The sequence below is a fragment of the Populus alba genome, chromosome 19 (genome assembly GCF_005239225.2).
Source record: "Populus alba chromosome 19, ASM523922v2, whole genome shotgun sequence".
In the NCBI taxonomy this organism is placed as follows: domain Eukaryota; kingdom Viridiplantae; phylum Streptophyta; class Magnoliopsida; order Malpighiales; family Salicaceae; genus Populus; species Populus alba.
The window spans coordinates 18611787-18755965 of NC_133302.1; the positions used below are offsets into that span (position 1 = coordinate 18611787).

At 33.8% G+C, this 144179-nt stretch overlaps 13 protein-coding genes across 16 annotated transcripts in view; 3 read left to right on the plus strand and 10 right to left on the minus strand.

The window, feature by feature from the left end:
- Positions 1 to 16919: 16919 nt before the first annotated feature.
- On the minus strand, positions 16920 to 19147 carry LOC118056521 (uncharacterized). 2 transcript variants are annotated; one of them, XR_004688818.2, is made up of 5 exons: positions 18898 to 19147; positions 18694 to 18799; positions 17350 to 17498; positions 17096 to 17253; positions 16920 to 17016 (listed from the first exon to the last, which is right to left on the minus strand). XR_004688818.2 is itself a non-coding variant. In XM_035068757.2 (4 exons), exons 1-4 carry the CDS (start codon positions 19036 to 19038, stop codon positions 17152 to 17154), a joined length of 498 nt encoding a protein of 165 aa, XP_034924648.1. In that variant the 5' UTR covers positions 19039 to 19147; the 3' UTR covers positions 16920 to 17151. The 2 variants fall into 2 exon arrangements, 1 of the variants encoding a protein (XP_034924648.1); XM_035068757.2 differs by having other exon boundaries at positions 16920 to 17253.
- A 1498-nt stretch (positions 19148 to 20645) lies between these two features.
- LOC118056523 (scarecrow-like protein 21) lies at positions 20646 to 22424 on the minus strand. The gene is made up of 2 exons (XM_035068758.2): positions 22334 to 22424; positions 20646 to 22122 (listed from the first exon to the last, which is right to left on the minus strand). The coding sequence occupies exon 2, from the start codon at positions 22118 to 22120 to the stop codon at positions 20729 to 20731; it is 1392 nt and encodes a 463-aa protein (XP_034924649.1). The 5' UTR covers positions 22121 to 22122; positions 22334 to 22424; the 3' UTR covers positions 20646 to 20728.
- Positions 22425 to 32220: 9796 nt separating this feature from the next.
- On the minus strand, positions 32221 to 36051 carry LOC118056524 (sucrose transport protein SUC8). Its single transcript, XM_035068759.2, has 4 exons — positions 34435 to 36051; positions 33586 to 33649; positions 33433 to 33476; positions 32221 to 32687 (listed from the first exon to the last, which is right to left on the minus strand). The coding sequence occupies exons 1-4, from the start codon at positions 35743 to 35745 to the stop codon at positions 32508 to 32510; spliced, it is 1599 nt and encodes a 532-aa protein (XP_034924650.1). The 5' UTR covers positions 35746 to 36051; the 3' UTR covers positions 32221 to 32507.
- A 9361-nt stretch (positions 36052 to 45412) lies between these two features.
- LOC118056525 (protein PSK SIMULATOR 1) lies at positions 45413 to 55005 on the minus strand. The gene is made up of 13 exons (XM_035068760.2): positions 54720 to 55005; positions 53779 to 54378; positions 49713 to 50041; positions 49490 to 49582; positions 49318 to 49408; positions 48392 to 48485; positions 48015 to 48112; positions 47668 to 47737; positions 47401 to 47501; positions 47095 to 47211; positions 46854 to 46930; positions 46301 to 46345; positions 45413 to 46230 (listed from the first exon to the last, which is right to left on the minus strand). The coding sequence occupies exons 2-13, from the start codon at positions 54100 to 54102 to the stop codon at positions 45717 to 45719; spliced, it is 1953 nt and encodes a 650-aa protein (XP_034924651.1). The 5' UTR covers positions 54103 to 54378; positions 54720 to 55005; the 3' UTR covers positions 45413 to 45716.
- A 9411-nt stretch (positions 55006 to 64416) lies between these two features.
- On the minus strand, positions 64417 to 67843 carry LOC118056526 (protein DETOXIFICATION 54). The gene is made up of 3 exons (XM_073406712.1): positions 67080 to 67843; positions 66076 to 66955; positions 64417 to 65251 (listed from the first exon to the last, which is right to left on the minus strand). The coding sequence occupies exons 1-3, from the start codon at positions 67131 to 67133 to the stop codon at positions 64680 to 64682; spliced, it is 1506 nt and encodes a 501-aa protein (XP_073262813.1). The 5' UTR covers positions 67134 to 67843; the 3' UTR covers positions 64417 to 64679.
- A 4300-nt stretch (positions 67844 to 72143) lies between these two features.
- LOC118056527 (G-type lectin S-receptor-like serine/threonine-protein kinase At1g34300) lies at positions 72144 to 75010 on the minus strand. The gene has a single exon (XM_035068763.2). It carries the CDS (start codon positions 74957 to 74959, stop codon positions 72443 to 72445), a length of 2517 nt encoding a protein of 838 aa, XP_034924654.1. The 5' UTR covers positions 74960 to 75010; the 3' UTR covers positions 72144 to 72442.
- A 5375-nt stretch (positions 75011 to 80385) lies between these two features.
- On the plus strand, positions 80386 to 83395 carry LOC118056528 (G-type lectin S-receptor-like serine/threonine-protein kinase At1g34300). The gene has a single exon (XM_035068764.2). The coding sequence runs from the start codon at positions 80753 to 80755 to the stop codon at positions 83306 to 83308; it is 2556 nt and encodes an 851-aa protein (XP_034924655.1). The 5' UTR covers positions 80386 to 80752; the 3' UTR covers positions 83309 to 83395.
- A 3477-nt stretch (positions 83396 to 86872) lies between these two features.
- On the minus strand, positions 86873 to 89708 carry LOC118056529 (G-type lectin S-receptor-like serine/threonine-protein kinase At1g34300). Its single transcript, XM_035068766.2, has one exon. The coding sequence runs from the start codon at positions 89650 to 89652 to the stop codon at positions 87130 to 87132; it is 2523 nt and encodes an 840-aa protein (XP_034924657.1). The 5' UTR covers positions 89653 to 89708; the 3' UTR covers positions 86873 to 87129.
- Positions 89709 to 101649: 11941 nt separating this feature from the next.
- On the plus strand, positions 101650 to 104410 carry LOC118056531 (uncharacterized). Its single transcript, XM_035068768.2, has 2 exons — positions 101650 to 101854; positions 103875 to 104410. The coding sequence occupies exon 2, from the start codon at positions 103912 to 103914 to the stop codon at positions 104218 to 104220; it is 309 nt and encodes a 102-aa protein (XP_034924659.1). The 5' UTR covers positions 101650 to 101854; positions 103875 to 103911; the 3' UTR covers positions 104221 to 104410.
- Positions 104411 to 109116: 4706 nt separating this feature from the next.
- Positions 109117 to 112288, plus strand: LOC118056532 (probable arabinosyltransferase ARAD1). Its single transcript, XM_035068769.2, has 3 exons — positions 109117 to 110206; positions 110661 to 110914; positions 111687 to 112288. The coding sequence occupies exons 1-3, from the start codon at positions 109582 to 109584 to the stop codon at positions 112236 to 112238; spliced, it is 1431 nt and encodes a 476-aa protein (XP_034924660.1). The 5' UTR covers positions 109117 to 109581; the 3' UTR covers positions 112239 to 112288.
- Positions 112289 to 114056: 1768 nt separating this feature from the next.
- LOC118056535 (putative 1-phosphatidylinositol-3-phosphate 5-kinase FAB1D) lies at positions 114057 to 123561 on the minus strand. Of its 2 annotated transcripts, none has more exons than XM_035068770.2 (13): positions 123240 to 123561; positions 121857 to 122089; positions 121715 to 121748; positions 120917 to 121627; positions 120487 to 120631; positions 120062 to 120403; positions 118534 to 119349; positions 117931 to 118259; positions 117458 to 117584; positions 117149 to 117304; positions 115425 to 116921; positions 115078 to 115344; positions 114057 to 114684 (listed from the first exon to the last, which is right to left on the minus strand). In XM_035068770.2, exons 2-13 carry the CDS (start codon positions 122086 to 122088, stop codon positions 114340 to 114342), a joined length of 5001 nt encoding a protein of 1666 aa, XP_034924661.1. In that variant the 5' UTR covers position 122089; positions 123240 to 123561; the 3' UTR covers positions 114057 to 114339. The 2 variants fall into 2 exon arrangements, with proteins under 2 accessions (XP_034924661.1, XP_034924662.1); XM_035068771.2 differs by lacking the exon at positions 123240 to 123561 and adding an exon at positions 123100 to 123203.
- A 14493-nt stretch (positions 123562 to 138054) lies between these two features.
- LOC118056536 (uncharacterized) lies at positions 138055 to 140186 on the minus strand. Its single transcript, XM_035068773.2, has 5 exons — positions 140034 to 140186; positions 139822 to 139942; positions 139633 to 139736; positions 138394 to 138525; positions 138055 to 138301 (listed from the first exon to the last, which is right to left on the minus strand). The coding sequence occupies exons 1-5, from the start codon at positions 140034 to 140036 to the stop codon at positions 138275 to 138277; spliced, it is 387 nt and encodes a 128-aa protein (XP_034924664.1). The 5' UTR covers positions 140037 to 140186; the 3' UTR covers positions 138055 to 138274.
- Positions 140187 to 141697: 1511 nt separating this feature from the next.
- Positions 141698 to 144179, minus strand: part of LOC118056538 (uncharacterized) — a 5474-nt gene continuing 2992 nt past the window's right edge. For both annotated transcript variants that reach the window (XM_073407085.1, XM_035068774.2), the window contains 3 exons: positions 143585 to 143643; positions 142427 to 142517; positions 141698 to 142153 (listed from right to left, as the gene is read on the minus strand). In XM_073407085.1, coding sequence (XP_073263186.1) covers positions 141926 to 142153; positions 142427 to 142517; positions 143585 to 143643 — 378 coding nt within the window. In that variant the 3' untranslated portion in view covers positions 141698 to 141925. The remainder of the gene's footprint in view (positions 142154 to 142426; positions 142518 to 143584; positions 143644 to 144179) is intronic.

The following is a 144179-nucleotide window of genomic DNA, read 5'->3' on the forward strand; positions in this document are numbered from 1 at the left end:
AACAACCCTTGTTATATCTTAGGTATTTTAGCAAAAGCAAGTCTAAGTACAAATCCTATGAGTTTGCTTCTGATCGGGTGAGTTTTTAAGTTTATTTTTTGCTCCAGTGTGTTTTATCGTTTTAAAATAATTGAATATTGTGTTTTTTTTTTATTTTTCATATTAAACAAAGGATTAACAGTTATATAGATAAAAATTTCTTCTTGTCACCAATATTTCACAACTACGGAAAGAGTTTCTCCATTTCTAGGGTGGATTTGTATGGTATTTTAACTAAAACTTCTATATATATGTAAGAGTCTGTTGTTGATTTTTTTAGAAACCAAAACATCAAAGTAGATTATCTTTCGTACAAAGACAGACTAATCAACTCTATTTGCAAAATACAGTCCCCTTTGCCCCAGAACCTGGACGATCCTTATGACTTGTTATTGTTCACCGATGCATCTGGTTTATCTTCTGTATCTACCACACATGCATTAGAAGCTTTTATCCTGTACTATATAATAAAAAACTTAAAAAACTTATAGAAGGTCAGGAATTATACAAGAGGATGTCATATTAAAAACCAAGGTTATAGATGAGAAAATGGGATTAGATTTTGCAGTGGAGATGGAGTTTGAAAAAACAATGAAATTCTACACTATTTGTGATGAATTCTATGTAAAAATTTTGAAAAACAAATTATCGATAATGAATTTACAAAGTTTGATTTCTATAAGTAAATAATTTCTACAATTTATTTTTATATTCTATCTCTATTTACAATTTTATTTGCATCAAATTGCTTGATTTGATGACCAAATTTGAAAAACTATGTCTTGAATTGATCATGAGGAAGGGCAACCTTGCTCATTACATTTATCTACTAGAAGACCAGAATAATTACTTATATAAATGTAATGAGCAAGGTTGCTCTCCCTAATGATCAATTTAGGACATAGTTTTTCAAACTTGGCCATCAAATCAAAAAATTTGATGTAAAATAAAATTGTAAATAAAGACAAAATATACAAATAAATTATAGAAATGATTTATTTGTAGAAATCAAACTTTGCAAATTCACTATCAATAATTTGTTTTTAAATGTTTTATGTAAAATGCATCACAAATAGTGTAAAACTTCATTGTTTTTTCAAACTCCATCTCCACTACAAAATCTAATCCCATTTTCCCATCCATAACCTCAACTTTTGATATGACATCTGCTTGCATTATTTCTGATCTTCTATAAGTTTTTCAGTTTTCTATTCTAGTAGAGGATAAAAACTTCTAATACATGTGTGGTAGATACAGAAGATAAACCAGATGCATTGGTGAACAATAACAAATCATAAGGATCTTTCAGGTTCTAGGGCAAAGGGGGTTGTATTTTGTAAATAGAGTTGATTAGTCTGTGTTTGTGAGAAAGATAATATCCTTTGATGTTTTGGTTTTTAAAAAAATCAACAACAGACTCTTGCACATATATAGAAGTTTGTTTTAAAATACCATACTCCACCGTGGAAATGGAGAAACTCTTTCCGTAGTTGTGAAATATCGGTGGCAAGAAAATGTTTTTATCTATATAACTGTTAATCCTCCGTTTAATATGCAAAAAAAAAAACACAATAGTTAATTATTTTAAAACGATAAAACACACTTGAACAAAAAATAAACTTAAGAACTCACCCGATCAAAAGCAAACTCATAGAATTTGTACTTAGACTTAATTTTGCCAAAATGCTTAAGATATAATAGGGTTTGTTTAAAGTATGAAAATATTTTTTTAGATAATATGTTCATGATTGTTTGTTTTCTAAGAATGAAAGAGCTTTTTGTGGAGAGGAAAACAAACTATAAGGAGGAAAACAAGCAATGAAGAGAAAGCAAATAAAGAAGAAAGCTGGTCTTTCTAGAAAGAAGTAGAATGTCGAGTTTATTAGTATCGTCTACTTTAATCAATTGAGCTGCATTCTTTCCTAACTTTACTTTAACATACATTATATTCATAATGGATGACATAAAATTCTAAAAACTAAAATAAGCAAGGTACATTATACAATTTGTTGACAACATATAAACCTTGAATATATTTTCCTTGATAGCCATAAAATACTTTTTTTTTCTAGTAACCTATTGAAGAAACACAGTGTAGTCTAATTACCCATCAAAACTTCTATCTATATATTTAAAACACCCTAGACTAACTTGAGGTGGTGCTACTTAACTGGTCAGGCCCTAGGTTTTCTCCCTAGAGGTCACCAGTTCGAGTCTCCAAACCTAAAGGCCATTGGAGGTTTATATGGTCGTTAACTTCAAGGCCCGAGGGATTAGTTGAGGTGCGCGCAAGGTGGCCCGGACACCCACGTTAATAAAAAAACACCACATACTGTCACAAAAAGAAATGAGGTACTAAGATAGACTACTCTATCGATTGCAATGCTGCGTGACATAGTCCATTTAGCATTAGAAATGTAAACATACCAGCTTCCTTCTCTATCTCACACTAGCTTTTTACATGTTGTTTTTCCCCATAACTTGTTTTCCACTATCCACTAACAGCCTCTTCGTTCACCATAACACAAAACAAACGACCCTTTTTTATAATGAGATAATCTTTCATCTTTTTTTTTCTTTGCTCGTTTTCCTCCTCCTTATAATTTGTTTTTCTCTCCACAAAAAGCTCTTTCATTCTTAAAAAAGAAACAACCATGAACATATTATCTAAAAAAATGTTTTCATACTTTAAACAACCTGTTAGAGGTCTAGGGGCGGGGACGCGCCAACAAAAGCACACTACCTAGAATTCGGTAGCGATGGGCAACAGCAGCCTTGCATAGGCAGAGACGAATTCGAAAGGCAGCGTGCAATGGTCTATGCAAGTCTTTGAGCTTGGGACTTGGCATAGGCATGGGGGTTTAGATAATGGACCTTTTAAGTCAGCAGCTGACGCAGCAACAACTGGCAGTTGGATTGTCAAGTGGACAACTAGAACGTGGGTGAAGTGGCAGCATCCTGAGGCCAGAACGTAGAGCATAATTGGGGTGCTCTCCAAGCTCCTAGGATTATAGGGACCATGGGGGGAGAAAGTGTCCCACAATGTCCTTAAAAATAGGGGTCATGGGTGAGCCTTGTAGCTCACATATCTATCTATAAATAGGCTGCAAAGCCTTTGCTGTGTAGCATGCAATTTATGTGTAGAGCACACACACTCTTATTGTATAATCCTTTGTTGATGAGATAAATAAAGGTTAAGAGTTATTCTTGTAAAGTTCGATGTGCTTGCTTGTGTTTGTTCTTTGTTTACGATGAGGCAATTGTGAGAACCTCTTTAGGTGAGCGAAACACATGGTCGTACAAAACACGAGTGAAAGGGGAGGCAAGACTTAGTCTAGTTGGGACTAGACTGTCGCATTGGGTTGAATTTGGTTGTGAAAAATTTAACCCCGTGACAATTGGTATCAGAGCATGGTTGATTCTAAAAACATGCAGCCCGAAGTCATGGAAGTTATTCAGGAACGGTTGATGTGTCTAGAGACTTTGATAGGGCCGGATGAAGAAGGGGAAGAACGCTCTATCATGGATCGCTTAAAGGAAGCTATGGAAAGCGCTAAAAGGGTTGAGAGCTTGTACATTTCTTTTGTAACAGAATTGAGTGAACGATTGGCAGCTACTGAAGAGACGATTTCCATTATGAAAAGGGCAGTGACACACACTCCTATTGGGGTAAGTACTTCTAAGCCTAAGGTGCCTGAACCAAAGTGGTTTGGTGGGGTAAGAAGTTCCAAAGAACTTGAGAATTTTTTGTGGGACATGGAGCAATACTTTAGTGTTGCGAAGATCGGCGTGGCTGAACAAGTGGATCTCACCATGATGTATCTCACAGTTGGTGCAAAGCTTTGGTGGCAGACAAGAACCAAAGATGACTTAAGTGCTGGACGTCCAAAGATTGAGATGTGGGATCGTCTCAAGCAGGAGCTGAAGGAGTAGTTCCTTCCGAACATTACAACTTGGATTGCACGAAAGGAATTGAAAAGGCTTAAACATGAAAGGTCAATTTGTAAGTATGTTAAATCTTTCAGTTCTTTGATTCTCGACATCGAGAATTCTTGGCCGAATATGATTTCGTATGGGAGCACAAACCGGGGAGACACAATCAGGTTGCGGATGCACTCAGCATACACGAGGTAATTGCTACTGTTCTTGCTATTGTTCAGGTGGAGTTGGACATGCTGGATCGACTTCATCAAGCTTCTAGGGAGGATGTAGCGTGCAAGAAAATGGTTGAGCTTGTACGAGAGGGGACAATACGAAGGTATTGGTTGGAGCAAGACCTATTCTATGCAAAGAGGGGTCGAATCTTCATGTCGAAAGGAGAGCTGCGAAAATATTTAATGATGGGGACTCATGATCCGCAGTGGGCTGGACATCCAAGTAGGGAAAAGATGGTTGCTCTCTTGTCACAAACTTATTATTGGCCGAAGATGGAGGATGACATAGAACTTTACGTCAGGACTTGTCTAGTGTGTCAGCAAGACAAGACTTTACAACAGCGAGAGGCAGGCTTGCTACAGCTGCTACCAATTCCAGAAAAGCCTTGGGTGTCGATTTCAATGGACTTCATTGTTGGTTTTCCAAAGGTGGATGGCATGAACACGATCATGGTTGTCGTTGACAGATTCACCAAGTATGCGGTGTTTGTGGCTGCCCTTATGGTGTGTACAGCCAAAGTGGCCATTGAATTATTCTGTCACAACGTGGTGAAGTACTTTGGAGTACTTTCAAACATTGTAAGCGATCGCGATGTGCGATTCATAGGCATATTCTAGACAACATTGTTCAACATAATGGGAACAAGGCTGAAGTTTTAGATTGCCAACCATCCACAAACTGATGGGTAGACGGAAAGGATAAATGCTTTGCTAGAGGAATATTTGAGACACTACGTGACAGCAATGCAGCGAAATTGGTTGGAGTTGCTGGATAGTGCACAGTTTTGCTACAATCTTCAAAAATTCTTAGCAACGGGAGCAAGTCCGTTTGAGCTGGTTTTTGGAGCACAACCCCAAACTCCTGCCGAGATTACAGTGTAGATATCGGGTGGGAAGAGTCCAGCAGCGTACAGGTTTGCGATGGAGCAGCATAAACTGTTTGAGCAAGCCCAAGATAACTTGCGTAAGGCAAGGAAAAGGATGCTCAAATATGCCAATCAAAAGCGAAGGTTGCTGGAATTCAGCATGGGCGACAAGGTGTTGCTCAAGTTAACTCTGCAAATTTAGAAGAAAATTATGGGGACGACGAAGCACCGAGGGTTGGTGCCAAGGTACGATGGACCTTTTGAGGTCATAAAAAGGGTAGGGGTTGTTGCCTATAGGTTGAAGCTGCCTGAATGCCTAAAGCTTCATCCTACTTTTCACGTAAGTTACTTACAACCTTTTTATGAAGACAACGAAGATCCAAAAAGAAGCAAGTCACAACGAGCTCCTCCTACCATTCACAAGCAATTTGACGATGGTATCGTCAACTCGGCCAATATAAAAAGAATCAGCGAACATAAATTCTGGTAAAATTGAAGAAAAATGAGGAGGTTTCATGGGAGAAAGATACAGATTTGTGGTAATTTAAGGATCAAGTGCAAGACTACCTCACGTCTATTCCAACGAGGACGTCAGACTCTTCTAGTGAGGATGGTTTGTTAAAGGTCAGGCGCGGGGACGGGCCAATAAAAGCACACTGGCTAGAATTTGGTAGCTATAGATAGCGGCAGCCTTGCATATGTAAAGACAAATTCGGCAGACAGCGTGCAATAGTCTATGCAAGTCTTTGAGCTTGTAACTTGGTATGGACATGAGGGCTTAGATAATGGACTTTCTAAGTCAGCAGTTGATGCAGCAACAACTGGTAGTTGGACTGTCAGGTGGACAGCTAGAACGTGGGTGAAGTGGTAGCTTCATGGGGGCAGAACGTGGGTGAACTAGCAGCATCCTGAGGCCAGAATGTGGAGCATAACTAGGGTGCTCTCCAAACTCCTAGAATCATGAAGATCATGGGGGGAGAAAGTGTCTCACTATGTCCTGAAGAATAAGGGTCATGGGTGAGCCTTGCAGCTCACATATCTGTCTATAAATAGGCTGGAAAGCCTTTGCTGTGTAGCATGCAATTTATGTGCAGAGCACACACACTTTTATTTTCTCACCTCGGCTTTTGATATGATATTTGCTTGTATAATTCCTGACCTTCTATAAGTTTTTCAAGTTTCCTATTCTATAGTACAAGATAAAAGCTTCTAATGCATGTGGTAGATACAGAAGATAAACCAGATGCATCGGTGAACAATAACAAGTCATAAGGATCGTCCAGGTTATGGGGCAAAGGGGGCTGTATTTTGCAAGTAGAGTTGATTAGTCTGTCTTTGTAAGAAAGATAATCTACTTTGATGTTTTGGTTTTTAAGAAAATCAACAACAGACTCTTACACATATATAGAAGTTTGTTTTAAAATACTGTACAAATCCACCTTGGTAATTCAAAGCAAACTAATAGGATTTATAGTTAGACTTGTTTTTGCTAAAAATTTCTAAAATACAACATGAGTTGTTTAAAGTATGAAAATGTTTTTTTAGATAATATGTTCATGGTTGTTTGTTTTTTAAGAATGAAAGAGTTTTTTGTGGAGAGGAAAACAAACTATAAGGAGGAGGAAAACGAGCAAAGAAGAAAAAAGAAGAAATATGGTCTCACTATAAAGAAGGGTCGTTTGTTTTGTGTTATGGTGAACGAAGAGGCTGTTAGTGAAGAGTGGAAAGCAAGTTATAGGAAAAAAAGAAACATGTAAAAAGCTAGTGTGAGATAGAGAAGGATGCTGGTATGTTTACATTTCAAATGCAATGTAGACTATATCAGCATTGCAACCAACGGAGTAGTCTATCTTAGTACCTCAATTTTTTTGTGACAATCTGTGGTGTTTTTTTTTTTTTTATTAACATGGATGTCCAGGCCAACTTGCGTGAACCTCAACCAATCCAACAGGCCATGAAGTTAACAACCATGTAAGCCTACAGTTGACCCTGAGGTTTGTGAGAGACTCGAATTGGTGACCTCTAGGGAGCAAACCTAGAGACTGACCAGTTAAGCTACAGCCCTTTAGGGTTAGTCTAGGGTGTTTGAAATATATAGATAGAGGTTTTGATGGGTTATTAGACTACACTATGTTTCTTTAATTGGTTACTAGAAAAAAAAAGTATTTTATGGCAATCAAGGAAAATATATTCAAGGTCTATATGTTGTCAACAAATTGTATAATGTACCTTTCTTATTTTAGTTTTTAGAATTTTATGTCATCCTTTTATGAATATAATGTATGTTAACTAAAGTGGACAATACTAACAAACTCGACATTTTACTTCTTTCTAGAGAGACCGACTTTCTTCTTTATTTACTTTCTCTTCTTTGCTCGTTTCCCTTCTCCTTATAGTTTGTTTTACTCTCCACAAAAAGCTCTTTCATTCTTAGAAAACAAACAACCATGAACATATTGTCTAAAAAAATATTTTCATACTTTAAACAACCCTTGTTATATCTTAAGCATTTTAGCAAAAGCAAGTCTAAGTACAAATCCTATGAGTTTGCTTTTGATCAGGTGAGTTTTTAAGTTTATTTTTTGCTCCAGTGTGTTTTATCGTTTTAAAATAATTGACTATTGTGTTTTATTTTCATATTAAACAGAGGATTAACAGTTATATAGATAAAAATTTCTTCTTGTCACCAATATTTCACAACTACGGAAAGAGTTGCTCCCTTTCTAGGGTGGATTTGTATGGTATTTTAACTGAAACTTCTATATGTGTAAGAGTCTGTTGTTGATTTTCTTAAAAACCAAAACATCAAAGTAGATTATCTTTCTTACAAAGACATACTAATCAACTCTACTTGCAAAATACAGCCTCCTATGTCCCATAACCTGGACGATCCTTATGACTTGTTATTGTTCACCGATGCATCTGGTTTATCTTCTGTATCTACCACGCATGCATTAGAAGCTTTTATCCTGTACTATAGAATAGGAAACTTGAAAAACTTATAGAAGGTCAGGAATTATACAAGCAGATGTCATATCAAAAGCCGAGGTTATAGATGAGAAAATAAAAGTGTGTGTGCTCTGCACATAAATTGCATGCTACACAGCAAAGGCTTTCCAGCATATTTATAGACAAATATGTGAGCTGCAAGGCTCACCCATGACCCTTATTCTTCAGGACATAGTGGGACACTTTCTCCCCCCATGATCTCCATGATCTTAGGAGTTTGGAGAGCACCCTAGTTATGCTCCACATTCTGGCCTCAGGATGCTGCCAGTTCACCCACGTTCTGCCCCCATGAAGCTGCCACTTCACCCACGTTCTAGCTGTCCACCTGGCAGTCCAATTGCTAGTTGTTGCTGCGTCAGCTGCTGACTTAGAAAATCCATCTAAGCCCTCATGTACATACCAAGTTGCAAGCTCAAAGACTTGCATAGATTATTGCACGCTGCCTGCCGAATTCGTCTCTACATATGCAAGGCTACCGCTATCCATCGCTGCCAAATTCTAGCCAGTGTGCTTTCATTGGCGCATCCTTGTGCCTGACCTTTAACAAACCACCCTCACTAGAAGAGTCCGACGTCCTCGTTGGAATAGATGTGAGGTAGTCTTGCACTTGATCCTTAAATTGCCATAAATCTGTATCTTTTTCCCATGAAGCCTCCTCATTTTTCTTCAATTTTACCAAAATTTATGTTCCCCGATTCTTTTTATATTGGCCGAGTTGACGATACCATCGTCAAATTGCTTGTGAATGGTAGGAAGAGCTCGTTGTGACTTGCTTCTTTTTGGATCTTCGTTGTCTTCATAAAAAGGCTGTAAGTAACTTACGTGAAAAGTAGGATGAAGCTTTAGGCATTCAGGCAGCTTCAACCTATAGGCAACAACCCCTACCCTTTTTATGACCTCAAAAGGTCCATCGTACCTTGGCACCAACCCTCGGTGCTTCGTCGTCCCCATAATTTTCTTTTAAATTTGCAGAGTTAACTTGAGCAACACCTTGTCGCCCACGCTGAATTCCAGCAACCTTCGCTTTTGATTGGCATATTTGAGCATCCTTTTCCTTGCCTTACGCAAGCTATCTTGGGCTTGCTCAAACAGTTTCTGTTGCTCCATCGCAAACCTGTAGGCCGCCGGTCTCTTCCCACCCGATATCTACACTGTAATCTCGGCAGGAGTTTGGGGTTGTGCTCCAAAAACCAGCTCAAACGGACTTGCTCCCGTTGCTGAGGATTTTTGAAGATTGTAGCAAAATTATGCACTATCTAGAAACTCCAACCAATTTCGCTGCATTGCTGTCACGTAGTGTCTCAAATATTTCTCTAGCAAAGCATTTATCCTTTCCGTCTGCCCATCAGTTTGCAGATGGTTGGCAGTCTAAAACTTCAGCCTTTTTCCAATTATGTTGAACAATGCTGTCTAGAATCTGCCTGTGAATCGCACATCGTGATCGCTTACAATGTTTGAAGGTACTCCAAAGTACTTCACCACATTGCGATAGAATAATTCAGTGGCCACTTTGGCTGTACACACCATAAGGGTAGCCACAAACACCGCATACTTGGTGAATCTGTCAATGACAACCATGATCGTGTTCATGCCATCCACCTTTGGAAAACCAACAATGAAGTCCATTGAAATCGACACCCAAGGCTTTTCTGGAATCGGCAGCGGCTGTAGCAAGCCTGCCTCTCGCTGCTGTAAAGTCTTGTCTTGCTGACACACTAGACAAGTCCTAACGTAAAGTTCTATGTCATCCTCCATCTTCAGCCAATAATAAGTTTGTGCCAAGAGAGCAACCATCTTTTCCCTACCCGGATGTCCAGCCCACTACGGATCATGAGTCCCCATCATTAAATATTTCCGCAGCTCCCCCTTCGACATGAAGATTCGACCCCTCTTTGCATAGAGTAGGTCTTGCTCCAACCAATACCTTCGTATTGTCCCCTCTCGTACAAGCTCAACCATTTTCTTGCACGCTACATCCTCCCTAGAAGCTTGACAAAGTCGATCCAGCATGTCCAACTCCACCTGAATAATAGCAAGAACAATAGCAATTACCTCGTGTATGCTGAGTGCATCTGCAACCTGATTGTGGCTCCCGGGTTTGTGCTCCCATACGAAATCATATTCGGCCAAGAATTCCTGCCATCGAGCTTGTCGCTGCGACAATTTCTTCTACGTCCTGAAAAATATGTTAGCAACGTTGTTGGTCTTGACAACAAATTTCGGCCCCAACAGATATACTCTCTATATGCCAAGGCAGTGCACCACTACCGTCATCTCCTTCTTATGTGTCGAGTAATTATGTTCCGCATCACTTAGCTTCCGACTCTCGAAAGCAATTGGATGCCCCTCTTGTACGAGCACTCCACCAATAGCCCTATCTGAAGCATCAATATGTACTTTGAATGGCTTCTTGAAATCAGGTAGCCCCAAGACTAGAGCTGACGATACCGCTGTCTTAAGCTTCTCAAAAGCTTGTTAGCAGTCAACCATCCATTCCCATCTCCGATTCTTCTTGAGAAGATCCGAGAGAGGAGTTGTTTTCTTGCTATAGCCCTCAATGAACCGTCTGTAGTAGTTTGCAAGCCCCAAAACTGATCTCAGTTTTAGGGCTAATTTTGGTGCTGTCTATTCGACGATGGCTTGATTCTTTCGTGGATCCATCTTCACCTGTCCTTCTCCAATCAAGTGGCCTAAGAAACATAATTTCAGTTTTTGCAAACTCACACTTTTCTCTCTTCATATACAATTCATATTCTCTAAATCTGCTTAGGACTTTTAAAAGATAAGTTACATGTTCTTCAATGCCTCTACTATAGATTACAATGTCATCTAAAAAGACCACAACAAAATTATCTAAGAAATCATATAACACATCATTCATTAGATTACAAAATGTTGCTGGAGCATTTATTAGGCCGAATGGCATAAATAGAAACTCGTCTAAGCCATACCTCGTCACACGAGTAGTTTTATGCTCATCACCGTCAGCAACCCTCACTTGCCAATACCCTAATCGCAAGTCCAACTTTGTAAAGATAGAAGCTCCACACAATCTGTCCATCAAATCCTGAATCAAAGGAACGAGATATTTGTTTTTGATTGTTACCTTGTTGAGTGCTCGGTAGTCCACACATATGTGAATGCTCTCATCTGCCTTCTTTTGAAACAAAACCGGAGAACCATATGGAGCCTTGGAAGGACGGATAAACCCTGAGTCAATCAGCTCTTCCAATTGTTTCCTCAATTCTGCCAATTCCATTGGCGACATTCGATAAGGAGCTTGAGATGGTGGCTTTGTCCCCAGCACCAGCTCAATTCGATGGTCGATAGCCCTCCTAGGTGGGAGTTTCTTCAGTAGCTGAGGCGGCATCACATCTTTGAATTGTTGCAGCATGCTAGCAATCTCTTTCGGCACCTTCCCACAATAACACTTCCCTTCCTTTCCGCAACGCTTTATCAATAACAATTGTTGATATCAAGCTTTCCTCTATCAAGCTTTCCCCCCTTTCACAACATTCACAACTGCGATGTTGCAACATGGGACGAAACATGGGCATCCCTCACTCGTAATCATGACTCCATTGAGATACAACATCAAAACAATCTTGGCTTTCCGTAAGAAATCATGACCAAGAATAATATCATAATTATCAAGATTTACGACCAACACATCCTGCTTACCTCTCCACTGATCTAGCGTTATCGGCACATCGTAAGACATCCCTACAATTCTCTATGCCTTTGAGTTTACTACCTCTATTGATGTCTGGCTATCACTCAGTCGCAAGCCAAGTTCCTTCACCAGTCGATCTGCCACAAATGTGTGGGTTGCACCTGAATCCAGCATAGGATTCACGTCTTTGCCATTTATCCCAATATTCACATACATCAGATTGTCTGTAGTCCTTGACTTCCCTTTCCGCAATGCATCAATCTTCGCCAAGTCTTGATCAACAAGGCGGGTTTCGGCAGCCGCATCCCTTGATTTACCTACCAGGCATTTTATCACATGCACAGGATTGACGTGCGTAACCATCCCCTCATCCTCATCACTATCCCAGCCCGAAGAGCATTCAACTTCTCCCTCTTTGGACATTCCCTCGCAAAGTGAGGACCATCATAAATGAAGCAAGTAAAGTTCAGTTTAGTACCCTTACCTTGTGCACTCATAAACTTAGACTTGCCTTTATCCGCGATAGTAGCCTTCGATGCACCCCCACCGAACTTCTTCTTCGTTCTTTCCTCCTTGTTTCTTCCCTTAGACTTGAAAGAGGCTGATGTATAGCCCTTTCTAGTAGTTGATTTAAAATCAACCAAACTGTCCACAGTAGTTGTCGCACTCGACATCACGGCGGCCTTAAAAAATTAAATCTTTGAAAGAACGGATTTCTAGCATCCAGATCTTTAATGGGGAATTGTCTTGTTTAAGGAGTCGCCACTTAGTATTATGGTCACTAGAAACCCTAACTGGTTAACAGAGATTCTATGGTTCGGGACTGGTTACGTAAAAGGAAAGATATTATCACCTCTTAAACGTCATGCCTGAGACAGGCTGCATTGCTAGTTTCGTCTTAAATTGCTAAATGTTTATTAGTTTATGCTATGAAAATTTGCTTATAATATTCCTGACTCTGACGCCAGTGAATATTCAACCACGAATATTTCCAACTCTGGCGTTGGTAAATATTATGTAGCTATAAAATAAATTAGATCAATATTTTTTTTTATTCTTGAATCTAATGCTAGTGAATAAATAAATAAAAATAAATTTATTTTTACGCATGCACATATTTTTTATTTTTCTAGCTAAATAAAATAAAATACAACGAATAAAAATAATATAAATTTAAACCTGTATTTTTATTCCTGACTCTGTCGTCAATGAATAAACCAATAAATTTATATTATTTTTATTTACGCATACACATTTTTTATTTTTTTTACCCTTTTTATTTTTTTATTTTTTTGGGGCTGGGCCCCGCTCAGCCCACATTTTGAAATCAGTATATTAAAATAATTTAAAAACATTAAAAATATATTAATTTAAAATAAAAAAATAAAAAAAATTAAATTTGTTTGAAAGTGCTTTTTCGAAAGGCCACAGTGCTTTCAAGGGCATGAAAAATAAGATTTTGAATCCGACAAAAGGCGAAAAGCAACAATTGAGCTCTGCCATTACGCATCTATCACTGTAACAAGGCAATGGGACTCACTGCATATTCATAATAGCATCCAAACACCCAGCTTTTAAACAATACATAAAAGAAAATCATATTAATTAATTTATTTTCTTGTTGTAGTATGGAAAAAAAAATTAAAAAGAAAAAAAATTGAAAATATTTAAAATAGAAAAGAGTTAAAGGGAAAGAAATTAGTTGATGGTGTATTAAGCGCTACTCAACTATGCACTGTTCATGATGCTATTGTAGAAAATATTTTATTTAAAGATAACGATAGTGTAAATATATTTCATGTTTTTAACTCAACTCAAGCATTTTTATATTTGAAAAAACAATTGTTATTGACCCGCTGGGAAGTGCGGGCTAATATATTAGTTATTATATTATTACTTACATTTATTTTTTAAAATATTTTTAAAAAAATATAGAGAGATAATATTTTTTTTTTTTAAAATTATTTCTTTATATCATTACATCAAAATAATACAAAAACATCAAAAAATATTAATTTGAATTAAATAAAACAATAAAAAATATTCAAATTTTTTTAAAGTAATTTTAAAATGCAAAAACAAACATGTTTTAATAAGAAAATTCAACTCAACTTCAAACAAAAAAAATATCATTATTCAATTTTTGTACAATATAAAAAAATCTTATCAATTTATTTTTTCTTTAATCGTATGAAAAAAAAATTAATAAAAAATAATAATATAAAAAGATAAATCTAATAGCTTTGAATCCGGCAATCAAATAAACCCAACATCATTTTTTAACTAAAAAAATAGAAAAGATAAAGCGTCCTGGTGCTACAGTATTATTTATAGTACAATCATTTTATATTTACAGAATAGTATAGTACACGGTACAATAAGTTTATATTCAAGTAAATGTACAGTATTTTTACCGTGTGATTTGAACTATAGTATAATAATAATTATTATTTGTCATTTACTTTATTTAGTTTTTAATAATATCATTTAATCTGTCTCTTTCACCTGTCAGGAAAGCATCAACTGGCTTCATAGTACTCTACACAGAAGATGCAGAATGGGATCGCAGAAAAAGCTTAATGAACTCTGTTGCTTTTAACAAATTTAAGTGAGAGCTCTGTACTCACACATGAGGTCTGGCAAATTCCTGGGGCCTCTTCGAGCTGTACTGGGTCTGGCAACTCTGTTGCAAACTTCAAATCTTATCTTGAAAACAAGAATTCTGTGTGTGTATTTCCTTTTTAAAAAGTTTGTAATCATAATATACGCAAGAGTTAGGTTGTGTTTGTTTATTTTTATTTTTAGTTTTTATGTTTGTCATATAAAACATACTGTTAGATATTTAGTAATACATTAAAATATATTTTATACTATAATATCCATCAAAAAATTAAGTTTAGAACGTAACAGTTTTTATATGTTTTTTTAATTGAATTTTGTAAAATTTTATTTGTTTTTGCATTTTAAAAGCATTTTTTTTTAAATTTAAATTTTTTTTTTATTTTTTTCTTTACTTTAAATTAATTTTTTTTTATTTTCTGATTATTTTGATGTGCTAATATCAAAAATAATTTTTAAAAAATTTAAAAAAATTATTTTGATGTATTTCCAAGTAAAAAACACTTTTAAAAAACAACAACCAAACATTTTATACATGTTTTTTGCTGCACATAAATCTTAACTATAATTTTTACCAAACATGTATTTAAATCCAATTAACCACACTTTTTTTTAAAAAAAATTAATACACAGCCATAAAAACTACCTAAAAAACAAACACTTTTAAAAAAACCAAAAAAATATTACAAAATATCAGTTTCATGCCAAAGAGACAAACTTTATCCTCATTGTCCGCCAAGTTAAAGTAGGCAAATTACAGGTGACTGGGTTCTGTTATATTTGTTATATTCATGTTATTTTTAACTTCACAAATTATTAATTTCAAATGTTTTAGATTTGATTGACTGCAGAATTTAAATATTTTAGTTTTGATATATTTATGAATCTATGTTGTTTTAAACTTGATTAATTATGAAATTTAAATATTTTAGTTCTGATATTTTTATCAAATTCATATTACCTTAAATTTAATTATATATCAAGTCTAAGTGTCGAACATGAGAGACCATCAAGCCCACCACTTAAGGCATGCCAATAAAAAAGAACCATAAGGGTTACTTTTAGGTAGGGGTGTTCAAAAAAACCGACCAACCGATTAAACCGAGAAAACCGAGAAAAAATTAACCGAAAAAACTGAACAGATAGAAAAAACCGAATAAACCGATTAAAAATTTTAAAAAAATCACCCGGTCCGGTTCGGTTCCGGTTTAAAAAAACTTAAACCGATTAAACCGGACCAAACCGAACCGGTTTAATTAAATCTAAAAAAATATATTAAAAAAAACATCATAAACCTAAATAATAAATACCCTTCCCTTTTCCCCAAAACCTTTCCACCCCACTCACTATCCCCCTTCCCTTTTCCCCAAAACCTTTCCACTTTCCCCAAAACCTTTCCACCCCATTCACTCTCCCCTTCTCTTTTCCCCAAAACCAGCTCACTCACCCTCCCACTTCTCTTTTCCCCCTTCCAGCGATTGAGCCCCGTAGATACTCAGAATCAAGAGTCATGGCTATGTGAACTAAAGAAGGCTCGCAGGAGGAGACTAACCGGCCATTGCTTGTTAAAACAGGACAGTCTCTCCCGTTACGATACTCCGGCGCTTCAGCGAATCGATACCCGTTGAGCACTTCAACTGCACCGCTATTCCCCTCCCTCGACGGTATTGAACGAATGCCGGAGCAAAGTAAAGGGAAAAGAACAACAACGATGAAGAATAAAACGCCGGCGTGTAGCCGGAAATGAACCATTTGGGCTAGGCTTTTTTAAAGAGAACAAGCAAGGAGGGGCAGTGATTGTGATTCAGCCAAGCTTTTTTTTATTTAATTAGTTTCGGTTTTTCTGGTTTTTAAGGCTAAAAAACCGACCCGAACCGAACAAAACCGGTTCGGTTTGAACCGGTTTTCGGTTCGGTTCGGGTTATATTAACAAGAAATGGTATTTTCCGGTTCGGTTGAATTTTTATGTTAAAACCGAACCGAACCGGACCATGAACACCCCTACTTTTAGGCATGTTAAAAATAAGTTTATTAAGATGCTTAGTTAAATATAGATCCATTGAGACCAATACATTCAAAGAATATGATCTTTAATTGTGTATTACTGTGCAGCATGATTTTACTAGGACAATATTGTTTAATGAATAGTGCATTTTTAGAAAAAGATTGATCATTGATTTATATATATATATTTAATAATTGAGCTTCATTTTATTGTTAATTTTTTCCTGTTAGTTTATTTATTGTCATTGTATTTTTAATTAATATTATTTAAATTTATTAAACCCAATCAAGTGAATAACTCAAATATTAATTATTTTTTTTGCTTTTTTAAAAACACCTGTATCACCCTAGCGTCCTATGATTTTTTACGTTAAAAACAATCGACTTGAACGTTTTCGTATATTCACGAGGAATGTTTTGTACATTGACATTCAATTTTTTGAGCTCACAGTTCTCATTGATGGAAAAGGCCGAATACCTCAAAATCTCAGAAAAGAAAATTGAGGACTCAAAATGATTTGTGAATGGCTGCAAAGCATTCAAAAGAGGTAAGAGTTTAAGTTTGTTAACTAATTGAATCCACTGACCGTAAAATGCACCGGTGTACATGGCAGGGTTATAGAGCCCAGGTTATATTTTACACCATTTGAAGCTGAAGAAGAGGAGAAACAAATGACTTTGTAGTAGAGGAAAAATACATATCCCCAATAAAACTTGAACTGCAAAACTACCTCAAGGGAAGAAGAGGCTCTTCGATCTTTCTCACAGAGCAGCAGGCAAGAGAAGATCAATCCTGCTTGTTACTCTCACGAGCCAGCCGAGCGCGATGTCTTAGCTCGGCCCTTTTCCACCGAACAATCATGTAACACAGGGAAAAGAGGGAGTTTATCTGCAAAAAAGATAATAGGGTCAGAATGAATTACAAAAACAAAACAAAAAAATTAGAAAATGCAAGCAGATGAAAAGGGTAACTTCAAACACCAACCAGAATAATGGTGGCAATGATAAGAAGAGGCCCAGACCAGAGCACTGAAAGAAAAAGTCCATGAGGATCAAAGTAATTCTGGCTTGCAAAGCTCCTCCAGTAGTCACCCATCACTCTATTAAGCCTCTCTGCTAAGTATACACCAGCCACTACATGACATCAAATGATTAAATGAAATCAGATATCCAAGGACTTCAGCAGTGAGAATGGAAAGCACAATAGAAGAATACATCAATGCATGCTAACATGAACTCAGATTCCAGGACAGAAATCACCCACAGAAATACAAGCTGATAAAATTTTTATATTGGAGAGTAAAGTGAATTAGTTCTTTTTTGGCATTGTGAACCATAAGCACTAGCTGGTCAACAGTTAGAGAGTTGATTTTAGGAAACACTGAGTCATGACCTGGAAATTCACAAAATAAAAACAGGATTCTAGAATCTAGGTAACTTTCTAACTACAAAACTGGTTTTGAGTTGACGGCTCTTGAAGCCTGTAACAATAATTTTAGCAGTCGAACTTCCATAAAAGCAACACAGACAATCACAAAGAAATAATTCAAATTTCTAACATTTAGAGACACACACACACAGACACCAATTTAATAAGATTCACACATCAATCATATTGCAGAAGAGGTAGTTAATGATAGATTACTCCATTCACGATTTAAAATGCTAGTTCTATACTGAGATTCTTTACACAATTACATTATCATTATTGGATGGCGACACACTGTACCGCAATAGTTAACCAGACTAGCATAGTACTGTTAAATTGCCATTCCCATGTTGCACAACTAATACAAGCACTATGCTTAACACCCATCCATAACTTCAGAAAACAAATTAGCTTTCACTAAATTCAACCAAATATTCATACAAGGCCATCAATCTTTTATCTCTCACACAGTCACTGTTTATATGCAAGCACAATATTTTAGCCACATTACTGCAGAAACCAATTGTTTATACACAAGCACAGTATTTTAGCCACATTACAAGCAAAAACCAACTCATTTCATATCATATAAGAACAAAGCAAGACAACCCTAAAGTAACAATTGCAATTGCCCAATACATTAAATCCCAAAATGTCCATCTAAGACCAAACAAAAAAATTAACCCGCAATTTCCAAAAATGCGCAGAACAACAAAAAAAAGCTTCAATATTTACTTAAATTTCAAAAGAAGTCCTCTTTTTTTAAAAAAAATCTGGCAACCCATTACCGCATTCAACCCAAATTTACAGTCCCTAAATAAAAAATAAAATAAAATCTACTTCACTCACATTTACAGCATTACTACAAAATTAAGTTAAAAAAAAATAATAATAACTTACAAGCTACAAGGAACAGACACATCTGGAAGTTAATATGTTTCCTTGAAACAACTGTAAGTACCAGCAACACGAGATGGAATCCTATTAGCCCCATCAGCCAAGGTTCCTGTCCGAAACAAAAAATAAAAACTTCTTTTTTATTTAATTTAATCATAAAACCCCAAAAAAAGAAAAAGAAAAAGGAAAAGTCTTAAAAAAGAGTACCGTCCAGTCAATGGCATGGAAGAAACCGATAAAATTATCGATGGCGGGTCGGAATCCGGATCGGAGCTCCGAGGAGAGTTTCTGGACAAGATCCGCCATTTGGTCCAAGTGAGCTTCCATCGCTGATTTCAGCTCTTCCATTTTTTTTTTCCTCACCCTGCTAACGCAGGATTCTAGTTCTACCAGTGGTGATTTACTAGAGAGACCTACGGTAGAAGTCTATTTGTGTGACTAATTAGAACTTAGATTTCGCCACGTCGCCAAGCTTATGCAGGTTTCCCAGTTAAATCTTTGACCGTTTGACGGTTAACGAACGACTTGTAGTTTCAAGGCACTGTACGACTTGGTAAACCCGAACTGAAAAATCCATAATCTAAAGTCCGGTATAAATTAGATTTTAATTTTAATTAAAAAAAATATTAACCTAGTCAAACCTTACTTGCCACTCACTTGTTTGAACTGATCAGACATAATCTAAACTCATTCAGAGCACATATCAAAGAATTATTTTTTAAAAAAATTAATATTATTTTAATAAAAAATAAATAACTTAAACATATCTAACAATCTAATAATCCGGGTTTGACGATTACGATAATAATTTTTTCACCCTAATAGAACTATTTTGTAAGAATAATCTTTGACATAATTGCTCTAATCCACAGTGTTGTAACAGGAACACTAAACTTTTTTAATATATTAAATAATGTTGTTGTATTTTATAATCAACCACTGGCTAGCTTGTTTCTTTTTTTTTAAAAAAAAAATCTAAAATATAAATATAACAAGAATATTCATGAATCATGTTAAAGTAGAATTCATCTACATGTCTCTCTGCTTTAACGATCCATATATATTTTTAGAGCCTTTTCATATCATAATTTTTTAATATTTATTATTACTCATGTTAAAAACTAAGATTTATATATAATTAAAAAATTACCTCTTGTAACTTAACTTGAGATTTGAAATTATACAGAAATCTTCATAATCATGTTATTAATAATTTCTTGACACCCATTGGTTTGGTTAAGCGAGCAAGATGCATGTTTTATGGAAGTTAATGCACCAAAATTAGCTTTATGATCATTAAAAGGAATTAAAAAAGCATACCATATGAATGGCTAAGTTCTAGAATATTATGAGTTGGCAAAATGGCACCATCAGAAGTTTGCGGGGAAGTGAAGCTCACTCCAAAGTTGGCTTCATGACAATCATATTGAAGGCATCCATTTTCACTTTGGATTTTCCAATCCCATGAGATAATCTCTAAGTATATACGTGTTATTATCTATAAACTAAAGTTATTAAATTCAAATCAGTTTGATAAGTCAATACACAACTTAATTAATCTAGTATTAATCTAGGTTTCATTTTAAAAAAATCAATTTAAAATTGACTTGAAGTTATAATTATCAACTCAGTTAAAACCTAGTTTTATTTAAATAATTTTTTTTAAAAAAAATAATATCATTTTAACTCAAAAAATTAAAATAATTAACTCAGATTAATCTATTAAATTTATAAACTAAATCTTAGGCGGATCGAGTTTAGTAATTTTAGTATAAATTGATAATTATAAATTAATTAGAACTTGATTTTGAGAATAGGGTAATATAAGTTTCCTTCTCTTTTTTTTTTTTGGTGAGAGAAATGAGTGAACAATATGTACTTAACAATATATAGTAGGCTAGCAAGCAAGATTTAAATTAATTTTAATCTAAATAGCACAAATTACAACATGATCATGTCAAAACTAAGTACTCTTATTTGATTCAAGTTACAAAAATCATGGATATGTTAGCTGGAAATGGGAACGACAAAGTAACTATCATGCACAACTATGCCATGCAGAGGCCGTAATTAAATACCTATCTTGCCACCCTAAGGAAATAGCTTTCCCATCATCTCTTTCAAAAACTTTAAACCCACCACAAAAATCTCCATCAAATTGAAGAGGACAATAATGAGTTCTAATTTTCAAAAGAAGCTTGGCTTGTATCAAGGACTTGGAGCTGAGTTTAATGCCTGCAAATCCATGGCTCTCCATCCTTCCTTTCCATGTTTCCATCTTGTCATATCTTGGACAGTTTGCATCATCGTTGTCGCAGTTGAGCATGCTTTTGATATCCCTACCAAGATGATTCTTTTCAATGCTTAATCTCTCTGAGCTTTCTAGAGGAAGACAATCATCTAAAGAATCAAACATTGCTGCAAAATAGTGCAAAGACTCCATGAATCTTGACAAAAAGTTTCTTGGGCTTCTGCTACCTTCTTGCTCCACCAAGACAACAATGGAGGGGTTAAGTGAATGTACTGATTTCAATGTGTCGGATATCTTCAAAGAATCCTTCAGAGTATTCAAATGAAAGACTAAATTCACAGCAACTGTTTCATTTTTCTTTTTCCTCAGGTTGATGAGCTTAGACCCTCTTAACAACCCTTGAAACTCAAAGACTAGATTACGAAACCCTTTCGCAAAGCTAACTAATCTACTCTCAGTTTCTTGCAATTCTTCTATACTTCTGCCTAATCCGGTTATTCGCAGAGAAATCCGGTTGCCACTGCTTGCCTTTTCGGAGAGAGACTGTATTAAAGAAGGCCATTGAAAGCCATAGGAGACGTCAAAATCAATAACATGCAATGAACTGTTGTTGTTCTCTTCTTCCTTCTCATAGGCCTCAAGGATTTCCTGGTTTGCAGTGAAATGAGCAAACTGGTAATAAGGAGACACCCTGTAAAGATCTGTGAACGCCAAGAACTCTTCTTCACATGTTGGTTCCTTCATGATCATATCATAGAAGGGAGATTTCTTTCCGAGGAGCCTTGCGGCCAATCCATCAGCAAAATAAGCAACGACCCTTTGCACCGAATCACCGGATAAGGAGACACTTTGATACAATTCCGTTAGATTCTCCAAGGCTGAGCCTACATTGTTCTCGTCAAGTGCTGTGGCAGCTATAAGAAGCAAGTGAATCAAATGAAGCCCCTTGCCATTTTCTTCAACACCTCCTTTCCTCTTATGGTCTAGTTTTAGCATTTGTTCCCTCATTTGGAGTAGCCTAAGTATCTTCCCTTCACTACAACCCTCATAGGTATTCATCAAAGGATTGGAAACATCTGCCCTTGATCTCTTTCTCTTCCTTTTCATGTCACCATTGGAGTCTGTAACAATTGCTAGGCTAAGATTCAAAAGTTCCTCTTGATCTTCCATGCCTTCCATCACTGTAAGAGAGAAACAAAGAAGAGGAATATATATTAAGGAAAGAAGAAAAAGTTTAGGACAAGCAAAAGAAGATGGTCATGGTTGAGTTTTTATGCAAGAAACGGGCATTGTAATAAATCATGTGGTAATATTCCAATGTGTCATTACAAGTGAATAGAACCAAAGACTAGAGGGATAAGAGATAGGATATTTTTTTTCAGTTTCTCGTACCAACAAGGAAGGGAGAGACAGAAGATGGGTATCTCCTTATTCTCGAAGAATTGATGTCATAGGTTAAGAAAACATTTCGAAACGTTTCTGTTTGTCCAATGCGATGCTTGAAAATACCATAGGAATTGGAATCCTTTTCTTGGGGTCTAATTTGGTAGTTCGGAAGTTGCTATAAAAGACATCATGAAGTCGACAAAAAACAGCGGGGAAAATGGGGAATCCAAACCTACCGTCCCCGACGACTTGTCCTCTCTTTCTTTTTTCTAGATGCCATAAGCAATTGTTAATTTTCTTGCTTGAAATCTTGTATTAGATTTCTTATGTACTGTAGCATGAGAAGGGATTTGAACTTGGACAGTACCTTAAATGTTCTAAGCTTTTCTATATACTATATGTATTTGAATTATATTTTATAAATATATATATTAGTCAATGGGATTTTTGGAAGCACTCTTCCACATTTTGGCATGAAAATGGTAATTCACAAATTAATGTTGAATCTACCACACCTCTATACAACATAATTGCAAGCTTAAGAAGCTTAAAGGTCTTGAATTTGCACCTTTATATTAATTGGGATTATTCATAAGATTATAATTGCAAAATATGGATATTTAAACATGGTAGAGAATGATATAAATTATATCTTAAGATATTACCTAACAATTTAAGTTATTAGGTTGTGATGATTTTTTCATGTTGTATTAAAGCTTTGATAACTAAGCGGTCACGAGTTCAAATCTCACAATTTCTATTTATTTAATAAAAATTAAATACAAGTTAATATAAATCTGTATAAGTTTTAATTATAAAAAACTTTTATTTTAAGAGATATATTCAAAAATAATATAAATTACATCTTAAAACCTTATCTAACAACTTACACTATTCAAGTAAGATGGTTCTTTTACAAAAACATACATTCTTCATTTCTTATAAAATCTCGTAGCATTATAACCAAGAAAAAATAATTTTGATAGAAGCCGACGGATCTTCTCTGTCGAAAAAGTCATAGACTCTCTCCTGCATCATTAATGAATACATCTAAAAGGGTCCGCATACAATGAGAGATCACATTAATATTTCCACACCATTTGTTTTTATTATTTACTTCTGAACAAACACTCAAACCTCTTGACCCGGTATGAACATCAAGTCCAACCACGCTTCCCACAATCACTCCCCAAGCCATCAAACATCAATGCATCTGGACCAGCAAAAGTAGAGATATAATGGAAACTTCAACTTTGGCGGAAATCACTTTTCATCTTTAAATTTTATAAGCATAACATGGTAGCTTAATTATCGGGTAATTAAGGAAACCGATGAGAGGTTTCACATGGGATTAATATATAAATTTTACACGCAATGCTGATGTATATATGAGCAAACTTTTGAGAAATACGTATGTTGGTGGTATGATCATGTATTTCATCATTTGTCTTTATTTTCTTGTCTCTAATATGTGTATTAGTTAGTACTTTACTCGTATATATGAGCAAACTTTTGAGAAATACGTATGTTGGTGGTATGATCATGTATTTCATCATTTGTCTTTATTTTCTTGTCTCTAATGTGTGTAGTAGTTAGTACTTTTCTCGTATACTATTAAAACTCCAGGTACAGCTAGCTCCTTGTTTCCCATTGACTATTCTATTCTACAAAAATTAAATTAAATTAAATGGATAAAAAGAATATATTTCGGTCCAAGGATTTGAGCAAGTCGGCTTTAAGGAATATTAATTATATGCAGTCTTTACATTGAAAATTCCGTTTGAATGAGTCCAAGAAAACATTTTTGAACCTTAACAACATAAAGAATGGTGGGGGCGTAGCTGGCCCTCGTTGTCTTGTATATGCAAGACATGGGGCAATTATTTATATTTAAACCCTCCCTAATTAATATAAATTCGCCCGACGAAGCTTGAAATGCAAGGTACGTATCACTAACCCTAGCAGTATATGCATACATGAAGCCGACATATGGCGACTTCTTGGCGACGCTAATTAAGCAAAGAACATGACTGGCTTGATAAACCTTGAAAATCTGCAGTGAAGGACAGGATCCCTTGAGTGTGTGGCGATGATTTCCTTATGTTATAGCAGCGGTCCTTGAGTCATCCAATATGCAGACCATTTTCCGGACTTAGTTATCAATGTCGATACCGGCACTCACTGTCCAAAAGACCAATTTCTTAGAATATATATGCTGAAGATATGATATTAATTAAGGATCCTTTCACACCGTGAGTATGTTAATAATCACTTGGCTCTGAAGAAAAGTGTGTGTGTGTGTGTGTAATTGGGACAGCAGTTTGGGTTGCAGTAGATTTGATGATCATCACCACAACTTCTTTTATTTGGTAATGATGTTGTTTTCATCATCAAGCAACTAATTATTTTGTTTCGATGCCTTTTGTCCTGCAGAATCAATTTGCAGATGATTTAAAAACACCAGGAAGTATTTTTCTTCGATAATAGTACATTACTCAACAGTAAGGCCAGACAAATTAATTGTAAAAAGACTATTTATAATGATATTTTGCAAATTGCTAGGTCTTTTCTATTTCCCAGCAGTCTGGAGTTTCAAAACACATAAAAAGAACATTAGAAGTGTGAACAGGCAACCCTATTCGTTTGCAGAGATACATAGCTGTTGCTGTGGAAGAAATAAGTTCAAGAAGGCAATCATTCTATGTTTTGATTATATCTTATCCCTTTTGTGATAATTCTCCCACGACTACATCATAGTTGTTGATCACCTTTTTGGTGGAGAGAAATCATTGACAGCATCAACATATTCAGATGTATATATGCTCAATATGAACATGATTTTATCTCGCATTATTCCAAGTCAACTCGGGTCCTTGTCCCAGCAAAATTTACCCCAGCTCATATTCAAGGCATCAGATTTGTTTTAGAAAATTCTCCAGGTCATGAGAGGATTCTTGAAAATGGGGAAATTATAAACTTTATGGCTTTGAAGAGGACATGATCAAATACTGTTTTTTTAAGAAACTAGCTGATAAGGTAATTATAAATTTGATGTTGGAGAAGACAAAGTCAGAAGTCAAAGAATTAATAGAGTACTGGACTGCTCTATATATATATATATATATATTCAGCACGTACATTAACACATTCTTAATCCAAAAAATCTAAATCGGTATTAATTAATTATGGTTTTATTATTGTATTAGAATCCCTTATTTCCAAGCACTAATGTGAAAATCTAACTCATTTTGGTACAAAGATCTTATTATATCTCTTTATTTATCGTTTTCTAGTAAGATGTGTAGATAGGTTGATTGCGTCTTTCCATCACACATATTCAGAGAAGTCTCTAGCTCCTTCACTTACACCGAATTAAAAAAATCAAGATAAAATGGCTAATAGAATGTAAATATATCACTTATTTGATGTAGGTATTTTTACCAAAAAAAATTACAAATCTATCATACACTATCATACATGGGTAGTCGTGTAGAAGTATTTGTAGATTAATTGGACAAGGCATAGTTTAAAAAGAGGCTTGGATTGCACAAAATATCTGTTTTTGAAGGTTTTATGCATCAATATAAACGGCTATGAAGGCTAAGAATACAAGGAAAATAAACGTAATTTGGATTTACCTTTGGTCTTTTCTTGTTTCCAATGGTTTGAATAATATTCTTTGCAATTAGAAAATTGGTCGTGTGCTTATCGCAAGGGAAGAAATGATAGATTCTTTGATTAAAAATAGATAAAGAAAGTTGAATTTGATATCAAAAAAGTTGAAATTAATGATAGATTCGTAATAATGATGGAGGTCATTTCTTACCAAAAACCCTTTGTCCTTGGAATCATGGCAGCGGCCGATATTCATGTTTTTTTGTGAGATATCGGGCACGAGTCATTATTTCATGTACACACATTGATTCACAAGCATTAATTCCTAGCTAGAGGGCACCCTTTGCCACTTAAAAACTAACATAAGAACGGAAGAGAGGTCCAAATCTAAAATTAAATTTTGAGTAATTAATTAAAGTATTAATTGTTTGGTATGGTTTTTAAGCTGTTTTTTTTTATTTATAAAAAAGGTTTTAAAAAAATGCTTGATAAAAAATAAATCTTGAGTTTAACCTTGTTATAAAGTAGTTTTGATTTGATGTAAGATTTGACTTACAAATTCTACTCACATTGCTTATTTTTCTCAAAAAGGTTGTTTTAAATTGTTTTTACTAATTAAACACACTTTCTTAATATTGTAAAGTTATTTTAACTTGTTTTTATTATAAGTTGTTTTTAAGTTTTGACCTATTAAAAAATTATAATTTTTTTTTTGGTTAGAAATAACTTTTAACATAAATTAAAATTTTGTTGCAAAATTAAGTCAAGTTTTTTTATTTAATTTCAATTTAAAGATTCTAGATTTTAACTCATAAATTCTACTCGGAATACATATTTTCTTCTAAAAAGTTGTTTTAAGTTATTTTTACCAAATATACTTAAGTTATTTTAATTTATTTTCATCATCAATTATTAAAAATAACTTTTAAACTATGACTCAAAATTAAATATTATTTTTTATAAGTCATAAAACATAAATTCTATTTTTTCATAAATTAGAGTTATAGTTAAAAAAGAGATAGATCAATGATAATTGGTTGAAATAGTTCAAGACTCATTCTTTTTAAATAAAATGTTGAATTCAAATCTTGTTAATGGAATATACCATTAATGGGAGAGCTTTATCTTTTAGTAAACCAACCTGACTCGACCAGATTGATCGGACCAATAAACTTATAATTAAATACCGGAATTTAGAGATTTAGATAATATATACATGGCACCGTTCAGCCATCTTAGGGTATTAATGGTGCCTTCAAAATGAGAATTTGTGTAAGTACTTTAGTTAAATGTCCCCATAAAACTGCATCACTTCGAAAAAGACCGTGATCTAATCATCGCCTAACCTCAATGAAAATGCACCAAGCTCAAAAACTTCCTCTTGAAGAACAGTAGAGTTTTTAGAATTTTGATAAAAGATGGTGTCGATTTTCAAGTGCAAACACCAAAATGTGCCCCACATGGTGGCGTAATCTAAGCCTATCGACCAGCAAAGGTCAGGAAAAAAAAAAATGTCGCCTTGTATGCCGTCTGAAACTTCATACACACACACCCCGATCTCCTCTAATAGGTTATCCAAATTGGCGGCAATAATTAAGTTCAGAGATTGAGACACATGAAAACATGATTTTCTTTTTCTTTTGCTATAGTGCAGTTCGGCAGGTAATGACAGACATTTTAGAAGACCTATATAATCGTTGATGGATTTATTTAAGGTAGTTGTTAGCATTTAATGAATGAATAAACAACTGAAAATATAGAAGGAATAAAGACAGAACACGTACAGATATCTCTATTTCCTTAATTATCTTGAATTAATATTATTAAATTATATGGTAATACAAGTTGAATACTTCTCGTTAGCCTATAATCAAGAAAAAAGAAGAAACAGAGTTATTGAAGAACATTCTAGCAGACCTGTTAAGCTGCGGGCATGACTTTTCCTGACCTCTTTCTTTCTAAAGATGAGATTAAGGACTGATCCTAGCAGTGGCCAATTTGTTTCTGTTGCAAAATATGATTTAACAATTTTCTAACAGGAAAACAACGTAAAATATGATTTAAGAATTTTCTAACAGGAAAACAACGTTACCTCCAGAAACATCAGCTTGGTGATTGAACTGGAGAAAAGAGAACAAAACCTTGAAGATTATATCCTTCCACAATTAGAAAAGGTCCGAAAACAACGATTTACATTCACCAACGCATATCTGATAATAATTTGTTATCAGTTTGATGAGAAGAGTAGGAGTAATTAACAGAAAGTGCACCTTCTGTACATGCATATGTATGGACTAGAGTGTAGAACACCAACAAGAAGTTCATCTACAGCCCTTGACCACCTGCGAATTAGAAGAGATTTTGGGGGGTTACCAAAGGAAAGGCAAGAAAACGCCACAGCTAATCCCGTTAAAATATAAGGTCTATACATCTGTCTACCCCGAAGAATGACATCTCCAAATCATCAGGACAAGACCTGTATATCTAGGAAGATGAACTATTACATACATTTATAGCCATTACATCATCTGAGACTAGTGTTCTACTACCAGAAAGGCAAGAAGTACCAGTAGCTGGTTGCTGCTAATCCTTCAAAGAATGCTAGATGCCCTCCATGCTGTGGTGTAGCCAACACAATGTTTGGGTTTGCTGTCTGAAATGGTCAGAAGAGAAAATTCAAATCTCAGAATAACACGAAAGTGGGTAGTTAAGGACACTAGTTATTTCAGTATCATAGAAGAGGATCCGCCTGCATTCATCCCATTGAATGGCTTCTCTGGTGCAGATTGGATCATCCAGAGCACTAATGCATAGTCGTGGCACCAATACATTCCCCAACATAGTTGTCTGAAAAATATATGATACTTTTGGATGCTTAGAAGACAAGCGAGCGAGAAGGAAGAGATGCAAATGTCAGTTACTAACACCTCAAATTTTCCATTAAGGCAGGTTGCATGGATGTCACAATCCCAGAAAGCATTAATTAGGAGAAATATTATACACAAATTTATGATGTAAATGCCATATTAAAGCGAAAACTTCTGCTATTTTCAAATCTATTGGCATTCAGGTTATGCAGAAGAAATAATTCTTTAGCTGTAGAAAATGAAGAGCAAAGTAAAACATGTTAATAACATGAAAGCTACAATCTAAGATGCAAAATATGATAATTAGATCAAGATATCACTATGTCAGATGGCTCTTATGCTGATCTTTCACCAAGGAATATGTGAATTTGGTTGCAATGTTAGATCCATACTATTTGATGATATCTCATTAGTTATCCTTTTTTAGATTTGTTGGCGTTTCATGCAATTGTTTTGTGCTGACATTTCAAGTGCTTACCTGTTCTTACCTCTTCGTCTTTTGTTCTTCACATTTCAGGCATTTATGTAATCTCACCATCCCTTTGACAACTGAGCTCACACGGACTCTAGATTTCATAATACCAAAATAATATATCAGAATCTTCATATTTCAAAAGCACAAGTTTTAGTTAAGCTTAATTTATTGATTTTGATAAAGAAACATACATTATTGACATACAGTTGTACAATTAGTAGGATGAAACAAAACCAAATTTTGATGCCAAAAGAACACCAAAGATAAAGCTTGATGAATCCTTAGCCTTTGAAATCCCACCTGCTAGAACATTGGGTTTGGTCCATAAATAATAACAGGACAAGGAGGAAAGACATCATAATGAAGGGCAAAAGAATACACACCAGATTAATATTTTATCAATATAGAGCAGTTGAGATCAAGATTAGAAGTGAAATGTTTTTTTTCTTGAGCCATCTTAGCTACAGTGACACAAGATTTGAAAACAACAGAAAGTAACTAGAAGATCCAGATAACTTTGAATGGACAGTAGAAACCGAGGAACAGCATTTCTTTTTCTTGTTTCCATTAGTCTTGTCAGTAAATATCCACTTTGATGATTATGATTTGAATTTAGAAACCACCCTATATTGTTGAATTTGTACTCTGATATTCAAGGAATTCAGATTTCTCCAATCATAAACAGTGCCTAAATACTCTTTTAAGTCTAAATTCAATCCTTCAAAGGCTCTTGTATCTCATTCCTTGTGGAAATTCTTCTAATTCCCGTCGAAGAATACCACAAGAATCAAATCTCTGACACTCTTAACTTAAAGTGAAAGGAAGGATATATCAGCAAGAATAACAAATGGTAGCCCAAACAACTGTCAGCAAGCTAAAAAGGAGGCAAGCAGGAATGCATGTACAAGATACAACACACAAAAATGTTATAATATGATCTGACCATATTTTCCCAGTAGATTGCTTCTTTTTAGACAGAATTTCAACCGTATGCAGGGGTTCTATATTATTGACTTCTTGTTGGCGCTCCAATGTAAAGTACATGTTCAAAATCTAAAGGGATAGAAGCGCATAATTTATATGTGACCCTTAAGAAGTTCAAGGCTTTTACCAGGAACTTTACATTTTGTCTTAATAGCTTTATTTGACAGAAGATAAATTAAAGATGAAGTAACTTCATCTACGAATGTCCAAAAAGGCAATAATTTGGAGACAATAATACTCATGGTCATAGTTTTAGGCAAATAATCGGCCAATGCAGTTGATATGTGAGCCAGAAAAACATCACAGTCGGCAAGTAGTTGCTGTCAACACAGAATTCATTTCTGAGAAAACAAGTATAAGATGATTATATAGCAACTAGTTTCAACTGTCAAGTAAACCAATATTAATCCCACATTATATTTCATCTTTCTCAGCTCTACACAAGTATTCAGCAAAAAAGAGAGAAGAAACTTGCAGTAATTGAAACACCGCTAACTCCTCAGTGGTTGCCAACAACAACATTCCATCCATGTTTAACCATGTTGAAGGCAAGATTCTTCAGATACTAAAATTCAAAACAAATAAGAGATCCATTATTGTCCTAATTCAGACACATGAATATTCACACACACACAAGCATGCAAGAATCATGCATACGAAAATATGCAGCATGCATCCATGTCTCTATACTTGAACATAGTCCATCAAGCTTCAACAGCACAAAACTAGCATATCAAGTTTCTGATAGGCTGTTAAAGCATTTAGAAGGATAAAGGGGTACTGTTCAATGCTTTAAAGCATTGAGTCCTGGCTCTATCAGCACTGTTTCTGCTTGTCCTGCATGTAACTCTGTTTGAGAGAAGACAAACTTTGAAAACAGAAAGCAAAATAACTAATAAGTGAATGTCAGTGTTGGATGAAGTGCAGTCGTTTGATTCATTTGTGGTGGAGAGACCAGCAGCAGCAGCAAGTTTCTGTGCACACTGGAAAGTTTGCTGCAATAAGTTCCCAGAATATATTTCAACTTCACCATGAATGAAAAGTCTCTTCATCAGATCTTTCACTGATTCAGGCATTCAGGTTTAGAGTCTTGGTTTCTTGACATAGTTTTCGAATCATCAGCCAAGATCCTTAAAAGACTAGAAGGGTTAACTAGCTGTGCCCATCTACTCATCACATTTAGGTACATGAATGTTTTCCAGGAGTACAGAATCATTTTAAAGCCAACCCTGTTTCCACATCAAACAAGTTAATCTACACCGGGGAGTCTGCGAGTCCCTTCACAGGCCTGCGCACACAAGGGCTAATGTACATTAATGGGCACCATTTTCAATCCAAAAGCTTGTGTTATTGGATTGTGGTTTTTATAGATCCATCCTTGTACATAAGCTACTCATGTGTATATATCTCAGCACACAAATTCCAATTAACAAAACAGCAACATGAAAGTGTGAAATACGATCAACCCAGATCGAGATGAGTAAAGCAATTAGACGGGAGAACAGATTTTAAAAGTGGAAAAAGAGAAGCATCAATGGATATGAATTCAAATTGTGCTTGCAAAAACTTTCAAATGCCAGCATTTCGAATCATTCTTCAAGTTCTTATGATGGCAACATCATTTTGCAAAAAGCTGATCAGACAAAAACTAAGCAGTTCAGCTGACAGCCCCCCCCAAACCCCAATAAAAAAGAAGAACGAAAGGAAAGAAGAAGGAAAAGAAAGGAAAAGGGTTATAAAACTCATGGTTTCAGTTCCAACAGAACTCAAAGCACGATCACAGGTTATAAATATTCATCAACACCACAGTAGACTGAAAAACATATTGCCTAGATGTTGGATATGGTACAGAGCTTCCCCCTGGATGTGTCAGTCCTATGTTAGCAGTACATGTTTTCGAAAAAAATAAGTATGCCCAATAAATAATCAAAATAAGTACGCCAAAACAAAAGTTTGGAAATGAACTTTGCCCTACGATATTGTTATTAGATAATTAGAGCTGGGAATAGGATTAACCATGACCGTATATTTCACTTAGACAAGCAAGTTCACACAGCCATATGGACATGACTCTCAAATGGCCATTTGTGGCCATTGGATTAAGCTATTACTACAAACACTAGGGCACTTTGATACATCTTCAAAAAAAAAAAAAAAAAAAAGGTCCCATTATAGTCCAGTCACCAGTCTTTAGAAGTTAAAAAGAGAAGGCCAACTGCTATTATTACATTTTTGCAAGTCAAAGGAATGCAATACTGACAGCCCTTTTGTTTGAGGGGATGTCAGGAGCTGGAGATGGAAGCATGGTGAATGCCAATATTCCACTAACTGCGGCTGCAACAGCTCCTACTACAAAAGCTGGTGGATTACCTCCTCCAAAAAGGGCATCCCAAGGTCCACTTGCTACAGACACCAACATCTGCAAAAATATAATTAAACCAGTAATTGAGTTAAATCATCATTTAGCATCTCTAAATCAACATATTATCTCCCCTTTCTTTTTTCTTTCTTTTTTCCTTTCCATCAACATATTACATCCCCTTTGTTTTTTCTTCTTTTTCCTTTCCATGATTTGAATAAGATTCTTTTCTTCTCTTCTTCATGTTCTGTATTTTGGTGCACGGAATCGCATAATTGAAGTGTCAGTCTATCATTCTTGTGGTTCACAGAATATCATGAGTTAGAGAAGAACAAAGATGTAACCTTGTTTTGTCTGGAAAAAGTTTATGCAACCTTTCCAATAATTTCATAAGCCAGCATTACACCCATACTTCGAAACCAATATAATGCTTGCCCTTGAGTGCTTTTAGTAGCCCATGCTAACATGTCTAGATGCGGCATTCCATACATTCCACTAAATCATCGCATAAAAAGATAGGTCATAGTTGTCAGACTACGATTTCTTTATCTAATTAAAGAAGCATAATACTTGTGGAATACTGTTTTCCTTTTATGTTCAATTCAGCAGATCACTACTGTGGCATTGTCCAGTGCTGAAGGACTTACAAGGCTAGGGCTCAAGATGAATCCAATTTGAATGCACTCCAAGAAATCATCATCAAATAAATATATGGTATAAACTTGTGGAGGCATCATGCTTGGAAAAACAATCACTAGGGGTGAATTTATAACAGCAGTATGCATTAACAGCATGAAGCACTGACCTGTGGTATAACTATTGACAGATTGAGAACTCCCAGAGAAAGCCCTAAAATAAATTTGGAACAAGGGAATTAACAGTTTAGGAGGGTACTTTACGAATCACAAAAAAGTACTGCTTTCATTTTCTTCAAAAGGGTTGGAATTAAAAAATTTACCTTGGCCAGCACCAGAGGTGTTAGAAAAGATTGATGCCAGAGCAAAAGGGATGCTGTAAGTTATCTGCAAAACATTAGCCATCGTTGGTTAATCATGAAAATCTTCGAGTCTTGTTTTACTAATTAATAACTTAAGATTACTGTGATCAAATTAATGTTTTTCAAAGAATTAAAGATATGTTCTTCAAGTTCCATTAAAACAGCAGTTGCAGCTTTTCCAACAACAATCTCAGCGGTAGCTACCACAATTTTCATTAAATGCACACTGACTCACACATTAATATTGGATATATCTCCATTAATTTAGACGTTTCACTAAATCCATGCCCCTAATAAAATATTGATAATCTTGGCTTTTCATTAATGAAGTGTTGCTAGGTAACATCATAATCTGCCTAATCCAGCCAAACAAACACATTCAAGAAGAAACTCAGACGAGGGCAGTTAATGTTTGCTGTCCATGCATTGGATGGCCATTGAAAGGAATCAAAACTCAAGAACTAGCCATTTGGAAACTACGTGGCTCATGATCAACCTTTTTATCTTATCTTATCTTATCTAGTTATACTATAAAACTGTGATTACAGTATTCAAATACAAAATGAACAAGACTATGAAAATTTAAAATTTAAAATTTAAATATATACTAAAACACCTTTCATGTAGCAATCAATTTGTTAAAAACTATATGAGAAAAAAAATTAAAAAAATCAAAGTGTAAATATTATATGGAAATTGAATTAACTAATTTTGAAGTCAAATTTATGTTGAAATTTCAATTCATAATGTCAAGTTTTCTCACGAAACAATACTTGAAAAGAAATTAAAGCTAGCCCAACAAGAACTTACAGCTTGAGGAATGCCCATAACGGCAAAAAGGGCTAAAGCACCAGCCTTGATACCAGGCGGCGGCGTCAAGAGGTGGGTTCCTCCATTCACGGTGGTGTACCTTCTGTTGGACTGAGCCAATTTGGTTATCAAAACAGTCATAGCCAAACAAATAGCCAAGACAAAATTCACAATCCCCCACAGCCTCTTAACCCCACCAACCCCACGAGCCAAAGCCTCCACACCAAGCGAAGTAACTCCCAAAACCACCGAGTTAAGCATCAACCCCAATGCACCTGCACGGACCCCACGATCATACATCTTGAGTTGATCAGCACTTCCACTTGAATCACCACCGTAAACCTCTCTCCCCATCCAATCAGTATCAAACAACAGGAAAGGGAACCAAGCAACCCAATTTAGACACGTCACCAAAAGTAGGATCCACATAGGTCTTTGCAAGTTCTTCAAAGCAGCAAATATTTCCCCAAAAAAGGGCGCTGGCACCGACTCTTTGGCTTCTCCAGTCGCCTCCTCTTCCTCCTCCTCGTCACCGCCTTCACCGGGACTTCCCTCCGGCGACCAGGGTTTTTCACGTACGTAAGAGAGAGCTAGAATTGTTAACGTTAAAAGCAAGGCAATTGAGATAAAGAAGCAAGATTTGAGGTTTGCACAGTAGACATCACAAGCTTTGGTTCTTGAAAAGGGAAAAATTTTGTATAAGTGAGTGTAAGACCCAGCTGCATAGCCAAGAACATTGCCAACAGCCATAAAGAAAGAGAAGAAAGCATTGGAAGTACGTGTCTTCTTCTGATTCGTCCCTGAAAGATCAGCAAGAAATGCCCTACATGGACCTTGAAGCATGTTATTAGCAACATCAAGAATCCAAAACCCTACAACAAACACAGCAATGGCTCGCGGTTTAGCTGTTTTGGTCAGGGAATCACCAGAAAGGTGGCCAATGTCAGCGGCATAGCCAATGAGAAACACGGCAATGGTGACGAAAGCAGCCCCCGCCGCGATAAATGGTCGGCGACGGCCAAAACGAGATGTGCAGCGGTCACTGTGGTAGCCAACTACTGGCTGGACTAACATACCAGAAATCGGCCCACAGAGCCAAATGAAAGCTGCCCATGTGTGAGGAATGCCTAAAAGCTGCACATATGGGGTTAGCAAAGAGAGCTGCAGTGCCCAGCCGAATTGAACCCCAGCTGCTATTGATGCAACCATTATGATCTTTCTTAACGGGCCAGGTTTTACTGAGGGGGGCAGTTGTTGAAGATTGAAAGAGGAGGGAGGGGGTTTGTCTTCTTTCTTAACTCCACTCTCCATGTTGCTAGCTCACTCAATCTCAAATGTTTCTTGGTTTTACAACAAGGGGTTTTGGAGATTGTGTTTTGAAGATGAAAAGGGAAGCGGGTTTGCATGGGATTTTATAAGATGAGAAAGTGAGGGGTAGAGGGGGAGGAAGGGGTGATTTCAAGAGTGTTTGTGGCCACTTGCACAAAGAGTTTGCGTGGGTAAATTAATATGATCTTATCCGTTTAAGATCGTGTCTTCTTCGGTCTCAGTTCTGTATGTGACTGTACGGTGCCAAGTGTTAGGGTTTAGTCATCGCTAATCTTCTGTTTCTGTCATTTGCTCATTAATTCACATTTTCTTCCATAGACTTTCAGTCATTTATTGACATCGCTGTGTCTTTTTTCGTTAGGATATATGGAAGAACATGCATGAGGAATCCCATTTTTGGAGACACTTGTACTGCAGCAATATATTAAGTTTTTGCCGTTAAACAGATTACAAAAGCATTTGCAGCAGATCTCTCTCTATATATATATATATATATATATATATATATATATATATATATATATTTATGAATATTAATTACAGATAAATATATGGAATTATATCTAAAACCTTGTTTATAAATTAATTTTTGGAGTTAATTAAAAACAAATTAGCACAGTACTATGTATGTCTACTGTCTCGTTCACCAAATAGTTAGGTGCAATTTTAATCGTAAGTATAATAATTAAGAAAAAGAACATATTTCAGCATCTTGATTATGTTTAGCTTTCGAAGTTTGGTAAAAGGGACAGCATCACAGATCTAAGAAAACCCTATTAGCTTCAACTTTCATGTATATCCATAAGAAGAGTTGGTACAATTCAAAATCATAACACGATTTAGGTAATATATCTGCTTCATTCAATTCATTAATCTCCAAGTAATATTAATTTTTTGTTGTTTTCTATATAATTTTATAATAATCACACGCATTCTTTTTCATATAGTATAGTATACCTTGAACGTTTTGCCTCTCGCTCGGATTTGAGGATCCATCTCTGCCACGGGTACTGTTGTTCAACGTTCATAAACTTGTTTTGAATTTGGTTATTTTTGCTAATTTCTTCAATTTAATTTCTTCGTATATACATGTATTTGGGGTGTCAGATTCAATATCCAGGTCCAAGTGTCCAATGTAGAACATGACTAATCGTAGGTACAAGTGAAGAATCAAAGCAAGATAGTCCTGTCTGTTTTTTATACGTCGTTATAATGTGCATAACAATATCGCAACAAATCAAACATGATCTTGCATTTTGAAGCTACCACGTAAAAAGAATCATTTTAATTTTAAATTTTAAATTATTAGATAAGATTCTAGAATATAATTTATATAATTTTTTAATACATCCTCTTAAATAAAAGTATTAACACACCCTTTTAAAATAAAAATATTTTGAATTTGAAACTTGTACAAAATCAAATTACCTTGTGTTTAATTTTAATAAATAAAAATAGTAAAAATTTAAACTCGTAATCGATTAGTTATCAAGGCTCTGATATCATGTTAAAGAACTATTTCAATTTAAAACTTTAAACTGTTAGCTAGATAAGAATTACAACATATGATTTATATAATTCTTTAATACGAGAAAAGAGATGGTGTTTTAGGCAAATGTTATAATGATACTAATATTTATACAAGTATGATCTTGCTAGTTATTAAGGGAAGTTAATTTGGGATTAAGGGAGTACTCGACTTGATTAAGCAAAGAGTATTATATATCCAAAGAATGATAGACAAGCTTAAATGGGAAATATATTCTTCTTGCCATCTTGATTTGAAGGAAGCGAAGTTGTGGATGATAATATGCAAAGTAACCACACAGTACTCCCATGCGTAGTTCTCCAGCTTTCTCCAATGTCATAGGACGAGTGTAACGAATGCAATAATATGAGCATCGAGATGCCTTATCCACAAGGGCTGCTTTATTCCCATTACACTTAAAATCAATTTCCCAAGACGTAAATGAATCAATTAAAGGGTTTTGATCCATTATTTACGCTCACTCAACACCAAAATTAACGAATGGAAACACCGATCGATCGATGTAAATGGATGAGTATCTGTCTTGTCCATGGAGCTAGGCAGGCAGAGGATTACGAAGAATCATCGTGTGTGCGTGCATGGATGGTAGCACGCATGGATGACGATGCTGATGAGATCTAGCATGGTGAAATTGTTTGAGATTATCCAGTTTGTGTGAGAGTTTCGCACCCCGAAGACTGTAATAGCAGCAATTCAAAGCGGAGAGAGAAAGTCGTCAGAAATCTCATTGACTTGGGAGCTAGAAATTCAACGTCCGTAAGAGATAACAGAGAGAGAGAGAGAGCGAGTCACTTGCTTCTTATTGGTTCTCGACTTGTGCCCACTTTTTGGAAAATGTGTTACTAGTTATGTACACTCTACATTGTTACCCGTTATTATTAATTAATTAGTTAACATTAACAATACGTTAAAATTTTAAATTACTGTAGCAATGAACAATACTTTGTTTTTAATTTTTCTATTATTTTTTTATTTTCTTCTTTAATATTATATTTTATTTATTTATTTATCTCACTCTCATGATATAGATCACGGATTTGACGAGTTAACCTGGTGCGCTTGTGTTTTTTTTTTTTTTTCAACTTTTTTTTTTCATTGTTATCCTTTAATATTGAGTTGGTTGGAAATTATGTTTCATAATTTGTTATATTTGTTTTCTATTAGTTTAATTTGGTTTCATAACCCCGAAATAGTATTTAACAAGTTAACCTGAGTTAACTCGAGTTGTTTTTTATGTTTTTTTAATTATTTTTTTTTTAATTTTATCATTCAATATTGTGTCGGTTGGGAAAATTAATTTTCATAATCTATTTTTATTTTTTTATATAGGGATATCTTGGACTCATGATCTAAGTTGCGGGTTTTGGTATTTTAATCATGGTTAAATTAGTTATTTTTTTAATTTCTTTTAAAAGGTTATATTGGTCTCATATCCTTCAATATTTAATTTGTTTTTTATTGAATTGCTCTCATCTCATGACCTGGATTGCAAGTTTAGTAGGTTAATCCAATTGACTCAGTTTTTTTAATTGATTTGTTTTTTTCAAATTTCATCATTTAATATTGTATTTGATTGAAAATTAGACTTAATGATTTATTTCGGTTTGATTTTTATGGGATTATTCCGGCCTCAAGAATAGTGTTTAACGGGTTAACCCATATTGACTTGGCTTATTTTTTATGTCATTTTTAAATTAAAATTTTTACAAATTTCATTGTTCAACATTGAATCTGAAATTGAGAATTGACCTTTATAATTTTTTTATTTTCTCTTTATATGGTTATATTAGTCTCATTGCTAGAGTCATGGATTTGGCAAGTTAATCCATGTTAAATTAGGTTGTTTTTTTGTTTTTTTTTTTCAATGAGGGTTTTCTTAGTTTTATAACCCGGGTTATGGGTTTGGTGGATTGACTTGGGTCATTTTTTAATGTTTTTTTAATGATTTTTTTAGTCTCATCCTTTAATATTGTATTGATTGAGAATTGAATTTTGTAATTTTTTTCGATAATATGTTTATCTTGATCTTATGACACAAGTCGCAAGTTTTACAAGTTAACCCATATTGTTTTTTATATCATTTTTTAATTGATTTTTTAATTTCTATTTTATCCTTCAATATTGAATTGATTGAAAATTAAACTTTATAATTTGTTTTGATTTGTTTTCTATGGCATTATCATAATCTCATAACTCATATTACGGGTTTGACATGTTAATTTGAGTTGATCAAAGTCAATCTAATATATTGTTATCTTAATGTGAAAAAAAATATCATCTTGAAAAGAAATTTGAGTCAAACTATATTTTAACGTGTTGTTCAGGTTGCTTTTAAACTTGCGAAGTTAATTAAATAACATCAAGTCAACCCTTACATGATTTATTTATTTTTTTACTAAAAAATCTTACTAATATCTTAATATTTTTTAAGTTAAAAAAAAAATAACCCGACTCACAAATAACACGGGTTAATGATCTAGTTACATTCTAGGACAAATGGATTTACACGTCCTAGCTATAGTTTAATAACGGCCAAAAAAAATGAAATGTAACCTTTATAATTAGACCTACATGACCAAATCTCTCCATGCGCCCATGCTATTTATATATAGTTCCATGCCATGAGGTGCTCGAGTGGGAGAGATTTTCCTTCAATAATGTTCATCTACAAGAATCAAGATCATTGTATAAAAAAAACATATTCCATGTAGCCCACATTCTCCTTTTCTTTTGATAATTCTGACCAACGTCATTCTTCAAAGGTGAAGACAAATTGGTGTTTATGCGAGATATATACCATAGTTGACTAACTATGTGTATATATTTTGATTTCTTTGATATTTACTTGTGGACCTTCGATGGATGTGTTGTTATGTTGTGTTGAATATGGTGACGACTTACAAGAACATTATTTTTTTAATTCTTAGGGTTTTTTTTTTTTTTTAATTTGGGTATGTGATGATAATCACCCTCAATAAATGAATCAATTAATGACAAATTTAATTATGAGGATAAATAATTAATGTTTTTTAATTCACTTTGATCGAAGTGATGATATATCAGGGTTTAATATTCCTTCTCCACTTCATTAAAAATGAAGTATTTATGTGGAAGAATATTTTCCTTATGCCTTTTTTTATTATTATTATATGTGTTTGGGAGTGTGGTTATAATTATTTTTCAAAATATTTTTAATAAAAAAATATAAATAATATTTTTTTTTATTTTTTAAAAAATTATTTTTGATATCAACACATCAAAATAATTTAAAAATATTAAAAATATATTAATTTAAAAAAAATTAATTTTTTTTAAAAACACAACGCCAAACACAACATTTATTTTGTGCTGCTTTTGACAACAATTAATTATTATAATATATGATGAGAGATCCCAATTAAACTAACGATTTCTTGAACTATGTGATGTACTCTCCCATAATTCCGAAAATCTTAAGAAAATTTATATGAAACAACAGCAAAATTATGATTTAACTTATCAAGTATTGATTAGAGCCTAAGAAACTTGAATTTCAACACTATTTTTTTGCTGATTGTGCAATGCGATAGACTTTGATTTGATGCAACTTAGTGTGGAATCTGAATCTAAGTTTATATGCCAAGGCACTCATCAACTTACGGGCATAGGAACCCTGCTGTCTCCTATCCTTTGCTTCTTGCAATGACTGGAAAAAAAAAAAGTGGAGACAATGAAGAAAGTATAATTAACTATACATTTAAGGTGTTTTTTATGTGTTTTAGATTAAGATAGGTTGAAAATTAGGGTTTTTGATAAAAAAAAAAAAAAAAAAAAAAAAAAAAAAAAAAAAAACCCTTTTGGCTCTAATCTTCCATTCTAGTTGCAACAAAAAAAAATTACGCATCCTATCACGAAACTTGTTGACATGGGCCAGGTAAGTTGACCTGGTTTGTCAAGGATAGCAGCACCTGGTATTTGCTTTTTTATTTTTTTAAATTATTTGTTTTATTTTAAAAAAAAAATTAATGTTTTTTTATTGTTTTTTTATATGTAAATTAATACCCTCTCTTTTATTTTTCTTTAAAAGAATCTCTTTTAAATGATAGTATTTTTTGTTATACATTTAAATTTCAAAGTTTTTTATGATTCATCTGTAATTTTTTTTTTTTTTGTATAGATGAATTTTAAAAAAAAAAAATAGATAATATTTCTAATATATGCAACTTTCTATAATGTTTTTTTTTTGCTATTTTATTTTATTCAATCAATTTAATTTATATCTCCATTTCTATTATTATTTGCTTGAATAAAAAAAAATTATTTTAATAAATAAATTTAGCAGATATAATAAGTAAATATCTCGACTTGCAAGATTAAATATTTTTATATGTAACTTCTTGGGTACTTAGCTCTAATTCTTTTCTCTTCTATTTTTTTTCTTAATCTAATTGTCTATAATTAACCGTTAGAAAGAGCAATATTTTCGAAATTGATTAAAATTATTTAAGAACCCTATTCCTCTGCTTTTTACACTTTCTTTATGGCTTTTCATGGGATTCCCAGCTTCACTTTGAAATCATTGATTAGGATTGTTTCATTTTAATTATTAAAAGTATAGTTGTTTTACCTCTATCAAAGATCCGTAAATATTATGTTATGTACCAAATCCAACAATTTACATAAATTTTATTATAAAAAAAATCAATTTGCTTTGATTACTTTATTTTAACCCCGTTATTACCTCTAATTTAGCATTAGTTTTGGTGTTGGAATATGAACTAAAAATAATAATTTTGATTAATATTTTTTTTTTATTGCATGTTATATTATTTATTAAAAAACATATGTAAATGCAATTGAGTGTTGAATTAAAGACACTAATGATGTCTCTTAAGAAGTAATGAAGAAAATGGGTACGTATTGCAAGTATTTAATGCGTATTTTTATTATTTTTTTATTTTTTAAAATAATAATAATAATAATTTGATATATCTAATCCATGCATGGGAATATTTAAATGTCCTATATCTTAATCCGCTCAATGCACACCCCTACTTTTACATAGGATAAGAATAACATTGGAAGGTCTTAGATTACTATATTAGAGGTGCCGAGAATATAGATGTGAAAGTGCAATTCACCGAATCCCTAGTTCCCCTCATCATGCAATCCAAAACTTAGAAAAACAAGACCAATATGACAATCAAATTAAAATCCACAACATCAGCAAATGCACTTTCAAATTATAGTTATTAAACCTAATACAAAATTAATCTAGTTAAGAATTCCGATTTCAAATCACCTTAATTGATTCAGGTCAACGCAAAAAAACTAAAAAATAAAATAAAATTTTACTACAAATTACTATAATATCCCCTCATGTGTAAGTCCAAAAAAACATAAGATAATACAAATACCTTTTACTAATCAACTTTCATAAAAAGTTTATATAAAAAATAAAAATAAAAAAATAACATACTAACAAAAACAATTAATTGACAAACACTTTAGCACAATTTAATAAAAACAACTAAACAAGTTATCCGTCTTCAAATTCTATATTTTAATAGATATTTCATCATAAATAACTTATTACTATTCATAATATTATAATTCAAATTTAATGTAAAAACATATTAAAAACCAATGCAACATAAATAGATGGATTATTGCCAACACCTTCACTTTAATACAATGAACGTATTGAGCTATTTTGTGTCCAAAGTATGGAAAACTACAATATTAAGATTTTATGATCCCCTCCCCATCCTCTTTTCGAAATTAGAAAATGATGCAGGAGGAAACTTGAGCTGAGCTCACAAGGTAAGTGAATTTGTCAAAATAAAATCTACTTGGTGATTCATCATAGAAATTCAGATTCTAGTAGAAGTTTGAGGTACTCTCTCTCTCTCTCTCTCTCTCTCTCTCTCTAGTGTTGTTGTGGGGAAGCTGGGGGGGGCAAAGTGCAAACCGTGTAAAACTAGGAAAATGATGGAAACGAAATTAACATGGTCATGATTTGTCACCACAGAATCTTAAGCATCCTTGAAATAGAAAGTTATTAATTGATACAGCTAAAATGAAAAAAAAAAAAAAAAAAAAAAAAAAAAAAAAACAGGTAATGAAGAACAGAGGGAGCAAAATTGGACTAGTTTTTCAAAAAAAATTTCTCACAACTATTGATGGCTTAAGAAGTAAGGAAAGAACAAAGGAAGAATAGGAGAAGAAAAGGAATGTCGGGATTTTTATTCCTAAAAGAAAACAGCAGCACTTTATTAATTACGTCATGTCATTGAGTTATATAAAATTCGGTCAATATCTTAATTACAAGAACACCATTCCCTCTCCCTCTCCCTCTCCCTCTCTCTGGTGCTAGCGTGGTTGTGGGGTAGCTGGAGGGGTGGGGGTGTCAAACTAGGAAAATGATTTAAACGAAATTAACATGGTCATCCTTGAAATAGAAAGTTATTGATTGATAAAACTAAAACCAAAGAGAACCATGTAATGAAGAACAGGGAGAGCAAAATTGGACTCGTTTTTCAATTTTTTTCTCACAAATATGAATGGCTTAAGAACTAAGGAAAGAACAAAGGAAGAATAGGAGAAGAAAAGGAAAGTTCGGGATTTCTATTCCTAAAAGAAAACAGCAGCACTTTATTTTTTTATTTTTTTATAATTCACGTGAGGTGTTCTGATCAACTTGCACACACATCGATTAATCCCAACGGATTCTAAAATTAACGATTAGATAAGCCTTAATTGATCATCAATATTAGCAACCACATGGCTCGAATCTAATATCATAAGAGAGCAAACTCCTTTATTCTAAGTTCTTGTTACTAGATTAATTATATGAGTGCTTGTATTAAATCTTATCCGGATTATATTATGTTATTAAGTTTTATTTAACGGTTCATTTAAATTCAGTCAAATCAAATGTAATTTTAATTTTTATTTATATAAAACTCATTCGAATTGAGCTGGATTTTATTTTTATATTCTAAATAACTCTACATAATATTTTATTTCATTTTTGATGATCTATTAAGATGTCACAAGTTCATTCCTAACTATATATGAAGATTGGTAAGAAAAAGTATGGTAGATGGAAAATTTATAGTAGCGTATAGCAGCAGCGAATAGAGAAAGGTGTTACAGAGAGCAAGAGTGGGCATACACAGCACAATCTTCTTTCCATAATAAGGGATTGTTTGTTTTTAAACTGTATCATTTGGTGATAATTTTTTTAAAAAGTTATCTTGTTTTAAATTTTTTTTTTTAACTTTTTAAATTGTTTTGATGATATTAAAACTAATTTTTTTAAATAACTTTTATATAATGTTTAAATAAAAATTATTTTAAAATATAATTACTGTTGAAACTGAGTAAAGGAAAGGTCCATGAAAGATGACGACGGGGCCTGTCAAAGTAAGTGGTTATGGATATATTTGCGGGTTTTGGACAGCCCTAGGTGACTTGGCGAGCAATGATTGGGCCATGACGTTAGGCACCACAACCGAATTTGTTTGACTTTCACCTGCGACTCCCACGTTGGATCATGTAGTAGTAGTGATGATGACGACGTTTCTGATCATGAAGACACCATCTCTTCAAGAACTGCCAGCTTCGGAGGAAATCAACTGATAATGTACTTTCAAAGTTTAAAAGAACGACCTCCTCTCTAGCTTCCTGCTTTTGCTGCATGGCGATCATACAGTATGTCGGGGGAATAAAACCTGAACTCGCCATCTGCTGCCAAAACCTGACAATAACAGCAGTTCATCCAGCTCACGCCTCATGCCCTAAAGCTTGCATTCCTCGTTCGCAATCAAGACAAATCGTGGCACTTCAGAAAAGGATGCCAAACGTGAATTTGACGTTCTTTTAATGGATTTTAGCATCTTTCACAGGTGCTTTAGCAACTTTTCATTTCATAGTAGTCAGATGACAACCACAGAAGTGTTAATGCCAGCCTATTCAGGTAGAGACCAAATAATCATACGTCTTGAAGATTGTGTTGCCGTGTTAGCATGTTAAAAGAAACCTTCTTTCCATGTCCTCTGATGGCTATGGCCAAAAGAAAGAATAATTGGTAATAGAAGAACAAGGGCAAGAGAATCATGGAAAGGAACATGAACTTCAATTATTATGAACTCAATTTGTACATGTACAACTAACAAAAACTATAGCCTGATATCCTCTAAAACAATTAAATCCTCCCCCTGAACAATTAACTTGCCAACTTCAATTCTCACATGCAAAAAAGAAATGACTTTTCACTCATCATCTGCCTACTGACATGAAATCTTCCCAGCCACAAACCAGGACACAATCCCCAACATGGTGAATTTGCATCTGATTGGACATTTTCAATTTTCACGAGCACTGACCTTTGTCTCTGCATCCTGATCTTCATGATGATATACTACAAGCTTCGAATTGTGTCCACTCGATCAATAACATCCAAGGCCTTCATGCGGTCTATATCAAAGTCAATGACAGGAACAAACGATGGCCTTCTGATGGGAAACGGATCTTTTCTAGTTTCACCCATCGGGGAGTGGCTACTACTTTTACTCAGTCGATGATGCTTGCTTAACCTGGTTTTTGCAGTATCAAATTCCTGGCTCTTACTTATCCCAGGAGTCTTTTTCCTCTTACTCACATCCCGAAGCATCTCTTGGTCTTCAATTGTCAACATAGGGGCTGGAGAGCTTGGGCTTTGTGACAACTGAATTGTCTTCTGATTTGGCGACCGAATCGGAGATTTAACTGGAGATCTGAGACCGCCATTGGCAGCTCTTACTTGGCTGACAAGATGGTGAAGCCAAACCACCAATTCAAGAATATAAATTTCAGTCTTCTCCTTGTCTGCATGGTGTAATGTCTCTATTCTGAGCAAGTCAGTCTGTCCAGAAGGTTTACGATTCACCTCAGACCTGAAGAATTTGTCGTACGAACTCAACACATGAGATAAAAGGGAAGGGCACAAACAGATTTGGAACTCACCCTGTATTCGCCCATTCTCCAACCCAGCCAAATCCATGATGAGCTCTGGTTAAGTGCATGCAAAAAATGTTAAAAACACAAGGACAAATAAATGCAAACAAGCCAACAAGAGAAGAAACATTGTGAATATTAAGATCACAAAATCTCTAAATAACTTTTAGCTCCTGCTTTAAAACTGTTCACAAGGACCATACAGTTAGGGTGCTTTGATGAGCAGATGGGATGAGAATGGATAAGAAAAGGTACAACACAGGAGGAGGTGAAACAGAAGTTTGGGTATGGTACAAGACAAAAGCTGCTTTTCATCCTGTCCCATGTGCACATCAAACTCCAATACAAGTGAAGTTATCCTGCAATGTCTTCTCCAGTCCCATGTACAAAAAACTATCTAACTTCACCTAAAGTAATAAGCTGTTAGATTGTTATTGCTATTAGTCCTTGAGGATAACATGATTTGTGAACTTGAATGAAATTAAGCAGATGATGAGATGAGGTATCATGGGGTACAGACTAGCCGAGGTAAAGAAATCTAGACTCTGGGCTGGAATCTTACTTGTTTGTGTTAGTAGCAATAGGAACAAGCCAATGCAAAGTTTTCTCCATTTCAGCTTTGATTTGTGAAACTGTAAGCTGCAAGAACAGCATTTGAAAAACTAATTATAAAGAATGCGTTGACAAGAAAATGACTAGAAGTGTAATTTTAAGAGAGGATTGTTCAACTAGCAGCCCATTGAAAACAAACAAAGATAACATATCAATGAACAAGTCAGTCCCATGACAAGATCAAATGATACCTCTTCCTTAACTTGAAATGACAGTAATTTTGAGCGCAAAGCAGATTTTATATTTGGTGGCAATCCCTGGTACAAAGCATCCCTTGTATTTGGAGGCACAGAACTTGATCGTGACACCTGGTCACATTCAGGTATTAGATCAGAAAGGGAAGAGCAAAAAAAAGCAACGATTTGACAAGAGCTTCAGGACTGACCCTGATTAATGCAACATTGAAAACCTCAGAAGCTGAGGTTTGAGATACAGAAACAAAATCCTTAATAGGAAAGATAAAAGGATATCAAGTCTGGGTGAGATCATAAACTCACAAGAGTATCAATTTGGGTGATAATATTTGCATAATGCAATGCAAGACCAGCAGGCCCCAACTTTTTATGGTTCAAAGAACTTTTTACTGGTCTATCGCCATCTGCAAGTGAAAACATCAGTTAATGAACCCAGCAAATAGCGAGATAAATTTCATACTATTTCATTGTTCCAAGCAAGGAAACAAAAAGGGCGCAGGGGGAGCGGGGGTGTCATGCATTAAACATTTTCATTAACAAGAGATTTAAAACTCTGTTTGGATTGCTCACCAGCACTACCAAAGGCTTCATGAATCTCCAAATGCAAGAAATGGACAATATCTACCAATTTCTCCATCACCTACACAAACATGTTAGATTTATGTTGCAATATCACTATGAATAGTTTCAAATAAAAAAGAAATAACAAAAGGATTTATTGCGTGGCTATCACTTGACAGATGTGGAATATGCATAGTCCATCCAACATTAGGAGTGCATCACTGCATCATTGTGGTAGGATCAGAAAACACAATGATCAATGAGGGTTCATAAATATAAGAACCACCAGAATAAGAGCATATTTCTCGACAATGACCCCCTAGAACAAGGCACCTAAATGCCTTACTGCCTCATACCTCTTCCAAAATCTTCGACCAGAGTGATTTCTTCTTCAAACTTTTCACATGCTTCCTTTGACTCTTTAACTCGGCCCTTAAAATTGAAAGACTATCCCCTACAAGTGAATTAGACACAATGAAAAAAAATTACTTGCAGATGTTAATATTGGTCAAGATGAGGAAAATATGGAATAGAAGCAAACATCTCTCAAATAGTCTAGCATATTTAGGACAGGATCTCAGATTCTCAGCAGTGAGTATTCGGCGGTACTGAAAATTATAAGTTTAGGTTTTTGAAGGCTAGGCTCGGGGCAGCCCAGGGAATGGAATTAGAGATTACATGCAAACTAAACCCCAGCCATTAAAAATGAAAATTAGAGATTACATTCTTTTACCTCTTTGAGCAACATTTGTTTTGTCATCTTCCTGAAGCTTACGGCGGTAATCTTGTTCAAATCTGTCCAAGGCATGCATTTCATGATACAGTTCCTACAACCCAAAGGAAATATTTCTTCTTTGAGGAAATCCAAAGGATAACATTGAGAGAATACTAAGCTTGAAATTGTCAGGATGGATGTGACAACAGGCTGATATTAAACTATGTGGCATAACATTTTCAACAATGCTGGATAAAGATGGATGGACCACAGCTCATGCAAAATTAAAAAAAAGGAAACATATTAATGAGGAAAAAATAAATAGAATAAAACCAAATAAAGCATTAGCAGCACATAAAGCAGACTCTAGATGCCCATTTATGACTTCAGTACAACATATCTGTATCATTGATACAATCAACTTAGTCATGTTCTAGTCATAGCATTTGAAAAGACATTGTATTTTGGTCTGAAATGTATGTCATTAGGTGAGCAAGGGAAAGAATTCTAAGATTAAGTTTATGACATTCTTCATTTTTCATGAGCATTTTGCTCAAAGGCCATGTTAAGAGTGAAGAATTTGTTTGTCTATGAATCATAGCTGAAGAAAATAAAACAAGTACATGAATTTTATTTGAAGTCCAACATCCTGGAATGTAGGAGTTTCCTTTTTGGTGTTTCTCTTCCTCCCACATATTAAAATCAATGCCAAAAGGAAAGGGAAAAACGCAATTGAGCTGAAAAAACTGAAAAGTCACACTCCCTTTCAAATTAGAATGCATCAAGACTTTTTTTTCTTTTTTCTTTTTTTTGCAGATAAAAATTCCCACAGAACAAAGAAAAAAGGAACATCGTTAAATGCTTTTCAAATCACCACGCCTAGATATGCAATGTATGATGCAACTTGGTGGTAGTTATATGCTACAGTATTGTTAAATACTCACTGCTGTATACTGAACCGAATTCATCAATTGATGCATAATTGTCTCAGCTTCGTCCTTCAATTGCATTTCAGGTGTCAATTCAGAACCCAACCTAAAAATCATATGGAATGATGTAAGAAAATTTGAGAAGCTTACTTCAGTTATTCTAAAGGACAATCAACAGCAAAATTACTTTTCAAGATAACGGTCCAAGTTGTGCCACTGAGGATCTTTACAACGATTTCCAAAACGCACCACTTCTCCGGAAAAAACTTTCAGTTCTTCTCTGTCACAATTGTATAGTGAATTGATTAATATTTTCTGTACATACTTCCTAGACATTGCTATAAGATCAATGTAATAAAATGGATGAAAATTTGTTTTCGAATTAAAATAATAATTTATGCAATATTAACCTCTTATCAGTTGCTGCTAGCCTCAAGAGTTCGTCCATGTCTTTTGATATTAAATTTTGCACCCCCTCTGAGGGAAGCACAACCTCTTTTAAATGTCTAATGTTCTCTTTTGAAAGGGATTGCATTAGATTGGCACCCTTAACAATTGTGTTTGCAACTTCAAAAGCCAAAATTGAAATCTTATTCCCTTTTGTGGTCACTCCAGAGGTAAAACCACCACTGCTAAGATTTAAATTGGTCATGCTACTACCGAGTGTGTCCAATACATCATATGCCTTTCCAAGCCCAGCAGTACCAGCTCTTCCCAGCAGTGAGCTCACTTCTGAGACCTGCAACACCAAAATAACCAGCTTTCTTATTGAGGAAAATCCTTATACACACTTCCTCAAAGCCACTTCAACATCTATATCTATTATCAATGTGTGTGCATGAAAGAAGATCCTATATCAATGGATTGCATTGTGGACACAAGAATTCACTCCATGTGCATTGCCAAGTATATAATCATTCCACGCATGAATCTGATAATGATATTATAAGATGCAATGTATTTGGAGATGGAGGATTATTAAGCATTTGATTTTAAATGACAAAAAAAGTAATCTACTAGAACAAGAAAACTCAACCAACTCTACTTACAAATAGCACAAATAGACTTGCAATAAAATAAATTGGTTTTACATTAGATGCACATCAAAAGTTTTTTTTTTTAAGGAATGAATTTTCAATGTTAAGAATGTATAATATCATTCCTGAAAATTAAATATTTTAGTTGGCATACTCCATTTGGCTAATAGGACTGTGATTTCTTTTCTTTTCTTTTGGTTTTTTTTTTATTATTATTGCTTTGTACTCCAAAATGGCTTCAATGCATCCTGATTTTCACCTTCTTTTTTCACCTTTCAGAAGTATCAAACCACCCACATGCTTTATTTTTATTTATTTTTTTAACATTCATTTTTTTTATCTCCTCTATGTTTATATAAAAGTGAAATGTTGAAACCATAACATTATGGAAACTTTTACTAAATTATTATTTTATTTACTAGCGTGAAAATATGTGGAAGGTTGTTATGTTATTCAATTAATCAAATAAGCAAAGATTTAATAATTGTTACTTACTATGCATAGATAGATGTTACCTGTCAAGGGAACAAATATTTTCAATTAAAATTTAAAATATTCACAGTTGTGCTTTACAGAATATTACACATCATAATATGGTAGAGATAATGTCTTCATTATTAACAGGAATGATCCACATCGAAGTTAAGAGGCATTTCGTGAAGTAGCGTTTGTCTCAATTGTTCAATCAAAAACATGAAATATATGTGAAGAATCACTTTTGATAATTTTCACCTCAATCAAAAAATGTACCGAGCAAATGCATGGGTAACCAAATAGAGCAAAATAAATTGCAAGCAACTACATGAAATGTGCACTTGCCTAACTATAAAATCTAGTCTAGAGCACTAATAAGTCTTTTAGATGACATCAGCAAATCACTTTTTCTTTCTTCTTTTCCATTATGTATCCTCCACCTCCTACTTGAGTTATTTAAACATGTCCAAGTTTAGTTGTGTGTACACAAAGTTCTCCAATCCAAGAAAACCTAAATGTCCAAATAATCACAATAATGTTATATTGAGGCAGTCAACTCATCAATTAAAAAACATGTCCTCTCCAACTTAAGAATGAATTGATGAAAACTTGAAATGTTTAATAAAACTACAGATGATGAAGATGTAACTCTTTTTTTTATTTAATTCTTGATCGAATGGACTTTAAGAACACAGCAAAGAAAACAGACTTTATGTGAGAATTGCATTAAAAAAAAAAAGAGCATGTAAGGGAAAAGAAAAGAACATTAGTGTTTAAGCAGACAGAATTGGATAACTAGAACTAGAGAAGTGAGATAAGAGACTTGATAATAAACTTGACATGATCCCAATAAGCATGTGTGCCACTAACAATTCATCTCCGCCTTCAAGCTCCAAATAGAAGCGATATTAGAATCCTCTGAATACTACTACTTCAGTGCTTAAAATTCCTCTCCAACTGCTCCACGAATCTGGCAACATATTAGGAAGTTTTGCCACTATAAGAGAACAAAAATACATGCAAGTCAATACATGGAAATCTTGCCTTTGAATAAATGAGGCAAAGGACAGTCCATTATTCCATCTCTCTTGCACAAATAAAACCAGCTAAGAATCAATTTCTTCCACTTCCACTTTGTCACAATTCTCTCAAGAAATATGCACCATTCTATAAGAATGCTCTATTCAGTCACCTCATACCTTGGAAACTTCTCATTATGATGCTTCTTCCTAGTAGATCTCTAACACACTATATCCACCCTCAACACATGCAGACAATTAAAAGCACCTTTGCCGACTCCAATTTCACATGTCAAGAAAAATTGATCTCTCATCGCAGTAAAGAAAAGGGATTATAGGTTACAACAACTCATTAAAATTTTGGCCCTAAACAGAACACATTAATATAGACAAAGGATCCAAATAGCCAAAACTACTAATTTGAGGCAGAGCATTGGTATTCGCCCATCCCTGACAAAATATAATAGTTTCTACCATGAGCTCCATTGTAATACACCAAAAAAAGATCCTGCCTTTAAAGGCTCCACCAGCATGATGCACTAAGGTAAAATAGAAGCTACTGTCCTTTTCCTTAAAAATGGCATGTTTAGCAAACTTATTTTACCCACTCCTGATGCTTCTACAATTGCTTTCCCTGCGCAACAATTTTGATAAGGTCTGTCAAAATGTGCAATCTTCTCAAACCCTACCAATCAGCTCAAGTCAGAGATGTACCCTTTTCCCCAAATTACGATTGATCATCCATGACATTCCATTCTGCACAAATCCACTCCACAATTTCTCAAGTCCTTTTCATAGACAAAGTTGGTAAACGGAGAGTACTCGTAATCAAATAGCAATGCCCTTCCATCCTTTAACCCCCCCACAATGAGCATTGAAATTTTGATTACTGCCCAGCCTTTCCTTTTCTTTGCATGAAGGAATCCCATGCGACCTCCTCAAGGGAGGACCACAGGTTCTCAGATAAAGATGCAAGATATGATCTTACTTGATATCCGAAGTGGAAGATAATATCTTCATTCTGAAACTTAAAACTCATCCAGTGGAAGAACGTACTCTTCCTTAAATTAACCCTATATCATACAGATGCCCAAAGCTAGGAAACATCATCACATATATCAACTTAGCAGTGCAATTGTTCACGAATAATAAATGTGAAATCAGCATAACTTCAGACTTAAGTCTCAACCCTGTGACAGGTTCCCCCCTCTGTCTGAAACATTCTACTTGAGGTTTTCATCAACAAAAAGAAAAATAAAAAGGAGGCAGCAGATCCCCTTGACTCAAGCCTCTCAGCTAATAAAGAAGCCATACATAAATCAACTAGAACTTTTACTCTTCGAAGGTAAAACAGAAGATGTAAATTAATACAGATAGATGAGACCTGTGTAAAATATATATGCTAGAGAACAAGGCTCTAGACTTCAATCTTTGTCTCTGACAGCCAATAATCACACATTAATACTCTTTCTAATAACATCAAAACAATGTCCAAAAGTCCAATGGGATTTAAATTTCTAAACTAATCATGGTAAAGGAGATTAATGGCCATGGAAAAAAAGTGAAATGCTTGTTCAATTTGCTGCCAGACCATTGCGTTCAAAATTTCAGACCAGAAGTAGTTATGAGAATTGACAGACAATTTTCAGCATTTCATAAATACTAGCTTTACATATTATGTGATGTGGTTGCAGCTTTCATTTATCTTTATTCTAATGAATCCAACCTTCAGAGACATGGCAAAGGCCTCGTTTCAGCAGTATCCAAATGTCATAGGTAACAAGTTTAACTTCCAGGAACGCATGTCAAGTATACACTTTATATTGCGACTTTAATTACATGCTACAATCAAAGTTTCAGCTGAAAATATAACATAGGAAACAGCAAGCTGAAGAGAAGGAATTGGCAATAATTAGACAAGTAAACAACACACAAATTAGGCTAACCTTTGCAACAGCTACTGGCGTGGACTTGGTTGATCTGGATTTATTGGACAGAGCCCTTGACAAGCGAGGAATCCCATCATCGATGTCATCTGGATTCATCCCATATTGAACCACATTCACCTCCGGAAATGAAAAGGGTTCTCTTAGCTGCTTATTATCCACGTTGTTCTCCCCAACTAGAGATGGATTTGTATTGCTATCTATTTTCAATTCACGAGTCTGAAAAACCAGACCAGACCCGTGACTAAAATGACCATTCAACTGCAGAAAGCCTCCACTGGGAGCATTATCTACAGTCGAGCTCCTCGAGCAAAGCCCCCCCATTGTGATGATCGCCAAATTTATTCAATTATCGTTCCAAAGTTCCATACAAAGGGTAAAAGCTTGTTGTTAACAAGAATTAGGAAAACCCTTTTATCAAATTACACTAAGGAGGTAATGATTAGTAGCAAATCAAGAGCCCCCTTTATAAGTTCACCACAGAATTGATCTAAATGACTTTGAAGCTGAAAATGTAGTCCCTTGTTACATCAAAATCACCACAATACCAGTTACTATCACCGCTGAAGTTCCAATCCATTAACACCAACCCCACCAAAACTGTAAATCAAGAAAACAACAAGCTCATGAAATCCAACTTACAAATCCGGAAAAAAAAAAAAGCAACCTGATCAACATCAAATCAAAAGGGCTAATACTATCAAAATAAAAAAAGAACAAAACATCCCAGTTCAAAAAATTTAAACAAGATTAGTAAAAACTCAAGAACACCGAAAAAAAAATGATAACACAGTCAAATTAACTTATGTACCGATGAAAACAAAAGCAACCCAAAACCACAATCAAGAAAAAGCATCAATCTTTACTCGAGAAACACACAGACCTAAAAAGATACATTAAATTTGCATCTAATTCAAAGCAAAACAGGAAGACAAACTTACCAGTTAGATAGGTGGAGATCTGTGAGAGACAATATAGAAAAAAAATTATGACTTGGGCTTTGTTTCTTCAAGTAAATACAGATACAACAAGAAAGAGCCAAGGAGAAAGAAATGATGGTGAAATAAAGAGATCAGTAAGTCAAAGTGCATAAACAAAGGGTCCAAAGCCTGCTGTCAGCGGCTATGGAACTGTTGATAACCAAATCATAGCAAAACTAGGACGACAACTAGCAAATAGATGGGTAGAGAGAGGGGATAGTCAAAACCCAAACTAGACTCCACTGGCTGCTAGCTAGCACACCCTCATAAATAGTTTAACCATTGTTTTATTATTACCTTTTTTGGTTTTTTCTAACACTCATTGCCCACTCCCCTTTTAGGCATGTTCTACTCACACACTTCGGTTTTTTTTTTTATGTTTTGATCTGGGTTTAATAACAGTGGTTAGCAGGACTGAGGCAAAAATATTAAATAGCCTTAAAAAATATTTCTAGATTATTATAAAATCTTAAGATCCATAAGAAAATATATTTTTTAAGATTTTTCCACAAGTATAATTTTTAGAGGAATTATGAAAGTTAAATTGTCTAATAATGTCTCTTTTTTTTGGATTAAATATAGATATTTAGTTATTTGGTGTGGATGCTGAGTTTATAATATATTTCATTAAATTTATTTTGACATATTAGAATTGAATATTAAATTAAAAATAAATAAATCTTAATAAAAGAATAAGAATAAAAACTAAAATAAAAAAATAAGAATTGAAATTAAAATATTAAAAACAAAAAGAATCTGCTAGTACTTTTCAGGTAAAAAAGAAAATAAAAAAAAAAAGTTTGACCAACGAGATAAATGTCTGTAGACATGCATTGCACCTAGAGGAAAAAAATGCAATAATATATCAAATGAGACGATGCATTGGCATTTTATGCTACTAGAAGACACTATACTCGCCATTCAAAGTATATAAAATGCCTCATATGTTTTAATACATACACAAAAATCAAAATATTTAAATCTATTATTTGTTCCCTATCTCTAATCTGACTGGATCAAATTAGTTTGATGATTATATTCACTTTACAAATAACTACTAACTCGTTTATTTTCTTAATTATTTAAAAAAAAATCTAAACTTAAAAAAATTATTTAAATAATTAAAATCAGGTCGAGGGATGGATCAAGGGAACCATTACATGTATATTTACTTGATAAGTAACATTATTATCCCTAATTCTTAGCAATACTTATTGAATTAGATGTTATTATTATTCGTAAGAAAATACATATGAATTAACATGGAAGAAGAACGAAAAAGGTTCATTAAAGGGAGAAAAACAAAAACAAAAGTCGAGAGTGTATCCACGCGCCGTGGTGAGAAATTGGGCAAAAACTTTACCTTTAACAATGTAACCCCGTGAAACACCTTCAAACGTTTTCACACCTCCTAATCAATCCCGTAACTGGCTGTGACCGATTTAACTAATTGACAAATAATCACACTATAAAATACTTAAATTGACAAAAAAAAAATATTTAATAATGAGTTTAAATATTTTTATAATTTCTTTTAAGTTAGTTTTTGTTTTCATAACAATTTATTTTTTTTACCAAAATATCCTCCATTTCAATAATAAAAAAAAGGGGTAATTTGAAAACTCAAAAAAAAAAAAAATTGAATAGTCAACTTTCTTCGAGGGATTAATATACGATTTTTAGAACGAGATGGACTAGTTTACAAAATCATAAAAAAGGACTAAAATTTTATAATTTACTCTTCTTTTGCTATACATTTAGGGTGCGTTTGTGTAGTTGTATGTTTACGATGTAAAAAACACAGTTAGATGTTAGATAATACACCAAATAGCGTTTTATACTATGGGATCCATGAAAAAGTTGAGTTTAAAATACAGTTTTTGTGAAGCAGTTTTTATATTTTTTTTAACTAAGTTTCGCAAGATTTTGTTTATTTTTATATTTCAAAAGCACTTTTTTAAAAAATTTTAAAAAAAAATTATTTTTTTCTTTACTTCAAATAAATTTATTATTTTTTTATATTTTCAAATCATTTTGATGCGTTGATATCAAAAATAATTTTAAAAATAAAATACAAATTTGATGTATTTTCAAGTAAAAAGTACTTTTAAAAAGCAACCACAGTCAAATATTTTATACATGTTTTTTGTTGTACATAAACCTCAACCATAATTTTTACCAAATACGTATTTAAAATCACTCAATCTAGGTTTTTTTTTTATGGAATTTTTACAATAAAATTAAATTTATTTATCTAATTTAGGTTGAAAGTATATCTGCAATTTAGCCCTAAAAAATTTACAAATCTCAGTATGTTGATAGACTTTTAAGTCCTTATAATGTGTCACTTTACAAGAGCTTGATTGTGCTATTTAATATTATAATAACAATTATTTAAAAAAAAATTAAATTTTAAAAATCACACAAAACACGAAAACAAATAAGCGTAGACCCATGCGTTTATCAACCTAAAAGAATGTTATTTATTTGTAAAGGGACTGATGAAATTTAATGAGGATAGCAACTCAGGTGTTAATAATATGTTTGGGATCATATAAGAATTTAATCTCAGTAACAAAAGCTGATCTAAGAATCCCAAATGCCTTCATAATTAAAGCATGGTAAAGTTGGCAGGGGTGAATAAAAAAAACTAAAAACCGATTAAACTTGAAAAAAATAACTGGAAAAACTAAATCGTAAAAAAAAACCAATTAAAATTTTAAAAAAACCAACCAGTTTAATTCAATTTCGGTTTTACAAGCCTAAAACTAAAAAAACAAAAAAAAAAAACCGAGTCAAACTAGGTTGAACATGTTTTTGTCCAAAAACCTAATCGAAACCGGTCAATTTGAACCAATTTTGGCTCGATTTTGGTATTTTTTAAAAAAAAATTAATTTTTTTTTTTAAAACCAAACTAAACTGAAAATAATATCTCTAAAAGTTGGGATTTTTTTTTTTTAGTTCTTCTTTATGCACAACCTTTCATTGCTAATTTCAAAAACATACAGCAATGAAAAATTATCTTGAAACTTGGATCAAACTGAACTTGACCCATGAATTTTAATTTTTTTATAGAATGAAACGGCCTTTTTATAATAAAATCTGGAACATCAGTTGGAGACTTTTCCAAAGTCAATAAATTCATTTGTCTATTAAAATCGCTTTGAGCATTTAGAATTTTAAAACTGATGACAATCTGGACATCCATTGTGAAGTTGCAATGGCTACGATTATCTTCATGCACAGAGACAACCGCAGGTGCATGCTAGAACGTGGAAAGGATCCAGAGAGCTTCCTGGCAGCTTTTTACAAGCATGAAAACCTGGCTGCTCAACAGTATTCAGAGCAAAATTAGTATCATAAGATGTCAGAGTTACACAATCTGTTCTAGGGCACAAACATACCCAGAGCGGTGTATATGATCATTACTTTCTGAGAAATGATTAGCAGTCGCAGCTCCCTCGATTCAACTAAGTTATTTTTAATCATGAGCAAAGATCGCTGATGTAGCTGCATGATGAAATAAGACACGTTCACTGGATCAAACAAATGGTTTTTTCCATATAATATCGAACAATGAAATGATTAAACTGTGATTATATAATATTGAAATGCAAAAACAAGGAGGTAAGAAGGATAATCCTAGGGAAAAAGTAAATTGGAACGAAGTTTCGAGGTATGCTAGCTGTTCATCAATGGCAGCTTCATAGCAGAAGATGTATTGTTCCCAGTGAACAAAGTTGAAGAGAGTCTGCAGCAAAGATAATTGGGATGAATCCATAACTAGAAAAATTACTTCAAAACACATCCCGTTGCAAAACTCAAAGCTCTTTCTTCTCTATGCGATGAAAACAAAGAAAAGACTAAATCTCACCCCTAACGAGGAAAAGAAAAAAGGAGACGACGACGAACCATGAGGAGAAATTATGACAGCAAGGCCATACGATATAAAAAACCAGGTACATGCTTCATGTTCAGTAAATAAAGTCTGTACCAATTCCTGCACCGAACAAGAGAGAGGCTGTCTCAGATGTTATGGAGATCTAGCAAGTTACCAGGGCCAAGACTGGGTGGCGTATGGTATGCTCTTCTGAGAATTTCCCGGACACCATTTGTGTTCGTGGAAACTCCATGATCAGGCCTTTCGGGATACTGAATATGCAGAACACACATAGGCGATTCCTCTGCCTGGAAGAAAAACAATCAGGAGAAGGGGATAACATGTTAATCCTTTTCCACCATAGAACAGGGCTGTCATCAAAAACACTCCAAGCAATAAAATTCTTAGAGCCAAACGTTATTACTGTTCCAAGAACATTAATTCAGTCAGCAAGTTGTTTGAACATTAATTCACCTCAGAAATGATTTTCCTCCATCCAGGCAGATTCTGAATTTGGTGATAATATGCTCAGGTGGAGGATGTTTGTTCTCATAGGATCTCCGTTGAGGTGATTGACCAATAACAGTCTCAAAGAAGTGGGATGTAGACAAGATCCCAGCTGCCAGAAGGGTACAGTTCCAGTACCCTGATCCCTTGTTTTCCACCACAGATGCACGCCACATACAAGAGACAGCTCCTGCATCTTTCAAAATATCAGTAACATGATCACTTGGTTTTTCAGAACCTAAAAATGCATTTCAATATTAGCATGTGACACTGGCCTACATATTCACAGCAATCGTGAACATAAATTCCTTACCCTAAGCTAAAAACAGTCAAACTAATGCAAAGGGTACAGTTGTGCTTCTTGCAGCTCTCTATTTCAGCACAGTAACCAAAAAACACAGACATAATTTCTCATTTTCAGATTGGTTAAATGATCTATACACCATCATCGACAATGCTTCTGATAGTTTGAGAATATACAGGTAAAATAAAATAAAACTTACCTCTTTGTAGCCCACGTCCACTAATCGAGTAAGCATCACAATCACAGGGCAATGGTGTTGTATTATCATTTCCCAGAAATCCTCGTATGTATGTGGTAGTGGCCCCTGTGTAGCTATGAACCGAGAAATGTTTTCTGATGATGAAGAAGTCTGCAGAAAGGAGCAGTTCCTGTAGGGTAAGAAATTCAGAATCACATGCAGAAATATAGTTTCAAGTACCTCATATGAATTTTGATTGAGAAACAGAATAAACTGAAGCTTCAATGTACTCTACCGTGATGAGGCTTGCATTTATATATATCCTGTCGCAGATGGTCTATAATCCTTAAATGGATTAAGAACAGCCCTATTTTGATCAACACAAATCAATAACACGAGAAAAAAATAAACTAATAAAAAATTGAAGCAACATACAAGTGACCTGAGCTTCTATAAATTTAAAAACATCAGTTTACATGGTACGACATCCAAGTACCGGTTCTTGCTCACATTCACACTGTCAACAGCCACCTTGCAGCTTGTCGCCATCTGAGATGGTGTTATCTCACTAGCCTGCAATAACAGAGTCACGATAGAACAGCATACTTTAACATCATGTAAGCAACTCTTACAAACCAGGATTAAGTACAAGCTCCTTCAATTAGAACCACATTTATTGATGCTAATTTTTGTTCAAAAACTCATCCTTGGAAAGAACCGAGCTTTCAGTTCACTTTTATGGAGATCCTTTTTCGGTTCCAAAACACAGCACCACTTTTGATTGTGCTCAACAGGTTTTCTACAGAAGATAGACAAATTAAATATTAAATATTAAAATAAAAAATATTAAAAAAAAAGAGCTAAGATTCAAGAGTATTAGATCTGACAATAATGCAGAAAGAGCTTTGGGTTTGTCTACAAAGCACCAAGCCTTTGATGTGGATTTGACTGCAACACCAGTGTAAGATCTCACATCGGAAACGAGTGTCCAGAGCCAGGGCCTTATAAGTGCATGCTCACCTTAACTAGTGAGACGCGTTAGAAAAACCGCGACTCAGGCCAGGGGGTGGGACCCAGAGCAGACAGTATCTTGTAGGGCCCAGTCCGCTGCGTAACTCTGCAAGACGCGTTTTAAGTCAGGCCCCAAAGAACAAACCCGTGCGGGCCTTGGGAAGTGAGCACAGAGCCGAGGACGGCTCGTCTTAAGATGGGGGGATTGTAAGATCCTACATCGGACCAGAGCCAGTGCCTTATAAGTGCATGCTCACCTTGACTAGTGAGACGCGTTTAGAAAAACCGTCGACTCAGGCCAGGGGGTGGGACCCAGAGCAGACAGTATCTTGTAGGGCCCAGTCCGCTGTGTAACTCTGCAAGACGCGTTTTGGGAAGTCAGGCCTCACGGTGGGCTCGCTTCTACAAGAACAAACCCGTGCGGGCCTGTGGGACTATCTTGCTAGTGAGGTGGGGTGTTACAACCAGACCCAACATGATAGGTTTAGCTGCAACATTAAATCCAAAAATAATGTTTATAATATTAATTATAATAGCAATAGTAATGTTCATAATACAAATAATAATATTTTTAATATTGATAATAATATTAAACTTACATTACCCAAGTTTTATAGTTTTTATTTCTTGAAATCAAATTTATGGCTTTTCTTCAATAATAATAATCTTTTATTTTTATTTTTTTATTAATGATAATAATAAAAATAATCACAATACTAATAATTATAAATTTAAATCTGCCACCTCAACCAAATTCAAAATGAATATTCATAGTTCATAATGTTCTTATTTATTTTCATGAATGTCCCAAGCTCATGAATTGTTTTTATGAATATTCATAATAATATTTATTTTCATTATATAATTAATCTATCAGTTCATGTATTAAAATATTTGAAGGAATAAATAAAATTACTAATCAAAAAAGAATTTAATAACAAATATTTTTCTTTAACCAACTCATAAACCCACAAGCTCACTGTCCACTGTTCAATCTATGAAACTTTTGAATTTGAAATTTTTATTATTTAAAGATTATTTCATTCACTTTTAATTATGTTTTAATACATGTTAATATTCTTATGTTAGTGTTAAACTACAAAATCCAACATAGTCTTAATCTCAAATATAAGTGGGCCTCAAATCTAATTTTTTTTTAAATGTCTATTATATGTTTTATAAATTAACCAACACCAACATTATTTTGTTTCCCTTCCAAGGCTCAGGGAAAAAAAAAGCCTCTATGCAAGATTCAAGACTCCAATTATTTCTTTAATTCCTTTTGAGAATGATAATTCATAAAAGGTAAGAGGTGCGAAACCCGTTGTTGTCTGACAAGGGACCTGTTTTCGTTAAGAAACGAGCATGCTACATGCCGCATTTAGTAATTGTCCCTTTTATTATCCACACGACTCTTTTTCTAAGAACACACTCGTGACTCTAATAGTAAAAAGAAAATCGATAAAATAACATAAATTTTTTTAAAAAAAATATTTTAATAGAAAGTTGGCAAACAACTCTACTGTTTGTGTTTGTTTTTATGTTTTAAAGATATTTTTTTAAAAAATAAAATTTTTTATTTGTTTTAAATTAATTTTTTTTAGTATTTTTAGATTATTTTAATATACTAATATCAAGAATAATTTTTAAAAATATATTATTTTAAATACAAATAAAAGAAAATAATGGACTGTTTGGCAGTGTGGTAGCGTTTGCTTTTCAAATAGCTTTTCGTGCCGAAATACATGCAAATGATTTTTTTATTATTTTTTAAAAATCATTTTTGATATCAGCACATCAAAACAATCCAAAAAATACAAACCGCACTCAATTTTAACAAAAAAAAAATGAAATTGATGAAAACACCGGTTGAAACGCAGAGCAAACGTCTCCTAACTCTTTCAAGTCATGTACATTACCTAAGTCATTGGTTTTCCAGACGAGACTTCGATTAAGCATAATCAAATCTAGACTATGGTGTTTTTTTTAAGTAAAAGGTAAAGAAAAGTTAAGAGGCAGAGGAAGAGGGCGTTTCAAGATAGCAGAACAGGGGATGATGTTTTAGCAGAATTATGACTTTACTATTACAGAAGCAAGGTCTGGGATAACTATAGTAATAAATCATGTATAAAGGAAAGCTTTTAATTGTTAGAGATAAATGTGTTCCTGGCTTGTAGGAGTCTGCAGTAATTTGCATCCATGATCTGCTCATATGTCCAAGCACTTTCCCTTTTTTCTTCATGTTGAATCACAATCTAAGACAGAGTTCTTTGTTCCTGAAATTTCATAATCCTCCGACGTCTCTCCACATATTACGTTGTCCTGTTGGTTGCTGATCTGAGGAGAGTTTGTTGTTGCTTCTGGGATTTTGTAGGCTCCAACGTCTCTCTGTAAATTACGTGCTGTTGTCGGTTTCTGACCTAAGCAGGACTTGTTGCTCCTGGGATTTCGTTAGAATCCAACATCTTGCCATAAACAATGTTGTCTTGTTTGCTGGGCTGGATGCAAGAGGTCTGCGATTTGATCAGTGATGGAAATGTGTTTGCTGTGATGATCACCAAGCGGATTTAAAACAGTCTGGACCAAGATTATTTTGGAAAGAATGATTCAGTCATCTGTTCGAAGGAGGAAGAAAAAGTAGTGATTGTAAGAGAAAATTACTCAAATTATACTTGTATAATAACACAATTTTTCAATTTATAATTATATTTTTAATTATTTCAATTTAATTCATAAGTGAATTAGCATAAACTAGATATTGCCTATAATGATTATGTTAGGCACCGTAAAAATTTAATTTTTTTTATTAAAAATTAAATTTTTTAATGTATTTTGAATTGTTTTGATGAGCTAATGTAAAAAATAATTTTTAAAAATAAAAAAAATATATCATTTAAATGTATTTCAGTATAAAAATACTTTAAAAAACAACCACAACTATAATTTCAAACAGGCTCGTCAAATATAAAATGCTAGAGCTTAGTGTGCAAGAATTTTCATACTCCATTAAAATTAAACTCAACATTTTAACTCAATTGATATTTAAATCTTCCTTTCAAAAAAAACAAAATCTTATATTCAAACATTTTCTTTGAAAAAACATATGCATAAAGTATGCATATGCAGTAACATACTCACATATTCATAGTACGTAATACAAACCAAGGTTTCATTTATTTATTTATTTAAATTCAGACTCCTCTTTTCTAATATCCATTCTAGCAAAATCAAGATATTTGCATAAACTTCTTAATTTCCTAAAAACAATTATGCATGCCCACCAAGTAATTAAGATGTTATACACTTCAATTTCAAAATTTCAAGTAAAATTCCAAAATAACAGCAAAGAAGATGAATGTGATGAGAACACATGTTAATCTCAAATAGTAAATTAATCCTTCAAATTAAAGAGAAAATAGTTACGATATTTATTATTAATATGGTCTTTAGTTCTACTAATATTAATGGCCATGGCCAGCAAGATATATTAATATGGTTTTTTGTTTTTTGTTCTTTTCTGGCTACAAGTCCTGCAAGCGATCATGTGGGAATTCCTCTAGCAAACTCTCGATTAAGCTCCAATTGTTTTTTAATATCATCACAAAGCTTTAACACAGCTCCAATGCAGCACCTTGATTCCTTTTTATTATTATTATTGGTTAATTCATATATTTAATCTTAAAATGTTGTTGCTAGTGGATTCCCCCTGGCCATTTGTAGGGTCGAAGAGCAAATCAAGCAATCAGAGAAGGAGAAACACAACAAAAACAAAGCAGCTTTCCAGAAGAAGCATGGTGGAGGTCATTCCTCTTTAGAGTAACAGTGCTTTTACATGGGGAGTGGCATTCTTTCTTGACACAAAAGAGCTCCATGGCAACCTTCACGAACAGGCTCTCCAGTACAGCCACAGCAAAACAACAAAGAAAGGCAACACAAAACTCCAAGGATGCGTCAGATCCTCCCCAAAAAAGCAGCGAAACAACGAAAAGAAATCTCATAAAGCTAAGCACCATCTATCACATTACACGTTCTGTCATAATTCAAACATGATCTACCATGCCACCATTACCATTCATCAACAAACCTTTACTCTCTTCGTCTTGCTCGTGTTCTTTGTGGCCATCGCCATTGCATGCGCTCATCTCCATGCTAGTTAGCTCCTTCGCCTTGAAAGCCTCGTGTTCCCAGTCTGTACGGACCATGACAACATAGAGAATAGACAACGCACAAGCTATCTGGGCAGAGAGGAGCCCAAACCACAGCCCAGAAAACCCAATGTTTAGCCCAAATGCCAGGCCTACTGCTACTGGTGTTCCCACAAAGTAGAATGAGCCTAAATTTATACGAGCTCCGACGGCCGGCCGTGCTGTGGCCCGTAGGATGCCGCAGCCGGTTGTTTGAGGGCAGTTACCAAGCTCACAGAGCCCTATTATTGGCAAAACAGCTGCTACAAGACCTTTAACAAGAACATCCTTAGTGAACAGACCAGCCCATCGCTCTCTAAGGAATACTGTCCATGTCACATTGAGAACGCCGATCACAAAGGCACAACCCAATGCAACCATGGCTGCCAACTTGGCTTTGTATGGCTTACCAGCTCCAAGCTCGTTCCCTACCTGCACTATACCAATAGATGTATGTAGATGTTTGTGAGCTTTAACCAGGACAAGGAAGAGGATTAAAAAGAAAAAAAAAACAAATTATAATGGAGGGAGAGAGGCCGCTTGGTTCACTTTTGCTGGTCATGCAAGATCGCCACACTCCTACATGGAATCTGAGCTTTGAGAGAGAAGTAAACAGAAGCTTTCTTGTCGTGTACTAATTATGTCCAATCACACAACGTGTGTGATCTAAGATGGGTCCTCTAAAACGATGCAATCACCTAACAAATCGATACCATGCTTAGAAGCTTAGGCCTTTTTTTCATGAATTTGTTTGATGCCAGTCTTTTCACTCGCTTTTCATCTTGCACAAAAGAAAATCCTCGCCAATTAACACAAATTATATCCAAAGCCATATCAGAAGAGTTAGTACGTATCTCATCAGACTATTCACATAACAGACTCTTAGACCAAAGTAACCTATGAAGTAGCGCGCAGTAATAATATTTTGTTCTGGTCTGCACACCAGGCCAATGAATGCAGCTCTCATTCTGTGGATTCTCTCTTCCTGGGTCAGAATTAGGTTTCAACGGGAAGCAATCACTCTCACAACTGCCCTAAGAACTTGGCCACACACTAAAGATGTAGCTTGGGATAGAAAAAGGGGGCCATATTTGACTTCTTGAAGTGTAACATCATAGAGAAATTAACATGGTTACAGATCTATTTAGCAAGAATCTAAGTTACAGTGAGCCTTCGACGCATGAGCACATAAGTATATGAACATGTGTAACAATCCTAGATGATTATGTGAAGAGGAAGTGAGTTTTTGGACCTACCCGAGCAGAGACACAGCCAGCAAGTGCCATGGGGACGGTATACATCATGCTTGTGGTCTGGATGAGAATCCCAGTGGCGGCCACCGCCAGCGTGGGATTTGGCAAGTACCCTGCCAAGACAGTCACTATCTCATACCACCACCACTCCAAGCAAATCCCTAAGCAGCTAGGGACTGCCACCTTCAAAAGCGGTCCCACCCCACCACACAGCCCTCCAATCTCAACCCTCCATTTCATCTCCCATCGTCCACTAACCCACCACACATACCCCACCATCAGCCCCACCATGTTCATGTTAGTCACAACTGATGCCAATGCCACCCCTGGGACCCCCCATCCCATCACCACAACAAGAGCATAGTTCAATGGCACGTGGAAAATAACAGCCAATAAGGAGCAATACATGATGGGTTTTGTCACCCGCTGTGACCTTAAGAAAACCCTCAAGGGCTGTAATAAAGTGTTTGTTAAGAGATCTGGGAGAGAGTACATACAGTACGTTGCTGCCATTGCAGTAATATTAGGATCTTGGCCCATAAAATTCATGATTGACTCAAGATTAAGCCACAAGAGACTTATGGGTATGATTGCAATGCCTAGTATCACGATCATACGTTGAAGAGAGAGTGAAAGGAGGTCCCAATTCTTGCTGCCATAAGCTTGGCTACAGACTGGCTCTAGTCCAGAAGCTAAGCCCACGAGGACTGAGTAACCAGTTATGTTTGTAAACCCAATGGAAAGTGCACCACCAGCTAGTTCTAGACTGCCTAGCCTGCCCAAGAACATAACTGAGACCACTGCTCTAAAGAAGGCCATTAAGTGCGCAGCTGTTATTGGCAAAGCCATGCCCCATAACTCCTTTAGCTCTTCAAAAACCTGTTAAACCCAAGAAAACATTTATGCCAATATGAATATCAACAAGAACATGTAGCAAAGCGAGAGAGAGAGAGAGAGTGTGAGTTAGTTGGCAAGAAACTGTTTTGTGGGGGCACTTAATCACCTGAGAAGCAGAGGGAAGTTTGTGAGAATAGAAATCTGGGTCTTTCTCCGCCATTGTTGTTGTTTCTAAAATATCATGTAAACTAGAAGCAAAGATTTGAACTTGAGACCAAACCAAAAGGATAAACTAAAGTTGCTTCTTTTCTTAATCAACTTTCAATACTATATCAAGAAACTAAGCTTAAACTGTATGAAATAAGCACACGATTTTCTTTGAAAGTGGAATGGAATGGAAAACCAAGTTTCTATTTTCTTGATTGATCAGAACACGAAATGAAGAAGAAATCAAAGGTTGTAAACAAATCCACTTTACTCTGCCTCTTAATAGAAGAAAATACAAAGGGTTGAAGCATGAAGTAGAAGATGAATAGAGGCATTAAATAGGTAATCAACAGTAAGAAAGATGGTTGACAGGCACAGGCATATATGCGTATGTTCGTGTGTCTTCAAGAGTCAAAGAAAACAAACACAAAAACAACTTTTGCTTTGCTTTATAACATTGCAACAATATTTTCTTGGCGTGTATCCCTTCCTTCTATGTGTATAGGGGCAGTATTTATACCGTAGAAGGACAAGAAAAGACTAAAGAGTAGGAGTTGCTAATGGCGGCGAGATCAGCAGAGAGAAAAAGAGAAGTAAGGGAAAGGACAGGTCTGTATCATAGAGAGACAGGGAGGGAGGGTTTTCTAAAAGACTTACTGCTGAAAAAGAAAACCTCTAAAGAATAAAGAGAGAAAGGTGAAGGGAGAGACTTGAGAGAGGGAGGAAGAGTGGACGTGGTCGGTTTTGGGCAACTTTCAAGGACTTAATTGAATATTTTACTTTTATCCGAATTTAATTTTGGGAGGTTGTAAATCATTCTAAAATTATGTGAATAGAGAAGAAAAATCCAATCAAATTAAGAATATTTGAACACATGCACTCATTCCTGTTGGGAATTAGTTGACAAGCAATTAAATCAACTTCAAAGGTAATTAGTAAATCATATGGATATTATATTTTGCTAAAGATAATAATTAATTAATTGATTGTAAGGTGGTGAGAAGAATTCTTATGATGAAGAAGTAGTATGAGATTAAGAAAAATATTCCATTGGGTATTATAATTTGTTTATTGATTTTTTATTGTATTGATAAAATAATAATTATACTATTATAGTTAATAGACAAAGTAAATTCTCCATGTAAATCATTTTCTTTTAAAAAAAAAACATTTAATTATGATGAATCATGCATTTTCCATGAGGGAGGAACCTCCCAATCGACAAGGAAAAATCATTCTATAGTGGCCATCCGATATGCATATGATTATGATTATAGGTAGAAAGTTCCTTGCATATATAAATATGCTTAAAGGTGATAAAATATTAAATGGGGGTACAAATATAGTTTTTATACCTGATCTAGTGGCCGGCATGATTGAAGACCTGAGTTTTGAGTTTTAACCAAGTCATTTGTGTTAATTTTTTTCAAAAAAAATCAAAATGATATCGTTTTAATTATATAAAAAAAAAAAAAAACAAAGTTAACAGGTTGCAATCGGGTTTTTGACCAGGTTTTGCTGGATCAACCCACCGAATCACACCAGGTTCTTTTTTTATTTTTATTTTTTTTAACTCGGCCCGGTTTCAATTCCAAATCGACGCTAGACTAGATTTTAAAACTTTAGGTACAAGTAAATAAGCAATAACTTTTATGAAAAGGTTTGATTTATGTGCAAAAAATAGATTCTTAAAGATATGGCCCTTAATTAATGATTTAAAACTTTTCAATTATTTACTTTTAATCTGGAATCTATCCAGCTACAACAAATTCTGGGTGGAGAGACAGATTTCCAAAATGATGACAGATTTAAGGACCCTTGAAAGCCAAATTACTGTTTCTAAGAAAATAAAGGAACAGGAATATTTTGAAGCTTTATTGATGTGTAAATGAATTAAAACCGTACTTAATTTAAAAAGCTTCCTTTATAGCTTATTATAATGGATTTGTACCAAAATTTTGTCTGTACATTGATTCTTTAGCTGTTTTTGTATGTAGTTTGTGTTTGATTTCTCTTTTCATCTCTATAGTTTAAAATTGCAATTTCTGATAAAATAAAAAAATACACTATTCATTAAAAAAATCAGCAAACAGACAGTAATAAACAATTAAAGATCATATTCTCTTAATGTATTGGCGTCATATGATCTCAATAGTTCTATATTTAGCTAAGCTAGCGTTGGAGACCCACATTGAAGAACAAGAAGAGCAGAGAACAAAGAACGACATCAATGGATTCTCTAAAACGTCAAGATTTTTAAGGGAATTTGACCCAATGCAGGCTTCAAGTTAGTGGGTTAGAAGATGGAATAATTATTTGCACTGTTTTGAATTTATAATAATTATATCAAGATCACTTCAAAAAGTTTGTCATCACAATATACGCCAGGAGTCATGAACAGCGCCTAGCTAGCTAGCAAAACATATATATATAATTCTTTTTTCTTTTTGGAAAGGTCATGAATCATGATGGCTAGTTAGGTGGAATGGAACTTGTGCAAAACAATCCAAAAGGGGCATCTTATTATGAAAGATAAAGCAGATCGATTACAAAAGATTAGAGCATGAAAAGAACCAAAGAGACAAAGATTTCAAAATATTAGTGCATGAAAAGAACCAAGGGGACAGACTTTATCCTCATTGTCGAGATCTAACAGTAACAACAATACCATAATCTGCACGATAAATATTAATATTATAGTGCAATTAGATATAAATATAGAGAGAGGACCTAGCTAGCGATGTCTGCATGTGTTTTCCATTACAGTGGTGCTGTGTGTGTCTCTCTGTGTGTATATATATATATATCCTCTGCAGAATTCTTGTTTTTGAGATAACATTTGAAGTTTCATATTCAGGAAAAACAATGAGTGGTTCTTTCCAGGCAAGAATGGTACGCTCTCGTTGGAAAAGATGCCCTATAATGTTCTTGTTGCCTTGTAAAGCTCGTGCATATAGTTTGTGGTGGGTTTATCACAGGCTGCTAAGCTATATATTCTCTTTTGGCACTATGCAGGAGTGTGATTGGATCCAGAATATAATTAAGAGGAAGATCTTGCTGCTGTATTGTTAGGTCATAGTGCTGCTTCTATCGTATTTTGATCTCGATGCAATGTGATTTTGTCGTGTTTTAGAAGCATGCATGTACTATATATATAATATATATATATATATATATATATAGGTTCTTAACAAAAGCATAGAGAATATACCCTACATTAAAAAAAAAAAAAGGTAAGAAAAAACAATTAAAAGGTAAGGAATAAATGCAGGAACTTTAGATTTTGTTTGGATGCTGGGAATTTCATCATGCCTGACTTTTGCTCACTTCTTGTTGTCGTCCTCACTTCTTCGACGATACGTTCCTTTTGTTTTGCCGTATGGGAATGCAGGCGCAGTTGTGGTTGAACTTGTGTTCCCAAACTAACTGAAAGCATTAAATCTGTGGTTTCATTAGTGTTCCCAAACTTTTGGAAACAAGAACTCAAAACGCAATCTAAAGAAACGTCTGGATCTCTAAACGGGTTTGGTGCTTGGAAGTATGGCAGTGGTTGTTTTTTAAAGTGTTTTTGGTTTGGAAATGTATTGAAATTGTGTTTTTTTTTAAAAAAAAAATTATTTTTAATATCGGCATATTAAAATAATATGAAAACATTAAAAAATATTAATTTAAAGCAAAAAAAATACAAAAAATTAATTTTTTTCAAAAGCGTTTTTGAAACGTAAAAACAAACAAGCCCATGTGTGTATTTGGTAATGCGGTGCAAATTATTTTTGTAAAAATATTTTTCAATTGAAAATATATTAAAATAATATTTTGTTTTTCAATCTTTTTTTCTTACACCAGCATATTAAAACTATTAAAAAACATATAAAAAAATATCAATTTAATATATTTTTATAAAAAATAATTTAAAAAACACTTTGAAAAATATTGGTTAAACTGAAGAAACAGACACTCTTAATATAACTTTGTATCATAGGTCATTTTCTTAAAGATGCTATGCACACATTTCTTTCTTTAATTTCTTAATTCATTTCAGATCACTTTCAAAAAATTAGATAAGATATAAAAGATAAGACAAATTGTGTTGGGTTAAACTATATCTCTTCGATGTAAAAGCGATTTGATTATTACTCTTGGTCCCCTCAAGAACTTAATTGGCGATAATATATATTTAGTTTGTTCATATCAATTTGTAAGTTATTTTCAGAATAGTTTTAGAAATTATGAAATTTTAAAATATGATAAAACAAAGTTTTCTCTACAGTTTAATTAAGATTATAATCTTAGGGTTTGAAATTTCCTTCTTTCTTTCGTTGTACATCAAATAAATACATGCTTTCAATATTTGTTTGATAACCAAATTCATTTTCAAGATTTAGGTTAATATATATCATTATATTAAGTGCCTCTAAAGTTCAGAGCTATTAAGTGCCTAGCTATATGATCCAAATAATTTGCACCGCGTGCAAGCATCAAGGCATCGTTGCCATGGAAATGAGCTAGCAAAACGAAACAGCTTTTTCTTAACGAAAGCTTTATGTCCAGTTCTTCGCTCCTGTTTGAAGCACATGACACAGCTCTTTCGTAGTTTTAATTTCTTCAATGAGAGCTCAAGCCAATGGCATAGAGCCAAGTTAATTACAGAAGCACAATATTAATGCCTTTCATTTTCAAGGGCATGACCTGACAGTGATGGTAGTTAAGATCAATGGCAAAGCCCTTCACAGATGATCTCAAGCTCACGAGTATGGCTGCCTTGAAACCTGGGGGCTTATGGATATCGTGGACCGTTTATATTCCCGGCTCTATTTACAGCTAGGGTGAAGCCAATAGTTTTCCAGTCATGGCAAGAAGGAAAGGAAAATGTGAAATCATAAATACAATATTCGGTTCCTTCGACTTAAAATTATGCTTCTGTAGGGGATGGATTGTTGAACAATAGCAGTTGCAATCTTCCTTTCGCAATTTTTTAACTCCATTGGAGGGTTGCTTTGTTGCAATTTGGCAAGAGACACCCTCAGAACAATGCTTTAAATTTGTTATTATAAGAATAACTTGGCTTGCATGGATTTTCTAGTATCCACAGCAAGTCTTGGGACATCATAAAACTAGCAAATCGTTGTACAGATCATTTCTGTCTGATATCTATTTTCAATTATTGAATGGGATACATATAATGTATAGCAATATAGTTGGAAATAATTTCAACATGATTTTGTTGTCATGTCAATATAATGTAGTATCTCATCACAAATGTTCACCTCCTTCGAGTAATTCCTCGGTATTGCAGGAAAATGGCATGTATGATGATTGGCTTCAGTTTGGGTCTGAATGCAGCAGCGCCGAAGATGCCCTCTCGATATTTCTCCCGGAAGCTAATGGTGAAACTCCTAGAGTCTGGAATGATGAGGAAGATGAGGGAGTGGGAGCTGAAGCTGCAATAGTTGATAGAGCACTCACATTGCTGCTGCTCAATATGCTGGTTCCCGGAATAGAACCTTCTGTTGTCGCCTTCGGTGCCGGTGGGTTCTCAATCTCAGAAATTCCCTCCAGCATCTGCACTACTTTTCCCATCTTAGGCCTCTGAGATGGTTGGTCCTGGATACACCAAAAGCTCACTTGAATTGCCCTTGTCACTTGCTGCATATCCACATCTTGGTCTGCAAGCCTTTGGTCCAAAATTGCAGTTACATTACTCTTCTCAAACTCTTCATAAGCCCAGGCAGAGAACTTTTTTCGGTTAGTTTCTGGTGAGACCTCAAAGTTCCTTCTCCCACTCACTATCTCCAACAAAACCATCCCGTAACTGTAGATATCAGATTTGGAAGTAATTGGAAGGTTTGCAAGCCACTCAGGTGCCAGGTATCCTCTCGTCCCTCTAACACTTGTTAGAGTCCTATATCTGTGATCCTTGGGAGTTATGAGCTTTGCAAGACCAAAATCAGAAACCTTGGCGTTGTAGTTCTCATCCACGAGAATGTTTTCTGGCTTTATGTCACAGTGGACAATGCAGTCTCGACATTCCTCGTGAAGATATGTGATTCCTCTTGCAGTTCCAAGGGCAATGTTAAATCTCTGCTCCCAATTTAACAATCTTCCTGACTGCTCTTCTGTAGTGAAAAGGAAATGGTCAAGAGACCCGTTTTTCATGAACTCATAAACCAGAAGCCTATGACGACCCTCGGAGCAAAAACCAATCAATCTGACCAAATTCAAGTGGTGAGTGCTGCTAATAGTCGCAACCTCCATCCTGAACTGTTTCTCACCCTGTTCAATTCCCTCAAGTTGCTTCACTGCAACAACTGTCCTATTAGCTAGAACGCCTTTGTAAACAGCTCCAAACCCTCCTGCTCCAAGCTTCTCTTTAAACTCTTTTGTCGAACGCTGCAGGTCCTTATATGAGAACTGCACCGGAGCACCGGATGCATACTCCAGTAGGGCATACTGAGCTGACAAACTGCCAAACTTGGGACTGTTTCTACAGCACCACCACCACAGACCACCCTCCACAGCAATCAAACCCAAAAGGGTAATCACAACAACAACAAGAACAACCCAGACACGCAAGCTTGAACTTTTGCTCTTCTCCGCAATCTGCAAACCAGGTGGAGGGTTTGGCTGTGCTTGCCCACAAACTTTCACATACGAAGTGCTGGGAAGCGCTGGATTCTGATATCCACTAATAAAATCTGAATTTTTCAGGTAACACATGCCACTTCCATCTGACAAAGACGTCGAAGCAATACAAGAACTTTGAGAAAGACAATTCACCCTACAAGCTGATATCCCATTAGAGAAAACCTGAGATTCTGTCTCAGGCTGATATGTCAAGAATTTCGCATTATCTAACACCAACATAGTAGCAGTCCCCACACAACTCCCAATCTCAACTTTTCTTCTACACCCTTGTCTACTGTCGTTCACATCAACAGGCTCAAAATTCTCAGATGGACAACCACAATTCGGACTCGGACTCGACTCGTTATAACTACAAATCCCCATATTCCCACAATAACCAAAAACCTCACATTGATCAGTCAAAGCAGACCATACCATAGTTGTATTTCCGCTACCTATATCAGTGCTATACATCCTAAAGTTCCCATCTTTTCCTAACCTCAAAAATCTCGACCTATTGCCCCCTTCATCATAATCATTACTAAATGCCACAGTATACGACACACTTGGAAAAGCAACATCAAAAATTGTCAAACCCCCCGTTCGTTGCAACCCCAAAGCTGGTGAAGTCAAATTAGCAGCAACAGAAGAGTTCAACCCTTTTTCCCAATACACTATAGTATCATTCCATGTCAAAGTGAGATTTCCGGTACGAAGAAACCTAAAAGAATAAGACCCAGATCTTAAAACTTGATCCACACTAAAAGTCTGATTAGGTACTATTGTATCAGTTGGGTGATCAAATGAAGACCAAACAACTGAAGTTCCATTCTTTAACACTAAATTACCAAAATCATCAAGGGAAGCAGTGGTGGCACCAAGTCTAGCAGTGTTAGAATCCCAAACAACGGCGCCAGACCCGTTGAGGAGGCGGAGGTTGCCGGATGACAGGAATTGAAAGGACCCCTTTGAGTCAACTGTGGTGGTGCCATTACCTGCTGTCCAAATTGGGACACCACCGTTGTAGTTGATGGTTAAGGTGTAAGAAGAAGAGGAGCCCACTTGGGAAAATCCTACGTAGAAAGTGTTCGTCGGTGACCACCATTTTTGGTCTGGGTTTGCAGCTAAAAGGGTGGTGCCTGGTTGGATTGTTGTTTGTGCTGTTGTGACAGTGAAGAAGAGAAACAGGGAAAAGAGAAGATTTTGAGGTTTCATTTTCTTGTGTTGATGTCTTTGTTTACGGTTCTGAAGATTTGATCATTTGATTGCCGTGTATATAGAGAGAGAGTGCCACAAGGTTAAAGGACAATACTTTTGACTTTTGACTCTGGACTTTGTTTAAGTCTTTGTTGACTCTGGCTATTTTGTCTGAAATTTTGATTGCTGAAAAGTTGCTCACTGGTATATCTGGTCTCTTTCTTGTTTTGAAGTCGGTGGTGACCGAATCAGTTTGACTTTCAAGTGTGTGTTTTTATAACTTATTTTATAATTTAACATACTAAGGTTCTTGTTCTTTCAGAGATTATGTATTTAGTAAATATATGACAGTGTTTCATATATTTTTTTTTAATGTATTAAAATAATATTTTTATTTATTTATTAATATTATTATATCAAAACAATTTAAAAACATAAAAAATTTATTTTTAAAATATAATTAAATAATTTCAAAAATATAATTAGACTCCAGTACCGAACATCACTTTAATTTCTATATTTTTAATTTGGGTTATAATTTTCTCATTTTTGTCAACATTTTATTTTGAGAAAGGAAAAGAGAAATAAATAAAACGAAGCAATTTAATTTAGTAAATAAGGTATTTTTTGAAAAAAAAATGAATTGGAGATGATCGGGACTATGATACTACAAAAATTAACCAATTTACCTCAATAAACCAAGTTATAATTAACGATTTTTATTAACCACTTTGTGCCCGTTTGGCATTGTGGTCAAACCTGTTTTTTGAAAAATTTCAAAATTTTTCTTTTTTTTTATTAAAATTAAGTGTGTTTTGTACTTTTTGAATCGTTTTGATGTGCTGATATCAAAAATAATTTTTAAAAAATAAAAAAATATTATTGACATGCTTTTCAGCACGAAAAGCTATTTAAAATATAATCGCTAACACACTTCCAAACACTTTTAAATACATGTCTGGAAGCTTCTACCATGTTTGGAGGCTTCTAACGTGTGTGTTGTGGGGACCGAAAGGTACATGTTTGAAACTTCAAAGCTCTAGCGTGTGGAGTGGGGGTGTTGGGAAAATGTACTTTTCAACTTTTAACGTGTTTGAAACTCTAATAATGTTATCATTTAAAATATATTTTATTTAAAAATATATTAAAATAATATTTTTTTAATTTTTAAAAAATTATTTTTAATATTAACATATCAAAATAATCTAAAAACACTAAAAAAAAATATTAATTTTATATAAAAAATTTAAAACAAATATAATTTACATTATATTTCTAAACAACACCTCAAAATCACATGTTTGGAAAATGAAAAATGGATTTTCCAACTTCTAGCGTGTGTATTTCTAGATTGGATTTTCCAACCTGTAATAGCGGCAAGGTTGGTCATGTATTTCTAGATTGTTTTGAAATAAAAATAAATTTTAAAAATAAAAAATACATATTATTTTAATATATTTTAAAAAATATATATATTAAATATAAAATTGAATATGCTGAGTGCATTACTATCGTATAACAACATGACACAATAAGTAACGGCCCTGCTCACTCAAGAGCTTCTTGGCAATTATATCCTAAGATCATAAATAGATAGATAGGCCATGCATGGTACCCTGAAATAAAATAATAATTTTACATTACCATGTATGTAAATCAAGTTGCTTCAAACAGTTAAAAAATAAATTAATTTAAATTTCAGAAAACCTTCCTTATGATTTTATCTATTCTTTTTTTAACCAAAAACGCCATATCTCAATAAATTGCTGTTGCAATAATCCCAAAATATTAGTAATCATGCAAACAATTAATAGAAAACACGAGTTAATTTTTGCAAAAGTTATAAAACCAAGCACATGTTGTCGAGCATGGCAAAGAAAGGAAAGAGAGCAAGACTATTAGGGTTTGTAGGATAGTCCAGTTAATTTTTAAAATATTTTTTATTTAAAAATTAATTTTTTTTATTTTTTAAAATTTATTTTAAATATTAATATATTAAAATGATTTGAAAACACTTTAAAAAGTTTAACAAACTCCAAACTTTAATTATTATTTAATTTAAAATCTACATGACTTACTAGTACTCATCTTTAAGGATATTTTCCACCATATATACCCAACAAATTGAATGCTTAATTTGTCAAATTTTGTCAAAGAAGAAAAAAATTTCAATAACAGTTTCAAAGTAAAAATACAGAGAATCGTGATGACCGACCTAGATATTTAGGGGGGACATCATTTTTGTCCTACTTGCATTTTCAACTTTGATAAACCGTCTATTTTTCCAAAATTCAATTTTAATCCAAGAATTTATTTTTTTTATTTTTCAAAATTAAAAAAAAAAAAAAAGAGAAAAAGTTACCGGATTTTAGTTCAGAAAAGAAAAAAATTGTTCACAAATCATGTAGAGCTTGTTTGACAAGCTCCTCGAGATCCTGGATTAAAAGGGTCATCTGATTCAACATTATTAAATATAAAAAGTTTTAGAGAGGTGAAAATTCATATATTAAAAACATAAAGTTTCCAAAATTTAAAAAACCAGATGTAATTGAAGATGTGAAGATACAAAAAAAAAGGTATTTATTATTATTATTATTTAGAATAGAAATGAATAGAAGCATATATTTATTTTAAAAAGCATTTTGTTTTATGTAATTATATTATGAGATAATAATAAATAATAAATAAATAAATAATTGTTGATTCAGCAACATTACACTACCCTTAAAAAATACTTAAGAATTCACTGTATATCTAAACACAATTTACTATTCATCATAATAGTATACTTAGGCAATACAATTTTTTCATAAAGACCATTAAGGTGTATTTGAAAATATAGTATAAATCCTGTTTTTAAAAATTTTGAATTTCTTTATTTTTATTTAAAATAAAATTGATTTATGTTTTCATATTGTTTTGATATAGTAATGTTAAAAATAATTTTTTTTTTTAATAAAAAAATTATTTTAATACTTTTCTAAACAAAAAGTATTTTAAACCACTATTACTACTATAATCTTAAAAATACACAAATTATTAATATATTGACCGAGCACATATCAATATTTTTACTTTTTTGTAATCACAATAAAATAACTTATCAATCACTGAAAGCTAAAATAGATTAATCGGCATTTAAAGACTTCTTAGATCTTTTTTTTTTTTTTCGCATAGTGAAATGACTTGTTTTTAAAAGGAAAAAATTTAAAATTGTCATTTAGGATTTTTTTTGTCCTTTTATCTTGGGTTTTTTTTAAAAAAATCTTGGCTAAAAATTTTAAATGTTGGGTTTTTTTAAAATTTTAATTTTAAAGCTTAGAAATAATTCCTCAAGTGAAATTTTAGCCAACTGCATTATGACAACACATTAAGTGGTTGTTTGGTAGTGTGGTTGCGGGTGAGGTTCACCCGCAACCACACTACCTAGTGTTTGGTTAAAGAAAAAGTAGGGTGTTTTTGCTGGTAGGGCCCACTGATATTTGAGGCTGCACCACAGGTTTTGAGAAGCAACAAAACATTGCTTCTCATGCTGCTGACCCAACGTTAACAGTGGAGCATGGCTCCACTGCACACTGTTCACTAAGTGAACAGTTAGTTTTTTTTTTTTTTCCTTGAAAAACTAGTGCACAAAGTTTTTTTTTTCCTGAAAAACTAGTACAGTTAATTAATTGCACTTGTATTGTTCACGTGAAATATATATATATATATATATATATATATATATATATATATATATATATATATATATAATTAGTTTAAGGTAAATTAAATTTATTTGTACTGTAATCTCAATTTTATTCCTGATAATATTTTACTTAATTTTATTGCACGCAGGATAAATCATGATAACTGTAGTTATTGTTGAATGAATTTTGTACATAATGAATATTCTGTTATGTGGTGTGGTGTTTAGGGAAGTGGTTATGAATATTCTGTTATTGTTGTTTACCTCTCACGTAGTTTAATAGATGTGTAATGCTATTACATCATCTCTAGTTTAATGATAGCTAGTTGGATCATGCTTAGTCGCGAGCCCAAAAAAAAACTAACATGAAAAAAAATATATTATCAATGTGTTTTTTTAAATTAAAAAAATAATTGTAAATCAAAAACATAATCCATACATTTAATCAAATAAATCAAAAACATATGTGCTGATTAAATGCATAAAAGAGTTGTTAACAAAATCAAAGACAAAAATAAAAACTTAATAGATTTAATAGATAGACATAGATATAGATTTCTAACCTCATAACATAATTTATAAACTTGGTTATGTTTAATAACTTTTTTTAACCAATTTTTATGTAATCAAATGATAATAAAAATAGACACACATAAAAAAATAATCAAATAAAATTCAAAAAAAAAAAAGCATTCAAGGATGCATAAAAAGAACACCTACTAATATTACAAATATATTGTTGTGGTCTTATATGAAAACCAAGTAAAAGCAAAGTCAATTTATCTATGTCAATTAATTCGAATTGAAATTGAATACAAGTCAGGTGTCTCAGATATATATTTAATTAATATAAATTAAAACAAATTAATTAAAAAGAGTTAGGTGTCTAAGCTGCTGACCTAACGTGTCTGGATCATTAAAAAAAAGAATGACATGTTGTTAGCCTTTAAAAAAAAAAAAAAAGTATGCGACATGAAGATAACGTATTATTTTTCAAAACATGATAAGAAATTCATTTTTACCTAAAACATTATTTTTCAATTCATTTTCAACTAAAAACATATAAGAAATTCTTATAATGTCAATCAACCAATAAATAAATTTAAAACACCCTAAAATTCATCTAAGAACATAAAATTAAACCAAAAATAAAATATTCTCTTAAGCCCAATCTCTTTTTTTGGTAATATAAAAGAAAAAAATACATTTTTATGAAACTTCTCTCATTCAATAAAATTTATTGATGTCGAGAAGGATTTTTTTCGTTGTCACAATATGATAACTTTCTCTATTTATCTTTATTTTTCTATGACTTTTTCTTATTTTTTTTTTAAAAAAGAATTGAAAATGAAGAAAATAAAATGTTAAACCAAAACAAAATTTCAAATAATTATAGGGACTACCATAAAAGAAATGATAAAATAAGGGACGAAATGAACTTTTTTGCACAAATTCTAGTCAAGCCACATTATTATTTGGCCGTCTTTGATACTTCAGTCCATTTTTTTTTTTAATTGTTCCTTGCAACAACAAATTGTAAGAAATTGATCATTAATTTGGTCCTAAAAGGGCAAAATTAAAAAAAAAAACAATTGAGGATGGAAAAACAGGAGTATTGTTTCAATCTTCGGTATTGCATGAATGCTTGTGCTTACTGGAAAAAGAAAGAAAATGTACAAAAAGGTATTGTATTGAATACATGTGAGCTCATAAATAAGCTTCAACGGCGGAGAGATCATTTCAATTCTCTTTCACTGGTTCATCCATGTGAAACAGTGAAAGGGACTTGATTCTAATTCTCCTCCACAACTTTTTAACGCCATGAATTTTCTCAAGGTTAGAAACCAGAATCCCCTGGTTTTCACTTCTTCTTCTTCTTCTTTAACTGTATGCGGGGCGAGCACACCTAGATTTTCCAGCCTAAGTTGATTAACCATGGACTAAACAATGAAAAGAAGTTCATCTTCAAGCACAAAAGTCAAATCCAATGGAGAAAAAAAACAGTAGAATGCCACTAGTGAACATGAGCAAATAAAATATACTGAGAAAAGGCAATCACTTTAAAATCTTCTCAACATCAAGAAACCAGCACACCACTCAGTCAAAAAAAGAAGAAGAAAAAAATGAACCTCCTCCACTCTCTTCTCCTACTCCTTCCTCTCCTCCTCTTCATCACCACTACGTCAACAGCAACCATACCACCAGGCTCCTCTCTTTATGCCTCTAACACAAGCCGAACCTGGTCATCTTCAAACAACAATTTCTTTCTGGGCTTTGCTCAGGTGGGTCCCACTTCCTACACTGTTTCCATCTCCTACGCTGCGAGAGTTGCCATCTGGACAACCGACAGTGTTGTTAGTGGCACTGCCTCTGCAGCTGTTGTTGACAGCGGTGGAGTATTCCAGTTCCTCCGCGACGGCAATCTCCGCCTCGTTAACGGTTCGGGTGCCACCGTGTGGACCTCCAACACTGCCAAACTTGGTGTCACTTCTGCTTCCCTTGATGACACGGGAAATCTAGTACTGGCAGCCAACACCTTTGCTGTGTGGTCCAGTTTTGAAAACCCAACCGACACTCTTGTCCCTTCACAGAACTTAACAGTAAACCAAACTTTACGATCTGGGGTTCACTCTTTCCGTCTTCTAAGCAATGGAAATATTACTTTGACATGGAATGACAGTGTTGTGTACTGGAATCAAGGCTTGAGCTCTCTTTCTGCTTTGAACGTGACTTCTCCAACCTTGCGATTGCAGCCAAATGGGATTCTAACTCTTTCAGATGCTAGTTTGAGGATATCAGAGAATGTTGCTTTTGGCAATGATTATGGAGAAGGGGCTGATGTAATGAGATTTTTGAGGTTTAGTGATGGGAATTTGAGAATGTATAGCGGAGGAACTACAACTATGACATGGGCTGTCTTAGCGGATCAGTGTCAGGTTTATGGATACTGTGGAAACATGGGGATCTGTAGTTATAACGAATCAAGTTCGAGTCCGATCTGTATATGCCCATCTCTGAATTTTGAGGCAGTAGATGTGAATGATAGGAGAAAGGGGTGTAAGAGAAAAGTGGAGGTTGAGGATTGTGCGGGGAATGTAACAATGCTGGAGTTGAAGCAGACCAAATTTTTTACTTTCCAGGCTCAGCAAATTGTTTCTATTGGGATAACAGCTTGTAGAGTGAATTGTTTATCAAGTACTTCTTGCTTTGCTTCCACTTCTTTCTCAGATACAAATGTATGGTGTTACATGAAAAACACACCTGATTTTGTTAGTGGATATCAGGGTCCAGTGCTTCTTAGTACATCTTATGTAAAGGTTTGTGGAACAGTACAGCCAAATCCTTCGCCTTTGCAGCAGAGTGGAGGGGACAAAACGTGCTGGAAATTGCGGGTTTGGGTTGTCGGTGTTGTGGTTGTGGTCACTATTTTGGTTATGGCCGCTTTAGTGGGTTTATTTTGGTGGTTTTGTTGTAAAACTAGTCCCAAATTTGGAGGTGTGTGGACTCAGTATACACTTCTTGAATATGCCTCTGGTGCTCCTGTTCAGTTTTCATATAAGGATCTGCATCGCTGGACAAAGAGGTTCAAGGATAAGCTTGGAGCAGGAGGGTTTGGAGCTGTTTATAGAGGAGTTCTAGCTAACAGAACAGTGGTTGCAGTGAAGCAACTCGAGGGAATTGAACAAGGTGAGAAACAGTTTCGAATGGAAGTTGCAACTATAAGCAGCACTCACCATTTGAATTTGGTCAGATTGATTGGATTTTGCTCCGAAGGGCGTCACAGGCTTTTAGTATACGAGTTCATGAAAAATGGGTCCTTGGATCATTTCCTGTTTAGGACAGAAGATCAGTCAGAGAAATTGTTGAACTGGAAGAACAGGTTCAACATCGCTCTCGGGACTGCAAGAGGAATCACATATCTTCATGAGGAATGTCGAGATTGCATTGTTCATTGTGATATCAAACCAGAAAACATTCTCTTGGATGAGAACTACAATGCCAAGGTGTCTGATTTTGGCCTTGCAAAGCTTATCAGTTCGAAGGACCAGAGATACAGGTCCTTGACAAGCATCAGAGGCACTAGAGGGTATTTGGCACCAGAATGGCTAGCAAACCTCCCAATAACATCAAAATCTGATGTTTACAGTTACGGGATGGTTTTGTTGGAGATAGTGAGTGGGAGAAGGAACTTTGAGGTCTCACCAGAAATCAATGAAAAGAAGTTCTCAGAGTGGGCTTATGGGGAGGTTGAGAAGGGTAATGTGGAGGCAATTGTTGACAAAAGACTTGCTGATCACGGTGTGGACATGGAACAAGCGATGAGGGCTGTTCTTGCTAGCTTTTGGTGCATTCAGGAGCATCCTTCTCAAAGGCCAACAATGGGGAAAGTAGTGCAGATGCTTGAGGGAATTATAGAGATTGCAATGCCACCAGCACCCAAGGCCTTGACAGAAGGTTCTAGCTGTGGAACAAGTATGAGTTTGAGCAGTAAAGATGGTGCTCGCTCTACTTATGAAGCCTCGGTTCCACCTCCCTCTTCATCTTCATCATTTCAAACTGCAGGCATATCGCCTTTCATTTCAGAGAGGATCATGGAGAAGCAATCTTCATCATTGTTAGGATCATTGAAGAACTCTAAAACGCGTGGGAAAAGCACTGCATCTCCTATACATCAGTGAATGAAAGTTTTTTGTTTTTTCACGCCTCACTTTACTCATTATTAATATAATAATATATTATAATAATAATATTTTATTTAACTGTCTTGTTCATTTTTTCGTTTTAATTTTTTTTTTGTTTTTTTAGTGAATATTTTGTTTAATTTAGTTTGTTCAGGTTAAAAATTTCTTTTTATTTAGACTTTCATAACAATTATGCTGGTTTAATGGGTTAATCCAGTTAATTTTAGGTAAATCCGTCAATTTATTTTTCTATTTAGCTATCAAACTTTTATGATGCGAATTCCAGGTTTGGCGGGTTAACTCAGTTAATTTATATTTTTTTTCTTTTTCTTTATTAGTTTTTTTTGGGTTTTTTTTCTTTGTTTTTTTCTTTTTAATTATCACACTTTTAGGGATACGACATTGCAGCCAGACCTACATCCAAAGCTATTGAATTTGGTATTGCAGCCACACCTACTTAAACTTGGGTCATGCAAGTTTAATGTTATTATTAATATTATAAATATTACTCTTAGATCAAACATTGCAGTCAAACCCAAGATTTTTGGGATATATAATTTTATAGAAAAATTTAACACTTTTAAATCTTAATTTTTTATATATATATATATTTTTTATGCAAAAGAAATGACCCGATAGTTTCAAACTAAATCTCGTTAGCATTCATGGTTTTTACTAGTCCAATTTGTGTTCAGCCAACTTGTAACTAAGCAAGCATTGAAATTTAAGGAATTGTATCTGTAGTTTGAGTTTTGACAACAAATCATATGTTTATATGATCTCATTGCTGCTATAAAAAGACGAAGATTGGAGCTCAGTGACGAGTTTAGTCTTTCTAGGAAGAAAGAGCACACAGAATGCAATGTTGATGTTGGTGAAGCTTAAAAAACTTGTTTTCTCGATGGAGATTTAGGTTCGGTAAATTCATCGAAGAGCTACTAGTTATAAACTCTCGTGTTGCTTCGATTATTAAAATATTTTAAGTATTTTTATCGAGTAAATTTTTACATTTTAGATCATATAATCTATTTTTTCATATTCCTTGTGGAAACCTTTTTATATGAAGAAAATAATTTAATAGTGAAAAGGGATTACTCTCCATATTGACAATTATTCATATAATAGAATAAAAAGCAAAAATTGCACATTCTCAATATTTTATATTGTTAAATTATTTTGTTTTATTAACAAAAACCAAAAGAGAGGTGTATTTATTGTGCACTACCTCACCAAACACATTAATTGTAATAATATTTTTTTTATTTTATCTTTTAATGTTTTGTTTATTGAAAATTAGGTTTTCAGATTTATTATGATTTATTTTTTGTATGGTTATTTTAGTTTCATGATTCATATTGCAAGTTTGGAAGGTTAATCCAGTTGCTTCAAGTTTTTTAATATATAATTATTTTTTTTAATTTTATTCTTAATATTAAATTGATTAAGAATTAAGTTTTATATTTTTTCAAAACACAAATAAAATTATAATAATGATAATTGATTATATATAAATAATCAAATAACTAAAATTATATAATTCCCACACCACTGAGCATTCTACTAGTGTATGCAATAAATAAAATATTGTTTTTTTTATCAATGCATCAAATTATAACATAATCTTAAAAAAAAAAAACTATATATGAAAATCCCAGAATAAATTAACATTAAAAAGAAAGTTGCTGCAACAACTCTCCAACCTCATGTGGGACAACAAATTTCAGAAGGAAAGTTCTTTCCTTTTCACCCATCTCGAAAAGCAGATGTGCAATTTGGGAGAGATTTTCAAAAGCCAAGGCATGTGATTAACCTAATCTCATTTTTTATATAATTAAATATTCATTTATTTTCTATCTTATATTATTTTTTTCAAAATGCATTTATATCACCTACACATTTTCTTTTACTAATAAAATGTAATCTATCGTATGGTATGGACCATTTCAAGGAGCTGGTAGTAATGGGAAATGCAGGACAACCTGTATTTGTAAAAAGTTTAAATTTAAATTTTTTACTAAAAATTAATTTTTATATATATTTTGAATTGTTTTGATGTGTTGATTTCAAAAATAATTATTAAAAAAATAAAAAAAAAATCATTTTGATATATTTCAACATGAAAAATATTTTAAAAAATAACCGCAACCAAAACAGGCTAGGATCCCTACCACCAACACTCTTATGAATGTTTAAGAGTTTGTTTTTGGTTGTTTTTTGAAATATTTTTTACTTGTAAATCTATAAAATTAATATATTTTTTTATTTTTTTTCAAATTATTTTTTATATTAGCACATCAAAATAATCAAAATCATCAAAAAATATTAGTTTAAAATAGATAAAAATATTTAAATTTTTATAAAAATATTTTTAAAATATAAAAATAAATATGCTATAAATCTTGGAGGGAGCCACCTTCAAGGGCACCAATCACTAGTATTAGTGGTTGTTAAAAGCCTCCCTAGTTGACTTTCATGTCTCTTTGGGCCACTTAAAAGAAAGTTAGCTAAAGATTGTAAGTCCCAGATGACTGGCCCTATAATTTGGAGGCAGGGGATCGGATGATAATCCTTCTTATTTTAGAATTTTTGGAAAGGTCATCATTTGATAGCCAAATTTAAAATAATATTGTTTTATTTTTTTCATAATTAAACCAGGTTTTCATTAATTCGATTAGGTGGGGGTTGATTTTTTATTTTTTTAAAAAAAAACTTAGTTCCAAGAATAACTTCAAAAGGACACCAAGAAATGCTTCAAAATCAACTAAAATTATATCAAAGGTTTGAGCAAGCAAGGTTCTAAAAGTTCTAATCCCAAAGATCTTAAATTATTAGCTTTAGAAATCCAAAGCCGTAGATTAGTCTAATAGTTTAGTAATTTAAGCTTAACTTGGTTCATTCAAAACCCTACAAGGAACCCTGAGTTGTGTTTAAGCCAACAATTTCCTGTGTTATGTGTAGATTTTTAGTACTCGTTTGGTATTATTACAGTAATTAATTTTTAAAATGCTTTTAGCTTGAAAATATATTAAAATAATATTTTTTAAAAAATTATTTTTAATATCAACACATCAAACAATTAAAAAAATTAAAAAAATAATTTAAAATAATAAAATAAGCTTTTAATATTTTTTAAAAACAGACTAAATGATATCTTAAGGTAAAGAATCTCCATGGAAGGGGTAATCATGGAAAGGTGGGAAAAAGTTGCAGAAGGGAAAAAACTCTAAAGAATGGATGAACTCCATTAGCTCTGCTGATGACTCCAAGACCTCTTCAATATTGCAGGGAATTTCAAAGCATAGGATCAAAACAAAATTCTTTGGGTGTAATGGATAACAAAATGAGAAAGAAAAACATAATGAAGGAGAAAGGCCTGACAATTTTACATGATTCAGCTTAAAGCCTATTCCAAGGTCAAAGACAGATCAAAGACTTTCACTGATAAAAAAAGGTGGGAATACACGTACAAAGGAAACATCTCTCTAAGCCCGAAACTCACATACACCACAGGTAGAAGTCCAGCAGTCACCTTCCCATTCATGGCAAGAAGGAAACGGAAAATGCAAAAGCATAATAATATCCAGTTTATTGGACCTTGATACAGTAATTACACCTTTCTTGAATGAACTGGTTTATATAAACATCTCCTAATGTATGATGGCAAAAGGTCATTCTTGATAAATCTATATTCTGCAGTTAAAAATAATTTTTATAGGGTTCTATGTCTATCATAACATTGTATAGTATTTTGTCAAAAACATGTGCATGCAAGTTCCTCAGTATTGTATGTAGGCAAAAGGACCATGTGAAGATGAGCTTCAGTTTGAGTCTGAATGCAGCAGTGATGAAGTGCTCCCTATATTTCTTACTGAAGCTAAAGGTGAAATTCCTATAGTCTGATATGATGAGGAAGATGAGAGGGCGGGTGCTGAAACCTCAAAAGTCGAGAGAGCACTGACATTGCTACTCGCACTTACATTACTTCCACCAAAAGAACCTTCTGTTATTGTCTTTGGAGCTGGTGGTCTCTCAATCTCAGAAATTCCTTCCAGCATCTGCACCACTTTCCCCATCGTTGGCCTTTGAGATGGTTGCTCCTGGATGCACCAAAAGCTCACTTGAATAGCCCTTGTCACTTGATCCAGATCCAAATCTTGGTGTGTAAGCCTTTGGTCCAAAATTGCATTAACATCACCCTTCTCAAACTCTTCGCATGCCCAGACAGAGAACTTTTTACGGTTTGTCTCTGATGAGACTTCATAGTTCCTTCTGCCACTCACTATCTCCAACAAAACCATCCCATAACTGTAGATATCAGATTTGGAAGTTATTGGAAGATTTGCAATCCACTCTGGTGCCAAATATCCTCTTGTCCCTCTAACACTGACCAGTGTCCTATATCTGTGATCCTCGGGATTTATAAGCTTTGCAAGACCAAAGTCAGACACCTTGGCATTGTAGTTCTCATCCAAGAGAATGTTTTCTGGCTTGATGTCACAGTGAACAATGCAGTCTCGACATTCCTCGTGAAGATACGTGATTCCTCTTGCAGTCCCAAGGGCAATGTTAAACCTCTGCTCCCAATTCAACAATCTTCCTGACTGCTCTTCTGAAGTGAAAAGGAAATTATCAAGAGACCCGTTTTTCATAAAATCATAAACCAACAGCCTATGACGACCCTCTGAGCAAAAACCAATCAATCTGATCAAATTCAAATGGTGAGTGCTGCTAATAGTTGCAACCTCCATCCTGAACTGTTTCTCACCCTGTTCAATTCCCTCAAGTTGCTTCACTGCAACAACTGTTCTATTATCTAGAACCCCTTTGTAAACAGCTCCAAACCCTCCTGCTCCAAGCTTCTCTTTAAACTCTTTTGTCGAATGCTGCAGCTCCTTATATGAGAACTGCACTGGAGCACCGGATGCATACTCCAGTAGTGCATACTGAGCTGACAAACTGCCAAACTTGGGACTGTTTCTACAACACCACCACCACAGACCACCCTCCACAGCAATCAAACCCAAAAGGGTAATCACAACAACAACAAGAACAACCCAGACACGCAATCTCGAACTTTTGCTCTTCTCCGCAATCTGCACACCAGGTGGAGGGTTTGGTTGTGCTGGCCCACAAATTTTCACATATGAAGTACTGGGAAGCGCTGGATTCTGATATCCACTAATAAAACCTTGATTTTTCAGGTAACACAAGCCAGTTCCATCCGACAAAGATGTTGAAGCAATACAAGAACTTTGAGAAAGACAATTCAACCTACAAGCTGATATCCCCACGAAGAAACCCTGAGATACTGTCTCAGGCAGATAAGTCAAGAATTTCACATTATCTAACACCAACATGGTAGCACTCCCCACACAACTCTCAATCTCAACTTTTCTTTTACACCCTTGTCTACTATCATTCACATCAACAGGCTCAAAATTCTCAGATGGACAACCACAAGTCGGACTCAAACTCGAACTCAACTCATTATAACTACAAATCCCCATATTCCCACAATAACCAAAAATCTCACATTGATCAGTCAAAGCAGACCATACCATAGTTGCAGTTCCGCTACCTATATCAGTGCTATACATCCTAAAGTTCCCATCTTTTTCTAACCTCAGAAACCTCAACCTTGTGCTCCCTTCAGCATAATCATTACTATATGCCACAATATATGACCCACTTGTTAAAGCAACATCAAAAATTGTCAAAATCCCATTTGGTTGCAACCCCAAAGCAGGTGAAGTCAAATTAGCATCAACAGAAGAGTTCAACCCTTTATTCCAATATACTATATTATCATTCCATCTCAAAGTGAGATTTCCAGTACTAAGAAACCTAAAAGAATAAGACCCAGATCTTAAACCTTGATTCACAGTAAAAGTTTGATTAGGCACTATCGTATCAGTTGGGTTATCAAATGAAGACCAAACAAAAAAAGTTCCATTCTTTAACACTAAATTACCCAAATCATCAAGTGAAGCAGTGGTGACACCAAGTCGATCAGTGTTAGAGTCCCAAACGATGGCGCCAGAGCCGTTAAGGAGGCGGAGGTTGCCGGAGGACAGGAACTGAAAGGAACCCTTTGAGTCAACTGTGGTGGTGGCATTGCCTGCTGTCCAAATTGGGACACCACCATTGTAGTTGATGGTTAAGGTGTAAGAAGAAGAGAAGCCCACTTGGGAAAATCCAATGTAGAATGTGTTGTTTGGTGATGACCAGGTTTTGTTTGGGTTTGAAGCTGATAGAGTGGTGCCTGGTTGGATCGTTGTTTGTGATGTTGCTGTAGTGCAGAAGAAGAGAAGTAGATAGAAGAGGAGATTTTGAGTTTTCATTCTCTCTTCTTCTTCGCTTTGTTTTAGGTTTTGAAATTTATAAGTGGGATTTGTGCACCCAATGGTTTGTTTTAAGAAAAAGTTTTTTTTTTATTTGTCCAAGATTTGAGAAAAGATAGAAATTTATAATAATATAAAATAAACCTATTTGTAATTTTGTAGAATAAATTTAAAATAAAAATAAATAATAAATAATAAAAATATATTTTTTTCCCTCTCAAAACAGTAACAATACACTAAATAAATCATTGTAATTTTCACTGTCCAGATAGCAATTCCCGATGAGATTTTCTTAATTTTAACTAGTCAAATCATTCCAGCTAATGAAGCAGATACTTCCCTGTCATCCATTAAAGAATCATCTAGCAGGTTAATGTGTTTGGTTATGAAAAAGAAATGTGTACCTCTCGAGACAGGATTTTCTATTATACCTCTGATCATCTTGTATGAATTGACAGACAAGGTTAGAACCAGGCATTTCTTGCTTGCCGACATCTACTAAGAACTTCAGGTGAGCATTGAAGAGGCGAGCTGCCTTGTTCAAACCTTGAATGCCGCCATTACTGGTCGGTCCGTTGGCCATGACCGGCGGCACCCAATTGGATTCACTGCCATCAACACAAACTTGCTACCCTCTAAACTATGTAGTTTCTGTAGCAACGATCTATTGACTAAAGTTGTTAAACATGATCCTGCGCATCATAATTTTAAACAGTGTTGATCAAATTAGTTGAAAGTTCAAATTCAGCTTGTACTTACATGGAGACCAAGGCTTTGATGACCATAAAAAGCATGGCCGAATTTCTTAACTACTGACAGACAACATCCGTCCATCCAAGAAAACGATATCTTCTGATTTCTCCAAGCATTGGACAAAAGTTCTTGACCAAATCATGGCCATTGAGGTACAGAGCACCCTTAGCATTGATGTCTGTCTCCAAAAATCAGGGGAAGAGTGACCTTTTGTGTTACAAGTCTTCACCAATCAGGCAAAAATAGCTAATGAGAAGGACTGAAGTTGAAAATTGGGTGTTTACTAGTCCTTAGTCAATTTATTGAACAAAGAACATGGTTTCAGTTCAATTAAAATAAAAGGGTGAAATTTCCAGAAAAAAACTGGAAAGTATAGAGAAAAGAAAAACTAACCAGTAATTTAATTAGGGTTCTTTACAAAGTTTGGTTTCAGCTAATTAGGATTCTTTACAAAGTTTAATGATGTTTGTCTACCACACCTGGCTAAAACTCCTTGTCTGCTTTACAAAGTTTGGCTTCAGCTAATTAGGATTCCATGCACCATACACATCCTCTGGCAATTCCTGATGAGATATTTCCTTCATAATTATGAATTATTGTTGGATAATCAACAACAGAAATTGGTTTTACTACATGTTAATATGTCAACAATAGTTCTTTTGGTTTTCGTAACTGTACTGCATATAACATATGATCCACAGGGCATGTTCTGATAATCTCAGCCACTACTGCATAATTAAGTTTCATCATTTCAATTCAGTAATGAATAATTCAATTTCATCTGATATCATTAGGAGAGAAAGTGTAAATTTCACCTATATATTGCCATTATCCACTTAGCAGAAATAAGAGGGATTAAGATTAAGAACAAGGAAGGTGGTGACCCATCTTGGTTTAACTCAAGATCCAGTATGCTTCCATGAACACACACACACATATATATACCCAGAAGAGTATTGCTAATAATGCATGCCATTGCTTAGATGAACAAAATTTTGAGTGCTAGATTCAAATTTCCAGATTAACAGAGAAGGAACAAACTAATCCTCTAAACGAAAACAAGAGTACCGGCTAAATTTAACTAAATAATTGCATGGACTGTGCAATGTCGATTTTGAGCTGTTGACCTATTCCACTTCTGTTCTGCACATTGGGCAGGATTTAGAGTATAGCAGCCAACGAAAGATGCATTGGTCATGAAACACGTGAGAGCAAGGTAACTTTGTGAGCTTAACTGAACTAGAAATGTCCTCCAAGCAAACCACACAAGTACTACCCGAAGAAGAATCAGCATCCCCCTGCTTCTTACAAAACCTCTCCTTCTTCAACACTGTCTCCGATGCACCCCTTGGTAGAGTGAAACCTTCGCTATCTAATATTGGCCCAATCTCCGAGACCGCAACTTCGTTTACATCTACATCAACAAGGTCTACATGAGCTGACACATAGAATCCTCTGCAATGTCCCTCTATATGGTAAGCATGGGAAGCAATCAATGAGGCTAAATCCACACAGAGGGAAGCATCAAGGTTGAAACCAGAAATCCTTTGGGCAAGGTAATGGATGAATGAAGCAGGCACGGCAACTTCTTGAATAGGAACTTCGAACACACAGCCTGACTCTGAATCAATCTGGTGTTGACCGGCCATTAGCAATTCTTCTTGGTCTATGTGGTGCAGGTGTAAAGGGATGGGAGGAGGATTGACAGAATGGCTTGATGAAAAGATGAAGGAAGAGTGGGAAGTGATCACAGAATTAAGCAGAGAAAGAGATTAGAGAGCAAGAGAAGAAACAGAATTCAATTGTATATATTTTTCACGTAACTGTAACTTGTTACAATTGCCTTTAATATAGGCATGCTGTGTAAATGACTTAACACGTGTTGTCTGTTATTGAAACGGTGCGTAAAACAGGAAGCGTGTGTAATGCATGTAAATAAAACGGTGCGTGTTGGGTGTAACAGAATTTCCAGCTGTTGTAACCGACTTTCCCTCCATTTGCTTTAGTTCGTTGGTTCTTCCTGCAACAAATCTCCGCCCTTCAAAACCACCTTGTCCTCAAGGTTGAAGGTTGGGAATCTGAGTTGAACTTCATCCATATATTCCCACGTTGCTTCTGCGGGTGAGAGTCCTTTCCAATGGATTAAAAACTGTGTAGCTGCTTGTGTTCCTCTTTTGATCATCCTTCGGTCTAAGATGACTTGGGGCTGTAAGATAGGCTCGCTAGGACTGTCAGGCAAACTGTGGTGAACCATTCGGTTTCCCCTGGTTCTTTTCAGGAGGGATACATGAAAAATGGGATGGATAGTGGATGATGATGGAAGGTTAAGTTGATATGCTACTTCCCCAATCTTTTTAATGATAGTATAGGGACCATAGTATTTGGCAGCTAATTTATGGTGCGGGTGAAGTATGGATTTCTGTTTGTAAGGTTGTAATTTTAAGTAGACAGAATCCCCTATATCTAAGACCCTATCACTTCTCTTTTTATTAGCCATTTGTTTCATGCGGTTCTGTGCTTTAGTAAGGTTTGCCTTTACTGTTAACAGCAGTTGTTCTCTGGTGGTGAGGTAATGATCAACAGCTTCTAAGGGTGAGTCTTTTGGGAAGTATGGGATGTGTATGGGTGGATCAAAACCGTATAATATGTTGTAAGGGGTAGTCTTTGTGGCTGTATGGAAGTTTGTATTATACCACCACTCGCATAAAGCTAACCATTTGCACCATTGGGAAGGATTGTCTCCTGTCATGCATCTGAGATATCCTTCAATGCATCTGTTGACTACTTCAGTCTGGCCGTCGGATTGAGGGTGGTAGGCAGTAGAGTAATGAAGATTGACTCCTTGTAAGGCAAACAGTTCTGTCCAAAATTTACTAAGGAAAATAGAGTCTCGATCACTTACTATGGTTGCTGGCATTCCATGTAGTTTGAAGACTGTTTCCATGAAGGTTTTGGCTACTGTGGTGGCTGAGTATGGGTGTGAAAGTGCCATAAAATGGGCATATTTGCTGAACCGGTCTACCACAACAAATATAACCTCCTTGCCTTCTGATTTGGGAAGGCTGGTGATGAAATCCATACTGATGTCTGTGAAAGGTGCTGCTGGTACTGGCAGGGGTTGCAATAATCCAGGGATGGCTATGTTCTCTGTTTTGCAACGTTGGCAGGTGGGGCATTCTCTAACATATTGCCTAACCTGTTTCTGTTGCTTCCTCCAATATAGCAGGCCAGCAATCCTTGCTGTAGTGACTGTAGCCCCTGAATGGCCACCGACTGGGGTATCATGATACATGGAGATGAGTTGCTGTTGAAGAGTTGTATTGTGTCCTACTACCAATTTTCCCTTCCTGAAGAGGCAGTTGTTGCTCCATTTATAGTGAGGGTGTGTGGCCGGATCCCTTATGATATCTTGAATGAGAGTCTGAAGCTTGTGATCCTCTTGCCAGGACTGTTTGATGCTTTCCAGTACTGGAGCTTCTAGTGTGGACAGTGTGAGAGCATTGAGTTCATTGCTGTTTATTCTGGAGAGGGCATCAGCAGCAATATTCTCCCTTCCACTACGAAATTCGATTTCGTAATCAAAGCCCAATAGTTTTGTGAGCCATAAATGCTGAGAGGGGAAGGATAATTTTTGATCCAGCAAATACTTTAAACTAACATGATCAGTTCTGATTTTGAAGGACCTACCCCACAAGTATTGCTTCCATTTGTGCACTGCCATTAGAATAGCTAGCATTTCCCTCTCATAAGTAGATAACGACTGTTGTCTTGGTCCCAATGCCTTGCTGATGAATGCAATTGGATGACCCTCCTGCATGAGTACTGCTCCAATGCCAGCCCCTGAGGCGTCAGTTTCCACAATAAAAAGCTTGCTTAAATCAGGTAGTGCTAGGACTGGTGGGCTCATCATCTTCCTCTTGAGAGCTTCAAAGGCCACCGTTGCCTCTTGATCCCACCCCATTGCATCCTTTTTTAGCAGTTTAGTTAAGGGGCGACAGATAAGACCATAGCCTTTAATAAACTTGCGGTAGTACCCCGTGAGTCCCAGAAATCCCCTGAGTTGTTTAAGGTTCTGAGGTAATGGCCAGTTCTTGATGGCCTGTAGCTTTTCTGGGTCGGTTGCTACACCAGCCTTAGAGATAATATGGCCTAGGTACTCCACCCTATTATCACAAAAAACACACTTACTTTCTTTGGCCACCAACTTGTTCGACCGAAGCAGCTCAAAAACAGTTTGCAGATGAGCTTGATGCTGTTTGAAGGAGCAGCTGTAGATCAAGATATCGTCAAAAAATACAAGAACAAACTTTCTCAAATAAGTGCGAAACACCTCATTCATTAGGCTTTGAAAGGTGGCAGGAGCGTTAGTAAGGCCAAAAGGCATCACCAAGAACTCATAGTGGCCATTGTGTGTTCTGAAGGCAGTTTTATGGATGTCTTCTGCTTGCATTCGAATCTGATGGTAGCCCGAACGTAGATCAATCTTGGAAAAAACTGATGCTCCTGTCAACTCTTCCAGTAGCTCTTCGATCAAAGGAATGGGAAATTTGTTTTTGATAGTCAGTCTGTTAAGAGCCCTGTAGTCTATACACAATCGCCAGGAGAGATCCTTCTTCTTAACCAATACCACTGGTGAGGCAAAAGGGCTGTGACTTGGCTGGACTGTTCCTGCTTCCAACATTTCTGATATTAAACCTTCCACCGTATCTTTTTGTAAGCTTGAATACCTGTAAGGACGAAGGTTGACAGGTTGAGCTCCTTCTTTTAAGGGGATGGTGTGATCATGAGGCCGGTTGGGAGGTAACCCAGTCATAGGAATGAAAATATCCTGATAGAATTGAAGTAGTTGCTGTAATGCTGTCTCTTCCTCTTTGTTGAGATTTGTTGCAGGCTTTGCTGTTGCCTTGTCCTGGGTATCTTGGACCATCCTCAAGCTGCAGAGATTGAGACCTGCAATGCTAGTCTTGTTGCTCAACAGACCACCCATTTGGCCGTATTGAATTGATTGCAGTTTCACTGGTGCCTCGCCCCTTAAGGTGGTATGTTGTCCATGCCATTCAAAACTCATCCACATGTTTTTGTAATTGCATACAATATCCCCCAGAGTAGCTAACCACTGGACTCCTAGGACCATGTCACAAGCCTCCAATTCCATGACAAACACGTCTGCCTCACAATGGATCCCTTGCATCTTCCATTTGAACTTTCTGCAAATAAAAGAGCATAACATTTTTCCCCCATTTGCAGCCTTAACAGTCACTGGTTTGATGGGGCTTAGAACACACTGAAGTTTGTTAGCAACCCAAGTATTCATGAAATTATGAGTGCTTCCCGAGTCAATTAATATGAATATTGGTAGCTTGTCAACCTTTCCTGTTACCTTAAGTGTATAGCATCCTGGAATTCCTTCTAACGCATTCATGGAAATGTGGGGTTCTGTGTCTACCAGTTCCCTTGATTCCTGGCCAGCTTCAACCCCATCATCTGCATCACCTTCATCATCACCCACTAAGCATATGGAATAAAGTTTGCGTGTTCTGCATTTATGTCCTGGTGTGAATTTGTCATCACACCAAAAACACAAGCCCTTTGCCCTTCTGTCTTCCATTTCAGTGCTTCTAACATTACGGGTAGGCCTTTTCATTGGTTGTATTCCATTAGGTGTTTGAGGAGTGGGTAGTAGCCCTGGTAGACTAATGTGTTGAGGATTTGCTTCACTGAATTTATGAGGTTTGTAGGGAGAAGGTTGTGGGTTGGGAACTTGATTGCTGCCAAAAGGTGTAGTTGTCTGTTTGCCTGGCTGTTTATGTGCACTTTTGTAGAGATTTGTGTTTTCTTGTAAACGGGACAAATTATATGCTTGATTAAGGGACTTGGGCTCAAACATTTTAACCAAGTTCTTAATTTCTGTCTCAAGACCCCCAAGGAAAAAAATTAAGGCATACCTTTCATCAATCTCAGCTCTATTCCACAGGATATCGAAACTCCTGATATAAATCTCCAAATCACCCTCTTGTTTTAGATCCTTCAGCTCTTCCAAGGGTTCTTTATGGCCACCGAACCTGCCACACAAACCTTGGACATACTCCTTCCATGTGACTAACTGGCCCCCCTTGCTTCTCATGAAATTCTGGTGCCAGTATAAGGCCGTCCCATCTAAGTAGTATGATGCCAATTTCAGCTTCTCTGCTTCAGGAACTTCTTCCATTTCAAAGAACTGATTACACTTGTACAACCATTTGTGTACATCTTCCCCATCAAAGGATGGAAAATCTCTTCTGGGTTTATGGAATTTGTAAGTTCCACTTTGTTGCCAATCATTTTTGTACAACACGCCCTCCTGGTTGCTGTGGTGATACTCCTGGTTGGAGCTGGTTTCTCCTGCTGGTAATTGTAGTTTCTGGAGTAGGGTATTCTGCTGAAGAGAAATGCCTGCAATGAGCTCTTCCAATCTTACTAGGCGTGTATCGCTAGACAGCTGCTGCTGTCCTTGATGTTCTAGCAATCTGACCATCTTGTCATTCCATATATCTTGCTCCTTGTTAGCTGTTGCTATTGTTCCTTCCAGTTTCTTAATATCTTGAGACCTAGTTTCATGTGTCATGGTGTAGGTCCGAAGATGTTGGCTCTGATACCACTTGGTGCAGGTGTAAAGGGATGGGAGGAGGATTGACAGAATGGCTTGATGAAAAGATGAAGGAAGAGTGGGAAGTGATCACAGAATTAAGCAGAGAAAGAGATTAGAGAGCAAGAGAAGAAACAGAATTCAATTGTATATATTTTTCACGTAACTGTAACTTGTTACAATTGCCTTTAATATAGGCATGCTGTGTAAATGACTTAACACGTGTTGTCTGTTATTGAAACGGTGCGTAAAACAGGAAGCGTGTGTAATGCATGTAAATAAAACGGTGCGTGTTGGGTGTAACAGAATTTCCAGTTGTTGTAACCGACTTTCCCTCCATTTGCTTTAGTTCGTTGGTTCTTCCTGCAACACTATGACACTCAACCACATTTCACGCTTTCTTTGTAACGTAATTTGAACAAGGAACATAGGACCATAATTCCTCGGATCGAACACATCTGTGTTCACTGTATGTAGGTTAACATCAACTCTTGTGACTTCCATTGAAGCTACTTCCAATACACAAACAAGAAGACGTACGTACGTACGAACGAACTGAAAGAGCAATCAAGAGAGCTAGTAAACTTAATAAGAGATTAGTGGAAACAGCCCATGTATATTTTCTGCCTTGCAGTATTTAAAGAGATACAGAAAGAACTGCTTTCATCCGTATCAGATCAGGAAACAATTTTTGGTCTCTGCTGTCCAGTCCTTTTGAAATAAGGAACATGAAAGAACACATGGGAGAAAGGTGGGACACTTTTCCATAGCCGTGACGGTAAAATTAATCAAGGAGCAGATTTTATCCTTCTTGTTTCAACTGGGCTAGCGGGCCTCTCTCTGCATGATTTTGATCACAGTTAAGAAATAAAAGCCCTGATTTCTTCCTAGTCTTTGAAATCATGCCACTAATCATCCCTAATTAGCCTGAATTCTGCCGACATATAAAGTATTACATCTCCTATAGGAATAAGGATTCCAATATCCAAACCCTATATAGTTCCATCACTCATTCTATGTAAAAATACAGGTTAAAAGGAAGAAGAACTTTCTTGTATCTATACGTATTCAATCGATCTGTTTCTAACAACATGCCTCTCCTTTTGTCCCTTTCATTAGATCCAGTGAGTAGAAGATTTTATTTTGGTTCACTCCTAAATATATCAAGAACCGATATGCATGATTCGTGTACCGCTAAACCCTTGTTCCAAGTCTCGATACTCTTACAACGAAAGTACAAAGTGACATGGAAAAACTCTAGATCAGGAGAGTTGTTGCTAGAAAACGAATACCCATCTTGCCCGGACTCACACAGGTCATGCCTAGTTCCTCCTCAACTTGTTTCCTCACCTGATTCTTGCACTAGTTATATGTGCAGCATTGTCTCCGATATGCTTAATCTTGATGATGTTTCTTTATGCCATGATGTTGCCTCAAACATTGGTTCTTTTGTTAGTGATTTTGCTAAGGAACAAGCTGGTCGTCAAGGGTTTTGCGTGTCGGCTCATGTAGTGATTGTCGAGGATTATGTTGAGGAAGTGAACTTGGATGGGATAAACGTGCCAATATTTGATTTTGATGAAGAAGATCATGCGGTTGTGTCAAGAGGTGCATCAACATCAACGTTGAACAAGTTGAAGAAAGAGGGGTTTTACATGAAGGAGATCACGCAGGACGATGGTGATGAATCTTGTTGTGATTCTTGTGTGGTTTGCTTGGAAAGATTTTCTCCTAGGGTTGGACTTACAAGGCTACCTTGCAAACACATATTTCATGAACAATGCATCTTCGATTGGTTGAAGAAGTCCACATCATGCCCACTTTGTCGAGACGAGGTAGAATAGCTTGAAACAATTAACTTAGATTCAATGTGTTCTATTTTTTTCATAATTTGTAAACTTATTATAAATTAAGAGATTTCCAATAGGGTTTTGAAAATACATAAATTAAGCATTATGGAATTATGAGGATTTAATTTGTACTCATTTGCATAAATTTCTTCCTTCATTTGTTTGATTTGAGATGAGCATGAAGTGATTTTTGTCTCTAAAGAGACGGAGTTGAAGTTAAAATTAAATACTAAGATTTATTTAAGTATATATCGAGATAGATAAAGTATATAATTGAGTTAAAAATATGTGTACTATTCTTGATGAACACAACAAACATCTATATTAGTTTCCAATTTAATATTGTATTTGTGTTTAGTTTTTATATTGCTTTAATTAAACACGATTCTTAGTTTTTTAATAGATATGTTGTTGCGGGTTTGTTTGTTTCTACATTTTAAAAGTATTTTTAAAAAAAATTAAATTTTTTTTATATTTTTATTAACTTCGAATTAATATGTTTTTATTATTTTCAAATTATTTTGATATGCTAATATTAGAAATAATTTTTAAAAAATAAAAAAATATTATTAATATATATTTTTGATATAAAAAATCATTTAAAAAATAATTACAATCACATCGTTAAATATGATATTTTCTTATGAATATCTTTAAAATGCTTGTGGGTTATTTAGCTCACATCTTGGCAAAGAGTCTGTCTTAGAGTTTACATATCTCAAAACCTTCCTCTGGTTAAAAAGATTACAATCAACAGTAAAAGAGTTCCACCATGAGGTTTGTACTAATCTAATGCCTTCTTGATTTTGTACAATAATCTCAAAGGGGTAAATAAAAAAATTAAAAAACAAATTAAACTAGAAAAAAATAATTGAAAAAACCAAACTATAAAAAACGCGATTAAACCGATTAAAATTTTTAAAAATCAATTGGTTCGGACTGAAAAACCGAGCCAAAACCAAGTCAAATCAGTTTGAACCGGTTTTTGTCCTAAAAAACCGAATCAAATTGAAACCGGTCGATTTGAACCAATTTCGATTCAATTTTTTTTTTTTAAATTCAATTTGATTTTTTTTTTATAAAAACTAAACCAAACCGAAAATTATCACCACTATAATCTCTTACCTTGTTTTCTCTATGATAAATCTCTAGTTAATTATTATTTTGCTAGATGTTGTGCTATTTTAAAGTTTTTACTAGTCAAAATTTGTTGTTAATGATAGATTAGAGAGCTTACCAAATTGAGATTACCACAAAACAATTCAGCCATTAAAGGAGTATCATGTACAACTTACTTTGGAGTTGAGTCCAAGAGAGGATCCTGAGGCAGTCCAGATTGGCAAATTTCATAGTCTAGCACAGTAGAAAGTTATAAGGAAGAGTTTTTTTTTTTTTTTGGCTTTTTAAAAAAAAAACATGTAGGAATAGCTTTTGGCCAAGAAGAAATCTATTTTACCTTCTCTTTCAACGTTTCTGTTGGACCGAGCAAAATAATAATAAAAAAAGCTATTTTAACAGTTATTTAGAATTTGATTTTTATGGTGAAGAAGTATATGATTTAGATTTCAGGTTTTAATCAAATTGTTTGAGTTAATTTTTTTTAATTAAAATGATGTTGTTTTAGTAAAAAAAAAGAAACAAAAATCAACAGATTACAACTAGGTTTTTGACCGGATCGTTGTGTCAACCTGCAGTATTTGTCGAGTCACGCCAGGTTTTGTTTCCCGTTATTTTTTTAATTTAACTCAATTCCAACCCCAAGTTAACCGGCCAAACCAAATCGAATTTCAAAACTATAATTTTCAATACACAAGGTTTTTATTTTTATTTTTTAGCGTTGTGTTTTCACATTTTAGATTAAAATACCTTATTAACAATTTAGTCTTCTAAATAGCTTTGCTATTCGAGTATATATAATAATAAAAGCTATATTTATACCATTTAAAATATTATACTAATAATTTAGTTTCTGCCAGTGAAGATGCTAGAAATTATAAATTGTAGAATAAAAACCTAAGATTTAATATTTTATTTAGAATGGTTAAAATATATATATATATATATATATATTCATAGAATATTTATAATATTTGTAAAAAATTTATTTCAATTCGATATATCTAATCCACTGAGATCTAAAAAAAATTAAATTTATACTATATAAAATATCAAAATTAAAATTTAATTAAACTATAAATTCATATCCAACTTAATTATATTCATCAAAACACCCGCTGCTTACCCCCCCCCCTTTTCAACCCCATTAATAACTTAATAATTTTTTATTCCTACCAGTTGACTGCAAGTCCACCGCCGTCATGGGCCCACTTACTCTACGTACGACCCATATTAGTCCAATCCAGCCCTGTGGGAAACGTTCCTTTTTTTTTTTTCTTGTTTTTTTTACCAGCACACTATAATAATTCTTTAGCCTGAGTAAATAATGAATTTTGATAAAAATAAATTAAATTAAAAACATGTTTGATAAAAATTGATTCCAATTAATTTTTTTTCTGAAAAATAAAAGTGGAATAAGTTGTAATTAATAAAATTTTTATTTTTATTTGAAGTAAAATCTTGACTCAGTTTCGTACTAATTGTTTGTTTAAGTTAAAATCTTGACTCAGTTTCGTATTAATTTTTTAATTTAATTTTAAAAAAACATTAAATGAAACTGTAAATTGATGGAACGCATAAACTACTTAAAAAAAACATCTAATCAATAAAAAACAAAAATTAATATCTTGAGATTTCTTGAAATAATTTTATACATCAAAAGTAAAGACTTTCTTCAACTAGGACTCGGACCTCCACATCCAAACTAATCAGCAAAAAAAAAAAAAAATTCCATTCAGAGTTTTTCTTTAAGATATAAATACAGCTGAACTCTAATCTTTCGGATCATCTTCCACCCAGGAATCTTCTCAACACAGCAAGGTACCACTACAAGAGTGACACCGGTTTCTTTTCCAAGGTTTGTTTCTCTTGGATCTCATTCACTTAAACGTAATGGTCTTTTCTTGGATCTCTTCTATTTTTATTACTGTGTGCTTGCATGTGTTTCTGTTTGGTGGGTTTAATCTGGTTTGTGTTTCAATTGCCTGTCTAATATCGGGATAAATTTATGATTTTGGAGATGGGTTTTCTTGGTTTTGTTTGGAGAGGTTAGTTTTAGTGATTAAGTGGTTAATTGACAGTGCTGAAGTGGGAGTTTCTTTTGGGTGATGGGTTTATAAGATTAGCATGGTGCTGACGAGTTTCTTTCTCTTTTGCTTCTCTGTTGACATGTTTTGTGAATCATAGATAATCTGTCTCGAACTGTGGTGTCTATAGGTTCTGGTGTTTTGGGCTATTCTATCCCAAGCATGATTGGAAATTGTATAGGAAATTAGCCCCTTTTTTTTCTTTATCAATGCTAACTTCTGTGACACATGCTCTTTGGTGTACATGTTGCAGCCGATTTTTCCCAGGTTGTCAATTTGTGTAACCTCTAAATCTCAATGGATTGTGCCACGTGAGAATATGGGGGGGAATTTGGAATGTGTCAGAGGGATTTGTTTGTGAACTTGAATTGTCTGTGATTGTTGGATCCTTTCTTGTGTGCGTGGGAAACATTAGAAGCAGGTTGTTCCTAGCAAAGATCCTGTATAAATTGCTTGATCTTCTTTATGTTCCTTGAACAGCCCGTTGTATGGTATTATGATGGTGTCTTGAGGCTTGTATGGCTGCAAATAAAAGATAACCTTTTGAAATATTGAGTAATAGAAAAAAGGTGGCATTTGGAGATGCTGATTAGTTGTTGCTGGTTTTGGAGGTGTATTGCAAATGCAAGGAAAGATGATTAGCTTGTGGATGTGAAATTTGGAGAATCCTGTTGTTGAAAGTACATTGAAAACTGTATTCAGGAACGGGATGACATTTAAGGCACATTTGGATTGCAGTGCAAAGACTGCAACAGGGGTCATCACCCTAAAATGCAAAGGATTGCACCATTGTCCCTGCATACAATTAATTCATGATCAATTGCAATTATCTGGAATGCCATTGTGATGGCACCATTAGTATCAAGTCCAGGGGTTCAACACTATTCTGACTCGCGTCTAATATGACTAATTATAAAGGTGTATTCTTTCCTTTGGCGTTATCATTGAAGAAGATGAACCCTAGTTTGTTTGTTCATGTTGTATTGTGATAGAAGTAGGTGTGTCAAGTGATTAAGGAATTTAGTTATTTTTATTGGGCTGGAATTTTCTGACTTTGTGCTGCAGTTTCATGCCTTGAGCAATACAAGATCCACTTGAGGATTCGAGTTGCAGTGTACTTGAGATGGGATGTTCATTTTACAAGTAGCATCTCATTGGGGAATAAAGTATCATGTCATTAGTAATTTACTTCCTTCCATGGTTAACTGTAGTCACATATAAATAGATCATTGGTGTCAGTATCACACTATCTAACTAGAAAACCTTAATAGTTACCGAGACAATATTTTATACTCTATTCAGGCTAGCTGGAATAATTTGTTCAATTGTTATAAGCAAGGATTGACTCTTTGCATTCCCAGCCAATCTCTGTTGTTGTTAGTGTTCTTACCTACCTTGTATTGTCCCCACTAGACACCCTCAATCAGTATCCATGAATGCCCACTGATCAATGTCTGGAAGTCAAGTTACTTTTGCTTCTGTTAGTTTATTGCAAGTTATTTGAATGCGTTGTTGTCATCGTCCGCTTAATAAAGAATAGTTAAAATATGTAATTGGAGAGCTGGAGGATTTGCGTTGTCAGCTTTCACTTCATAATTAAAAGTTATAATCAAATCCAACTATACATTGAATTTTGTTCTTGAGGGATGGGAACTGCATCTGTACCAGGCAAGAATATGTGAATGTACATTTTGGTTGTAGCAAATTCATGGATTTTTAATTTTCCATGCCGCATTTTATTTATCAAAATACTGAGTTGTTTTCTTTTCTGTGTTGACATATACCTTGCAGCAAGACGAATCCTTGGTCTGAAAATAGCGGACAAAATATGAGTCTAGCATGTCTTGCATGCCACAGTGTAGAGAGTCCATCACGCTCCTTCAGAAGCTACTCGGTCTCGAGCTCAGACAATGAAGGAAGATGTACAGCCATTGCCAACTGCATAACCAGGAAGCTATCTCATCCTCCTCCCAGAGCAAACTCTTCTTTTGCGTCATCATCATCCAAAGTGACCCCACAACCACTTAATCCAAGTAATGACAGCATGACAGGACCCCCACGATTAGTACGCAGTCGTGCTGTGAGAAGAGACCTTGTAAGAGATTGGAATTTTGATGGGGTTGTGGTGGAGCGTTAACTACTTCAAGAAGGAAGACGACCGTAATCGTTGCTCGTATGATAGCATTAGAGATTTATCTTGCTGTCTTTCCTTGGACATTGTTTGTTATGGATGCAGTTAAGCTCACTTTTCCACTTGACGAGTTTGCGTTTGTGATCATCTAAGGAAAATCAAATGCGAAATCTTGTTCATATTTCATTTCTTTTGATCTGCCGTTGCTGATCTTAAATTTTGTAGCTAAGTGGGTTTTTTTTTTTTTTTTTTTGGGCCAATGAAGCTTGAGTTTGGGTAGATAATGGTTCAGTGTACGTAGAATTTTCTCTGGCTTATAGCCTCGCCGCTGCTGCTTCCTTCCTTCCAGTGTGTTTTTTTTTTTTTAATTTAAAAATATATTAAAATAATATTTTTTATTTTTTTAAAATTATTTTTACCTATTAAAAATCTAAAATTATAAAAAAATATATTAATTTGAAATAAAAAAATAAAAAATTTTAATTTTTTCAAAACATTTCTAAAATGCAATATCACAAGTTTTTTTTTTTTAAAAATTAAAAATAACATTTGGGTTTAGCAAAAATAGTTGGTTTTTAAACTGAAAAGGTAATTATTTTTTAAAATGTTTTTTATTTAAAAATATATTAAAATAATATTTTTTTATTTTTAAAAATTTATTTTTAATATTCAAACAATTTAAAAATATTATTTTCAAACAAAAAAATAAAAAAATACTTTTAATAAAACAATTTAAAAACAGAAAAATAACAATACATACCCATATTCTTCATGTCAGCATCAACACTTTTTTAGTATCATAAAATTCTTAATTCTAGATTCTTGGTACATACCTCTATGTATTGTTTTCAATTATGAGAAGAATCTAAGTATAAATTAGTATTCTTATAGAAAATAACATGATATTTCTAGCAAATAGTCATCAATGTAGATTTAATTGTCTTTTAAGCTTTAATTTTTTAAAATTAATTTTAAAATATTTTTTTAAAAATAGGATATCCCATCAAGTTTCAGGCAAAAATAAATCATATATCTATATATCTTGAAAACTGGAGATGAATGAGATAAAATACAGCTCCGACGCCTTTTATCGCCATACATGTTAGTGATAGTTTGGTAAGGTATAGTTGAAATGTCTCTTGTTCCAATATAACTTTAAAAATATTTAATTAATTAATACAGTTATGATTTTATATAAATCCTCTAATGTTTTTTCTCTTATAATCTTGATTATAAAAAATCTATTATTTATAATTTGTTTTTTAAAATTATAACCATAAAAATCACCTGAGAGCAAAACGGGGGCGGCGTGTTTTTTTAAAGAATTTGACTTTTTATTTTATTTTTTAATTATTTAAATATATTTTTAAATAATAAATATTTTAAAAAATATCCAAAACCTTAACATGTGGTGTCAGGTTGGGTCTTGCATGTCCTTGTAGTTTTTAGGGTGCTGCGCTGCTGGGCCAGCCGAACAGCGCTTTCACTTTGTGTTTCACTTTTAAGTTTTTTCGGCCTCCAATGTTCTTACCTCTGTCGATTTCGTCATTGTACACTGTTGATTTATCTTTTCCACCCTTTTAAGCTCCGTTGATGGATTTGTAAGCTTCTCGGATTTCTCTCCTCAGCTTCCGCTACCATTTTGGATCGTTGTCGTCGTTGATCTGCAGTTGATTTGGCCATTGCTGATTTGTGATAACAGCTCTGAGCACGCTATAAACAAAAGCAGAGAATACGGGGACCTGTTTTTGAGTTGTGGTTGTTTTCAGGGAGCACCTTCGTCTCTTCTTCACTGCACGGACCTGGAAAAGCCTGAGCTTGCAGGTGACACAATTAATGCTCTGTGTACTGCTTTGTCGAGTTCTTTTCTCAATTCCGCCCTCCGCCTTTCAAGTTTCATCCCTCCATTATTTTTCAGCTTGGGTTAATGCACTTCCTTTGGCTGGACATCATCATGTTCTTCCGCTGGTTGTGGACCCATCACCTGTACGTTTGGACTAGACCTTCTGGTCTGCGTTATTGGGTTGGCTTTCGCCATGGGAGCTTCATGTAGACTTCTTGACCTCCGCCTTCTATCTCAAGGACAGCAGCTTCCCCTCTGTTATTCTTTCGTCCCGATCTCACCGTGCAAACCAGTTAAGTTTACGCTACACTGTTCCTGGTTTATCTTCTTCCAATTCCCCTGTCTCATCATATTTTGCACTCTCCGCGTTATTGGGTTGGCTTTCGCCATGGGAGCTTCATGTAGACTTCTTGACCTGCGCCTTCTATCTCAAGGACAGCAGCTTCTCCTCTATTATTCTTTCGTCCTGATCTCACTGTGCAAACCAGTTAAGTTTAAGCTACACTGTTCCTGGTTTCTCTTCTTCCAATTCCCCTGTCTCATCATACTTTGCATCCCCCACCTCCCCTTTTTGCAGAAACGACTCCATGGGTTCCTTCTCCACATGCTTGCGTTTTCCCACTTATTTGGTCTCCACTGATTGCTCGCAGCTGTTATCTATTTTCTTTGGTGTTGTCTCTTCACAGGTATTTCTTAGCATCAATTTAGTGTTTCTGTTTGTATTGTTTCCTATCGCCTGCTAGCACAGATTCCCCGCATCCTGTCTTGCTTCTTCAAGGCAATCAGTTCATTGATTATCATGTTTTATCTGTTCCATCTTCGTCTGTTTCGTTTTGTGATCTGGTTGTTGCTGCTGTGATCGGAGGGGTTCCCAGGTTTTTTCTCTGCATGCTTTGTGTTTTTCATATAAATTAGAAAAGTGAAATTATTAGTTTTTAACAAATAAAATATTGTGTTGGAAAACATGTTCTTTTTTCAAAAAATTCTTCACAGCTACAAAGAAATGTTGAAAAATGAGCTTCTGATCCGATATTCATTAACATTAAATATTTATAAGATTATAAAGAAAATGAAACTAAATTAAAATATTGTTTCATTGTTTTCTATCGTGGATAAAGCGAAATTGCTACAAGGCAATTGTCTCTATATCTACAATAGAAGAAATAGTGAGATCATGTTTTGATTTTAGTTTTTTTTACTAGGTTAGATTGGAGTCCGCCTTACACTGCAGTTCAACCCAGATTTCTTCCTATGTAAAAAATAAATGCTTAGGCACATAGAGCGGGTGGTTTGTTTCCGTTGTTTTTATGTATTTCGAAGCAAATCATAGAAATAAAACGTTTACTAAAATAAAAATATTATTTACTATGTGTGAGATTCCATAATTTACGTTTTAAACGTGGTTAGTTGAAAAGCAATATCAATTTGCTTCTTCTTTTTTGTGTTTGTATTTGTGCAGAGTGAATTAATTCATCATTTGTTTATTCACTTCTTAAGACAAGAATGAACAGTACTATGGTGAATTAATTCACATCTACATTGTTCATATTCACGTCATAATGTCTCTATTTTTATTGAATGTGTTTGATCCAAAAAAAAAAATCATTGAAATGGTCATTATTTTGGCATAAAGGTGGGTTAGCAATGAAAGTATGTTCAAAAGGTGAATTTATTGATTTAAAAAATATATTTTTATATTTTAATATAAATTAGAGAAGTGAAATTATTAATTTCTAACAAATATGATATACCTTTTTGGTATTCTATATTTTAAAAATAAAATTAAAAATGAGAAACGGAACCTTGTATTCAATTTTCCAATACAATATGTTATATAATAAGAAAATGGAAAAACATATTTTTTTTCAAATAAAACTTTTGTGCTGGTAAACATGTTCTTTTTTTCAAAAAATCCTTCGCTGAAAAAAAAAAAGAATTGGAAAAATTCTTTTTTTCTATATAGATGTAGAGACGTTTGCATCATGGACTATTGTAGTATAACTATTTCAGTCCTTTTTTAATTCTTGAAAAATTACAAATTCCTAATTTTTTTCCTTTTCAATTTTATTTTTCTATAGTATGTTAACATGGTTTTAAATTTTATAATTTATGTTTAATTTTCATGTTCTAGTATAATCGAGTGACAAGGAATGTTTTTATATTAAATTAAAGATCAATATTATAAATTAGATTGTAAATTTATATATTGTGAAAAGTGAGACACATGTATTGAAGTTAACACTTCCTTTTTGTTTTAAATTAATGTTGTCTCACTTTTCTTTTTAAAAAAACAATATTATAAATTTACAGACCCTTAGAGTATGTTTTAGTAGTTGTTGTGGTTTAAAAAAAATTATTTTATAAAAGTATTTTTTAATTAAAGTTGGTTTGAAAAAATATATGTTTGTAAATGAGGTTAAAAAAATGCAAAGCATGTACTCTTAGGTTATTTGATTGTAAAAAAAAAATGGTTGAGGTTGCAAAAAGTAGTTTAATGTGTTTGGTTAATAATACTTTTGAAATTGAGGTTATAAAAATAATTTTAAAAAATATATATTAATATTGATGGTTTTTAATTTAAATATTATAGATTTAACTATTGTTATTACATCATGAAATAAATAATATTTTATATAAAATATTTTTTATTGTTCCATTAAACTATCTTACAATTCTATCACATATGAAATACATCCGACAATGATTACAGTTTTTTTTGTTTTTTAAGTGCGCAATAATATCAGGTAAAATATAATCAAGGAAAATTACGATTGCGATCAAATTCTGCAAATACTACGTTATTAAGTGATATCTGTTTAATTTATGTAGTGTCATTAAATAATATTAAACACTAGGTTTTTTGAATAAAACATAATTAAAAAATAAAAAATATTTTTTATTTTTTATTTTTTATTTTACTAGATTGGACTTATTTCAATGTATTTTAAGCTTTGAATTAAAATCGAACAATAAAGCTGGGTACAATATTTACATGAAACTGTTCATGCTAATTAATTAACATGAACAGTAAAACATGCTATTTTTTATTTTTTTTTTACTAGATTGGACTTATTTCAATGTATTTTAAGCTTTGAATTAAAACCTCGGAACAATAAAGCTGGTTACAATATTTACATGAAACTGTTCATGCTAATTAATTAACATGAACAGTAAAACATGCTATACTGTTCGAGGAAGCAGCATTTGCTTACTTTTCTTTACCTTGTATATCGACACAAAAATACGATAGAGACTCATAAATAATAATTTTTTTTTTTTTTTTATCAAACAGGTTGAATCTGTGTTTTATTTAAAATATAAACGTAACCTCGTAACCAAACGGCTATTAAGTATCTCTAACAAATAAAAGTCATCCTCCTATATCATAAGAAAATTGAATTAAAAAAAGCAAAAAATATTGAAATTCAAATGACCACATTACCCTTCTTCCCCAAATCTGGAAAACTCCACCACCCCTGCAAAAACCAACTCTAACAAAGCAGAAAACAAAATTGCCGGACAAAATGCCGCCACCAAAGACCACAACCACCACACTTCCATGCTCAATCCCAACTCTCTTCCTCGCTTTCACTACCCTTTCTTTCCTCTGCTTCTCCCTCTTCTTCCTCTACAACAAAAACCCATCTTTCCCTAATCCCCAAGCCACCCTCCAAACCTCTCAAAATTCCATCAAAGTCTATGTAGCTGACCTCCCTAGATCTCTCAACTACGGCCTCCTTGACCAATACTGGTCCTCCTCTATACCTGATACCCGTATTAGCTCCGACCCAGATCATCAGATCCGACCCAAACCCACCAAGAACCAAAAATTTCCTGATTACCCTGAGAATCCTTTGATTAAGCAGTACAGTGCTGAGTACTGGATCACTGGTGACTTAATGACACCAGAGAACTTAAAGTTTCAATCTTTTGCTAAAAGGGTGTTTGATTTTAATCAAGCTGATGTTGTTTTCGTGCCCTTTTTTGCTACACTGAGTGCTGAAATGGAGCTTGCAAAAGGAAAGGGAAATTTTAGGAGAAAAGAAGGGAATGAGGATTATAGAAGGCAGAAGCAAGTGGTGGATATTGTGAGAAATTCGGATGCTTGGAAGCGATCTGGCGGGAAAGATCATGTCTTTGTTCTTACAGGTAATGTTTCTTATTTATTTGAGAAAACGGGCTTTTGTTGTTTTTGGCTTTAGAGTTGTTTTGATGTTCTCTATGTTGTTGGGTTTTATTCATTGGTATTTCATGTTGGTTTTAGTTCTTGAGTATGATCCGATTGCTTTAGTCAGTGGTTATATGTATTCGGAAAATGCAACTTCATATCTGGGTTTTTTGTGGGGTTTGCTGGTTTGGTTTGCGGTCTGAGTTGTTTGGCAGCGGGCTACTTTGCTAGTGAGTTTGAAGTGGTTGTTTATGTTGGTTTCAGTTGATCTCATATGTATGACATTATTGTCATTGCAACAAGGTTGATAAATATAATGATGCTTTAGCCATAACAAATAATGAAGCAAGTAGAAGTGCTATGCATACTTTAGCAGCTTATGATTAAGTCTCTGGATTGTCAGGTTATGTTAAAACTTGAAGCATTCTTTGGCAGACCCAGTTGCGATGTGGCATTTAAGAGCTGAGATAGCCCCAGCTGTTCTACTGGTGGTAGACTTTGGTGGGTGGTATAAGCTTGACTCAAAGTCATCGAATGGTAGTTCGTCAGATATGATACAGCATACCCAAGTCTCACTGCTGAAAGATGTGATTGTTCCATACACACATCTACTTCCTAGATTGCAGTTATCAGAGAACAAGAAACGCAGCACCCTTCTTTATTTTAAAGGAGCCAAACATAGGCACCGGGTTAGTATTCAATCGAAAAACTATTACATTGTTTTTTTTCAAGTATCGAACATGATATGGTCATTTGGCTTGGCATTTATTTTGACCTGTCAAAACTTTTTATTTGTATTGGATGAAGAGCCAATTTCTGTGTTTGCAATAACATGCTTAAGTTCTTGTGTCATACTTTTTACACCCTACTGGATGTTTCTATTGCATTATTTGTATTTGTTTCAGTTTCCTGTTTTCCTCATAGATGTGCTTAAAACCAAAAAAAAAAAAATGGAACAAAGTAACTTATAGTAATCCTATTTTTCATGTTTTCCCCCTATTTAATTTGTCAAAGATTCAAGTAATCAAGCTTTGCTTTGGCGCCACATACACCAAAGGACCATTTTTCGTGTGATAACTCAGCAGCTAATCATCATTTCTTTTTATCTTTTCTCAGGTTTGGTTTTTTTTTAACTTGTGCAATGGAAATTAAAGCTCTTCATTGGACCCCTGTTCATTCTTCTCTCTTTTAACTTCGTAGATTGTGCAATCCTCTGGGAGAAATTAATATGGACTTCTAACCTTGTGTATGAGAATGGTGTCTTTGGAGGGCCCTGGGGGCAGGTCCCTCTGGTTTGTTTTCTATTTTATTGGTGATCGCTTGAAGCTGTATTATTTTATACAAGGTTGTTCAGAAGAGTTTCTTGGGGCTAACTTCAATCTCATATCAATCAAGTATATCTGAATGCATTACAGTAGTGCATGATTATTTTTTTGATGTTGCTAATATTATCATTGACAGGGAGGCATAGTTCGAGAAAAATTGTGGGACTTGCTGGTTAATGAGCCAGGAGTTATCATTGAAGAAGGATTCCCTAATGCTACTGGGAGGGAGCAGTCCATTAGAGGGATGAGATCGTCAGAATTCTGTTTGCACCCAGCTGGGGACACCCCCTCTTCTTGCCGGCTATTCGATGCCATCCAAAGCCTATGTATACCTGTTGTTGTAAGTGACAACATTGAGCTGCCATTTGAAGGCATGATAGATTACACAGAATTCACAGTTTTTGTTGCAGTTGATGATGCCTTGAAGCCCAGATGGCTGGTGGATCGTCTCAGAAGCATTTCTGTGAAACAGAGGAATGAATTCCGTAGAAATATGGCTAAGGTTCAACCGATATTTCAGTATGATAATGGTCATCCCGGTGGTATTGGTCCTATTTCTCCAGATGGTGCAGTGAATCACATATGGAAAAAGGTACTTCAAAAATTGCCTGCGATTAAGGAAGCTGTTGTTCGAGAGAGAAGAAAACCACCTGGTGTATCAGTTCCTATGCGTTGCCATTGTACCTGAACCAAATCAAGTAATTCTAATAGCTTTTGACACCATGCATTATTCTATAAAGAGTTAATTTCATGCTCATTCCTTTCCCCATGATTCGATATTTGTAAATTTCAGGCTTGTTAAAATATCCTCAAACAGCGCACTTTACTGAAATTTGCCATTTTGTCTACTCTTTCTTCTTTTCTATCCTGGTTAAACTTTACAGTTCAATTGTCTGTTCATTACATGTGTGAATTCCAGTATTTGCTCCCACACTGCCTTCAGTGGCCATTGATATTGCTATGTAGTTTAAGAATCCCTCTAAAAATTTGAACTCAGTGGGACATGAAATCGTGAAATCGGCTTACATGCATGGTGGTATAGGAGGGTTTTTTTTTTTTTTTTTTTTTTGTGAACATATAGAGTACTTTCCAGGTTTCTGAAAAGAAAAGAGAATGCCTAGCATCTAGAATGCATCTAGAATATAACGCATTTTCTGTTAAAATTAGGTTTATGAAAAATATTTTTTTTAAAAAAATATATGTTTAGTTAACATTATTTTAAGATAAATTTTTACAAATAAATGAAAGGTGAAGAATAGATTATTTTAACTTTTATAAAATTAAAATTTAAAATGTAATTATATATAGGGTTTAATATAAAAAGTAGAATCTATTTATCTAACAAAATTGGTTTTTTTCAACACAAGCAAAACACTAACCACAAAAAGGAACGGTAGTGATCACTTTCCTAAGCATTGATAGTAACACCGCACAGCATCCAGTTATAACCAGACTGCACGCTTGGTTTCTTCCTACCTCCATTGAACGTCCATATCCCTCTGAATGTTGCCATCCCGTAATACAGCCTACCGGTTGAAGTACGAAAGCTATCAGTGAACGTGAAAACGACACAGGAGGAGGCCGAAAGGGCCCACAAGACACTCATCAGCCGGCGATTTAAGGATGTGCATATGCCGTCGGTGGTCGGAAGAGGAGCCAAAATGGTAAAGGCAAGGATTGTAGCAGTGCCACCTAGGACTGCGTTGATTAGATGCAGGTAACGAGATTCATCAGGAAGTTTTATTCTTTGAAGTTAACCATAACTGGAGATTATTTATTATTTTTAAAAATACTCACTATTATTATTAACATAACTAACTATTTATCATGATGTAAGATTAAACATTCACCAATATGAAAAGTTTTTTTAAAAAAATGAAAGATTATTAAGAATTAAACATGAATTTTAAACTAAACTATGATGTACGGAACATTAGAAGATGAGGAAAAATAAGAGGTGTCCACCACTTCCGAAGCCATTGCACTTGGCGAGAGTTAAACCATAGCCAAATCAAGCCGTAGTTGGAATCGAAACTTGGCAAAGAAAAACTTTGGAGAGAAAATCTTGCTGATTTTTTGAGTGGTAACAGAGCTTGCTGCTATCTGTTTATATAGAACTCTAAACCTCACTCGAATATGAAAAAGACAAGCACTCTATAGGAAACTAGGTACCTTAACTAAATAAATAGGAAAACACAAGTCCTTAATTAGCATAGTTTAACGTGATGTAAAAGAGACAAGGAAAAAAATCCCAATCCTTCTCTCGGAGGGAAGCAACAGAGACAAAACACTTACTGCTAGCGTTAATCATCTTCCTAAGCACCGCTTCCTAGCAGTTAGAATACCACATGATATGTGGGGAGCAAAGGAAACTGTTCGTCTTGGTATGCCAGCTTCGATTTCTTCCTGCCTCGGTTGAAGGGGCCAAGAGAGCCTTTCGTGTGTCGTATGGAAACAGGAATAAGAAGGCTATGTGTTCAAAATAAACATACAATGAACATCAGCAGATGCAAGACAGCTACTAACAACAGCTGCATTTTGTTTTCTTTTTTGGATTCATTTGAAATAATCAGTTCATGGCTCTCTACAATTTTCTCAATACATTCACAGAATTACAAGCATTTTGCTATAGAGTGACATTGACAGACCTGTAGAAACAAAACTATCCCCATAAATTTGCTAAAAATGGGCTAATATTATAGGGTTGGCTATATAGCTGTGACATCTATGTACAGTAAAATGAACTGGCCAAAAACAAATTTCAAAGAATCATGAACCAGATGTTGAAACTAATGAGTAAGCCCATTCTGCCCTCCTTGTTTTCGGGACGTGGATTGGGATGAATCATCATCTCTGGTGCCACAAAGTTCACAAGGGTTAGAGGAACTCTGTGAGCACCAGTTATCCGGGACACTCAAGAAGTGAGCAGTCATGAACTTTCTGAACCTCTTTTTGTACTCTCTAGGAGATATAACAGTTGGCAACAGATTTTTAGGAACAAGGGAAGATTTCACCCAAGTTTCCAGCTGCTTGTCCCAGGTATACTGCCTGAGATAATCAATAATCCCACACACAAGCACTCGTCGCTGGGTGTCTACTCCGACCAGTAAAGAATAATCCATTACATTGATTGACTGCAAAAACAAACAAGAAATGTGTCAGACAACATATCCTATAGAGCATTTTGAAAAATTAACATGAAAAATAACATTAAGATTTGTAATTATCAGCACAAATAGTAATTATGAATTGTAATTAAAAAAAAAGGCAGAGAATCAAGAGCTAGCTAAAAACATTTAGCATATTGATCAAAGCGAAGAGAAAGGGTGCACTGCAGGCCAAGCAATACAAAGAGGGCAGGAGGGACCACAAGCAGCGCTGCTTCTACATTAGCAAGTATCTGGCTTGTACATCAACTTCCTATTATCTAGAAAATTTAAATAATGATCCAGAAATTAAATCAGGTTGAAGATATCTGGTTATGGCTATCTGTTTAATTAGTAGAGAGAATTGATGTCAACACTCACGTTAAGAAAAGTTGTGTCATTCCAAACAGCCCGTTCCAGGAGACGCTTTGCTGTATTACTGACATACAGTGGAGAGGAATTCATGTCATCAACAAAGTTTTGATCCAAAAGAACATCTCCTGAACCATCAGCTGCTGAATTGTATCTAGCATGTAAAGCTCCCTTAAGATCATACTGGCGAGTAATGTTTCGACCAAAGGTAAGATTCTCCATGACCATTAGATCATGCTTCATCTCTTTCCCGCTTTTTGTCTGTCTAAGGATCACCTGAAAAATTGCATGGAAATAATTAAGTTTTGAAGAACAAAGCTAAAAGGATAAAAAGTTATGAAATCAAGAAACCAAACCTGATAAATCCCCAGAACTTTTGCAAGGCAAGTTTGGTTTCCTAACTCAAATGACTCGTTCATGTATTTGAAATAATGTGGAGCAAACTTCACAAATGACTCAAATTCTGTCTTCTTGATTTCCTTTATAATAAATCTGTCATCAAGTGTCTTTGCAAAAAAGGATTTGCTCTTTCCACCTTTTGCATCCCAATTCTTACAGCGACTTAAGGAAGCAATATAATCAAGTTCAGATGGACAGCATCGATTCCGAAGATCATGGAACTGCTTCGCGTATAGACAAATTACTGAGTATTTACCCTTTCCAAGTGATTTTGACCGCCCAAAAGCGACTTCAGGGCTAAGATTTTCTGGACGAACAAGTGATTCCAACAAATTCAGCCCATCAAAACTGGACAAGCGCGACTCGTCTGAAGAAATGTTTAGCATAGAATGGACAGAATCTGAATCAGAACCATTAAAGGACCAATGTGGGGAGATCATTGTAGGAATTCGAGTCAGTATGTCTAAACTATCAGTTGATTTAAAAGACATGCCCCCCTCTTTCCTATCATCCTCATTGTAAAGCTCTGTTGAAATAGGTTGACCTTTCAAAAATGCCAGTGCACAGGCAATTATGCTAGAGAGTTCATCATCATAATCTTTCACCATATAATTATCAGTTCCAAGAGGGATGTGCAGCCTCCAGCATTCCTCGGTGATTAGCTGATGGGCTGCAGACATGTGTTCCTGAATATTGCTACTGATAGGCTGAAATTTTGGCATGAAACCTCTCTGAAGATCCTTCATGTAGATCTGTCGGATTTCTGGAAATGGCATCCAGAACCATCCATTTGAGTTCTCTAAGCTGGATGCCAAAGAACGTGCAGACGTACCCTTTTTAATTGAATCAGAATCAACAAAAGAATCACTGCTCCCTATACTTGTAGTAATTGGAATGGTTCTTTCAACTTGTACATCAGATAAATAGTCTGCTTGGCAATTTCCATCATCAGAATGCTGGTGGGCAGAGCCACTGGGTTTCACAGATAGTTCTTGGTTGATAAATCTGTTCTGGCTCAGACCACTCACTCTTGACCTCTCAATATCCTCAGCCACAGCAGATGAGGTGTACAGATTATCCTGCTTCCTAAATTCATGAACATGATCATCAACTGGAATTTCTTTGATTGAAAATTCACTTGCCTCAACAGTTGTACTGAGCATGTCCCTTAAATTGCCACTGTTGTCAGAAACTTCATCACTGCTTCCCAAAGTACTATCAATCCACTGGATTTTTCCATCAGCAGTGTTGGTCATCTGCGACTCAAACTGTTCCTGCAATTCTTTCTTACTGGCACCAGTTACTAACATCAAAGTATCAGGGAAGAGCAATGAATGCAGGCGTCTTTCCCAAATGCATGATTCAAGAAGAAGCTCCCACGATAACCGATTCAAACTAAGAAGCTTGTAAACAGCCTCGTCACCATTCTTAGCAACTGCATTCTGAATGTTTAACTGATTTTGTTTACAGCAGTGCAACCATAGGAAAAAGGAAACGCTTAGCAACCATGAACTGAAACAAAGCACTTAATGAAATACACAAGTATAGGTGTAACATGAAATTGTGAAAACCACCATGTCATGTCATTGCAATAAGAGTTCCTTGTAAAATTGCAACTAATATACACTCGCGTGCATGAACCTAGGAAGAGGTAAATGACAAAAAACGTACAAAAACTAACCTCAAACTCAGAACTCTCCTGCTTCAACATATCTTCAATATCAGAGAATTCTTTCAATGAACCTTGAAGGTTCAGAACTGAACCTGAAAATCGAGATCTTAAATTCTTCAACGCCTCACCAACCCCATTGAAGATCAGCATCCCCTTTGAATAAACCTTGAAAAAACAACAGAAAAATCAATTCCACTTCACAGTAATTCAAGATATCCTAAAAGAGAGTGTGGAAGACAAATATCTTCCAACATTTGTAGAGAAACATCAACGCATCATCAAACATCAAAAAGAAGATAGGATCAGAGGGACCCATACAGCATGAAATTCTTTCTTGAGGCCATCAAGTGTTATTGAATGATAGAACTCCAGCTTCTGGGGTGGGAGAGACACATTATAAGTTGCCACTGGAGAGTATTTAAACATTGCTGCCATTGGACCCAATCTGCAAAATACACGTATACCATGAATGATAAAGCACAAAAAGTAAATATAAGATTTCGCACGTATGTAGAGAATGGAAATGCAGACACCAGTTAATTAACTTAATCTACATCGAAGTTCCTCAAAAAGTAAACATGGTCCCTTAAAGAAAAAATCTGACCAAAATATTCCAGAAAAATCCTAGAGCATCCATCCTCTGGCTAGGTAAGAAATGTGAGCTCAAGGCCAGGGAATTCCTCTCTGGACACATTTTATCACTTTTTCATGAAAATAGAGATTATTTGCACAATCTTACTCAATACAACAAATTCAATAATTTAAAGAGGACGGGATTTTATATCCCATACCCAAAGAAGTAGAGGAAGTCTCTCTCAAGCGAATGGCCACAGCTGAACAAGCTACCAGATGAAAATTGGTGAGAAAAGCTTAACTCCAAGAATTTTCCAAAAGACAGACTACGCGCAGCAGTTGAAATCAAGACTCGTTTAGTAGATTTTGGTAATCTGCTTTCATGTTTACATTTACCACAGTGAATCCACATCCAAAGTTTTCCTTCACCTTCTCCAGGCAAAGTCTTGAAAAGCCTTTTAACTCGTATTGTCAACTGCTTATTATGATGAGCATAATGGTAAAAGTGAGCCTCAGGCAACTCACCGCAAGTGTTGCACTGGCTTCTCTGCAAAATGCAGCAGTTTTTCTATCAATGCAAACTTCAAAACATTACAATCTAAATCTAGAAAACAGTTGAGGACCAATTACATTCTACCATGCTGTAGACATGATGGACACTTAGGTCAGCAAAAGGATAAACCTAATTCTAAAAAGATAACAAAAGTCCTTCAATAAGAAATATTTTTTAATTCCCTTAAGTTATGGCCAATCTAGAACTACATCCAGATGATAACAACATAGAATATAATATTCCCTGATAAATAGAGATTTGAAATAACCTGATTGAGTAAATTATCCCGAAGAAACTTTCCAAGGGGAACATCAAAATTCCTGTAGAACATTATATGAGAAAAATGGCTTTGCTCACATATAATCCCTCTCAAGACATTCCGTCTAGACATCAAAACCAAAATACTCTGAGAATCCAACACTGCATTGGCATCACCCTTACTTTGGATTTGATCTTCTTTATCTCCAACATCATTTCCGCTGTCCAGAGTGGCTACAGAGTAAGGTGACAAAGATTGAGGTTGTCCATCATTGGCAGACTTCTCTTCGTCAGAATCCTTTTTACCTTCCATATCACGAGGGTCAGAAGCTTCCAAAGTTTTTAAAACTGGAACCTCTTCCATGATTTGACCATTAGTTTCTTGTCCATTGAAGCCAAAGTAATTAGACAAGGACCCATAAGGAGAAGAGGAGACAAGAGGAAAGCTGTCCCCCATAACTTTCTTCAGAGAGGCTGAAAGAGAGGAAAATCCAGAAAAAACTGCAGGATCATATCCCTCTAATCCTATGTTTATATTGTGGGAACCTTCTTCATGAAATTCATTAGAAATGGGAATATCAATGATAGATGAACCAGTTTCAGTTGTAGACTCCTCAGCACAAGGAATCCTAGTTTCTAAAGCAGAAGAGTGCTGATCTATTGATGAGTTATTAACTACTCCACCAAATATTTCTGAAGAGAACATTGCCTTCCAATCAACAAGAAACGATGTCTCAAGAATCAAGTGATATGCCATGATTACAGCAAATTGGACCACATATTTAACCCTCTTCAACTCGTCACTATGACTTCCTTTCAACAAAATCTGCACAATTATATTGTACACGTAATTATGGTTGCTTCACATTCAAAGGAAGAACAGAAAATATTCTGAGTGGTAATGATCAGATTTTCAGAAGCCTCTTAAATACAGAAGAGAAACATATATCATCCAGGATTGAAAGCAATAAAGCACTTGATGAGCTGCATAAAATATAGCATACACGTGTGAAGAGAAACTTCTCTTTCCGCAGCAAAGAATGCAATGTTGCACTAGAAAAATGTGATTATGTTTAAAGTATTATGCAGCTATTGACTTCCAAGTTTTACTGATGCATCACCAGTTTACCACATAAAATTTCGTGTACAAAACTAAACACAAATAACTATAATAACTCATGTTTAAACTTAGATAGCTTCCATGATTAGGTCGAACTCTTAAGACTTGAGAATAGATAGCATTCAGAGGTTGATCAGAGAAAACCATTATATAATGCCTGCAAGATAATACATAACTGCAAAGCCAACATTCACGTATCATTATGACCATGTCAGAAAGGTCAGGTGAAAGATTTCAATTGACCAGCCAGATCTACAAAAGCACATACATGTTCATGTATCTGAGAAAGAAGGAGAAAGCAACTGAGGGTTCATTTCCATGCAGACACTCCTGGTGCTAAAAATGATGCATGTGTGCACACTCCACAACAGAGAATTAGGGGGGAAAGTAAATAAGAAGCGAAGGATTATAGACTCACTGTACAGCCCAGACATGTTGGACAGCCCTCGATGAACATCAATGTCTTCCTTGGCTTCTTTCCTCCTTCACATACTGCAACATGTTCCTCAACAAATCTCTCAATATGAAAGGAATCGCATTGCTTTAACTTCTGATTCATTAAAGCATCAGATAATAAAATTGGCGAACCAGTACAGCGAGCAATTCTTTCTAGACGATGGAGCTTCATGTCATAGACCAGTGTCATTCCTTTTGCTAGGATGCACTCTTGGACATCACGAGAAACAGATTTTTCTACTAAAACTACATTTGGATGGCACATTTCTATGGTCTCAATGAGAGCCCTCAGATTATCCTTTTCCTGTTTATGAGAAAATGATCAAAACAAATACGAGCATATATATGTGATCAAAACAAATAGGTGTATAGATATGGATCAAATACCTGCTCCATTGAATGAAACGATGACAATCCACTTGAAGACTGACCAAGCACACCTTGGATCAGCAACAACCTTGGGTTCTTGTACTTAGTGGGCATGTGCTTGTGAGCAGCACGCTTTTTAAAGACCAAGCCTTTCACTACTTCACTGCAAGAAAATACAAACAAAAATGAAAAAACTTACTCAAGGACTGGAAGGCGTATAAAATTTAACGCTACTCTGCCGACTGGCGTGAATTAGGTAACTCATTATTGTTTTAAAATTCATCTTTTATTTCTTTTCCTCCACCACCACCACCCCTTTTTTTCCCCCACTTTCTCCATCAATCATATTTGGGGGGGGGGGGGGGGATAAGTCGTAGAGACTATATGAGGCTGAGGCATTAAAAAATGCACAAGAATAATAAACTTTAATATATCAAAGAGATATCACCTTTCACTACGAGAACCAGTTGCAATGCATTTCACTTTCACATAGCCATCTGGATCCATTGCTTTCCGATCTATTGCTTCAGGCTTCAAAAACGAAGCGGCTTGCCATGATAAAGAAGTAACAATATCCACCCAACTTTCACCATCTCTCATTAGAGAGGCAACACCTGCAGTCTTAAGAAGTTGACTCACGACAGCCTTGAATTTCACGTTAACTACTTCGTCCATTGCCTTTTGTTTTTCTTCTTTGAACTTGAAGCTCCGACTGCCTTCATCCCTCGAGTAACTCAAAGAACTTGGTTTACCCCATTCTGTGCCGTCACCACACTCCTCATCATCATCATCGATAAAAGCCACACTACCATCCAAATCATCCTCTGGATCTTCTGCTTCAGGAGGCTCCCAAACCTGCGCATCTACTTCCTCATCACTGATTTGAGAAACATCATTTCCTTCGTTTGAAGATCCAACACATTTCTCAAAAGCGTTATCTTTTGCTTCTTGACCGTGAAGAAGTTCCACAATTTCTACATCTCTCACTGTCTCTCTATCAGTTCCGTTATGACTATCCTTCAAGTTGTTTTCTGTCGCTTTAAGTAATCCATCCACTCTATTTAAAGGAGCATCCAATCTTGAGTTGTGCAGTTGGTCATTCATCCCATAACTGAGATCCTTCTGAGCACTGCGTGCTGCTTCTTCCTCTTGATGAGCCCTAATAAAAGTCAGAAGATAAATCGTTTTTAATAACAACCATCTAGTAGTATGTAACTGCACAACATTTCAAAGATGTGATACATACCAGTCATGCGAGTTTACATCGACATAAAGATCGCCTAAACAAACAGAAAGCAAAAGGAAAAAAAGCATAAGAATCATAGAACAAGATGCTAGTGTATCACAAAAATAAATAGGATGAGTGACAGTGAGAGGCAGAAATTTACTGCAGCTAGACATAAATCTATCACTGCTAGGCAACGTAGTAGTTGGACTGATCATTGGTGATATAGAATGACTCAAACCATCACGGTTCATCAAATCTGGTTCCTGCTTTTCCCGACAAAATCGGCAAGACCAAATGGGCTCTTCACCATTTAGTTTTAAACAACCTCCATTCTCTAGTTTCTTCTTTTCATCCTTCAACTTAGTCCGATCAGCACCACAATAATGACACATGCTACACATCCAAATCCAAAAAGAGTAAAACGGATTAGTCTATTTCAAATGGTGTACAACCTCGATCACCTTATAGGTTCAATCACAAAATTAACGAATTCAAAATAAGTAATTATTTTCCTGGGATAGAAGACACTTTAAAATATTAAAGGAGTAGTTCAAACAAAAACGTGAATTGAAAAAAGAAAGGAAAGGAAAGGAAAAACAAGAAAAAAAGACATAGATTGTTCCTCGTCTTTAACTAAAAACCAACGAATTTCAGATCTCTTATACCCAAGATAGAAAAACAAAGTCTCGTAGAAAACCTAAAAAATCATGATTTACTCCACCAAATCTCAAATTTATGAGAAAAATTTCTCATCTAACATGAACATGAACCAAAAGGTTGCGTACAACAGGGTGTAAAGACTCAAAATCTTCATCAGGGGCCTTGGAGGGGAAAATTAGAAGGGAAGAAGAAAACACATTGTTAGGGTGAACCCAAATTCTATACCAAATGAAAAGGCAGAAATATCCTTTAAATCAAGCAGTCCCAAGTGAAGTTCTTACTACATGATGTTTTCTTTACAATTGCCAGAAACTGTAGAGGAAACATTTGAAAATATTTAAAAAAAAATAATTCAAAGTTCTGCAGTAACAATATAATAAAACCAAGATTCAAAAGAGGTTCCTCAGAAACTGAAGCATAACTCCAAAACCAGAAACTTGATCAGAAACAAGTTCAAGATTGAAATGAGAAAATAAAGGATCCAATTAGTACTCGTTAAAACACCAATCTTGGAAAACTAAACAAAATCAGCAAAAAGACAGAAAACATTACTCATATCTTGAAATCCACCAACACTGCCAAGAAAACTGATCAAAAAGGTTCGAAGAAAACACACCAAGTTTGAATGCCAAATTTTAAAAAAGCGATTCCCCACAATACTTACAAAGTAAGAAAGTTGATCTACGAATTGGATATAATCTCCAAATCAGTACTCAAAACCCGAAATGGCAACTAAATAATACCTTTAAAAGACCATTATCCATTGCAGAATCGAGATTTCAGAGGCAAGTAACCGTTTTTTAGTCTTGTAAACCAGTCAAAACAAAACCAAATAAGAAATACCATCAAGAATGAAATAAAAAAAGCAAAGAACATGACTTACTGTTAAAGAAACCAAAAGGGTACAGTGATATGGTTATTGTTTCTTGTTTCAATGATCAAGTTTCAATCTTTATAAGCAAAAACACTAAACCAAACTAAAAACTTCCACAACGTTTTAAATCTGTAAGTTCTTCTTTAGTAAAGAAGAAAGAAAGGAATTGTTGTGAAGTCCACATCCAAAATAGGCAGGGGTCACAAGAGGGGAGAATGGAGGATGAGAAATAAGGGCAGCAGAGAAGAAAATGGAAGGAAGGTATTTAAAGTGGGTCCCCTTGGTGGTGTGAACAGTGTCAGGTTTTTTTTCTTTTCTTTTTTGGATATTTTTATTTTTATTTATTTTATTACAGTATTGTTTTTGAAGTAGATTTGTCTGAAGAGTTAAGGCTGTGGACACGGCTAGATCTTCTGAATCTTGTAAGAAACATGAAGATAGTTAATGTTTTTGAATATATTTTGCATTTATGCCCTTATAGTTTTAATATTTCTTGTCCTTTGGCATCTCATTTTGTCTGAATTACTTTTGATAATTAAATAGGTGCCTTCTGCATCTTCCAAATTATAAAAGAACCAAATGATGAACCACCAGCTGCATCCCTATTTTGGAATTTAGAGGATGTTTATAAATATAGCATGGTTATTTTTAAAAATAATTTTTTATATTAGTACATTAAAATAATTTTAAAAAATAAAAAAATTAAATTTTTAAAAGATATGATTTCAACTGTGTTCCAGACATTTATTAAAAAAATAAAAAAGTTAATTAAGAAAATAACATGTTTTTTTTAGTAAGATTCTCAATAGTAATTTTAATGTATTGACAAATAAAAATTATAAAAAATAAAAATTATACTGTTGATCATAAGCTTGCGAAGCCTGCGAGAAAAAAATAGTAATTTAACTAAACAGCTAGCAGTCAAATTGAGTATCCACTTATGTGACATTTTCCTTTTGGTCAAACCTTGCAAAACTCCCCAGCCAGATTTTTGTGTCAATTGGGTCCTTCGTGTGTTGATTTATTTTTAATCAGATCCTTTTATCTGCTTACATTAACAAAATTGATAAGTAATAATGTGGAACTTGTTAATTTTTTATTTTTCCATAGAAAACCATTGAGTTCTTCAATATCCTTGACTTTTATAGGTCAACTCATCTAATAATAAACCACGTTACGATAAAGTTATTTATTTTTAAGTTTTCAAAATGTTTTTTTTTTAATAAAATAAAATTTATGTTTTTATATTGTTTAGATGTTGTAATTTAAAAAAAATTATTTCAATATATTTTTAAATAAAAAATACTTTAAAAAATAATTATTGCTACAATATATAACAGGCTTATAGTCTTTATGTTTTTTATATATTCTATTATCAATGTTGGGAGAATTTTAGTATATTCATAGGTTTTTTATTCAAAAAGGATTAAAAAAAAATTGAGTTTTACATGACTGCATAACAGCTTTAATGAAAGGACATAATTGAGAATCCATGAGAAGATTGGGAACCTGGATGTGGTTTTCCCTATAAGTTAGGGATTTTTTTTATATTTTTTCTTTCTTTCTTTCTTCTTTAAAGGTGAAATTTTTCAATGCAGGTACACAAATACCGTAAACTTTAATGATTCATTGATGCTCTGCTTTTGAGTGTATATACTTTAATTTTTTCTATTATTATTCTTTAATTTTCATAAATTATAATATCATTACTCCATCCGTATTTGAAAATATCCTTTTTAATATGTTTTAAGTTGTTTTAGATATTATAACATATAAAAGAGAGAAATAAGTAGGGGAGGGTGAAATATTCGGAGCATTGAATTGGATAAATGCAGTCACAGAATCACCCAGAGAGAAGGGGGGGGGGGGGAGGCTGTGCATTAAATAATAAGGCATTAACAATATCTAGGTACAAGTTTGGATTAATATTTAGACATTAAAATTTATGGGGCATTCATGTATAATGCAACTAATAAAAGAGAGATTGCCCAGCTTAAAAGATTATGAAAATTTTCATCTTGGCAAGGATGCTGTATGGAATTGCATTTCAAATGGGATTAAAAGAATTAAATTTTTTTTGTTTTAATTTTTTTTATTTGTTTTGATGTGTTGATGTCAAAAATATATTTTTTATGCATTTCAAAGCAAAAAAATAATCTGAAAAACAATATTCATTACACTTTCAAATATTATCTACTAACAAATTGGAAATTTTCTTTTTGACTATTAATTAAGTAATGATATCAAAAATACTTTTTAAACCTGTTTTCACCTAAAAAAATATCAAACTAATATTTTCATGTGGTATAATTTTGATGTGATGACATAAAAATAAATATAAAACTTGAAAAGATATTATCTTAATATATTTTTAGTTTAAAATTATTTTTTTATAAAAAAAATTATATCTTATATCGCATTATTAAACACATACAAATATATTGTTGGACATTGCAATTCAATCGTACTTTCAAAATTTCTAAAGTTTTTTTTAACTTTAAATTAATATATTTGTTTATTTTTTATATAATTTTGATATACTTATATAAAAATTAAAATTAAAAATTAAAAATATTTTTTTAACCAAAAAAAGGCTCTTGATGTCTCTACTGAGACCTAAATATTCAATAATTGTTTTTTCTATAAATGGCATGGGTTCCTTCGTCTCCTTTATATAAACCACACAATAAAACTCTTCTGAGTAAAAAATATCTTACATTTATGAGATTCGACGCAGGATGCTTTAAAACATATGATTTGACTTGATTAAAATGCAAAAGTCAACGCTGGCCATTATCTGATGCATTTATTAAACTTTATTATTTTTCATTGTATTTTATATGATAGTATTAATCAGCAAGGTCAAATGATTATTAATATATGATTTAAAGGCATCTATTAGCTACACCGGTCGAAAAAATGACTTTTTATTTAGTAAATTTAAAAAATAATTGCGTGTCTTTTAGTAGACAAGTTTTTTTTTACTCTTTATTCTATTATATTATGAAAATACTAAATTTTTTGTGCAGCTTTCACTCCCAGACTCAACAATATTCTATCTTCGTTAGACCTGGCAATATATTTTTATTTTATTTTATGAAAGGTACACCAAAATATAATAAACTTTTAAATTTGATGTGAATGAGTTTAACCTGTTTTTTAATTAAAAAAAATATTTTAAATTATTAATTATTGATTTTTTTTTATTGTTTTAATATGCTGATGTTAAAAGAATATTTAAAAATATTTAAATGAAAATTTTTTTAAAAAAATAATCGTTATTATATTTTTTAAACACTAATTAAAAAAATAGAAATTTATGTAATGTTTTTAATGGAAAAGTTTAAAATTGTTGTGGGGTGAAACGGAAGTAACTTATTTCAAAGTTTAGGTCATGGATTCGTATGATTAAAATTTTAAAGTATTTTTTTCGTGGGAAGTCATTTCCCTTGGCTCGTCCAGAATGGTAATTGGTTGTGTTTGCCGCTTTTATTTATTTAAAATTTGTTTGATGTTATAATAGAGATTTAAAAAAAAAAAAGTATTAAAAAATACTTATAAACAATATGTTTTTTATTTTTTAAATTTATTTTTAATATAAGTATATAAAAACTATAATATATATATATATATAAATAATTTTTTAAAAATCAAAATTTTTAAAAATACATGGCTAGCCACATTTTTAAGCAGAGGTGGTTATGGAAGTTCTTAAATCTCATGGAATTGCAGAGTATGGAATTGAGGATGGCATCCTCCATTCAACATAGCTCTGTACCCGATGAAAGGGGTTAAAATTATCCTTGCCGTAGTTTTTAAAATATTTGATTAATTAATCTATATTATTTTTAATATATATTATAATGTTATATAGATTCTATTTAAAACTCCTTTTTAAAACCTTAACTACAATAAAAAATGATTTATAGTTTTTTATAGGTCTATTTTTTTAAATTACGACAACAGAAGTTATGAAATTAGCAATCCAAGGCATATAATTTTTAACAAAAAATATATTAAAATAATATTAAAAAAAAAAAACAGATTGTCAAGGATTTAAAGTTATTAGTTGTTTTTTAAAGTTCTTTTCATTTAGAAATATATTAAAATAATATTTTTTATTTTTAAAAAATTATTTTTGATATTAGCGCATTAAAAAGATTAGAAAATACTAAAAATTAAATTAATTTTAAATAAAAATATTAAATTTATTTTAAAATATTTTTAAAATATAAAAACAAACAGTTAGACAGGCATCTTAACAAACTTCCCTCTTAATCCCTCTTAAAAATGAAGGAAGCAAAGTTGGCGTGCAGGCTCGTTTCAAAATACAAAAAGATCAAGGGCAGGAATGCAAAATGGATCAATGAATTTAAAAAAACTATAAATCCAGTTGTCTTAGACGAAAAAAGAAAAGAAAAAAGACAGCTTTGTCGTTCAGGACATGGACAATCTAGAGCATTTTACGAGGTTTTTATCACCACCTGGTTTTTTTTTTTTTTTTTTTGAAAATTGAAAATTCCGTTTGACTCCTTTCCCCTACATGGATTTGACAAAAAAAGAACAAAAAAAAATCTCGGTGCAAAAACTAGATTTGTTTTTAAAAAAAAAAAAACTCAACTGCAGAAACGGCACTGTAGAGCCACCACTAACAATATGCCACGTATAAAATATCTCCCTGGAAATCTCTAGTGCCATATGTAAGGATCCTGGTGGTTAAGGCGGCCATAACCCAAGATCAGCAATTTTGTTCGGACTTTCCAATGATTGAACTATTGCTTTGCATGCTCGCCACGTGGCAGAAGGAGGCATGCGAGTAATTGTAGATGCGGCTAATCACTAAACTGCCCCTTATTCCGTGGTGTAAGGGGAACCTTTTGTGACCGGTGATTGGGCGTGCTGTGATTGGTGGAGAGTATAGATTATCGAAGGCGGGTCCGTGTATGAAACGTAAAGCTATGATTGTCTCTCAATAGTAAATTTCACTTAAATTTCAAACTTTCAAAAACAACCTAACAAAAAAAGAAAAGAAGAGAATAATGAATTTTGCTTCTGCCTTCCTGCTCGACTTTCAATGTTTTAAATTTTTTTTTAATCCCTAGATGACTATGATTTTTTGTTCTAATTTTTTATGTCAATGTTCACTTATACTTAGATTATGTAGCAAAAATAAATAATGTAATGCTTTTCCTGTGATTTTATTTTCAAGACTTGTTATTGTTAATATTAATGGCCACTGGAGACTTACCTGATCATCAATTTCAGGATCCATGAAGATTAATCAAAATACGTGCAATCTTATTCGGACACCTATATAAATAAAAAAAAAAAAAAAAAAATTAAGGAATTATTAGGTATTTTTAAAGCAATGATTCTCCATTCACTTTTTTTTTTAAAAAACAAAGAATTAAATTGATGGTTATCAAAACAAGTAGTGCTATTGGAATAGCTAATGATTTTTAATATCAAAATTAGTTTTTTAATGAATTTTTTTTTTGCTTTCATGGTGTATTAGCTATATAAAATCCAGTTCACCACCGATTGGAAAATTAATTTCATAAATTTAATACCAAAAAAAAAATAGCATTATTCTATCTGAAATAGCATTTCGAACCACGTGTAATAGGGGTTTTTTTTTTTTTTTTAGCAAATGATCACATCATTTTGTGTTTGAACTTTGAATTGCATAACAATGACATTGAAAATGGCACCTCGTATCAAAATTGGCTCCTCCCCTCAACGACAGATGGGGTGGTAATAATGAATAAATTATGGTTTTGTAGTTCAAATTCATATTTCTTTTCTTTTTTTTTTTTTTAATTTTACGCGGCTTGTGTCCCATGGAAGACCCACAAATATCTCAAAACTTGACCACCATCCAGGAAAGAGGGGGAACTTTATTTTCTTGGTCTATTTTCTTTTGTTTCACATCTATTCGGTTTTTGTTGATTTGACATTTTCAAGGGTGGGTAGATTTATCCAATACCATATAAACTATAGTACATATAATCCTTTTATTTTTTTCATTTCAAAAACATTTTAAAATAAATTTTAATTTTAATTTTTTTGTTTTTTTTAAATTAATATTTTTTTAGTATTTTTAGATCATATTGATGTGTTGATATCAAAAATAATTTTTTAAAAAAAAAAAATATTATTTTAATACATTTTATAAAAAAAACACTTTGATAAACAACTACAATTATAATTTTTTAAAAACAGTTACTTTAACAAAGCTCCATATTCAAGGCATGAATCAAATGAGTTCACTTAGATTAATCTAATTTTTTTAAAAAAAAAAATAGTTTTTTTTAAAAAAATCAAACTAAAACAATATTATTTTAACAAAAAAATGAATTTTTTTTACTAAACCGGCATGAACCAGATCCTAAATTAGTAAATTATTGGAATGGCATACTAGATGGGGCAGGGTATTATAACTATAAATTTTGAAATTTTTTTTCAAAATACATTTTTTTTTCTTTTTTTTTCTTTTTTCATTTTTTACCGATTGTAAATTCTTCATGTCCAGTTGTATTTGTAGTCTTGCATTATATCGTAAGATGAAGACAAGAACTGTGTTGTTGGCGCGGTTTCCGCTTCGATCATTCAAGCCGTATATTTTAATTTTACTTGAAAAGGATTTGGGTGGGTTTTTTTTTAACAACCTAAGCCTAGGCACAATCAATAAAAATTAAAAATACTTAAACTAATGATTGGGAAGTAAATACTGAGCTTGATTAATCCCCCTAATCTTGCTAAGTGGAGCCCTCGAATTTCCTTTTAAGTTTCTATCGTTATGCACAGGAAAATCTTTTAAACTCGAGTTTTTTTTTTTGGATAAATTTGAATTAGAAAATAATATAAATTATATTATGTAAATTTTATTTAACAATTTAAATTATTGGATTAAAATAATTCTTTAACATTGTATCAGAACCTTAATGATCAAGTGAATTTCAAGTTCGAATTCCACCATCTCCATCTATTTGATAAAAATCAAGCACAAGATAATATGGATCCGTACAAGTTTAAAGCTCAAAGGCTTTCACTTAAAGAAGTGCATTAGCGAATAATATAAATCATATACTAAGACCTCACTTAATAGTTAAAGTTATTAGGTTAAAATGATTTTTTGACAAGTTTCATAACATCAAGAGCGCTTTTAATTTTCTATTTTAAAAATAGTTTTGAAATAAAAATAATTTTTATTTATTTATTTATTTATTTTAAATTATTTTTCTGGTGTTTTCTAATTATTTTAATCTATTGATATTAATAATAATTTTTAAAAAAATATAAAATATTTATTTAATATTTTTTTAAATAACAAATATTTTAAAAAATAAACTGTAACATTCTCTAAATAGCATATCAAGAGTCTTGAAAATAATTATTAGAAAACAAAAACATATGAAAAAAACACACTAGACAATCACTACTTGATAATATTGTGCCACGTTTGGAAAGGCCAACGCAAATGATTGTTTCATGATAAATACATGAAGTCTTCTACATCAATAACATGATCTCAATAATCTTTTTAACGTTGAATATAACATTTGCTTGATTGAATTGTCGTTTTCCAGGCTAAATAATTCATGTCATCGATTTGCTTTTTTATTTTTATAATTTGAAAAATATTTTAATATGCTCACAAGTAACCTAGCTAGCCGTGGATTGCCAACATGGGAACACGTCCATTTGGTGCCATGCACAATAATCATCTCTGATGGAACAGCCAAGAGCATTATCCAAATTATTTTAATATACCAAGAAATTAAAAATTGAATTCTGGACCTTCAAACAAGCTTAGCGTGGTCAATTGGATATCAAACTGTTTGTTTCCAAGTGCCATAAAGTCATAGGAATAAAAATATCTTTGAAATTTGAGAATATATATATATATATCCACATTTTCCAGTGTAGCTAGCACAATAGCAAATAAAAGTATAATTCTATAATCTTAGGATCTAGTTTTATAGTTGTTGATATGATGATTACTGAAGATTTATATTGTTACTAACTTCAGAGCTTATATAATTAGTTGAGATGTGTATAAACTGACTCGGATATCCAAGTTAATAAAAAAAAAAATCTAACCCTAATGAGTGTAGCTCAACTAATTTAATTTTAGATTTGCTTTTTTAAAAATCATCAGTTAGAGTTTCACAAATCTTAAAACAATTGAAGATTTATATAATTATTAATTTTAAAACCTATAAAATTAATCGAGATATGTATAAGTTGGTTTGGATATCCATTAGGGTGAAAATAATTTGCTTGCAAACTCAGAGATCCAAGGCTTCAAGCCACGCAAATATAATTTTGCGAGCAGAAAATTAATGTTTTACGTTTGGTCATACTTTCTTGGTGGTGGAATTTACTCGTAGCGAAGTTTCTATTACTGTTTTCTGGTATAATGCGACAAAACTCATTAGTTTGTACTGTTCATCAGCAAGGACTTTTCTCATTATCCATCTTTTCTTTCATTCCCTTTCAATTTGTTTATTTAGAATTGCTTCATAAACACAGTCTAAAATTCATACGTGGTTCTTATAACGGGAAGGTTTTAGGGGGTGTTTGATAACGGTTATTTTTTAAAATATTTTTTATTTAAAAATATATTAAAATAATATTTTTAAATTTTTTTAATCATATTTAAAATAATATGAAAACACAGTAAGAATATTAATTTAAAAAAAAATTAAAATTTTTTAAAAAACATAAAAACAAAAATTAGAAAATGCCAACTATAAATTGTCTAGGAATAACATGGAAAATCAATACCCGCCTGCCATCCATGAATCTTAATTTTTATCAGGGGCTATTTGAAAATGTAGTTACAGTTATTTTTTTAAAATGTTTTTTATTTTAAAGTATATCAAAATGATAATTTTTTTATTTTTATAAAATTATTTTTAAGATCAGCACATTAAAATAATTTAAAATATATAAAAAATTAAATTTTTTAAAAATGCAGCTTGACACACGTTTACAAAGGCTCTGAATAAGGTTCCGTTTGTTTGCTAGAAAGTAGTTTCCTTTTGGAAAGTGAATTCTGAGAAAGTGAATTATTTTCTGATGTTTGGTAATGTAATGGAAACAAGTTGGAAAACACTTTCAAGTGTTTGGTTATGTCATGGAAAATGAACTGAAAAATAACTTTATTAATGTTTTATTTTTCTCAAGTTTATTAAAATAATGAGGAACAGAATCTTACAAATTAAAAAATTGAATGAAAATGAAATTGAAAAAAAATATAATTTCATAAATTATCTCAAATATAATAAATAATAATCAAATTAATAGAGATCAAATCTAAAAAATAAAAAAAATAAAAGATGAATAAATTAAAATAATAATAATTAACATTTCATAAATTATTTCAAATAAAACAAGTAACAATAAAAAGAATGAGGATCAAATTTGATAGATAAAAAATTTAAATAAAAAAATGATAAGGGAAAATCAAATAAAAATGATAAAAATGAGGATCAAAGTTAATATAAAAATTAAATTTTAAGAGATGAAATTGAAAAATAAATATTCAAATATATATATATATATATATCAATTAAAAGTTTGAGGATCAAATTTGATATAATCAGCAAATAATATAACATTTCTAAATTTTTTACAACTTCTGTAAAATGTTTTCTGTTCTAAATTTTTCAGAAAAATATTTTTTTAGAAACAAGTTAAATTTTTTTTTGACTGGAAAGTATTTTTTATTGATTAATTTTTTTAACAACAAATAAATATAAAAAAAATTTAAAAAATAATTTTTTAAAACCTATTTTTCAGAAACCAACATGACCCAGGAATAAAAAAGCACTCGTTTCATGAGCATGTCAGGTCCTCGTTTCCTAACCTAACTTTTAGTGCAACGTAGAGAAGTGTTGTTGGTGGGTTATGAGCAGCCAATGAGGAAGAGACAAGGAAAAAGGAAATTCTCCCTGTCTTTATCATTCTGTTGGCACAGACCGCTAATTCAAGTTGACAATTAGAACCCTACAAGTTCCCCAAGAACAAGCCCAGCATTTGTATTTGGTACCGTCCCTGCCTTGAAAATTAGGTAGCCTCTCTCTGAATCTCTTGTAAAATAGCGTGTAAAACTATCAAAAGAACACATCAACATCCTCCCAAGAAATTTTGACACAAGAAAAATGAGATGTGAGCAAAAAAATAAGTAAAAAACTAATTAAATTAAAAAAAAAACAAATTCTAAAAAAAAACTCGATTAAACTTATTATAATATTTTAAAAAACTAGTCAGTTTGGTTTTATAAACCCGAAATAAAAAAACAAAACCGAAATTAATAATCGAGCCAAACCAGAAAAAAACTGAGCCAATTGATTGGGTTTTTGAGTTTTACTCTAAAATAACTAAACCGAACTAAAACCGGTCGGTTTGAACAGGTTTTGATTTTTTTAAAAAAAATTTGGTTTGATTTTTTTAAAAAAAATTTGGTTTGATTTTTTTAAGTAAAAACCGAACCAAACCGAAAATGATCACTCCTAAAAAAAAACTATCTCGCTGTAATAATTTAAGTTATTAGGTGATGTTTTAATAACAATTTTATATTATTTTATGAAAAATAATTCGAGTAAAGGTTATTTTGACTTTAAATTTATAAATTTGTATAAATTTATATTATCTTGTGCTCTTGTAACAATTTTATCACTAAAATTTTAATATCATATAAAAAAACTCATCTTAACATTATATTTAAAATTATTAAACGAGGTGTCAAAAATAATTTTATACTACCAACTTGATAAAAGGGTCACTTTAGCCCTCAACAAAAAATAATGGAAAATGTAGCAAGATCTAGTTAATACATGTCACTTTCAATTCATCTAGTTTAGTGAGGCTTTGCATTTGATTTAATTTAATATGTTGGCTTATCTGCTAACAGCTTTAATTAATCACTAGTTGTGCTCTAAATTCAAAACAATATTAAAGGTGTTTAATGGCGTTATAAATTGTGCTTTAGTGCCTGTTTGATTGACCTGCTTTTCGAAAATTTTCAATTTTTTTTTTGTTAAAATTGAGTGCGGTTTGTACCTTTTGGATCATTTTGATGTGCTGATATCAAAAATGAAAAAACATATTGATCAAATTGATGAAATTAATTAATTTGAGACATGATTGAGAATTAATTAAGCAACAAATTAGGGATGGAAATGAAAATTGTAAGGTGGAAGGGGGTATGAATGCAATGCAACCATAAATCAAGGAAGTGAGAGTTCCATTTTGGTCTAAACATAATAAAGTAGTATGCACTTTCCATGGCTACTTCATTTTCCACCTTTTATTCTCATTTCCTTGGTTATTTTTTTTTTCTTGTAGAAATAACTTAATTTCTACTTTATACAACATCGAACCAATAATTTCTCCAAAATCTCGTATACTAGCATTCTCCATCTATATTTCAACACTATCTGAAACCGTGTTCTAACAACGTTTAATAAAAATTTAATTTTTTAATGTTTTTAAATTGTTTTAACATGTGGATATAAAAATAATTTAAAAAAAACAAAATAAATTATCTTGATATATTTACAAGCTAAAAAACATTTTAAAAAACAACTACTAACACAATCTCGGATGTTAAAGAACTATTTCAACAAAATAACTTAAACTGTTAGGTGAGTTCTACGATATGATTTATATTATTCTCTAACACATCCCTTCAAATAAAAGCTCTTTGGACTTGAAACTTGCACAGACTCATATTACATTGTGCTTAATTTTTTATCAAATAAATAGAGATGGTGAGATTCAAACTCGTGACCGCTTAGTTATCAAAACTCTGATACCATATTAAAAAATAATCTCAACTGAATAGCTTTAAACTATTAAATAAAATTTAAGTATAATTTATTTTTTTTAAACACCCGACATACCTTGATCCATCATGGCATCTCTCTCTCTCTCTCTCTCCAAGTCCGAGATAGAACTCCAAGAAGAAAAGGCAAACATACATGTCGTTAGTGTTTTTCTATAGTCAACTTGCGATTAAGTAATAATAGTATTGTCCACCTAAGTCGTGTTTATACCATACGCATGCTCTGTGGATAGAAATTTACACAAACTGTGACGTTTCACCATGGCATCTGCAGAATTATTTGAAGAGAGACTGAAGAAAAATAAAACCAGAGAAAGGAGACAGCAGCCGAATGAGCTCACGGCCTCACGCAACCATGCATGTTCTTTACGTTATACTTGTCTAATTGACAATACTTTGACATTTGTAGTTAATTAAAATTCTAGTGATGTATAATTTCAGTTAATTATGGTTAGCTAATCTTGATGATCTGGATAAGGTCTTCTTACCCCTGTTTAGTGTAATTTTTGTGCTTTAAACCCCGATTTCAACAAATAATAATAATAATAATAATAATAATAATAATAATAATAGTTTTCTTCTTTTGATAGTGAAAATTAGTGTAAATTATATAAATATATACAGGAAAAAGATGTTACCTTTCACACACTTACACACACAAGTATAAAATGTCTTTTCATGTCTATATCAAATTGAATTAAATTTTAGAATTTTTTTTTTATTAATATAGGATATCTAAACTAGTTTGTGTATATATCTTGACTAATCCCACGAATTAAAGTTAACAATCATATAAGTGTCTAGTTATTCTAAGACTTATGAAACTTGAACTAATGATTTTTTAAAAAATAAATTTAGAGCTTGATTAGTTGATTTATGTTATTCCGGGTTTTAAAAAAAAATTAGAATATTTTTTTAATCAAAATTTAAAAGTTAAGAAACGAAACTAAGAATGGATTCAAGAGTATAATTCAATACGAAAAGTCTTGGGATAGAATGGAAATTCTCAAACACGTTACGTGCACTTTACGCCAGCCTCCAGGCACAGAGAATTCTAGGCCAAATGCTCAGCTACCATGCTAGAGGGAGCTTCATTCTTTCAAAAGAAATGGACAAAACAAGATTAAGTTGGTTTTTTTTTTATTTGATGTGTTGATTTTAAAAAATAAATAAATATTATTTTAATATATTTTTAAATTAAAAATACTTTAAAAACAATCATTATTATTATTATAGTATCAAACAAGCTACTGATAATTTAACATTTTAAACATGCTAGAACTCGGATCTTTATTCTTTCGAGAGAAATGGACAAAACAAGATTATAACTTAGTTCTTATAATTTAACAAAATTAATTAATTGTATATTTATTTTAAAACTTGATTACAATTTAGTCATTTCATTAAAATCCCTCTTGAATTTGTTTTTTTCTCTTTAATAAAAGTCAGAATAAAGAAAAGAGAGATAGCTATCATGGGGAAATTATAATATGATTTTTGTTTTTAACCAGAAAAACTAGTAATTAAATCGATGATGATGATGATGAAGAACATGAATCAAGTGAGTATTCAATTATTTCTAATATTAAAAGGGCTAATTAATTATTATTTTTCACAGGGTGTTCACCAAGGCAGGCTCAACGGGAACAGCTTCAGGTGACGTCGCCGTCGTGGAAAAATGAAGGCAAGCAGCCGGCCAGTCTTATTGCAGCGAAACTAATCCAAATTTCTTAAGGAAAAAGAAAGGATAATGTTTTCTTTACAGAAGCTTTAAAGTCAATGGTAGGCAATATTAACATTTTGAAGAACTCATGCCTTTGAACACATCGGGGCCTGCTCATTGGATTGGCATCCCATCATTCTTTGAATTTCAACTTACTTCTTATTACTTTTTAACACATTTGAAGGGAAGAAAAAAATATTTTTAAAATATATATAAAAAAAATTTTTAGAATAAAAATTTTTCTCTAAAGAAAAGAAGAATTCTATTATGTGCTTGGAAGTGTTTTGTTTTTGTTTCAAGGATGTTTTTGTGAATGAGATGCAAACTGAATTTTTTTAAATTTTGATTTTTTTTTTTAAATAATTTTTTTATATTTTTTAGATTATTTTAATGTGTTTATATCAAAAAAAAATTTTAATAATTTTTTTTTATTTTAATGTATTTCTAAGCGAAAAGTATTTTGAACCGCTATCACAATACCAAACACACCTTTAAATATTTAATTTAAAAATATAATGAATTGATATTTTTAAATATTTTTTAATAATCTTAATAAATAATATTAAAAATAAAATAAATTATTTTAAAAAAATCATGCACCGTCAGTATTAAACTCAGCATATTCCATGGAAAAGTGGTTCTCGAATGCCAAAAGGAGTAGTTGTACCAAACAAACAAGAAGAAAATAGCAGGTGGAGTCCATGTTACTATTCATGGGCTGGGCTTCTGGGATCTCTAGATTTCACTGTTGGCCCAGAGCTTTCAAAGGAGTTTTGATCTATAAATTCTATGTAGTAGCTAAAATGGGTTGATTGAAGTTCGAAAAACAAAGGCGTATGAATTTTGATTTGATTATATTGGTTTATCTTTAAAATTATGTAAAGACAAAAATTATATTTGATCCCATTAAAAATTCTCGGCATTTTTTTGTACAGAGACATACACAGAGTAGGGACAAAATAATATTTGATCCCCTTGAAAAATTATAAAAATCCTCTCTTTTATTAATTTTTTGGGGAAAAAACACATAGCCTAGGGGAGAAAAAACATAGCTGAGCCCTAATCTTCCATCTGAATTTTACCTTTCAATTAGAGCATTTTTTGCACCATAAGATGCCACATTTGCATGTTTAAACTGAAGAACCTCACATGCAACAAAGACCACATCAAGCGACCACAATTTGTAATTAGAGCTCGAGCTTATATTTGCACAAACCATCCAGTGTAAAGAAACCTTCATGACAATATTTAAACAAACAAAACACTCATACTGATTACTGAACTTTATATGATTCATCTCAAGTTTTAGCAGTTATTGAGTGAAAAAAAAGACAGAAAAAATCTTAAACAAGGTAAGAAACAAAAAGCATGCCGGCGGTAGGGTACAACTTCATCAGTCAAAGCCTCCAAAGGAGCAACCACCAATGATCCAAGAGGCCCATCACACCGAAATTGCATCCATACAAATCAGATCAGAAGTTTCTCAATGGCATCCTGAATTTCAAAAGGGGCAAAAAAGAATAATGAGCTGAATTTAACAAGCTTAACACTTCATGAATTCCAGAAACATGACACAAAGCAAATACCTTGAGTTGTTGAATCTGTGTTTTCAATTGACTCCCCTCATTTGTTGTCACTGAACAAGCAATGACAGGTCTTGTGACGCCACATGCTCGGCCAAGTGCTTGCTTTGAAGAAACAAATACATAGGGGACATTCTGCCAATTCAATAAAAAAAAAATGATATTGATCTGTGCCTTCAGAAAGTCATTAAAGAAAAGAGGAGCACAAGCACAAGCACAAGCACAAGCACAAAACATAATAAATCATCATTGCTCTGTAATTAAATTTGCCTCTCCTGGATTCAATCTCATGTCCTCTGTATAAAGAGTGGTCCAGGGAACATTCTCAATTATTCTTTCAAGATTGAAAAAGAAAAACTAGTTGAATCCAACCTGTCCTGTCACAAGTCAATGGATCAGGTTCTGTGAAGTCAGCTTCTCCATCAATCATATGACAAAGAACTAAGTTGTGTGCGTGGACTTCTTTCAGGGAAAATTGTGGGGTATTTAAGAAGGATTACAAGTAGCTTGGAACTTGGGTTCACAAAGAACTTAAGTTGTGTGCTACTCCTCACTTTACTTCCAATTATACTTAAAACTCAAGATGCAACTCCTCATGATGGTCTTAGCTTTCTGCAGGGGGATATAAGGGGGGTTTATGTTCCCTTGCCAGTGTCCTAGTTAGGTTTTTATTTTTTTTAATCTATCTACCCTTTGTTACCAAAGGTTGTGACAAACTCTAGATATACGTGACCTAAATTTGTCAATCATCCCACAGAGACCCACCACTTCCAGAATGAATAAGAGGTAGCATTGCATGTCTGCAGTAGAATGGGAGAATCAAGTCTTAATAAATATTTCAAAAGTAAATAGCCTGGCCTAGAAAAAAGTCACAAAAGCATAATCTAACCCTTTGAAATTTATTCATCTTTAATCACATTTATTCAAATTATACAATTGAAGTCGTTATAACTAAGACGAGCAGATGTGAAAAAATGTAATATATAACCAAGAAAAGGCGTCCAAAACTAAATTAGTCACAAAGCTAGTTGTATAGTAATAACCAGGGGAAAAAAGAAGAAAACCAATTAAATAAGCTTAATGGCATAAAACCCTAAAGTCACATTCTTTTAATACTATTCCAAACACAACTAACCAATTTACCAGACAACATAAATTGCATCCAAAACAACAAAAACTCAAACATAAAATAGAAACAACCAAAACCCTTCAACAAAAAGTATTAGTAAGTAAATAAATAACCTTGTCTTCAGCAAGCAAAGGAAGATGGAGAAGAATCTCAAGTGGTTCAGTATCAGCAGCCATCACAACAAACTCAGAGATACCTCTGTTAAGTGTCTTGGTAGCTGAAAAATCAAGACTTTATCAAAACCCCGGATTTTATATTAGCAAAAAACCATACAAATAACTACTAGTTTTGACAAAGCTAACCTTCATTGGCTCCTTTCTTGAGTTGCTTGTAATTAGCAGCTTGCTGAACAAGGTCAAGTATTGTTATGGTCAACTGGGCATCTGCAAGTGGGTATGCTTTTGGATTCACTGCTTCTACCGTCTGCAAAATCAAACAAAACTTAACAAGATGAGATGTTTTCTTGTTATCAAAACGAATTCTTCGTGAGCAATGAGAGAGAGGGACTAAGTACCATTTTTGGTTTTAGGGTTTTTCAATCAAGGACGGAGACTCGGCCTCGGGTGTAGGTAAAGCAGGAGGCTAGGGTTTTTGGCTTGAGGTTTTCGCAGCTCTATTTATTAGAAGTAGAGGCAGGTACAGAGTACTGTATTTATATGGAGAAACGTCTTGTTTAGTCCTTAATATATACACTTATTGTAAATTAAGTCCTACAATAAAGATTTTATCAAATGAGCTCATTCGATTCAAGTATATCTATTAGTATTTTCCATCAGGTTTGCATATTTTATGCCAGCTTATTAAACCATGACAAGCCTGGTAGGCTGACTCAGGATCTAATCAACTCAAGTGCTAACTCAATTCAATTTTTATTATAAATAAAAAAGGAATTAATTTAATATGTTCCAATCAAAAATTCAGATTGACTTATATTTTTAAAAACCAAAATAACATATTATGGTCTCTTAAATAAAGTAGGTTAACCTACTTGAACACATGATCTTTCTCTTGTTAATAATTAATGGAAAAACTTATGGAAGTTAACATAAAGATCCAATTGAGAAATATCTAAAGCATTTGGGACCTAATTGATAATATTATTTGTTTATGGAGCTCAATTGAGATTTAAGTAATACTTGGGTGACTGATTTGAGGTTCCCTACGTTTACAATTATAATGTCTTCGTTGATGTATGCACAAATTGAGACAAATAGAAGTCAACAAGGTATATAATTTTTTTGAGTTAATAACATCCTTTTGTATAAACTTTAACTTTTTTATTTTTTATTTTTATTTTTATTTTTATTTTTATTTTTATTTTTATGGTATTATTATGATACATGTTATTTTTTAAAATTATTTTTTATTTAATAAATAAATTTTAAATTTTTAATATCAACACTTTAAAATATTAAAAAAAAAACTAAAAGAAAATATTAATTTAATATTTTTTTAATACAAATTCACTTTTAAAATATATTTAATAAAACACAATACCAACCAAGCACTAAGTATTTGCAAAAATTAGTTAAAATAAAATATTTTATTTTAATCTATGAACTTAAAATTGTCTAATAGTCATCATTGTCTAAAAGTCATCGTTATCCACCACCTCATCACTGATCATCATTTTTTGCTACCATCATATGTTTCATGTATTATTCACCAAATATTGTAAAATATTTTTTTAAAAAAACCTTAACTCTTTTTTAATGTTCAGTAAATTGCGACCATACAGATCAATGTAAGAATGAAATCCATAAATTCCCCAAAGAAATGATTTTTTCCAGCTAAACTACAATTCATAATTCAAAAACATTTGCCTTGTACTTCTGCCATGGCTTCTCTCCATGGAAGGGCAAACATTCTTCACGAACATTAGTTCTCAATAAGTAGACCTGCCATGTTTATTTTTGTATTTGAAAAATATTTTTTTTAAAAATTAATTTTTATTTTATTTCAAATTAATATTTTTTATAGTATTTTCAGATCATTTTAATACGCATTGATGTTAAAAATAATTTTTAAAATAAAAAAATATTATTTTAATATATTTTTAAATAAAAAATATTTTTTAAAAAATAACCCCAACAATACTCTCAAGCATTTAAACACATTGGATGCGAACCAGTGTTCCAGCAGAGGTTCTTCACTAGAGCAAATCCTTTAGTTACTCTCTCCAGTGAAGTTTCTTTCCTGTTTTCCATAAATTCAATCCCTAAAAAGCAAATGCTAATTTCATCTCTTTAACTGTTTCAACTACATATATTAGTCACATTATGATTGCAAATAAGCACAGAAGTGGTCATATAGACCTAGTGGATAAATTTTGTGTTTCATTCAAAATTGAGTTGCTTTTTCAACCGAGAAAATTTGAACACCTTGCATTGATACTCCACTATTAGCTTACTTGAACTCCGCAATCTCAAACACTCTTGCGGTTCCATCGCTTGAACCCGAGACAAGGTAATCTTGATTAGCAGATAGAGATAGAGATTGAATGGCATCAGCATGGCCACTAAATGTTCTTATGCAATCACCGGAGAGACTATCCCATAGTCTCACTTTCCCGTCCACACACCCTGTAGCTACGTATCTAGATGCAGCAAGCCATGCCACGCATGTAACTCCATCCTGCCCATCAGTTCAATTTGTGAGAAATGGGATTTTGATGCCATTGTAACAAACCAAAACATTATTGGATGATAGTTAATTAATACAAGTGCTGTATATATGAAGTGCTAATTTCAATAAATATGGCTTTAGTTAATTCATCTTATTGTCTCAGCTTTTATGATTCTTGGGCTAGTTGCAATTCTGATTGTTCAGAGGGCTTCTGCATTAAACTGGTCATCATTTGAGATTTGCAAAGTACTAAAATGAAACAGAAACAAAATTCAAACGGACCTGGTGTTCACATGTAGCACGGGGCAATGAATGCTGCAGATCCCAGATGATAAGTTTTTGATCCAAGCCTCCCGTAGCAGCCCAGGGGGAGCTGCCATGCACATGGTAGGAAGCAAGAGTGTTAAACTAGGTCACATGAATCCAAAGTTAAATTGATTACACAAAATTTGCTTGTCTTCTTTGTTAACCCCACCCGCTTTCCTTTTCCTTGGAGAAGGGAATAGGACATTGTCTTATTGATCTATTGGGATTTTACAGCTTTCCCTTTTTACACTTTATTTCCCAGTATGAAATGAATAGGTCCAAAGAGTTTACCTATATTTAGGGAGACTGAATCTTGCAACAAAGCAAACAAAAATGATTCATGGAATGAATTTATTAAATTGAGTGAGAGAAAAGGAGACTATTTGATGGGGAAGTCCAGTTCAACAGACAGGGTCACTTGCTTTCATGCAGCCTCAAACCAACAGTGAATGGTATGGTTAAGATTTATCAGTACGGGAATAGTTTAAGGCTACTTGGCACAAATGTTTCTATGTTGCCCTCCTCTTTGCCAAGCGCTCCTCTAAAATGGAGTCAATATTTCATGAAATGGAATCTGATCTTGCACAAATAAATTACATCATCACATGTCTGTAGATCTTCACTCACAATTCTGTATAATTCATATCATTGTCAAAATAAAGAAATACATAGAATCTTCATTTGTTTACCAATATGGCAATCCGACTTCATGACTTGATGTTGTCAGATACTCTCATATATGCAGAACACAATTTATAAACAATACCTATATCCATTCCAAATCTATAAACTTTTTCTTTTAAGTAGACACATCTCAATTTGAAGATAATGTTCCAGATAAAAGCAGAGACTCTTATAAGTTTTGCAACAGAGTAAAGGTTATTGGCTTGTTGAAAACCTGCAACATTCAATCAACTTTTTTTCTCAACCACACCAAAGCTTTAGCTAATGTCCACATTTGTGTTCCTAGTTTCACTAAATAATTGTTTCTGTTAACTGCCAACCTTTTAAAAATTTATTAATCATTAGAGCACGCCCAAATTTCTCCCAGTTACTACCATGTAACCTGTTGTCTCACAGCCATGCATGCCCGTGCGCGCAGAGAGAGAGAGAGAGAGAGATTGTAAATTCTACCTTGGTGCAAGCTCAACACATTCAACAGAATCAGAGTGAGAAGCAAGAGAACTAACCACCTGTTGCAGGGAAATGTGTTTATTAAACAGGCTACCAATCTGATCAAATCATACAAGCAAACATTTGAAAAGCAATTGCATTGACAAGTACACCCATAATGGTAACAGCATATCCAAACATTCCAAGAAAACAAAAAAATGTAGCAGAAAATTTCCAAGAACATGACAAGTAACATAAAAGAAGGCTAGAAATTTAATATCCACTCAAATGCTGATAGAAACACAAGAACCAACATATCCCTCGCTATAAAATTTCAGAGCTACAAGTTAGCGAAAGGTATGCCAGGCAGGCCACATGAAAGAGTAAGCATAGCCCACAATTAAATAGTGCCCTTAGCATGATGAAGATTTAAACCAAAAATTAGCTCAATTCAACCACACACCTTAGCTGAATTCCAGACCAATCAAATAACTCTTAAAGAAGAACAGAACTTGAGCACATGTTAACCATACAACTAACTTAATTGTTTCAAAATCAAAAGAATCTCAATAAAAGGACCCAAGGGAAGATCTTAAAACAGATGAATTTCCAGGAA

Bases quoted from the DNA above. Each gene is read 5' to 3' on its own strand.
- LOC118056532 (XM_035068769.2), top strand. From the start codon at position 109,582: ATGCCGCCACCAAAGACCACAACCACCACACTTCCATGCTCAATCCCA. The intron at 110,207-110,660 runs GTAATGTTTCTT...ATTCTTTGGCAG, and splicing joins TCATGTCTTTGTTCTTACAG to ACCCAGTTGCGATGTGGCAT. The intron at 110,915-111,686 runs GTTAGTATTCAA...TATCATTGACAG, and splicing joins GAGCCAAACATAGGCACCGG to GGAGGCATAGTTCGAGAAAA.
- LOC118056531 (XM_035068768.2), top strand. From the start codon at position 103,912: ATGAGTCTAGCATGTCTTGCATGCCACAGTGTAGAGAGTCCATCACGC.
- LOC118056526 (XM_073406712.1), bottom strand. From the start codon at position 67,133: ATGGCGGAGAAAGACCCAGATTTCTATTCTCACAAACTTCCCTCTGCT. The intron at 66,956-67,079 runs GTGATTAAGTGC...TGGGTTTAACAG, and splicing joins AACTTCCCTCTGCTTCTCAG to GTTTTTGAAGAGCTAAAGGA. The intron at 65,252-66,075 runs GTCCAAAAACTC...TAGTGCAGGTAG, and splicing joins CTGTGTCTCTGCTCGGGTAG to GGAACGAGCTTGGAGCTGGT.
- LOC118056523 (XM_035068758.2), bottom strand. From the start codon at position 22,120: ATGGAAGGCATGGAAGATCAAGAGGAACTTTTGAATCTTAGCCTAGCA.
- LOC118056536 (XM_035068773.2), bottom strand. The intron at 138,526-139,632 runs GTTATTTATTTA...TTGAATTGGCAG, and splicing joins CTTTGCTTGCTGAAGACAAG to AATGTCCCCTATGTATTTGT. The intron at 138,302-138,393 runs GTATTTGCTTTG...TTTGAAATTCAG, and splicing joins CACAGATTCAACAACTCAAG to GATGCCATTGAGAAACTTCT.
- LOC118056527 (XM_035068763.2), bottom strand. From the start codon at position 74,959: ATGAAACCTCAAAATCTTCTCTTTTCCCTGTTTCTCTTCTTCACTGTC.
- LOC118056525 (XM_035068760.2), bottom strand. From the start codon at position 54,102: ATGGGGGGGCTTTGCTCGAGGAGCTCGACTGTAGATAATGCTCCCAGT. The intron at 49,583-49,712 runs GTTAATATTGCA...CAATTGTGACAG, and splicing joins CTAGCAGCAACTGATAAGAG to AGAAGAACTGAAAGTTTTTT. The intron at 46,346-46,853 runs GTAAGATTCCAG...GCACTTAACCAG, and splicing joins ATTGCTACTAACACAAACAA to AGCTCATCATGGATTTGGCT.
- LOC118056521 (XM_035068757.2), bottom strand. From the start codon at position 19,038: ATGGAAGAGCTGAAATCAGCGATGGAAGCTCACTTGGACCAAATGGCG. The intron at 18,800-18,897 runs GTACTCTTTTTT...TGTTTCGGACAG, and splicing joins TCCATGCCATTGACTGGACG to GAACCTTGGCTGATGGGGCT. The intron at 17,499-18,693 runs GTAAGTTATTAT...GATGTCATGTAG, and splicing joins GTGTCTGTTCCTTGTAGCTT to TGGCTGGTGTATACTTAGCA.
- LOC118056535 (XM_035068770.2), bottom strand. From the start codon at position 122,088: ATGTGTCATTATTGTGGTGCTGATCGGACTAAGTTGAAGGATGAAAAG. The intron at 115,345-115,424 runs GTTTGGTTTCTT...GCAATTTTTCAG, and splicing joins AAGTTCTGGGGATTTATCAG to GTGATCCTTAGACAGACAAA. The intron at 114,685-115,077 runs GTGAGTGTTGAC...TTGTTTTTGCAG, and splicing joins ATGACACAACTTTTCTTAAC to TCAATCAATGTAATGGATTA.
- LOC118056528 (XM_035068764.2), top strand. From the start codon at position 80,753: ATGAACCTCCTCCACTCTCTTCTCCTACTCCTTCCTCTCCTCCTCTTC.
- LOC118056524 (XM_035068759.2), bottom strand. From the start codon at position 35,745: ATGGAGAGTGGAGTTAAGAAAGAAGACAAACCCCCTCCCTCCTCTTTC. The intron at 33,477-33,585 runs GTAAATTTTTTA...AATTTATTTTAG, and splicing joins CACCTCTGGTGCTGGCCAAG to GGCTTTCTCTGGGAGTTCTC. The intron at 32,688-33,432 runs GTCAGTGCTTCA...ATATTTTTGCAG, and splicing joins TGTCAATAGTTATACCACAG to ATGTTGGTGTCTGTAGCAAG.
- LOC118056529 (XM_035068766.2), bottom strand. From the start codon at position 89,652: ATGAAAACTCAAAATCTCCTCTTCTATCTACTTCTCTTCTTCTGCACT.